The sequence below is a fragment of the Sphaeramia orbicularis genome, chromosome 17 (genome assembly GCF_902148855.1).
Source record: "Sphaeramia orbicularis chromosome 17, fSphaOr1.1, whole genome shotgun sequence".
NCBI lineage: Eukaryota > Metazoa > Chordata > Actinopteri > Kurtiformes > Apogonidae > Sphaeramia > Sphaeramia orbicularis.
In genome coordinates this window covers 24,147,269-24,266,514 of record NC_043973.1, presented here as the reverse complement: position 1 = coordinate 24,266,514, position 119,246 = coordinate 24,147,269, and the positions used below count along the sequence as shown (strand labels likewise).

Here is a 119,246-nt window from a genome sequence, read left to right as displayed (position 1 = left end):
CTTTCTGAGAGTCTGTGAGATCTCAATTTTCTTCCCTCCAAGTGTCAAACTGGCCTGTGACTTAAAACACAACAGATAAGAAAGGTCAGAAAAGGTTAAGAATTTACAGGTGCCATAAACTACAAACAAAGTCCTCCAATTTTATGTGATCTGTGCAAAGACACAGGGAACAGATGGAAAAGCCTATGTGACAAATAGAATGCATGCAAAGATATATAGAATACATGTAACTTTCCTCTACAGTGGATGAGTTTTTTTCAGGTTTTAGATACCAATAATAGCCCATGAAGTCAGCAGTGGGATACTTCTTTATTTATCCTCTAAATTGTAAAGAGTTCTGTATGACATAAGCAATACATTTATGCCCAGCTCAAGCCTCACCCATGCGAATTAGTCATCACGCTTCATCGGTCCAGAGATGACTCAAATCGGGTGCAAAAGGGCAGCAGAAACACCGCAGCAGAGCAGAACACACGCACATCATGATTGAACTTGGTGTAGAAGTCACACCTGCACACATCAGCTCACGACGGCGCACAAATACTCAACATCAGTCCGATCAAGTCCGGGGAGAGACAGTAGCTCGGTGAAAGTGGAGGAGGGAGGCGGTGTTTTGCAGTCAGACCGCACCGGCGCTGTGCAAGCGACAGCCAGCTGCTCTCATCTGGTGCACACACACACATACACACACATACACACACACACATAAATACACACAGACGGGCGCGCGCAAACACGCACATACACACACGCGGCGGCGGCGGCAGGCTTTGCATCATGCATCGGTACTTATGATAAGAAACCTGTTACACACACATACACACACATACACACACATACACACACATACACGATGACAGACGCAGAATAACCGGCGGGTTGCTCGCACTCCTGTAAGTCTCCGATTGGGCATCTTTTTGAGGATATTGCGGCAATGGTGAAGGACAAGGCCGAAAACCGGACGCTTCAGTATCAGCAAACTTTGGTGAGTTTTGGATGAGAGCTTGGATGATGCTGAGGGTCGGACACGTAGAGTCTGTGTGGCTTCATGTTTGATCACAGGATGGAGCAGGCTGCTATAGGCGAAGTGTCCAGCAGGAGGATAGGAGGAGATTCTGTGCAGCTTTTTTTTTTTTTTTTTTTTTATTAAAGGTGCATTTAATAGCCCAATTCTCCATAAAAAAAAAAACACATCTATTTCTCTGTGGTAGTCTCCAGTCTGGTACCTTGCAGCACTCACTATCCTCTCTGCTCCTTTCAATCACCTTGATCCACAGGTGTTGCATCACTTTCAGCTTCCCCATCTTTGTAATGAATTCTTATCAATCCAAATTTCACCCTCTATGTCAGATTAATTTGTTCATCTTGAAGACATGCATACATGGCTATCACTATGTATGGCCTAATGAGCCATTATTAAGATGTTAATACCCCTGAAATAAGATTACAGCCCTATGCTCTGCTTATATTTCACTCACGTCCTGTGTCTGCCTTATCTCCTCCATTTCTCCTGCAGATCTTGTCCCCCACCTCATGCCCCCCCCCACACCATCTACTGCTCTGTCATGCTCCCCTCTGTCTCTCCTGATTGCCGGCATGGCCCCTAATACTTAAGGACTAAAAGTAGAGTGTTTTATGAATATTAATTGCCTCATGCACCAGTTTTAGCCACTCGTGTCATAGCTGGGCTGACAGTGATATCCTGGAGCACTTCACACTGGTATGTTGAGAAAGAAAGATAGCAGGCAGTCAGACAAAACCAGTGGATTAAAGTGTCCTTCCCCCCTGATTTCTGTGTCTCTATCTTGATGCACTGTGGGTGAATGTGTCAAGACCGCAGTTGCCTCTCATCCTCTATTCCTTTTCCCCTTTTTTTCAGTGTGTGTGTGTGAGCACGTGTTTCTGTGCAGCACATGCAATCTCTTGGTCAGTCTGTCTTTGTGCAGATGTGTCTGGCCCAAGAGGCACAGAGGTGTTTTTCTGCTCTCGTTGGTGTGACGATCGATGCCACGCTGCTCATCTCAGTGTAAAGATCAATAGTAATGTAAAATGGCAGTCTGTGTCTCTTTGGATTGGAACGTGCTGTTACCCCCAACCACACACACATACACACACACACAGACAGACACACACACACCTCCTCCTCCTCCGTCTACTCTGACCATTGAGCTAAGATCAATGACTTTATCATTCACTCCCTGCACCACACTCCATTATCCAAAAATAGATGCACGTATGTGTGTTTCTGCACATGCAAGCAATACTGGACAGCTTGTCTCCTGATACTTTCGAAGTATATAGTGGCAGCATATTCATCATATACCGTCCCCTCGTCTGAAACAACACATCTACGTTCCCCGTCTTCTAGGAAAAGTCAGTGACATGCATGACAATTACAGCTTTTAACCAGGGGGGAGACAGAGTTTATTGCAGTTGTAGCTACAATCTAAAATTAGATTTTAATGTTGACAAAAGGCCCTCAGTGTTTTATTGTTTGCCATCAGGAAGATTCAGAGGTTTTGGCAGCACGGAGACACTGGTGCTGTAGCAGGACTGAGCAGATGACATGGATCAGAGAAAAAAACATAGATTTGTCTGATAACTTCTCCAGGAGGAAGCGGCACAGAAATCTCGTCATTCACAGCTATTGTACCAAAATGCCATGCCATTTCTCTCCAGCATTTATGCGTTTCCTGCAGTAACATTTTATATAATCAGATGTTTGACTAAAGTATTTACCAAGACAATAAAACGAGAATAAAGTGCCATCATCGTGACTCTTGTTGGTGTTAAAGATATACTATCAGTGAGGATTACTGCATTATTCTGGTTAAATAAAATGTTATTGGTGTAATAAATGAGCTAGGAGTTGAATAATTCATATAATTATATTTTAAGTAGGGATGTAACAGTATGGGTTATCCACGGTTTGGAAGGTATTGTGGTTCTTGTGTCATGGTTCATGGTACAGTTTGGACGCAAAGGTCGGCTGGAGCCCGGCTGTGCACCAAAATGTAACTGGGAGCTGATGGAAGGCCTTAAGGGTCATTTATGCTCGCTTTACCTACGTAAATAGGTATGTCCATTTTTAACATTGTCATGCATCCCTACATTCATACTATCATGTGTCCAGTATATTGGAATGAGCATTTCTCAATCAATCCACCAGAGGGCGCCACTCTTAATTACCATACTTTCCAAGTACTACGAAGAAGAGTACATTTTTTTGAGAAGAAGAAGAAAGTCAATTATAACAAACATGGCGACGACAGGAGGATTTACTAATGTTGATACTAATGTTCATATTGAGAAGGGTAGCTGTCATAAATATGTAGGTAGTTTTTCACCAACGCACACAGCCGCTCTTTGAAAAGTTCTGCTATTCTCCGTCTCGGTGTGGATCCGCAAGCTGCCGGAAAACAGACAGAATTACGTACGTAATGTATGCAGAAGACGGACAGAACACTCCGTCCGTATCCATCTGTGTCTTTAACGTAGAATACAGGTGTCAAACATGTGGCCCAGGGGCCAAAACCGACCCGCCAAAGGGTCCAATCCGGCCCGCGAGATGAATTTGCAAAGTGCAAGTTAGGGCATCAAACTCAAAAATAATATTATAATAACTTATAAATAATGACAACACCAATTTTTTCTCTTTGATTTAATACAAAAAACATTAAATTATGAAAATGTTTACATGAACAAACTATCCTTTAAAATGTGAATAACTTGAACAAATATGAACAACCTGAAATGTCTGAAGAAAATTAAATGCAATTTTAACAATATTCTGCCTGTTACTGAATGTTTTGTGCCTTTGTAGATCTGACCTATAATGCATATGTATAAATAGTAAGTCGAGGCATAATATTGATAAAATTGTACTTATATTTCATCACAAATTAAATTTTTTTCAGGTTATTCACATCCTTTTTGTTTGGATCGTTTTTAAATGTAAATATTGGTATAATTTAATGTTATTTTTTGCAGTAAAACAATTTGGACTTGTCATTATTTATTGGCTATCATGCTACTATTTTACTGGTCCGGCCCACTTCAGATTAAATTGAGCTGAATGTGGCCCCCGGAAGAAAATGAGTTTGACACCCCTGACGTAGAGCATAAATGAGCCCTTACTCGGAACTGGATCTGAGTTCCCTTTAAGTCTAATGAGCAGGGTGCAGTGCACAGCTAGGGCTCTGGCTGGCTGTGTGGTGCACCCAGCTGGCTCCAGTGGGGCTCCATGTCAAGCTCCAACCAATGACAGTAGAATTCCGTAAGTAAGTAGTCTTGCTAAGCTCTAATATAAACACGAGTTGTCTGGAAATGTCATTTGAAAATGACCTGTACCATGTTACATGCTTGTATTGAACCGCTAGGGGCGTACCGAATGGTATGATGGTACGATGTGTACTGTTGCACCCCTAATTTTAAGTGATGTAATTTCAAGCAAAGAAAAAAAACCAATCACTTGACATTTATTTGATATGGTCAAATTGCATGTTGCATTAAAATTCTTTAAGATCTCTGAATTTATTATCTGGTGAAATACTAAACAATCTATTGGCTAAAGAGATAAATGAACAAAGCCCTGTTTCACCTCACCTTCTTCAGCTCATGCCTTGTATCGTAGGAATTGTCCTTTTTTTCTGTTGTACGCGGGATCTTGGGAGCAGTGATTGACAGTTTGAAAACACTTAGGTTTTGGTGCACGGGTCACTGCCTTCTGCAACTGCTGCCAATTGCACTGCATGCTGGGACAGCAGGCTGTGGCCGTCCGCCCCCTTTGGCAGTTTGTGGGATGGAGGGATGGGGCAGGAAAAATGAAAAAGAGGCAGCTCCAAGAAAAGAAAAGAAAAGGGAGACAGACGGTGTTAAGGGGGCTTGGTGTCAGTGTGGTTTTTTTAGAGGTGTGGGAGGTCTGGATGTGTCATAGGGTTGACATGTGCATCTATGCTTCTGTATTTACCCTTTTCGGAGGTGTGGGCAAGTTTGCTCCATAGGTCGTTCACATATTTGTAGGTGTATATGTCGAATACCTGCATGTATGTATATACCTACACATGCCTAAATGAGTGTGTTAAGTCTCTGTCAGAGCAGATGTTACAAGCAGCGTGTTCATGTCCTTCCAACAGCAGGAGGTGCAGGATTCGGCTGCTGCAGAGATCAAAATCATGATCAACCTGGAGTAGAGAGCTGACACCCCCACCCCCACTCCGACATACACCTACACTAACACCCCCACCACAGGGTACTGCAGCACCGGCGATATGATACATAATACACACTGTGAGTGATACTGGATGCATGTGTATTCGTTTCAGAGCTGCATCAATTATGACCACACATTTATTTCTTTCTCTTTTCTATATGTCTAGGGTTGGTTAATATTTAAAGCCACACTATGGCAACAATTTTATGTAAAAATATGCACACAGCGGTGCAGGATAACAGAAGACAGTGTCAGTTCTCCCACTGGGACACTATTGGCAGTCGGATTGCCCAATTAAAATTCAGGTATCGGTCATTGACATTTTCCACAAGTCCTGGAAAACTTAATGGAAAAATACAAAATATCTGACATTAGTGATCTGATATGCTAAATGTTAGTGCAAACATGTAATATTTATATGCATCCATGCTAATGTTTGCATATTCTTTAGCATGTATTGTGCATTGGGACACAGATTGAGACAAAGTACCGAACTTGCCAATGTGTGATCTGCTGCCTCTCTCTTTTCTTTTGTTTGGTGTAAAGAGTCACAGACCAGTTGGGTTGGTAAATATGAACATGCTGTTTGCAGTTTACTTCTATCACTTTAAAGGATTTGGGGTTTTGAAATTAAAGTGTTAACGATTCTGTCATTTGGAGCTGCTATTGTGTGCTATTCATTGTGGTTAAAGACGATAACAGATATTTTTGATATAAGTTAAATGCCATATGTCTCTATCCTCTTGTTCTCCATCTGTCTCTTTTCAACACACACACACACACACACACACACACACACACATACAGACATAAAAGCGCTGTTTATCAGGGGGGTCCTGTTCCTCAACGTCAGCATTCTGTCCCTTCTCCCACACAGAGGCTGGCTTGAATCCATTTCAGGTCCTGTCACATCCCAATTGTGCTGTTACCTGTATACCACTGAATGGACCACTGCAGAGCCTGCAGACACAGAAAAAACCTTCTCAACTCTTTCTTAAAATAGACTATGCACCTTATATTATATAATGTATATTATGAAACTATCAATACATCAAAATAAATGGTGCATAAATGACAAATTAATACATCAAAATAAATGGTGCATAAATGACAAACTGATAAGCTGTACTGTACTTGTGAGCTCGAGGTCTATTAATAGTGCGCATCCAAGAATGAGCAGTGCTATGAAAAACATATATATATTTAGTCCGAGTCAGCAACATGCATAATCAAGAGTAGTAGTTTGCAGAATTTTTCATTTCAAAGTTATGTAATCATGTAGTTAATATTACTGTTCTATTAATAATAAATGAGCTATTCTTAAGTTGGGTTGAGAAAGTGTTTATATCATGTACAATATAGTGTGTGATGTTGAAGAGTAGTGTGAAGTCACACAAACTGGGAAAATAAATATCTTGAATTTGTATCAAAGTGTTTTTTGTGAAAAGTTTATCTTCCTCTAGCGCTGTCTGATTGTTTTTGACATCATCAAAAAACGAACATGAACGTGTACGATAAACAATAAACAAGACTATCTGACATACTGTAAATAAGAAAAATCACTTTATTTACTCCTGCTATGTTTTCACACCATTTGGCCAATCAGATTGTAAACACGCAGCAAGCGGTAAATCTCAAAAACCACAATTTATTTCGGTTAATGAACTACTGCCCCAGTTTTGTTAAATTTAAACCACGTCGGTACCAAAAAATCTCCGGTTATCTTGGACAGAAAGCTGCGTGTTCTAGAGATTTTTGGACCAACGGTGGCTCTGGACTACTCCATTTAGGCTGCTTACCAGAGGGGGGTCACGTAATTTAAATTAACTCACCAGTTACATTTTGGATGGAAGGACCAAACCAGGAGAAATGAAGAATTCACCAAAAAAGAAGGTTTGAGGTTTTAAAAAGTTAAAACAATAGCTTGATTTATTGCTTCAGGCAAAAATAGAAAAAGTTCCAAAAATAGTCTAGCATCAAACACACATTTCATCACAGAGAGAAAAAGAAAAAGCCCACCCAAAAGAGTTTCCTTTATTACCTTTTTATAGTCTTTAGTGACTCAGGAGACTCCCATTATTCAATGACATCATTCGTCATACACTTATTATTGGTTAATGATAGTTACTGGCAGAACATGTCAGTCACTCCATAAGCTAATTCTAAAAAAAGCACATGCTGAAAGTTCATTTGAGTTTAACAAGTGCTCTGGACACCTGTCAATCCAACCAACTGCATAGCTGAACCACAAAAGAGTTTCAGAAAGTACGCTCTTGCTTAACACCTGCAAAATTAGGCTAGCATTTCTTGACCACAAAAAATCCCTAAGTTTGTATTCTGGTTTTTCTGCTCTATGCTCTTTACCACGACTACTTTCTAAAGATGTAATTAGATCTTTTAGGTAGAATCTGACCTTTCCTCCAAGTTCAACACAGACAGGTGTGAGTTCATCAAAACCACACACACGAACCAAACCTGACTGTTCAGTAGCTCTTAAAATAAAAATACAAGATACAGTTGGAAAATATAACTCAGAATATAACTTAAGACTTACAAAATAAAAAGATTCTTCAAGCAAAAGAACATGTAATGCAAAGATTAAGCAAACAACTTATAACATTACATTTCCTCTTGTTCTTTTCCATTTTGGTTCATGATGTATGATTTATGATATTCCTCCAACATTTTAGAGCTAGTTAAAGTCACACATTCATCTTCCATTTAATACGATCCATACCACAAGATGAAGCCCCAGTTACCCGTTAACTACCCTGACAAAAAGAGAGGTCAAGTTCCGCCCCTTTCAAATGTGCCTCATGGGACATAGCTTCCACGAAAATGTTTTTCCACTCAAAGGCAACAGTTAGATAGTATTTCTGTCCCATTTGAATTATACCATTATTTATACATATAATGTTTGTCAATTTAAAGGATAATCTTACAAGTTAGGAAAGTTGTTGTTTGTGCTAAAAGGTGATGTCATTGTAACTACACTACCAGTCAAAAGTTTGGACTCACCTTCTCATTTAAATGACATGAGACGGACCACAGTTGGCCAACAAGTGCTCAGAATCACTAGAAACTCCTTCAAGACTGTTGGAAACCATTTCAGGTGACTATCACATGAAGCTCATCGAGAGAATGCCAAGAATGTGCAAAGCAGTAATCAAAGCAAAACGTGGCTTTTTTGAAGAATCTAAAATATAAAACATGCTTTGAGTTATGTCACACTTTTTTTTAGCTGCACAATTCCTTATGTGTTCATTTACAGTTCTGATGCCTTCAGTGAGAATCTACAATGGAAATAGTCATAAAAATAAAGAAAAATAGGACTAATGGCCCTGTAGCTTACCGGCCAAATGAAAAGCTTTGGGAAATGTATCCAAATGCCGTTTATTATCACCCAGTTCTGTGTATTTATTATATTACAGAAATAGCCCATGTTTTGGTCATATTCCGTTCAGATCTGTAAAAAATTCAAATTCCAACTTGATATCATTGATACTGATTTATTGTATCAATCCACTTCCTATCTCTTATAATGGGAACATTTTTCAAAGTCTCACCAAATCCAGAATCAGATCCGGATCAAAATAATTTCAATACTTTGTGTTGACATGATCATAAAGAAGCTGTATACCAAGTTTGAAGTCAATCAGAACTGTAGTTTTGGAGAAGACGATTTAAATTTTTTCCCCATAAGAGCCCATGTTAAACTTTCCGTAAGTTCCCGGATCCAGAAGAAGATCCTGATCAGCATGTGGACATTATGTTTTGGTCATCTCCCCATCAGGGCAGGACTGTAGAAATTTACAGTGGATATCATTTATATTTACTGAGTTATTGCATCGATCCACTTCCTATCTCTTATAATGGGGAAATTTTTCAAAGTCACACCAAATCCAGAATCAGATCCAGATTCAAATAATTTCACTAACTTTTGTTGACATGATCATAAAGAAGCTGTATACCAAGTTTGAAGTCAATCGTAATTGTAGTTTTGGAGAAGAAGACGATTGAATTTTTTGTAACGGACGACAGACGACGACAATAGACGCCGCATGACGACAATAGCTTACGTCCCATTGGCCGGTAAGCTTAAAACCAGGTGAGTCCAAACTTTTGACTGGTAGTGTACCTCCCTCCACAATCTGTTCATAGTCACTGAGGATGTTAACATGAACAGATTGTAGTGACGTTTTCATCTTATAATACTTTTTTAGCTCGATTTTGATGATTGAGCTAAAATGTGCCAGTGCGGCAACTATTTTGGTGCTGGTGACGTGTATTGTGTGCAATGAGGAATGCAATCCATTGACCTGTTTAACCCTAAACCTAAAGTTTCTTTGTCATATGCCTTTTGTTGTGTAGTTATTTTTTAAAATGTCAGACTTCATATGTGTAAACGGTGGCACAATTCAAACAGAATCAAAAAATGATTTGTGTCTCTCCATTAGCCTCTATTAGTGATGGGAATCTCAGATAATTTTAAGGATCCAGATCATTCTGAATCACTAACTTATAAGATCCAGGTTGTACGAGTCACTTGAGTCATTTGAGTCAGAATTGGCCAAAGGACTCACAGCATCACAGATTGTCTACATAACAGAATCTGAATCAGATGAATCGCATCTTCCTGTAGGTAACTGAATCTCTGTGTGCACGTGGGTCGTCTGTCTGCGAGTGAATTTCCGGTAAGAGATCCGAGTAGGGATTCACTCTGCTGTGTCTCTGTAGCTCAGACTGTTGGGCTCACAGATAGATTTGGCTCAGTCAGTCCCTTTTATCCCTACAAATCAACTCCTTCTGTACTTTATGGAACTTTTGGTGGCCTCTATAGGAGTATGTGTTGTTATTAGGTTGTAAAAGTTGCAAGAAGTTTGTGCGTGATGCTGGACTTTAAATGTGGTGGGACTCAGCTGATCCAAGTACATGGACACACAGATCTGTGAATTGTGAGACATTTTAGGGATTTGAGTAGGGATTCACTTGACTGTCTCCAACCGGCATTCATATTTTTTCTGAAGTTAGGGCCAATTTCAATCCCATGCTAATTATTAGGGATGCACTGATACCACTTTTTTCCAGACCGAGTACGAATACTTACATTTGAGTACTTGCCGATACCAAGTACCAATATAAGTACTTAATAATCCCATTCCAGTTGTTAGTTCCTTTTGTAAATGTGCTTTATTGTCGTTGTCATTAGTCTGACTGGAAAAAAGTGCTGCTACTGACATTTAATGTGTTGGAATGAGCGTTTTTCAATTAATCCACCAGGGGGCACTGCTCTTAATTAACCATACTGGACAAATACCACAAAGAAGAGTAAAGTTTTTTGAGAAGAAGAAGAAGAAAGTCAGTAATAACAAACATGGAGATGACAGAGGCTACACTAATGTGATACTAATATTGCAGCGTTTTCGCTGGTAAGGTTTAACAGCTTAGCTTCAGCAGGTAGAGAAAAGAGAAATGAGAGATAAGTTTCGTTTTCACTTCTGCTGGCAGGGGTCCACACCGCTCTGTATTCCCACTGGTATTCTCATTCTGGGTACACATCCACCAGCACCTGGAAAACGGATGGAATATGCGCAGAGGACGGACAGAACGCTGCGTCTGTATCTGTCTGTGTCTTTAACGTTACTTGCAGTCAGCGTTACTTTTGTCACCGTCATTTATTTTGAAAAATCTCCACACTCTTCACACCCCCCCACACATTATTCCTCCTCCTCGTACCTGCTGCACTGAACCAAGGTTATTATCGTTAACGAAAACGAACGAAAAGACGAAAACTAAAATTGAAATAACATTTTCGTTAACTGAAATAAATAAAAACTCTAATTAAAAGAAAAAAACGATAACTAACTGAAACTGTATTGTGAGCTTACAAAACTAACTAAAACGTATAAAAATTATGGATACAATTCCCTTCGTTTTCGTCTCTGTCAATGTCGGATTGATATCAAATTAATTTATTTCGCTCCAGCAGTTTGAGCTGGTGACACCATACGACACTTCACAGTCTGTCATGTCTGGTCACTGGTGGTTTCCAGTCGTCTTCTGGTCCCCACTCTACCTGGAACATACAGACTAAAGCTGGGACAAAGCAGCACAGTCCTGTCTGGGGTTTACTGTAGTGATACATGGGTCGTTTTTTTTTTTTTTTTTTTTTTTTTTTTTTTTGGCGTACCGTGTGTGTGCGCGTGAGTGACAGAGACAGAGCAGAGCTAAAGGACAGAGTCAGACAGGACTAGCATCCAGGTTAAAACTGGAGAGTTTATCACCATGAAAAGGCCTTCCAAGCCCTGAACTGCACAGTTTAGAAGAGGAGAAAAGAGGAGGATGAAAACTAATCCAATTACAGAGGTATGGAACCTGTTCTAATGTTAAAAAACGTGTGATGTTACTAGCTACAGCTAGCTGAACTGAACTGAAGCAAAGTTGGCTAATAATGGAACTGGAGATGATTAAGATATGAGAAATCTGCTAAGGTGTGGTTTACTGCTGATGAACTGGGTTATATATGTTTATAAGTGGTTTATATATGTTTCTGTCTGCTTTAACTGCTGGTTAGCTGGTTTATAATAGGTTCCTACCTGGTTTAACTGCTGGTTAGCTGGTTTATATATGTTTCTGTCTGCTTTAACTACTGGTTAGCTGGTTTATATATGTTTCTGTCTGCTTTAACTGCTGGTTAGCTGGTTTATAATAGGTTCCTATCTGGTTTAACTGCTGGTTAACTGGTTAATATATGTTTCTGTCTGCTTTAACTGCTGGTTAGCTGGTTTATAATAGGTTCCTATCTGGTTTAACTGCTGGTTAGCTGGTTTATATATGTTTCTGTCTGCTTTAACTACTGGTTAGCTGGTTTATATATGTTTCTGTCTGCTTTAACTACTGGTTAGCTGGTTTATATATGTTTCTATCTGCTTTAACTGCTGGTTAGCTGGTTTATATATGTTTCTATCTGCTTTAACTGCTGGTTAGCTGGTTTATATATGTTTCTATCTGCTTTAACTGCTGGCTGCTTTGTGCATCTCCTCTCAAGCTTTGCACATCTTCGCATTGTTTCATGTAAGTGACATTGTGTATGGATTGCACCCCACCTCAACCTGCTATAGGGAATTTATACATTGTACGGTACATTGTGTCTCTGCTCAGTCCATGAGCCGCCCTAACCCGACCCCCAAATAAAGTGTCCAGGGTAACCCATATCCGCGCCTCACTAATTTCTTTGAATAGGATGATGAGGAAGATAAAATATATGAAATAACTAAAACTAATACTAAAACTAAACTAAACTAAAACTAAGCATTCAGAAAAAAAACGATAACTAATAAAAACTAACAAACCTGCTCTAAAAACTAATTAAAACTAACTGAATAAGAGAAAAAAAAGTCAAAACTAATTAAAACTAAACTATAATTAAAAATCCAAGACTATTATAACCTTGCACTGAACTGTGAATGTCAAATGGCCATAAGTAGTATCGGTGCAGTTGTATCGGATATCTTTTACGAGTATGAGTACGAGTACACACACTGAGTATCGTCATACTCAATGCCGATACCCGTATCGGTATCGGTGCATCCCTACTAATTATGCTATCATTGACATGTATGATTTATCAGTGGCCAAAAAACATAACCTTCTATCTGAAAAAAGCACTTTTTTATGAACACAAAAAACTTGCTGTTGTCTTGCAGAATCGTATTAATTAATAAACCCTAATAAATAACAGACTGTTTTTGGACTATATTACTGTTTAAAAACAGCTTTCTGCAAGTGAACAACAAGATATTTAAAAATTTCTCAAAAAGTACATTTTTCATGTAGGATGTTTTGTCATTATGAGATAGTTTTACAAGTCAAAAAAGTCACACTTTGGTGTGAAACTGTCAAGTCAGACTGTGACTACATGTAAATGGAAAGACTATACACCTGAAACTCACTTAAGTGGTGTCATCATAGCTTTCTTCACAGTCTGTTCAGAGTAAGTGAAGATGTCTCTGTAGCTTCAACATGACCGGACTTGTAGTGATTTTCACTTCTTTCAATACAAAATATGTTGAAGCAACGATCAGTGATGTCTAGTACAGGAGACCAGAGATGCAGTCCACTCAGCCGTTTGACATAAAACTAGGTGTTACTTTACTATCTTTGCCTTGAACATACACTTTCTTAACTTGCAAAATTACATTTTAAAAAGACAGACACAACTGTGTGATGGCACAATTACAAGAACACTTAATAGTAGGGGTGTAACGGTGCACTCATTTGTACCGAACTGTTTCGGTTTGGGGCCTTCGATACAATATGGAGGTGTACCGAACAAATACATGTAGCCTATATGAAGAACACAAACACTTGCCTTAAGTTTCCACACAAACCTTGAAGTGGAACGCACACAGTATGAGCAGGATGGTTGCAAGCAGAACCCATGTGCAGGGTTTCCCCTATATACATTCTGCAGCAGCTCTGTGCTGCTGCAGAATTATCTGCACCGTTGCAACCCCCCACTTTATTCTGAGGCTGGGGTGCCAGTAAGGGGGGGTAAACATGACAATAGAGAGTATAACAGAGGCACAGAGCTTGGATCAGATGTCTGAAGCATGTTAAGTTTTACATTTGGTTTTCAGTAGTTACAGAGCCCCCCCACCCACCCCCACCCCACACACACACACACACACACACACACACACACACACTGGTCTCCTTCACTGAACTGAAAACGTATCAAAAATGTATTGAACTGAAGGCCCCTGTACCAAAATGTACCGAGCCAAAATTTTTCTGTACCATTACAACCTTACTTAATACGTCATTCATCATGTCAGAACATGTGAATGAAAGGTTTCAAGTTGAGTAATGTAAAGTATAATATAAATCAAAGACATCAAAGACAACTATTAAGACCTGAGAATAGATTAAAAATACTTTAACAACTGTGTTAGATTAATGGATGATTAAAATCAATAAATGGACAATATCACAAATACTCAATGACAGCAGCATTTGAAGCGGCTGCAGGATTTTTGTCTCTCACCACTGACCACCGGTCATTCTTTCTAAAAATAATGTCCCATGGGGTACAGTGCAAGGGCTTGGACTTGACCTCTGTATAGGAGTGAGATTGGTGGGGAATTCAAGGTTACTTTGTTTTTTTCAAGTCATAAATGCATTATTGAACAATGTTATCACATATTTAGTTCTGAATGAGAAGGTTAAAGATTAACTCACTTTATTTTTACTGCAGGTAAAACCCAGTGTCTGTATTTTCCTAATATGTACACAGAACCTAGCACTAGCATTAGCAAATAGCACATGAGGCAGTGAGCTGCCATTAAAGGTGCATATGGACCAACTACAGATCTGCGTCAGCGCTGTGGTCAGGTCAGGGGCACCAACAGATGACAGACTTGTTTTTAATTGGAGGGAGGGTGGGGGCAAGTAGACTCTGCACAGAAAGGCTTTAGCCCGACTGAAAATTGAACTCAGAAGCTTCTTGCTGTGAGGCTGAAGTGCTAACCATTATGCCCAGTAAATTATCAGTAGTAATCATAACATTAATAATCATAATAATTACAATAACAACATATCATATAGAATAGAATAGAATAGAATAGAATAGAATAGAATAGAATAGAATAGAATAGAATAGAATAGAATAGAATAGAATAGCCTTCTTTGTCATTGTACAAGGATGTACAATGAAACTGGGAGTGCAACTCTGCATACTAAAAGAAGGGAACAAACAATAAGCAGATGACATGAATAAATCATTGTGTTAAAAGACACTGTGGCAATAAATAGTAATAATAAAAGCAGCTAAAAATCTTATTACATTTGAAGATGAAGTTGTGGCTAAAGTGTGATTAGGTTACAACATATGGTTTATCAATCTGATGACCCTGGGGTAGAAGCTGTTTTTAAGTTTGTTTAATATCAGTATCATCACTATCAAAAACAATTTATCACAATATAATTTTACATTGGGGCGTTTTGTCATTGGGGTATATTTTGTTTACATTTTCAGCTAAAACCATTTTCAGTGTGTTGTTGTTTTACTTAACCCCTGCATTTTCATTATTTTGACATTGAGAAATGATTTATGGTCGTCATTGTGTTGAATGTTTCTGAAGTATTCTGTTGGAAGAGAAGTTTAAAACTACAAACAGACATTTGGTTTCTTTAATGTTTACTCAGGATAAAAAAAATAAAAAAAAATCTGCCTTTATACATGCCCTCTAGAAAATACATGTGTATTTGCGTGTCTGTTTTGTCTGTTTATATTAATTACATTTCTTGGTTGTGTATATCTGTGATAACAGCCACAATACAATACATTTCTATGCAGTGGGTTTGGGTTGCATCCTATATTCTAAAAGGGAAGTGGACAATGTCTGTGTGTCTGAGGCATCACACAAATTCCAGAAAGACCTGACTGTTGCAGTTTGGCATACTTATGTACTTCTGGTCAAGGAAGAGACAAGCAAAAACGGCAAGTTGATAGGACCAATATTTTGGGAGATATAGGTAATTTTGAAATATAATGGCATCCCAATCACATTACTATGCCCAGAATCATAGAATCATCACTGAAGTGGGTTACTTAACAACAGATAAACAATAGGGCCACATTGCCATGGTGTCAAATTTAATGTGCAGAAGCAGGCATGCCAGCTGAGAGGTTATTCAACTGAAAATGCCAGTGGAATTTACCAAGAAAGTAAAGTAAAGGAATGAACTGTATCAGAGGATCTAGAACCCGTCAATGCACTAGTGTTCTTTAAAAACCCTAATATTTGCTCTGCAGTTCTTCGGTGCCAACATAAGCGACTGTTAGCTTACACCCAGTTACTGTCAAGAAAAAACACAAACTTAATGCAAACACAGGAATGTGCAGATCCTGCATAGGAAACTTTTAAATGCAAAAGAAATGAGTCGCCATGCATTGTAATGGCTTTGGAATTGACTGATGGCGTTGTGGGATTTTCCTCACTATCATATTTGGATATGTTACAAAACCTTATGGACATTGCAGATTCTCATCATGAAGAATGAAGAATCGTGCTGTTTGACGGTTTAATGTTTTGGTGTTGTGGTTCCTCTTGACTTCCATCAAGAATGGAACATTTCTAATAACATTAATGTGATGAAAATAAGCTGATACTACACATACCCCAGAGAATCACCAAGAGACACTCTTACAAGGTCATAATATACATCGCTATGTATTTACATCAGAGGAAGTTGGATCAGTGAATGACTTCAATTCAAGAGGTTCTATTTTATGTTAAAAAAAAGTAGTTTCTTATCTCCTTGTTTAAGGCTCTGACTCCATGTGATGTTCTTTTTAAACCTGTTGCATGTTTAATCCATCGACATGAATATTCTTTGCAAAACTACCAGTTCCACCTCAGGTCTTGATCCTTTAGACAACCTGACATCTCCACCCACAGTCCCTCCCCCATCTTTTCGACTAATATGATAGGCCTGTGTTATAATGTGTTTTCACACACAGGTCTGCTCGACAGCATCAAGGTTGTCCATGTTTATTGGGGTGCTTATGTGTGTGTGCATGCTGTGACTCATAGGTAACTCTTGTAAAAGCAGCCTTGCCACCTATATTAATGCAAATGTAGACAGCAGGATGAGTCAAATTTGTCACTTCCTCCTCTAATTCAATTTTCAATCTCATCCCAGGAGGCAACAGGACTCAGATTAGCACAAGTGCTTTAGTCCTCCTGTTATTCCCCTGGTTTCATCAATACACACTCAGCAGATGCTTAAGCAATCAAAGCACCACAACAGCACTGTTTGCACGAGTTTAAGGGTCTAAAACATCCATCTTCCCCTCTGCAGCGACAGCTCCATCCATTCTTATATAAAACAAAAAAAGTGATTAGTCTCATGAATATGTATTAATTGAAAAGGGGCATAAAGTAGCAGAGTTTTAGATCTTCAAGCTTTTGCCAATAGAGTGTCAAATATTTGTCCTTGCTATGTCTTCAGTGAATAAATTATCCTGCAGGGCTTTGGGGAATTGCTGAATAATAAAGAAGTTTTATCTCATCTGTTGTGCGAGGCCTGCACATGGTCTGTGGTGGCAAAACGAGTGATGGACCAGCTAGTAAAGTGGGGATCTTATGCAGCAGAAAAGTTGAAAGACATGCGCAATTCTTTTCATGTTGAAATCATCTCCTTTGGGAGTTATAGGTTCAACTAAGTAGTGCAGAGAAGTTGTTAATGGAAGTATGAATGGGAAGGAAGATGATGTGCATGAACTCGACAAATGCAATAAAATGAAAAGCTGAGCTAGAAGTAAAAGTAGTTTGTCAACTCAGTGACCTTGTTTTCTTTGCTCTGTAAAGGTATTTTTGTGCCTCTTCTAAAGGCCAAGACACACCAACTCGACTGCCGATCGTTGCCAGAAAAGGTAGTCTGACTGATCAGTCGGCTCCCGTCTCCCCGACACAGTCAAAAAAGTGTGAAGAACACACCAAAATCTACCAACTTCAGCATACGTTCTACGCTTGTGCAAGACGTAAAACCGGAAAATGACGGAACATCTCTCTAAACCAAAACACAGAGCTTGCTGTCGTCAGTCATTGTTTTCAGCAGAGAGTGTTGAGTAGTCAAGAAGGGTTGTTATTGTTGTACTTGTTGAGCGGATGGCTGGTAATAAAAACATATTGGCGTTGTCAGCTCTCGGGCTTCTTCTTGTGGAAGAAGAAAGATGTCACAGGTGAAAAGTAAGGAGAAATCACATTATGCTAACAACGCTAACAGTGTTCACTTCATGGAATGAATGAAGTCCATAGGCAACACTGACTGGCACTCATTCAGATACGATATGAGCAGTGAATGCCCTATTATAGAAGACAATGATAGTGTGAAGTACCTTGGCCCAGCTGTATTCATGTAAACTTCTCCTTCACTGATTCACTAGTCAAGGGCTATCCCTCCACCAATCAGATTGGCCCGACTGAACGACAGGTAGTGGCCGATTACACATGTTGAATTGGCTGAAAAGACTGGCGACAGCATTAATGACGGCCAAACACACAGAACACACCAACCAAACTCATGTCACCGATCTCGCCAGATTGCCTGACGATGTTCAACTGACAAAAGTCAGATTGGTGTGTCTTTGCCTTCAGATTTGGAAAAATCAAACCTGAATATTTGAGAAGCTGAGGCAGCTCTTTTGTCTGAATCCCTTTAGATTTTAAATGTAAAATCAAATACCAACTTCTGTCTAGAACTATCAAGTCGAGTATTCAGAAAACCAGAGCTGTGTTCATCTGTCTCCCCGTCGCCTTCCCTACTCTCAAAGTTTCTTTCAGCCCCAAGACAGTTTCTTCACACTGAAGATGTATATTTGTTAAAAAGTCATAAATATAAGGTTTTATAAGATACAACAGCTGTCTTTGGAGACTCTCTCCTTGTTGTTTTTTTCCATATTTAGTCAAGTAGCGGGGATGTTCAATTCAACTAGTACTAGTAGTATCATTTATATTGGTGCATGTCATAAATTAATCAGTCAGACACTCTTACTAGTTTATTTGAAAGTAGTAGTATTTGATAGTATGTGGATTTCATTTTACGTAATATGTGTTGATTCTATTTTTAGTCTGTGAATTTACATTTAAATATTCATCATTACAAGCTTCAGTCAAGCAAAATAATCACATTGTTAATCACATGTTCACACAATGATTTACCCAAGTGTGAAATTAAATATTGTTTTGCCCTCAAATAAATCAATAAATATTTATTGAAATAATAAAATAATAAAAGTATTTACAACAGTTCATACCCAGTTTGTAACAGACTGTGTCATCTTGTGGTACTTTGGGGCTGAAAAGATCAAGTATTTTTTTGTGTCAATTAATCAATCAGATATTCTCTTGCAAAAAATAAAAAATAAACAAAAAGATGATAAATGTGACAAGGCCATAAATGATTTCAAATACCTTGTTTGGTCCATAAACGTAAGATATTATTAATTCATTGTCATAACTGTTAAAGAAACCAGAAAAAAGGCAAATTTAAGATGCTGCAATTTTGAAAAATAATTAAATACATAAAAAAATATTAATATTTGTTGATTAACTTAATAGTTGATATGTACGTAGCTCTAGTGTGTCTTAAAAGTTGAAGCTTGAGCTCTTTTGTTACTCAGGAAATATTGATTCACAGGATCACGTTTATGTTGCTGTAGGAAAATATAGGATATCAGTATTGTCTTTAAAGTAGATGAGTTGTCTTCTTGTTGGTGATTGATTGACAGGTGTCTCAGCCTATCACAATCACAATCCAGCACTGATGCAGAGATGGGCTCATTCTACTTCCTCATGCCCATATTTGGGTGTTTTGTCTATATTTAATCCATTGGCCCTAAAGGGATCGATAAATTAGATCAACAGGAGCTAGATGCATCAGTTATGACACTAATTTATTTGCGATAAACACATCGTTTTCCCGTGTGAAATCCACACCAAACTGGTATTATGATCAAAGTCAATAGCAAACAGTGGGAGGCAGGAGTTAAACTGGTGTGGAGGGCTCGGGCTGTGGGAGGTAAGCTGACTAATGTAGGTGCAGAAGTTGGTCATGTGGGTGGTAAACTGGTTACAGATAACAGCTCATTTAACCCACAGGGTCCCACCTGCTGCTGTCCCAGGGGGCCATGCTCCAGATGGCCAATGAGTGCTTTCTCGTAGGCCCAAGAAAAAAAAAAAAAAAAAAAAAAACACCAACAGGCTACGTTTAAACTCCCCATGGGTGTTTGTCTGGTGCTGATGGTGGGCTGGTGTCTAGTACTGTATATGTGGGTGCGATCTAACTATAACCACGAAAATCAACAGTGCCTGCCACTTTCCTCTAGTGTTTCACCGGTCCAGCTGACAGATATGGGTCATTTAATTTAGGAAACACCAACACAGCCATGATGCTGCTTCTTTAATGAAGATGAAGTGAAACTGACCTCTTAACAGTCGTCATTTCCAGATTTTGTCTGTTTGCTTTCTTTCCAGCTATGTGTTAAATTGACTGTGAATAATTGGCTAAGATTTGTTGCATCACTTGTTGTGTTTTTGTCATTGAGAATATTCGCTTCATGTAACATTTTGGCACCTTTGAGCGTCCTGCTGTATTTTGGGAATTACGCAGGTCACTGGGGCATGAAGGTGGTTTTCTTTGCTCCAAAACACCACAGTATGAATACAAAATTATCTTTTTTGCAGATAAGGGTCCATGTAAATTCCTGCTATAATTAAAAGCAGCAAATATTAGATGAACAGAAGCCAGAGGAAAAAAATGTTCTTCCATTTAATTGAGCATTTGGTCAAGAATATTTATTGAAACTTATTGAGGGCTGACTTATTTGCAGTTATATAGAGTATATATATCATAAGTGATGTAATTGGCTTTTCTGTGACTCACTTTTTTTTTTTTTATCTATCCAGCATTTACCAAACATATGCATAGTGTCCACATTACAGCTACCCATTCACAGCTTTTCCGACCGGTGATACAACCTATTTGCATTTTCACTCCACTATACGAGGGAAGTGATGCTCCATTAATACATATCGTACGTCCTGCTTTAAATGCTTCGCAGCACGTTGGAGGTAAAGTGGAGGGAGACGAGCATCCCTGACAGCATGGCCTTGTCTCTGCTCGTCAGTCAGAACGAACCTTTACGGCTGCTCTGCTTTCCCTCTGCACCTCCTGTTCATGTGAGCAGAAAGAGCGAGTCTGGAGGCGTCGTGATGCCCATCTCAATGAGAAGAGGGGGGTGGAGTTGGAGTAGGACAAAAAAGGGAGGTGGTGCACAGAGCAGTGGGGGAAAGAGATGTTGCGGGTTGTAGCACACATACAAGAAAACCTAGAGGGACTGTTATCAAAAAATAAAGAGTATGAAGGAGGAAGTCAAGCAGTGAGTCTGGAGGAGGCGTGATGCTCATCTTAATGTGCTATGGAAGGCAGGAGATGGATCGGTGTCTGAGAAAGGAGGTGTAAATAATGTTTGTCTAATGTAATGCATAAGAAGTACTCAAAACTATTGTGGTTACTGTTTAATCAGCATCTCAGTATGACGTCCCCCTCATTTCCATTTATAGTTCATTATATGCAGCCTTATTAAAGCTTTACCTTAATTACCAGGGCTCCACATTTGTAGACTCACCACAAACACAGAGCTGTTATTCAACCTTGTGATTTCTCAGCACTAAGCAAGAGGAGTTACATTACTGGCAAAACTTGCTGCCTAAGCATGAAATGTACCTCCTAAAGAGGGGAGTAGTTTGACCTTCAGATTAGAAATTCAGACAACTTCTGTAAGCCAGGCTTATAACAAGCTTTATTAAAAGTCATGACCAGACATTGATGCCAGTGGATGGTCATCGCTTCAATTCAGAGACTGGAGCATCGTTTTTCTTGTCATGAAGTCAGGATCACTTTTCCACTCGATACCAGCGTCCCCTGGTTTGAAACTTTCCTCTCTGCAGCTATGCCTCTCCCTGCAAGAGAACATTAAACTCTTTCCAGGGATGATGCAATGAATAGTCATAGAGACCCAGAATTGATATACATTGCATTAAATGAAAGTCTGGTTTGGAATAACTTAGCATGAAATCTGTTTCCTTTAATGGAATCAAATGAAGACAGCAATTAAGTGACATGTCAAATCTTGTCAGTTTTAAGAGTGAACTGAGGTTTTATATAGTATTGCTGGACAAGCATTATACAAATAATTTCAGTGTTGAGGCATAACCAGACAGAGCGTGTGCTTTGAGTGGACCATTTTAAAAGCAGAAAAATAAGGATGCAGATCATCTTCGAGTTTGTATCTGATCAGATAGTCAGTCCATCTCCAGTTCCTACAGATAAGCTACTACTTACGTTGCCGGTGGCAGGACTGTTGACAGGAGTTGGTGCTGCTTGGAGAGCACACTGCTGCAGTACAGTGGATGTACACCTGGGGGGGGGGGGTTAAGGGGTGGACATTTAGTTACAGACATGTTCTTTGTGTAGAGGAAAAAAAGATAAAAATTAACCAGATACTTTACCGAATCAGTCTGAGGACTAAAGATCTTTGGCTCCACAAATGCAAACATCTTCATGATAAAACGTTTATGGTGCATTGGAAAACGGAGCCCAGAGGACTCATCCACAGGTACCACTATGGTCTGGTAGTGGTCATCAGGATAAGGACACCTGTAGCCAAGAAGCGCTCATACTTAGCGAATAAACCAGCTTCCTCTATTTAAGAGGATTCATTCACATCTCATCATACCCATTAGTTAGGAGGTCCCACTGAGGCAGGCTGTGAGGACTGGAGCTGCTTGTGGCCCAACAGTGCTCCAGAGTCAGGATGATGTTTGGATCCTCCTTCCCCAGAATGAGAACTTCCACATAAATGGGCTCCCTCATCACTTTAGTGATTGGGTAATCTTCTGGAGCGTAGAAGGAGCTATATGCTGCAGTCTCTGAAAATTAAACATAACTGGTATCAGTATTTACAAAAGGATGAACATCTGTAATGTTGTCGTTTAGTATCGCCATGACATTTGTAGGGTGGTAACTAGGGATGTAACGATATGAAAATTTCATATCATGGTTATTGTGACCAAAATTATCAGTTATTATCGCAGTTTTGTTGAAATTGTGCTCAAAATGTTCAAAAAGTACTTATACACACTGAAATAATTTTACCAATTTATAGTTTGAAAAAAAAAAAAAAACAACAACAAAAAAAACAAATAATATAATTGACACAATGTACCTTCTGTTGGCAGAAACAGTCAAATATTAACCCTTAGTGGTCTGAGCCTATTTTTGGTTTTTCACTCCTTTTGATATACTATTTAAAGAAATGTTTATTATACCCATGTTTGGTATCTTTTTTTTCCAGCACAACTTCATTTATATCAACTGCCTATTAATTTTTTTCCACTTTAACCTACTATATCAACATAAAAGGCTAGAAAACACAAAAAAAAAAATATATAAAATCCGATTTGAAAAATGCATATTATTTATTGCATAAATAACACACAGACGCTTAACAAACCTTTTCAAAGACTTTAAAAGTGAATATTGGTTCCAAATTTTAGTTATATAAAATCAAATTTGTAATAAATTAAAACTATAATCAAATATTTGACATAAAAGCATATCTTTACGTCGGTGTTTTCTCCAGAAAAGTGTGGTAATCATAAGAATTTAAATACTAACAGTCTGCAATTTTACCGCGGGTTATCATTTTACCGGTAATCGTTACATCCCTAGTGGTAACTAATGATTATTTTCATTGTCGATTCATATTTGAGCCTGAAACTCACCCTCCACACATCCCTTAGTGTGACACTGTCCATTTCCCAGTCTGAGCTCCACCCTGAGGGGCCCTGTACCAGCAACAGACAGAGGTGCAGGAAGGTCCTTCACCTCTAGGACGAGCGCCTCCACAGCAGTGGCAGAATATTTGCACTGGAACAACAGCCTGTTAAAAAAAAAAAAAATATGACTTAATCTCTCAAAATTCCAGTTGAAACAAAAACCACAGAAGCTGAATGACTTTGTGTACTCACTCAAAATGGCTGTCTCTGGTGATTGATCCTCTGGGCCCAACACCCACCTCATATGAGGAAGCCATGTGGTTTTCATACACAACAAAATCAGCTTCATCCTGCATAGGGTAGATGGCACAAATGAGTGTTTGACAGTTATGGTTAAAAAGAACCAAGACAAGTAGTTGTGAGATTCTCCCCTTTTTTTTTTAAAAAAAAATGACAGAAAAAAAGTCTGATTAATGTACAAACAAACTGAAACAACATGGCCTGTAAAACCACCCTTTAACTCTTTCATGCATAGTGGTCACTACAGTGGACAGCTAGTCTTCAGCTGTTCTCTTGTATATTCATGGGTTTTGTTGTTTTAGTTCTTATCAGCCAACACAGTGGACACTTATACATCATCCCATACACTGCAATTCATCCCATTACTGTAACTTTGCTGTTCTTGATAAACCTGATCTGCAGTAACATGTTTTAGTGTAAATCAATTGTTATTTGTTAGACAAAAAGTTTTTTGGTTTTTTTTGCATATTACCTCCATGAAGTGAGTAATGACTAGCAGTAGAATATGTTAAAATGTGAGAAAACATCAGATTAGTAGGATTAAAATCTTTTCTTTTGTTTTTATCTCACTTTCTGATATTGGGTTTTAAACACGTTTCTTTACTTCAAAAATTAAACGCATGGACATTTTTGTAACTTCATTAAAAAAACTCAATTGCTTTATTTTCATGCCTAAGGGGGGGATAAAAACAAGAAAGAAAAAAATCTTGACTATGGTTGTCATAATTCGTGCATGAAAGGGTTAAATAAATAACGCACATTATTGTACTTTAACAGTGTTTAAACCTCTAAAAGGTGGTGTATTTTACTAACAAGTGTTCATCTTGAGTTCACAGGTTCTATAAAGTAAAGGCTTTCCCAACAACACCTGGAAACCAGTCAGTTTCTTATGCACTGGTACCGACCCAAAACAACATGAAAATACTTTAGCATTTAAATGATTAGATATCAAAATGTTCCAAGTTTTTCCAAAAGTTCAGACAAAGTTTGTTTTTCTTACCCATTTTCCATCTACTAAATGATAAGATTTTAATTGCAACCCCCCGCCCCCCCAAACATTTTCATATTAGATCAAAAACCAAAACTACACCCACACTGACTGTCGTGCCACATGCAGTTACAGGGAACTGAAAGATAGCAAAAGCAGACGTGACTCCTGCAGGGCTACATGAAGGATCATTGGATTCCAGCAGAACGATCGTTTCCACATCTATAGGGGGCTGAATGGTGTCTCGAGACACAACCACCACAAACTGCCCGTCTTTGGTACACTGCACAGTCACTAAGTGAGAAGAACGAGGGAATTCCTCTGTCAGAACCGTTTAGAGATATTTTACACTCTTCATGTAGAATTTGACACTCCCAAAAAAAAAAAAAAAAAAAAACAATACCTGCTTTGCCGTAGTAGCACTGTCGGCCATCAAAGCAGCAGTTTACGCTCTCACACTGTTCAGGGGTGATATCTGAAGTCCCACAACGTATCTTCTCATGCTCCTCCACTTGACACTTGTCAAAGGGAGGTGTAGGTGAAGGGACCTTAGACTGTTGTTGAGGAACAATGGGAGGGGGAGACCAGTGCTTTGGCACCAATGGCACATACTGACCAGCAGTGACATCACAAGCCAAAAGTACTATCAGAACACCAAACAGATCCTTGAAGAGCTCCATTATGGTGTTGGAATCTATGTAGTGGCCAAACCCGCAACAACAGGATTCAGTGCATGAGAGGCTGTCTTTATACATGATTGATTATCAACAACTCCACCTCTTGTCATTAGAAGTCAATTGCGTGCCAGCTCTGCAGAGTTAATCAGCTCTGGTGAACAGGTGGAGTTATTGTGTGCTCATCCATCTGCAGAGAAGCCATTACACCAGTCAAAGTTGAGTGTATGTTTTCTGGAAGGAGACTTGAGAGGCGTTGTTATGGAGCAGTAAGCTGCAGGCTGTGAATTTTGTAACACCTGGTTGTGTTTACTTCAAATTTGAACCCGAGTGTGTTCAGTGAATCCGTCCACCTTTATTATGACCCCGTTCCTGTAGATAGAGGAAAAATCTGCTGTATTACATTTTTGTTTTTCTTCCACCTTCCTCCCACTTGCACTACCTGAATAAAAGCTTTGTTTCTTATACAGATGTATGGGCGGTACACACAGGAGCTGGGTGTGTATGCCAAGGAGGAAGCGGCCCGCCTACGGGATGGAGGAGTGCGGGACGGCGGTGGACTGCGGAGGAACACCAGCGTCCGCAGTCGCGCTGCAGACCTGCTGGAGTACGAGAAAGACCCCTGTGCAAAGTGCCAGTGTAAGTGACCACAAAGCCTGAATGTAGTCCCAATGTCCCTGTGCACTTAAGTGTCATCTTGCACCTTCATCATATTGAACATCACAGGTTATTTCACACTTTACAATTTAGTTTCGCACCAGACACTTTTATTATCCAGATTTTTTTTTTATCCATGTCTGTTTTTGTTCTTCTAATTTATTATGTACATTTTTTTCAGTTTTTCCCTAAATGTGTCCTAATTTGGGTGTCTGTCTCTGTCTCTCTGCAGTAAAAAATAAATTGTCAAAAATTTAGAATTTCTCAGCACAAAAATTAAAGATTCATTGTGCAAACTTTTGGGGAATTTAAGACATCTAATTGTAGAAAAAATATCCAGTTTTATGTTTAAATCATTTACATCAACAGAGGGATTGACAGTAGCTCAGAGCTGACTTGATAGATTTTTTTTTTTTTTTTTTTTCATTTCATTGTAAGTAAAAACAAAAATCCCAAATGGGAAAATTAACTGTGGGGAGGAAATTCAGGAAAGAAAAAAAGTTCATATCTTACATCTTTCCATCCATTACTATTGTCTGAAAACTCAGTTGGTTCATCATAATTGTGGTTTAAACGTTTGCCAGTTGAATTTATTTCTTTCAATATGTCGTGGGGTTCTTTCCCACACTGCTCAAAAAATAACACCACAGGCGTAGTTGAAGGTGCAAAAAGATGGTGGTGATTTATTTGCTGTCGGCCTCCCAAAGTGCAGTGCAATATATGTACAAAGTGACGTCAAAAATTAAAAAAAAAAAAAAAACTATTTACAAATTTACAAAACACAAGAAAAACACATCCGAGTAGAGTTCTCCAATAACTCACAAAAATCACAGAGGTTAAACGATCCACAGTACAATTGTCAGCTCTTTCCATCCACTACTGTTGTCTGAAAACTCAGTTGGTTCATCATAATTGTGGTTTAAAAGTTTTCCAGTTGAATTTATTTCTTTCAATAAGATACGACTCGAACTAGTGACTGGGGACTTAATATACAGTGGGTATTCAGTATTCAATAAGTATTCAGACCCCTTAAATTTTGCTTTTTAAAATCATTTAAGTTCATTTTGTCCTAATTACTGTACGCACAGCACCCCATTTTGACAGAAAAAACAGAATTGTAGATATTTTTGCAGATTTATTAAAAAAGAAAAACTGAAATATTACATGGTCACAAGTTTTGAGACCCTTTACTGAGTATTGAGTAGAAGAACCCTTTTCAGCTAATACAGCCATGAGTCTTCTTGGGAATGATGCAACAAGTTTTTCACAGAGAATGAAAAATTTAAGGGGGTTTAAATACTTTCCGTACCCACTGTATGTAAGAGGTTTTGTCATTTGTTGTTGACGTCTTATGCTTCCACATTAAACTGCTGGGTTGGATCCTGTACTGTTGTTTCACTGTCTTCTAGAGTTTGTCTCAGTGTTTCTAACATTTGTTACTACAGCTTTTCATCCATGCATGCATTCTAATATGACGTTTATTTCTTGTACTGCATCAGTGAACATTAGCCCATATACAGTTACTGCTGCTGCCATCTTTTCCACTTCTCCAAAATGTAAAATCTAAATTGGATTTGATTTTTGCTTTTCAACTACAACAGGATGGAAATGCATGAACTGGTTCTATAGTTGTACTTTCACGTTTTTAAAGGCCACTGTAGTGGAGGGTGAGGTGGGCTGCAATCTGCAGCTTCTCCACTAGATGCCACTGTATATCACACTCTGAAGCTTTAATTGAAATACCTTTTAATTAACCCTATGAGAACATTTCTTAACAGAATGGCATCTTAAAACAAAAAAAACTTCAAATAGCAAACTGAAATCTAAAGTCTAAATCCAGGAAATGTAAGTCTGTAAATCTATTATAACTTTATTCTTTTCATTAAAAATTTGTCCTGAGTCAAAGTAATGTATTTTTAAGGCAAGGCAGGTTTATTTCTACAAGACAATTCAAAGTGCTTTACATAAAACATTAAAAGCATTACAGCAGAAGGCATGAGAAAAACAAACAAACAAACAAAAATCAGATATAAACAGATAAAACAGACAAGCAGATAAAACAGATAAAAACTTTTAGCTTAAAAGGAATAGTGCAGATCTGAACTGATGAATAAAAACTCTACTCAAATGCAGCTGAGAACAGGTGAGTCTTTAACCTGGATTCAAATAAACTCAGTGTTTCAGCTGATCTGAGGTTTTCTAGGAGTTTGTTCCAGACATGTGGAGCACAGAAGCTGAACGCAGCTTCTCCGTGTCTGGTTCTGACTCTGGGAACTGACAACAGACCGGATCCAGATGACCTTAGGGGTCTGGTGGGTTCATAAATTAAATTTTTAAATGAACCTATTTCATAAGATAAAAAGACACATACTGTACATAATCATACAAACGCTGATACTCATCCAGACTACTTCTCGTAGTGTACTTCAAAGGTGCAGTATGTAGGAATGATGTTCTAAATGGCCCTGACTGTCACCAGACATTAAAGAGTCATGTTCATTTCAAATACTGATATCACTGACAGTAGTAGTCCAGCCAGAATATTTGCATTTGAAAAGCTCAGTGTCAGCCCCGAAATGATGTTTATGTTGACATTGTGTGTTTTGGTGTGATGCTCCACCCATCACCTATCTCCCAGTCACAGAGTCGGTAGCCTTTCAGCATCCAGGTTGCCAGTTCCCACTGAGCTGCAGCTGGCACATTTCTGATCATAAATGTCTGACGTTAATAAACTTAAAAGGCCTCTTATTATTCCCAAATACGTCGTGACAAAGTGAGAAACAAAACAAGGATATGTATAGGAGATGCTTTTGAAACGTGGAGACGGCTGAAAGCAGAGAAGAATTTTAAGACTGAAGCCGGCTCTGCTTTAGTCCGACCACCGTAAGAATCACTGAGAGCCGGGGCCGCGGTCTCTTCACCTGGCCCTGGTGAAGAGACTGCCGGTCCGGGACTGGTGAAGAGACCGGGTACTGGTGTAGGACTTGTCTCTTGCCATGGTAGCTCCTTGTAGTTCAGTGTTTTCTGTGAGAGTGACCTCTTCATGTAGCGGTGTGTAATCCAAAAGGGGAGGGGGGTCGGTAGTCCAGCCTGTGTGGTTTGGCCAGGGGGTGGTGGTGGGGAAGGGCATAGGTAGCGATCTGTTCCGCTTGTACTTTGCGGAAGTAAAAGTGAAACTTAAGGCTTATTTACCTTTTCTCTATCTCCTGAATCTTCGCAAACTTTCATTTGAGTGGGTAGGATGTTTGTCCTGTTCTGTGATATTATACTAGGGATGCACCGATACTGATACGGGTATCGGCATCGGCTCCGATACTCAGTGTGTGTACTCGTACTCATAAAAGACATCCGATACAAATGCACCGATACCACTTACGGCCATGTGACATTCACAGTTCAGTGCAGCAGGTACGAGGAGGAGGAATAATGTGTGGGGAGTGTGAAGAGTGTGGAGATTTTTCAAAATAAATGACGGTGATAAAAGTAACGCTGACTGTAAGTAACGTTAAAGACACAGACAGATACGGACGCAGCATTCTGTCCGTCCTCTGCGTACATTCCATCCGTTTTCCAGGTGCTGGCGGATGCGTAAACAGAATGAGAATACCAGCGGGTGTACAGAGCGGTGTGGACCGCCACCAACAGAAGTGAAAACGAAATTTATCGCTCATTTCTCTTTTCTCTACCTGCTGAAGCTAAGCTGTTAAACCTTACCAGTGAAAACGCTGCAGTATCACATTAGTGTTACCTCTGTCGTCTCCATGTTTGTTATTACTGACTTTCTTCTTCTTCTTTTCAAAAAACTTTACTCTTCTTCGTGGTATTTGTCCAGTATGGTTAATTCAGAGTGGCGCCCCCTGGTGGATTAAATGAGAAACGCTCATTCCAACACATTAAATGTCAGTAGCAGCACTTTTTTCCAGTCAGACTAATGACAACGACAATAAAGCACATTTACAAAAGGAACTAAGAACTGGAATGGGATTATTAAGTACTCGAATCGGTACTCGGTATCGGCAAGTACTCAAATGTAAGTACTCGTACTCGGTCTGGAAAAAAGTGGTATCGGTGCATCCCTATATTATACTTATGTATAATAAGTCTGGTGATGATTTTTTTGCATGAAATTTATGATGTGGTGGCAAGGATTAGTGGAAATGCTGGTAGTAGATGCTCATGCTGGATCTGGCAACCCCTAGCCTGGGGGAAGGTGGAGGGGATATCACACTACAGTATTTTGAATGTGATTGCAGTACCAGTTTTGGCCACAATCCTACATGCAGCACCTTAAGTGGTCACACTAACACCTCATGACCAAAGGCTGTGGTGGGGGTAGTCAGCCTTAACGCGGCGCTCCAGTAAGCATGAAAGTAGTGTGAAAACACCATTTTTTTTCTTTTAAGCTACATTAGAGTTCACTGTTATCCTGATCAGATACAAGAGGGGATTAAAGGTGACTGATCTGTGCAGTGACCTCCAGCCAACAGAACCGTCTCAATGTCAGACAAAGAGAGCCCCCTCTGCTGGCTGTGTGCTCGTCTGTGTGTGAAGACTTTTATAGGTTTTAAGTGCGTGTGTGTGTGTGTGTGTGTGTGTGTGAGTGTAGTTTGGTTTGTTTGAGCAGGAGTCAGATCTGAACCGTCAGATTATTTTACGTCTAGTCTTCCCAGATGACTGCAGATAAGGAGTGGCACCGAAGAGCGCTGCACTTCAAACTGATGTACTGACACTCACACTGTGTTTATGTCTTCCATTTGCCTGTTTGTTCTTTTTTTTTTTTTTTTTTTTTTTTTTTGATTACAGCGTCATTTGCCTTTTAGTTAGACTATTTCAACAAGCCAACAGAATTACAATGTGCTTCATAGTCCCGGTTGAGTTGAAGCAATTGAAGAAGTGATCTGTAAACACCATCATAGAAAAACATGTTGCTATTACAGCGTTTATTTTAAGCACTACCTATCACCTGTAGTGAAAATGAAAAAAAAAAAAAATGGATTTACTGCAATTTTATAATGAATGTGCAGTGTTTTGTATGGCCCAACTGAGCTGCAGCATCCTCCAAGGAAAACAAAAAAATAGCCAAAATGATTAAAAAGGCAGTTGTACATGAATAAATCTGAAGCTTGATGACCACAATGATTATGTACAGCTATTTATCTTGAAAAATGCTCTGAAAGACGAATTTTTAACCAGGACTGGACACTTTAAATAATAAATGGTCTGTCACAAGTGTGTTTGCATGTTCAAGGAATACAACAATAAGATGCATTTTGAGGCAATGTGCTACATATACAACAAATTTGTCATTGTGAAAAAGCTGTCAAGCTGTCTGAATTTAATTTGCAGACAATATTTTTACTAATTAGATAAGATTTATCCCACCATGGGGAAATTTCACAGTTAATAGCAGCAACATATAACAAGCAAATGCAGAAAAAAGACAGGTAGAAAACCACAAATGAGTGAAAAATGAAAATATTTTTGATTTTATTTTAAATAACATTTAAAACCAATATAACAAGAAAAATCAATATAAAAAAGGAAACAAATTTGAAAAGGAGTGGAATGAAGTTCAACTTATATACTCCTGCCCCCTTTATTACTGACCATAAATTCCCATGTCAGCTCCCTTAACTAAGATTAACAAATTTTATTAGATGGATGGATGGATGGATAGTGTACTTTATTTATCCCGAATTGGGAAATTAGTATAGCAGCTGCATGACACATATTCAATAACAACATAATACAACAGCAAACATGAGTAAAGAGAATATAACACAAGAGTAAACACTATACTGTGTACACTATTAATTAGAAGTATAAAAAGATCTGGGTAGAATCTGGATAATAACTATAATGTGCTGAAATAGAGCTGTAAGGTGCAAAACAAGTTGAAATATTCCAACCGCGAATGTGCAAAATGATATTTAAGTGCAAATACATATCAAAATAAATTCTGACAAAGCCTGTCCAAAACCTAAAAATGCTATACATATCAAAAATGAACTCTGTCCATTTGATAACAGTGTTACACATCAAAATAAACTATCCATTTCATAGAAATAAGACACATATCAAAAGTAAACTGTCCATGTCATGACAGTCATACACATCAAAAAAATAAAAAAATAAATAAAAAAATAATAAAATAAATAATAAATGAAATAAAATCTAAAGATACAAATAAGAAATTCTGTATTTATATAGATAAATAAACTAAAAAATAATCTTTTAAGTTGATCTTAGTTTAATATGTTTCATCAGTGACCTGTACAGTGGTGCATGGGAAACACTGGGCACTAGAGCCTCAGAGTGAAGCAGGCGGACACATACAGCTGTAAAAATGTGCAGTCTTTCATTTACTCTTTCTATGTCAGTATGGCCTACTGGAATGAAAAATATTGCCCAGCCCTGTGTTGGATGATCTCAGGGAAAGTGAGAGAAATTATGTTTCACACGTGCTCGCACAACTGAGCCAGCATGGCCGTTTTCCAAATACTTCGTCTCTTTGCCCTTGTGACTACTGATCTGATTAAAGCGGGATAGATTGTACCGTAGGTGAAAGCTACACTACATCAGCCAGCCTCGCTCACTTGCCATAATGGAAGCCATTTAAAACAATCACTTTCAGATCAGGGGCCAGAGTGATTTGTGTGCTCGCTGTCTGTGTTCTGTGTGAGCTTAAAGATCAAGAGGTGTTTGTATTTTTAGACCGGTCCTTGGATAGATGCTCAGGCTGGACGCTTTCTGCTCTTGTCTTTTTAGGTTGTCTTTTTTTTTATGCTTAAGGAGATAGTCCTCAGATTTAGTGGGAGTGGGAGGTTCAGTGTTTGCCTCTTCATGTATTGTGTGGGAACATCTCTGTGGGTACAGGACTACAAGCATGTTCCTCGGTTCAGATCAGTAATCGGAGCTGGAGCTTTTGAGCATGGCAGCCTACACAAGCAGCCAAAAGGCTGTGTTACTGGTTGTGATGGAGAGCAAAAAAAAAAAACCATGCTGCTCTATAGTTCTGTTTATTTTGACTCATGGGCTGAATCATCATAGAACTTAGAGCTGACGTTACTTAGATGTCTGTCTACCATCAGTCTGTTGTCTTGAGTTTGCATTAGTTTTTTATAGTGTATTTATGTAAAAATGTCCCGTGTTCTAGCATTATTCCTAATTATAGCTCGTTGGCATAATGTGGTGTAATGTAGAACTAGCAGAGGTGAAAAAATGTCTGGCGTTGGGTGGGATTTTTTTTACAGGATCAGGAGAAGACATCTGTGAGCGCCGCTGAGCATGCGGATGTGAGCGCTAGCCAAGATGCACACGGAAGTATGTGGCTTTGCAGGTGCCAGACAAGATGTGTGTGTATGTGAGAGAGAAATAAAAAGAGAAGCTGGTGGAGTGGGATTTGGGGAATTTCCACAGCCCCTCTCATTGGAATGTCCACTGAACTGTGAAATAAAAATTATAGATCCAAGAAAACATGCCTTCAGACTCTAGTTAAATCTGCAGATAGATTTCTCCACGACCTTTGAATTTCTTTCCACTTAGAGGCAACTTGCCACTAAGCAGGTGGCCTAGCTGTCGGGCAGCTTGCACCGACATGCACACATTTGTCCCCAGGGAGACTCAGCATCCCCCTGTGACCTGAATCATGCACCAGGGAGTCTGCCACACTGCTCCTTTTGTTCTTCTTCTTTATTAATTACGTGAATAGCAAACAGAAAGATACATGTGACCGACGTCATCATGAGGGAGCGTGACTTTTAAAAGAGTGATATTTTGCTTTTTTAAATGGAATTATGCATTTTAAAACATTTCTCTGTGGTCTACATGAACTGTAAATGCTATGCTTGGGTCTGAATTCTTCATTAAACTCCACAGGTCCATCTTCAACCCTATTTCTGAGTAATGACACCAGAAAGGTGGTTTTGAGCGCTGGCCCTTTAAATGCACGAGTCACTTCAGGCCCCACCCCTTCCAGGTTGTTGACTGTGCTTTCTGTCCCATTCAACCACTTGTGTTCGTTAATACAACCAACAACTAAACATTTTAGATAATTGGCTCCAAGTTTGGACATATTTTCAGTTTTTAGCTTACCGGCCCGTAAGCTATTGTCATGATGCGGCGTCTGGCATCCGTTACAAAAATTTCAATCGTCGTCTTCTCCGAAACTACAGTTCCGATTGACTTCAAACTCTGTATACAGCTTCTTTATGATGATGTCAACAAAAGTTAGTGAAATTATTTCGATCCGGATCTGATTCTAGATTTGGTGCGACTTTGAAAAATTTCCCCATTATAAGAGATAGGAAGTGGATCGATGCAATAACTCAGTAAATATAAATGATATCAAGTGTAAATTTCTACAGTCCAGCCCTGATGGGGAGATAACCAAAACATAATGACCACATGCTGATCAGGATCTTCTTCTGGATCCGGGAACTTACGGAAAATTTAACATGGGCTCTTAAGGGGAAAAAATTTCAATCGTCTTCTTCTCCGAAACTACAGTTCTGATTGACTTCAAACTTGGTATACAGCTTCTTTACGATGGTGTCAACACAAGATATTGAAATTATTTGGATTCGGATCCTGATTCTGGATTTGGTACCACATTGAAAAATGTTCCCATTATAACAGATAGGAAGTGGATTGATTCAATAAATCAGTATCAATGATATCAAGTTGGAATTTGAATTTTTTTACACATCTGATTGGAATTTGACCAAAACATGGGCTATTTCTGTAATATAGTAAATACACAGAACTGGGTGATAATAAATGGCATCTGGATACATTTCCCAAAGCTTTTAATTTGACCGGTAAGCTACAGGGCCATTGGTCCTATTTTTACTACAACCGCTGCTGCTAACAAACAATTATGTCGTACTCAGAGAAATGTTTGTCGAAGTCTTGACCTTATATGTGCAAATGTTGTGACGTAACTAGTTACAGATGTAACAAATTAAGCAGGAATTAAAACCGGTTAAAGAAATCCACTCGATTTTTGTCGAAATGAATATAAAGATAGCTTTGCAGCACCTGGAGGGTTCAAATTCAAACTTTATGAACTGTTAGGGTCCAAATACACAAATAAATGAACCAAAGACTAACAAAAGTGAGTTTAGCAAAATATGACCCCTTTAAGTGTGATTGTAAACATTTTACACAAGCAGCAGAGTGGAGCAAAGCCAATGCGTTTCTACTGACGACAAATTTATATACTATATATTAGATGTAGATTGATTAGTCGGTGCCAATAGGATGTTTTGCTAAGTATCGATAGGGACAGAACTGAGTACTGACAGTGGTCAGGATCTGAAGCCCTTTGTCCAACTTTGGAAGATTCAGTCTGTCCCACTTTTAGAATTTGTAGACTTTTTCCTTTCATAGCCTTCACCCCACTCATTAACCTATACATCTGTGGAAAATATGTACTCTAATAATAATAATAATAATAATAATAATAATAATAATAATAATAATAATAATAATAATTAAGTGTATTTATATAGCACTTTTTGCAGTAAGGTTTCACACAATGGTTTACAGTAAAGTCAGAAGTAAAATACATAGTAAAATAGGCAACAACACACACAGATAAATACACAGGTATAAAAACATACAGCTACATACAACAGAGACAAGCATAAAAATATAAAAGAAAATGGTGATAACTCCCCCCACCCCCAAACTAAAAGCTTGTCTATACAAGAAGGTTTTCAGTTGTTTTTTAAAAGCCAATTGACTTTAAAGTGCGAGGTGCCAGTGGCAGGGCATTCCAAAGTCTGGAGGCCACAGCTTGGAATGCTCTGTTTTGGAAGTGAGTGCAGGGGATAACCAACTGGCACTGACCCAAGGATCTAAGAGCCCGTGGAGGGTTGTGCCATTCTAGCAACTCTAAAATGTAGACAAGGGGCTTGGGCGTTTAAAGCTTTAAAAGTAAGAACTAAAATTTTCAAATGTATCCTAAAAATAACTGGGAGCCGGTGTAGTTCTGCTAAATTGGTGTGATTTGTGCTCTATTACTGGTGTGAGTTAAAAGCCTTGCAGCAGAGTTCTGAACAGCCTGAGGACGATGAAGAACCTTCTGTTTTAGACAAATAAAAAGGCTGTTACAGTAGTCTAGGTGGGAAGAAATAAAAGCTTGAATGGTCATCTCCAGTTCGGCTTTTTTTACTCTTACTGAACTAAGAAAAAATTATTGTGTATTTGTTCATATATTTTAAAGGGGTCATATTTTGCTAAACCCATTTTTATTAGTCTTTGGTACATTTGTTTATGTATTTGAACCCTAATAGTTCAAAACGTTTGAATTTGGAAGCTCCAGGTGCTGCAAAGAAATCTTTATATTCATTTTGGCCAAAATCGAGTGGATTTCTACAACCTGTTTTAATTCCTGCTTAATTTGTTATGTCACGACATTTACACATACACTATATTGCCAAAAATATTTGGTCACCTGCCTTGACTCACATATGAATTTAAGTGACATCCCATTCCTAGTCTTTGGGGTTCAATATGACGTGGGTCCACCCTTTGCAGCTATAACAGCTTCAACTCTTCTGGGAAGGCTGTCCACAAGGTTTAGGAGTGTGTTCATGGGAATTTTTGACCATTCTTCCAGAAGCGCATTTGTGAGGTCACACACTGATGTTGGACAGAAGGCCTGGCTCTCAGTCTCCGCTCTAATTCATCCCAAAGGTGTTCTATGGGGTTGAGGTCAGGACTGTGTGCAGGCCAGTCCAGTTCATCCACACCAGACTCTGTCATCCATGTCTTTATGGACCTTGCTTTGTGCACTGGTGCACAGTCATGTTGGAAGAGGAAGGGGCCAGCTCCAAACTGTTCCCACAAAGTTGGGAGCATGGAATTGTCCAAAATGTCTTGGTGTGCTGAAGCATTCCCAGTTCCTTTCACTGGAACTAAGGGGCCAAGCCCAGCTCCTGAAAAACAACCCCACACCATAACCCCCCTCCTCCAAACTTTACACTTGACACAATGCGGTCCCACAAGTATCATTCTCCTGGCGACCGCCAAACCCAGACCCGTCCATCAGATTGCCAGATGGAGATGCGCAATTCGTCACTCCAGAGAACGCGCCTCCATTGCTCTAGAGTCCAGTGGCGGCGTGCTTTACACCACTGCATCCAGCGCTTTGCATTGCACTTGGTGATGTATGGCTTGGATGCAGCTGCTCGGCCATGGAAACCCATTCCATGAGGCTCTCTGCGCACTGTTCTGGAGCTAATCTGAAGGCCACATGAAGTTTGGAGGTCTGTAGTGATTGACTCTACAGAAAGTTGGCAACCTCTTCGCACTATGCGTCTAAGCATCCACTGACCCTGCTCCGTCAGTTTACGTGGTCTACCAGTTCAAGGCTGAGTTGCTGTCGTTTCCAAACACTTCCACTTTCTTATAATACAGCTGACAGTTGACTGTGGAATATTTAGGAGTGAGGAAATTTCACCACTCGATTTGTTGCACAGGTGGCATCCTATCACAGTTCCATGCTGGAATTCACTGAGCTCCTGAGAGCGACCCATTCTTTCACAAATGTTTGTAAAAGCAGTCTGCATGCCTAGGTGCTTGATTTTATACACCTGTGGTCATGGAAGTGATTGGAACACCTGATTCTGATTATTTGGATGGGTGAGCCAATACTTTTGGCAATATAGTGTATAAGGTCAAGACTTCCGATGAACATTTCTCTGAGTACGCCATAACTGTTTATCAGCAGCGGCGGTTGTAGTGAAAACTGAAAATATGTCCAAACTTCAAGCCGACTACCTAAAATGTTCAGTTGTTGGTTGAATGGGACAGAGCAGCACAGCCAACAATCTGGAGGGGGCGGGGCTCAAAACAACCTTTCTGGTGTCATTAATGGGGTTGAAGATGGACCTGTGGAGTTGAATTCATGAAGAATTCAGACCCAAGCATAGCATTTACAGTTTATGTAGACCGCAGGAAAATGCTTTAAAATGCATAATTGCATTTTTTTTAAAAAAAGAAAAATATCACTCCTTTAATATAAAAGTACATGAATGTCGGGCTCTGGAAGGGGGCTGTGAGCTCAGGTACATGTGGACAGGCGTTGCAGAACGTCACTTAGGAAAATGGTTGAATCTGATGTGAGTGTCTGAACTAATATTAGCATTCTGTATTGGAATTACTGACTTTGAAGTAAAAAACAAAAACCTAGATTTTTTCACAGTTGGTTTAGTGAGAATCAAAGTTAACTAGAAAAGCACTTGTAGAGCACCGATCTCTGCCAAGGCACATCACCAAGGATGGTGTCTGTCTATTTCTTTTTTATTTAATGAATGTGTGAGGCAGGATGGTGTCAGGCAATTATTGACTATTGGCTTTTTCTTCCTCCAAACTTTTATTAATGCAATATATCAGCCTTCAAAAATACACTGCTAAAGTCTATATATACTTTTTATTTTATTTATTTATTTTAATTTTTTTAAATATTATTTTAAAGGTGAAATCCATTCTTAAAACAGCTGATGTTTTTATGTTCCCTAGGGGGGAGTAAGAATAATAAATACCTATAAGTAATCCTGCCACAATTATTATATAATCACCTCATTTCATTTGATTTAACTACAGTTCATTTGCATAATCATGATCATAATCATCTCCATTCACCTGTATAAAAACAGCTGGAAGAAATGTCATATTTCATCATTATTTCCCTGTCATTTAAGCCACTTTTCTCGTGACGTCATCTTATTATGCATGCTTTATCATTAATTTATTTGTGTATTGTAGTAATTTGTGTTAACTTGTTTAAGTTGAAATTAAATGTTTTCCAGTGGCCAGTGCTGATAAATCACAGGTGTCAAACATGCGGTCCGGGGGCCAAATGCAGCCCGCCAAAGGGTTCAGTCCTTGGGATGAATTTGTGAAATGCAAAAATTACATTGAAGATATTAACAATCCTTTTAGTTCAGGTTCCACATTCAGACCAATTCCATCTCAAGTGGGCAGGACCAGTCAAGTACTATCATAATAACATATAAATAATGACAACTCCAAATTTTTCTCTTTGTAAATATTAGTATTTTCATGTATTTACACTAAAACAAAGTATAATTTCACAAAAAACGTGAATAACCTGAACAAATATGAACAACCTGAAATGTTTTAAGAAAAGTAAATACAATTTTAACAGTCTTCTGCCTGATATTAAATGTTTTGTGTATTTGTAGTGATCTGTAAGTTATAATGAACATGTGGAAATGATAAACTGAGGCAGAATATTTTAAAAATTACACGTATTTTTTTCAGTTTGTTTATGTTATTCACATTGTTTGAAAGGATAGTTTGTAGATGTAAACATTTTCATTGTTTAATTTGACTTTTTTCATTCTAAAACATAGAGAAAATTTTGGAGTTGACATTATTTATAGGTTATTTTGTTATTATTTTACTGGTTCGGCCCACTGCAGATCAAATTTAGCTGAATGTGGTCCCTGAACTAAAATGAGTTTGACACCCCTGTGATGAATGGTTCTTTTTTTCATTAGGCCAACTGTATGTATACAAATAATCTGTTGTTAGAGTCACTATTACTAAAATAAAAAAGAGAAGAACAATCAAATCAGTTTTTTGTATGGCAGGTAGTCGTCAACTGAATTTCCACAGTCCTGCTGGCTCACGGGCCAACCACATCCTGATATAATGTTTTAATCGTCAGCATCTGCCTCTGTTTCGTACCTCTCACCCTATTTTGTCACCTTCCACACATCTGTTGCTATGCATGCTGTATCTTGACTGTGTCGCTTTTGAAATATGTATGAAATATGGATCGGGCAAATGTGTTAGTAGCACATTTTCGACCTCTCTAGGGAGTGGCACATCCATGAATGCTCTGGATATTGAAGTGAATTCCAGGCTTTGGCAGTATCTGCAGACAAGAGAGAAGAAATGAGTCCAGTGATGCTTCTTTTAGCTGACCTAGCTCAGAATTATAGATTATAATGTAATGGTAGAATTTATAACTGTGACCCAGCTTTGCTTTGTCTCTGTATTTGAGGTGGTTGAAGATAAACATTTATCACTTTCACTATTTAATAACCTCCTTTACAGTGGCGGCTGCTCGTCTTTCAGAGAGGGGAAGCTCATTGTCGGCTTACATAAAAAGAAAAAAAAAAAGTCAAATTATTTAAACATAAATTCGGCCCTCCGTTCCTTTTTAAGAAAATGGTCAGTGACCTTATCGTACCAAGTAAACAAGAAAATGTTGAAATTATGTTAAATTGAAACAAGGAAGTACAATGAGTGTGTTTTATTTACAGCTCAAGAAATGAACAAGTAATTTCGTAGTGGTTTCTCTCTTGGTTTCACAGCAGAATGCGCGATGGTATTAAACTGAACTCTGTCAAATGAAGGAGCAGATCTCAAAATAGCTGTCAATCAAACGGGATTCAGCCTTTCGAATGATCCTCCAATCAGCACGTGGAAGCCCGGCGTCCAGCCCAGCCAAGCTCCGCCCACAGCTCCATTCACCCCCAGAGATGCCAAGTGTCCGGGGGCGGGACAACATCGTGGCATTTATCCAATTACCATCCAGTTTTGAGGCAATGAAAAAACTGTTCCACTCAGTCCCATTGAAGTGCATGGACGCTGAGTGTCCACGGGCAAATTCACTGAGCAGAGATCGTATTAGAAAACAGCGCAATGGGAATGTATGAAAAGTTAACAACATCAAGTCCATTGATTTGTGATAAAGCTGATTCTGAACGAACTCGTCTGTGAGATGAACGTGTTCTACCACATTTGTAGTCAATGAAATGTCAACACAACCGTACATATTTAACCATTTAATTTTTGTAATTTTAGGGGTAGCCGAGCTTCTCCTGCAGTCTATGAGAAATCGCCACTGCTCCTTTAGCTTTTTATTGTGTGTCACAGCTCACCCTCTAATAGAACATGGACGTCCTCTTTACTCACTCGGTTTTGGATTCTCTATTCTCCTTTTGTTTTGTTTTTTTGCTAAACCCAGCCATGTGTGTAATTATTTCCCACCTTCCTTCAATATTTTCCTCATAAATAAAAGGCATGTGCTCTAATTTTCAACAGATTCAGTGACATTATTGTCTTTCCTCAGTCTTAAAAGCAAAAATACAGAAAGGTGAACACATCATGTGAGTGGTTTATACACCGATCAATCAAAACATTATGACCGCTGACAGATGAAACAGTCATAATGTTGATTACACTATTACAATGGCACCTGTCAGTGGCTGGGATTTATCAAGCAGCAAGTGAACATTTAGTGCTCACAGTTGATGTGTTGGAAGCAGTAAAATGGGCCAATGTAAGGCTCTTATTAACTTTGACTAGGGACATTAGCAGCAGATCTTTTAGTTGTAACGTGGATGGATCATATTGATTTTATCCAGAACTAATGGTGTGCGATATGAGAAAATATTGACACTTCTATGTACAGTACTGTGCAAAAGTCTTAGGCCAACATTAGGTTTGTTGTTGTTTATTGATCATTCATTCTTGATCTAAAAAAAAAACCCAAAAAACAGCTTCTATAACCCATCGATCGTATTTAGTGTGACATCCCTTTGCACTATTTATTACATGAATTTTCTGATGTTTTATACCAGGTTTCTACCAGGTTTTTTTATACCAGGTGTCTAATTGTTTGTGCTGCTTCTTGTCATAAGGTCAGAGGTCAAACTAAATACTGACTTTAACCTTTAGAACCTTTATTTGAGTTGTTTGTGTGTCTTTTACGGCTATGCGCCTATTTCCTTCATTTTTGTTATATCTGAAGAAAAGTGAATGAGAAATAAATATGTATACTCATTTCAACCCAGCAAAAGCAACAGAGCTAAAGGTGGAATAAGGCTTTTGGACAGTACTGTATAAATCTTCATTTTAATCACAGTGTGCTTTTCAATCCCATAGTCTGAGTTAAACTTTTTACGTTAATAGCAGTATTTAATTACAGTTCACCACAGAGCGGGAAAAATATCCATAAAATATAATCTTTCCTCTCACTTTAAGTTTAATAAGTTGGCAGTTTGGAAAAGGTACATTTGATATCCTTTATTTGCCTCTGCCAGGAGGTATTGTGGTCACTTTGCTTTGTGTTTGTTTGTTTGTTTGTTTGTTAGCAACTTTATGGGAAAAGTATTACAACCATCTTTACCAAATTTTACCCACAGATAGGCCTAGGCCCTGGGACGAACCCATTAAATTTTGGGCCAAGTAGGCCAAAGTTCAAGGTCACAGCAAGGTCACAAAATCTCAACTTTTCCTATCTCTCATCATTGAGCAATTTTTGAAAATTCGTAAAAAATTCAAAATGACTCCAATTAGCCTCCAATTTGATCCACCCGTAGCTTATAACAATATCTTGTATCTGGCACAAAATTGTCCACATCCACTGTGGAATGTGGACTCTGTGGACATTTCAATTTAACACTGAAAATCACATTTACGACACATTTTTCATTATAATTCAACAAATATTGTTTGGAATTTAATATAATTTGACATACACGACTGGTACCAATCTTCAACTTTTTCTGCTGTATGGAACAACCTTGAAACTGCTTAATTTTTTAAATTCAGGAGTCTGGGTCTGCTCCAGGTTTCTACCTGTTAAAGGGAAGTTTTTCCTCACCACTGTCACCAGTCACAAATGTTTGCTCCTGGAGGATTCTGTTGGGTTTCTGTAAATTTGATTTGATAAAGCACTTTGTGACTCTGTCTGTGAAAAATGCTCTATAAATAAAATATACTTACTAATTTAAAAAGAAATAGTCGGTCCACACATGCACACCGTTCGGGGTGCTTGGCGGAGGTTTGCGTTCTCTGAACACTTGTTTTGTTTTTTTTTAAAATTAATTTAACATTTACATTTTCATGTTTTACCAGTTTGTTTCTAGCATTTTTAAATATTTTTGCTTTTTATGTCTTTTTTCCACTGCAGCGTTTTCAAGTATATTCTTCTCACTTCCTAAAGACTGATTTCACAGGTTAGTTTTTGTTATGATCCACTCCTTAAGTCTCCTGTTTTTGTCTTTGCTCTCAGCGTGTGCATCTCGCTGCCAAAAGTTCCTGATTTCTCGTGTTGGAGAAGACTGGATCTTCCTCATTCTGCTGGGGCTGCTCATGGCTCTGGTCAGCTGGGTCATGGACTATGCCATCGCCTTCTGCCAAGAAGGTAGGAAAGAGACACAGAGTCCAAACAAGGACTTACAAACACAACTGAGCGATTTACTCAGAACTGTTGTCACGGGGATGTGTTAAAGATTAAACACTGATTCACCAGAAGCTGTGTTTTGTAATTTATAGCTAAGAGCATGGTGCAATGCACAATAATGGATAAATATTAGCACAAATTGAATGTTGTTATGCCACAAAGGAAGCAGTATTGATTTGTGAACAATAGCTAAACAAAGTGGCTTCCATTAATTTCTCTGGGGTCAATAAAAATGATTTTTACTGGCTCATTACATCAAATGCATCTACTGTATCATGAGACAATGAAACCTACAGCTTCAAAAAAAAAAAAAAAAGTAAGTGGGGAGGAAACGGGGGGGGAAAAAAAAGTATACATAAACAGTATCAAAACTAAGAAAGCGCAAATCTGTAAATGTAAATTACACAGCATTTGATTTAAGACTAACCCTGTTTTCACAATTTGTGTTTTTGTTTTACGTTTTTATGCCTTTATTTGACAGTTGAAAGAGACAGTGAAGTGTTGTCTGAGTTGTTTTCCACATGTACCAGTGTGGGGGATAGTGATAGATTAAAAGGCTTGAAATGGCAGAGACAAAGATACACTACATCGACAAAAGTATTGGGACACGTTGAATTTAGGTGTTTGATCACTAGTAGAGCAACAATAATTTCATATTGTTATTAATGTATCATGTCAAGTGTGGACTTTCTTTTTTTCTGTTATCAGTTGCATCCAGTCTTATGCTGCCTTGTTGTCATGTTTAAATGTTGACCAGAATAATCATCAATTTAACCCATAAAGACACAAATGTATTTCATTGACCTAAACCATCCACTGATCTAAATTGTTTAATACCTGTTGATCCACTAAACCTGTCAATACATGTAAATAATTGGTGTAAAATGCAGTTTATCATCTTTTCATGATCATCAGATATGACCCATTCGGACGTTCAGAGGCTCCATAGCGAACGCAGAAACACTGTCATCTTCTACAACATTGATTCACCAGTAAAACCCAGGGAGTTGGATTAATGACAGTGGATGGGCTCACTTGGTTTATGTTCAGATAATGATAGATTTGAATGAAAAAGTCACTTTTTCTTCATTACCTTCATTACCTGTTTGTTTGTTAGCAAGATAACTCAAAAAGTTATGGATGGATTTTCATGGCATTTTCAGGAAATGTTGATACTTGCACAAGGAAGAAATGATTAAATTTTGGTGGTGATTGGGGGTCCACTGATCTGCCCTGGTGCTCTCCGAGTGCTTTTCTTGTTTTTTTTCAGTTTTTGATATAATAACCCTCAAATGTAATCTCAGCACGATGATTAAAGTACATGATCAGCAAATTTAAATATAGGAAAACACCAGATTTTCACTGAAAAAAAAGCAAAATACAAACAATAATATTATGATAAATGGAGATAAATCACTAAAGAAAGGTTATATAGAGAGAAAAATTAATTTGGGAACTGCCACAAAAGTAGCACTGGGTCTTTCTGGGTTACTTAAAAAAAAAAAAAAAAGGCTCATATTACCGGGGCAACATCTTAGAAAGGGTAAAGAAGGGGGGCTGGTGGACAGTATGTGTTTGGGTTTATGTGCATGCTGTGTGTGTATGCAGGGGCCCCACCACCAATTATGGGCTCCATGAAAGCATAACACTGGGTTACAAAAAAATGTTTTTTGCAAGTTGTCTAGGTTTTTTCAACTGAATTAGGACCATTTTGCACCTCTAAATCCAAAAATGACATCTTTTTTTCTCAATCAGGTCAGGTTTTTTTGCTAATTTGATTTTGAAAAATTTGGTCTTCTCACAAAATATAATAATTAATACCAAAATAAGATTGGTAAGCACACTTTATGAAACTTGTGACTTGATTCCTGTTAGGTTACAATGGTGTATTCACTGCAGATGTAGCAGAATACGTCAGGCTTATTTTTGCAAGATCTTCTAGTCGAAGCCATTTCATTCACCTGTAATATTAAAAAAAACAATCATAGATTGGCAAAAATAAAATCTTCAGAACTTATTTATTGCAAGAAATATGAAAGAATTTTGTATCATATGATGTGAAAATGCCCATAAATGTAAGCAAAAATGTTAAAAAGCCAATATGTAGCATAGTTCAGAAAGTTGACCTGATTGAGCGAAATGAATGTGATTTTTGGATTCAGCACACCAAAATTATCCTAAATCAGCTCAAAAAACTTAAACAATGAATTTGTTGTTGACCAGTATAATCGTTGTGGAGCCTACATAAATTGACTATCTTCTCAATGTGTCGGGGGGGCACTTAACATGCTTTCAACGTTCGCCTCCTGACTTCTACACCTCTCTTATGCAGTGGATCTTACATGAAATTTTCACAAGTTCTATATCCACTTGGCCCCCTATACTGCTCAATGGGCCCCCCACAAATGCTTGGCCCTGTGAATTTGTCATGTTTACCCCCCCTTATCAGCGCCCCAGTGTGTATGTATACGTGTATAAGAATTGTATGGGTGCTTGGGGGGGGGGGGGGGGGGGGGGGGTCTTTGCAGCTACCTTTTTAAGTTGTTGGTTTGTTTTCTGTATTTGTTTTTTTTTTCCTTCCTTTTTTGTTTGTTCATTTTGTCTTTTCCTTTTTGTAAGTGACTGAAAATACATTAAAAACCAAAAAAAAAAAAAAAAAAAAAAGAAAATTGCTTTACGACTGCTACCTTAACTATGAGTAGTCTTTGTTAACTGAGGTCTTTTCTTATGTATGCATATGTGTGCAGCACAGAAGTGGATGTATGGTGGACTGGACAGTAACATGCTCCTACAGTACATCGCTTGGGTCACCTACCCTGTAGTGCTCATCACGTTCTCAGCGGGTTTCACACAGATACTGTCTCCGCAGGCTGTGGGTAAGACACACACACACACACTTATGTAAACACCTTACTGTATGGATTCATCTAATTCACGGGCTGTGTTTGAATAATGTAATAGGATCTCTAACACAGCATAAGGGCTTCAAGGACAAGTGCTGTGTGCCTTTTTACTGGTCCTGTCTACAGAAAATCCATAAAGTAAAGCTCTGATGAGACGTGCATACAGGAAACTATATGCATATCAATCAGCCTCTTACACCCGCCCCTCCCTCCTACTCTTCATTTATTTTTCTCATCTCCGTCTCTGTATAATTGCTTCCTTTCAACTCACCTTTCTGTTTCACTCCATCATCCCACTTGGCATCTCTTTGTTTTATTCTCCAGGCTCCGGCATCCCTGAGATGAAGACGATCTTGAGAGGGGTGGTCCTAAAGGAGTACCTGACGTTTAAGACGTTTGTGGCGAAGGTTATTGGTCTAACCTGTGCTTTGGGTAGTGGGATGCCTCTGGGAAAAGAGGTAGGGCTTTTTTTCCCCCCTTTTTTTTAATCTTTGCCTCATCTCTTGCCATCAGTACCATCTTGGCGGCACAAATTACTCTTGATAGATTGCTTGACAGTTTTGAAGTTTCCTACCGGGAGGATGTAAAAATCGCTCCTCTCAGAGTCCCATTAAATTCGTGGCTGTGAAAATAAAAAATGTGATTTACTGCTAATAACACTTGCATTCCCCACTCAGGGAGTAATAAAGCTGTTTAAATCTGAATCTAAGCAGGATTTAATCATGCTAGGCTTGTGAATAATGTCCCTAAATTTGAGTGCAGCATGCTTTACTCGCTGCCAAAAAAAAAAAAAGTGCTTTCATCGATATCCTGTGTACTAACATCCTTATCTCTCTGCTCTCCTCCTTCTCAGGGACCTTTTGTTCACGTTGCCAGCCTGTGTGCAGCTCTCCTCAGCAAATTCATGGCTGCTGTTTTTGGTGGGATTTACATGGTGAGCATGGTGGATGAGGGTGACTGCATAACAAATACTCACTAACTTTAGGAAAAAAATACAATTAGTTAAAGAAAAGTTTCAAAGACATGTCTAAACCCAGCCTTTTTTCTCTTAAAATCAGTGCTCAACAAATTTATTCGATCAGTATCATGAAATATGACACTCTGCTTTCCTCCATCCCAGAGCATGACTGCCCCATGCTAGTCCTCGGTGACATGAACATCCACTTAGACAATCCCAGCTTCTCAGATTTCATGTCACTAATACTCTCTTTTGAGCTACAGCGGGTTTGCAGTCCTCCAACCCACAAAGCTGGTAAAGAGCTCGATCTCATTTTCACCCGAAACTGCATCACAGATGCCCTCACAGTCACACCTTTACACCTGTCTGACCACTATTTCATTCAGTTCAGTGTGTCTCTCCCTGAAAAACACTCTGCTCCCTCCCCCATGGTCTCTTTCCGCCGCAACCTCCGCAATTTGTCCCCCACCCACTTCTCCACTGTCGTAGCCTCCGCTCTCCCTCCCCCCAGCACTTTTTCCTCCTTAGAGGTTAACGATGCCACTGAGTCTCTGTGCTCTACACTTAGCTCCTGTCTGGATAATCTGTGCCCTCTATCTACTAGACCCGCTCGATCCTCCCAGTCCCACCCATGGCTCAATGATAACCTCCGGTCGCTGCGTACCAACCTCAGAGCCGCAGAGAGAAAATGGCACAAAACAAAAAGCTCTTCTGACCTGATCACATTCCAGTCACTATTGGTATCCTTCTCATCCAGTGTCACTGCTGTGAAGAAGGCTTACTATAATAACAAAATTCATTCTGCCACCGACACCAAGAAACTATTCTCAACCTTTAAAACACTACTCAACCCTCCACCTCCACCGCCCACTACTAATCTGACAGCAGACAATTTTGCTTCATTTTTCACAAATAAAGTGTCTACTATCAGCAGTCAGTTCACTGATCCACCCATAGACTGCACGCCTCCTTCTTCAACATCATCATCATCACACACTGCTTCCTCTCCCCTGACTATGGCTACTACTAACTCAACTGATAAAAGCCCAACTGCGTCATTCCCCTCATTTACTCCCCTCACAGAGAACGAGGTGTCTAAACTCCTTTCCTCTAGCCGTCCTACAACATGCCTGTTGGACCCTATTCCATCCAACCTCTTACAGTCTGTTGCCCCTACTATCACAGCACCAATCACACATGTGATTAATGCTTCACTGACTTCAGGAACATTTCCTACAGTATTTAAACAAGCGCAGGTAACACCACTACTCAAAAAACCTTCCCTCACCCCCACTCAAGTGGAGAATTATCGACCAGTCTCACTCCTCCCATACCTTTCTAAGATCATCGAAAGGGCGGTCTTCAAACAGGTCACAGAATTCCTCTCCCAAAATAACCTCCTGGACATCAACCAATCTGGCTTCAAAATCGGCCACTCCACTGAAACGGCTCTGTTGTCTGTGACAGAAGCCTTGAAAGAGGCTAGAGCAGCAGCCAAGTCTTCAGTACTCATTCTACTGGACTTATCAGCAGCATTTGACACTGTCAATCATGATATCCTGTTATCCATACTCTGGAACATGGGCATCACAGGCCACGCACACTCCTGGTTTCAATCTTACCTTACTGGTCGGTCCTTCAGTGTGTCCTGGCTAGGGCACACATCAGCAGTTCACCGCCTCACCACGGGGGTCCCCCAAGGCTCTGTGTTGGGCCCCCTCCTTTTTGCCATATACACCACCTCACTCGGTCAGATCATCCACTCACACGGCTTCTCATATCGTTGCTATGCTGATGATACCCAGCTCTATCTGTCATTCCCACCTGATGACTCCACAGTCTCAGTGCGGATCTCAGATTGTCTCTCTGACATATCTGCATGGATGAAAGCCCATCACCTTCAGCTGAACCTGTCCAAAACTGAACTGCTGGTCTTCCCAGCTAAGCCAACCATACAGCTGGACATCTCCATCACTATTGACTCCATACCTCTGGCTCCTACCAGTGTAGTACGTAACTTGGGAGTCATGATTGATAATCAGTTGACCTTCACGGATCACGTTGCCTCTGTCACCCGATCATGCCGTTTCACTCTGTTCAACCTAAGAAAGATCAGGCCATACCTAACCGAACAGGCCACCCAGCTCCTGGTGCAGACTATGGTTATCTCCCGTCTTGACTACTGCAATGCTCTTCTAACGGGCCTCCCAGCTTGTGTTGTCAAACCACTACAGATGGTCCAGAATGCAGCAGCGCGTCTGGTCTTCAATCAGCCTAAAAGGGCACATGTCACCCCCTTACTCATTGAGTTACACTGGCTACCCATAGCTGCCCGCATCAAATTCAAATCTTTAATCCTAGCCTACAAAATTCTCCGTGGGTCTGCTCCTGTCTACTTAGGTGCACTAATAAAAGCTTATGTCGCCCCACGACCACTCCGCTCGTCTGGGGAACGTAGTGTGGTGGTCCCCAGACCTTGTACAAGACAATCCAGGCTCTTTTCATGGGTCGTTCCACGTTGGTGGAACGCTCTACCAAGTGCTACAAGAACAGAGTCATCCCTGCCTATCTTCAAGAAGCTCCTGAAGACCCAGCTCTTCCGAGAGCACCTCCTGTCCTAGCACTTTCAAACATTCCATTTTAAATATTCTAATAAGGTTTTTCCCAGGACAACCACAGATTCTTTCACGATTATCTCTGGACCTGCTGCGGTGGTCCGGCCTCTTCCCTGCCCTCATCATCACCACTCACTTATCCTCAACCGCCTCCATGTGTCTCCCCCTACTCCCCCCTTCTCCCCCTCTCCCCCAGTCCCTATCTCTATCGCTCTCTCTTTTTCCCCTTCTCTACTCTCTCTCTTTAACCCCAACTGGTCAAGGCAGACGGCCATCCTCCAGGAGTCTGGGTCTGCTTGAGGTTTCTGCCTGTTAAAGGGAAGTTTTTCCTCGCCACTGTCACCAGTCACAAGTGTTTGCTCCTGGAGGATTCTGTTGGGTTTCTGTAGAATTGACTTAGAGTCTGGTTTTGACCAACTCTATATATAAAATGTCAAGAGATAACTTTCTTGTGATCTGGCGCTATATAAATAAAATTTGATTGATTGAGTGATTTAATTGGTTTTCCCCTGTAAGTCGCTTTGGAAAAAAGCGTCTGCCAAATGCGTAAACATAAACATATGTAGACTCCTTCATTTTCAGTGAACAATCAACCACTAAAAGTACATTCTCTGTTCAGGAATTACAGTAAATCACTATAATTTGACATATTAATCAAGAAAAAATAATGTGCTTTTTTAAATAAACTGTAAATTTGAAAATTCATGGCTAGCAATAGGGCAAAGTCAAGGGAAGGTTAACATCTGGTCAAAAAAATTTAATTAAAATAATCTACACCAAACTTATATTTTTTGGGTAGGTAATTATTTATATTTTCAGGAAAATGTAGTTTGAAATGAAAAAAATTTTGAGGAGTTTTATGAGTGTGAATGTTTGGAAAGTGACAAAGTTTTCTGCCCTCATTCTAGGTTCATTTTATTTACTCTCATAAATAAACTAAATTTATTCCAAATACATTGATATTTGACTATTATATTATTTATGTCATATTCTAAAGACACAATGTTTAAAATTAATAAATGCATTTAGCTGCGCAAAATACATTTGAATCTAATGTTAATAGTATTTGCATGCTGTAAATCTTGTAAAAAAAACAAAAACAAAACTGTATATGATATTTATAATATAAATAAAAAAATATTTAATTTGATATTTACTTTTGTTGTCCATTTGTGACGCTGCCATTTGTCAAAACTCGTGCTATTCAGGTATGATAAAATATTTTTTTCCTCTAACAAATTATTAGGTTGTCGAACAGAGGGTTTAAGGTATACACTGAGTAAATTTTAGGATGAAAATGTCATAGGAACTTCACTTTTGAGAACTTTGTAATTCTTGCAAAAAATAGACGTTAATTTTTTGTCCATCTGCGATGCAGTAGTTTTTAATATTTTTAATTAAAAATATTTGAAATTAAATTTTGCCCTCTGAGTATGTTTAAGATGGCATTTAGACCTTTCCAATTATATGTAATATTTGTCTTAAACTTGTCTGATTCAAAAGTTATGAATCAAAAAGTAGTGGGCTGTCCATCTATGACACCCTTGACCTCACAGAATAACAATTACAGGGTGGGGAAGCAAAATTTACAATATTTTGAGGCAGGGATTGAAAGACAGTGTATGACCAGTTAGTTTATTGAAAGTCATGAGAACTTATTTGCCACAAGAAAATGTACAGAATAGAAAATGTTTTTATTCTATGTGTCCTCCTTTCTCAATAACTGCCTTCACACGCTTCCTGAAACTTGCGCAAGTGTTCCTCAAATATTCGGGTGACAACTTCTCCCATTCTTCTTTAATAGTATCTTCCAGACTTTCTCGTAATAGTTTTGCTCATAGTCATTCTCTTCTTTACATTATAAACAGTCTTTATGGACACTCCAACTATTTTTGAAATCTCCTTTGGTTTGACGAGTGCATTCAGCAAATCACACACTCTTTGACGTTTGCTTTCCTGATTACTCATATGGGCAAAAGTTTCTGAAAAGGCACAGATAATAGTGTTAGGTATGATTATGACATCAATATATGTTTGGTTTCAAAACAATTGACGTAGTGCCTGCTGAGAAAAAAACAACTAAATGTTCATTGTAAATTTTGTTTCCCCACCCTGTATATTTTAGCATTAAAAACATAATTTCAGTTAAAGAGCTACTACATACTGGAGTGTTAACCATAAAACCATAACCGAAACATAAAACATGATTTTAGTCATTTTCAGAGCTGTTTAGGGCAGTTGTGTGGTGGTCTAATAAATTTGTTAAGCACTGTATATGTAGACATTACAGTTGTAATTCAATCACATATAAACACAACAGCTGTATTGGTTAAGACTAGCCATTAAATAAAGGATACTAAAATCTAAATCATATTATAGAGCTCTAAACAGAATCATATGACTCATTTGTGTTGAAACACATCAATGCTGCTGATAGTGAACACAAAAAGTGATAAATATGTAAAAATGAAAATAGCTCAATTTGCCGCTTCCTGTTTGAAAATCTTCTTGAGCCTTTCCCACTGTGATGATGACTGGAGCATTAGTATGATTTCATCAGGTCTTCAGTGTTTTTGTCTTTCAGATTCTGCCAAACCTCATTCATTTTCCAGTGGGTCATCCTAAGCCATTTTTATCACTCTATTTTTTCCTGAATGACCAGATCAGACCCACACAGGGGCAGCGTTTATCCTCTTAAAAGCCGCTGCCTCGATCAGTTAATTTGTTTTTGTATCCGAAATAATGTATTCAAACACCACAGTGACGTTACAGAAAAGGCTGCAGAATTACTCTTTTTGTTGTAGTTTTAGTAGACTGTATGATAGTAAGAAAAAGAGGTAAAAATAACCTAGTACACTTTATAGATGTGGCTTTTTGATGTGATAAAAATCAGTACTACTAACCCTATAAGAGCCTTATATGGTTCTTTTGTGATTGTCTGTTACAGATGTCCGTGAACATCCACACATGTACATTTAGACACCGACCACCTCTGCCGCTGCCTCATTCTGACTTTGCAGTAATTTTTCAGAGTCATTGATTAGTGGAGTTAGAACGAGAACAGGAGTAAAATTACACTTTAAATGCATACAAGGAAAACAGAGCTGCAGTTTAGATGGATAAAGACCCCATTAAAGTTTATGTTTCTCAACTGATTTATAACTGATGTTGTGCAAAAAGTTTATGAGACAAAACTTTTTTACTCCACATGGATCATAAACCCTTAATTATGAAAAGATTCATTCAAATCTCTGGAGAAATGTGAGTGTTGTAGTGGTTTTTTTTAACCCGGACAAGAACCATAATTGCTTCCCTATCGTTGCATCATAAGCAGTTTGTGCAATTATCTAAATTACTTGAAGTTACAGCCATGTGTCTACAGAAATCAAAGCCACCTTGTAGGGCCCAGGTGTCAAAAATGCAGCCCGGGGGCCAAAACCGGCCCGCTAAAGGGTCCAATCTGGCCAGTGGGATGAATTTGTGAAATGCAAAAATTACACTGAAGATATGAACAATCAAGGATGTTCAAATCATTTTAGGTCAGTTCAATCTAAAGTGGGTCAGACCAGTAAAATTACACAAAAATGTTGACATTTACAGACTAGCCTTTTACAAAAAATGTGAAAAACCTGAACAAATACGAACAATCTGAAATGTCTAAATAGAAGTATGTGGAATTTTAACAATATTCTGCCTGTTACTAAATGTTTTGTGTATTTGTAGAACCACTGTGATCTGTAAGTTGTGACGCACATGTGTAAATGATAAACTAAGGCGTAATATTATTAAAATTGCACTTATTTTTCTTCAGAATTTTCAGGTTGCTCATATTTGTTCATGTTATGTTCAAGTACAGTTCATGGCAGAATTTGACTTTTTTCACTCAAAAACCTAGAAAAAACTTTGGAGATGACATTATTTATCAGTTCTTATGTTATATTATTTTACTGGTCCGACCCACTTCAGATCATATTAAGCTGCATGTGGCCCCTGAACTAAAATGAGTTTGACACCCCAGTTGTAGGGTGTCAGAAGGTGTTTCTGTAACTATTAAGGCAGTTCTTTTGAATCCTAAACTATGCCTTTTCAATGGCAGGCAGGGATCTGTTCAGGAACTCTATTGTTACAGGCTTATTTCTGTAGCTTTCAGGTCTTTTGTGCCTGTTTGTGCTCCATAAGTGGTTGTTTCTATAGAGAATATGTCCTTTGAGGGATTTATACCAGCCTATTCTGTTTACTACTGGTGCTGAGGATCCCCAGTTTTTACAGCCTCGTACTTCTACACCACTGCATGTCAGAGGCAAATATTTTACATTTACTACACAGCATTTGTCTGCTGGTTTTAGTTCCTATTCAGATCGCAATTGGGATGAATTTAAAGATAAAATGTCCCTGTTCGTCCCGAGGTTATTATCGTTAACAAAAACTAATGAAATGATGAAAACTAGAATTGTAAAAACATTTTCATTAACTGAAATAAATAAAAACTATTATTAAAAAAAAAAAAACGATAACTAACAAACTGTATTGTGTGCTTACAAAACTAACTAAAACAAATAAAAATTCTGTACAAAATCCCATTCATTTTCATCTTTGTCAGTGTCTGATTGATATGAAATCGATTTATTTCCCTCAAGCAGTTTTAGCTAGCGGTATCATATGATATTTAACGGTCCATTACTTCTCGTCACTTGTCATTTAGAGTCAGCTTTTCATCCTCACTCTACCTGGAAACATAGAGACTAAAGTTGGGAGAAAGCAGCAGAGTCCTGTCTGGGATTTATTTGAATACGACAAAGAAGAAGAGAAAAGATATACAGAAAATAAAACTAAGCATTTAGAAAAAAATGAAAACTAATAAAAATTAGCAAACCCTCCCGAAAAACTAATTAAAACTAACTGAATTAGAGAAAAAAAAAAAGTCAAAACTAAATAAAACTAAACTATAATGAAAAATCCATAACTATTAGAACCTTGGTTCGTCCTTAAAGGCAAAGTATATACCATTTCTGGCTTGTGTTTGTAATTAGAACTGCTCATACTTGACTCTTCCTTTACCCTCAACAAATTGAAAAGAGATGGTAGTGGTTGAGGGGAACATGAGACTCCATTAAGAAAGTGTGATAGAAACAGTATCTCCTGATTCTGTCACACTAATTATGTTGTTATGTTGCCAGTACAAACGTAAACTCACCCATACCTTCTAATAACTCTACAGGGATGCTCTAGAGGTAAAATGCATCATGCTGTAATTGGCTCGAGACATAAACACACTGGCCAAGGTCCACATCTGTGTATGTCTGAACACAGCAAAAGAAAATAAAAATAGGAAACAGGCAGAGGGAGTAGTCTCTGTAGGTATATACACTACAACACAAGCATAGGGGGTCAGCAGTAATAAGTGAGAGGATTATTATTGTATTAGTTTGTACCAGTTTAAGGAAAATGTTGAATACATTGGCTTTAAAGGGGTCATATTTTGCTAAACCTACTTTTATTAGTCTTTGGTACATTTATTTGTGTATTTGGCGACCCCTAAAAGTTCAAAAAGTTTGAATTTGAACCCTCCAGGTGCTGCAAAACTATCTTAATATTCATTTTTGGCAAAAGTCAAGTGGATTTCTGCGACCCGTTTTAACCCTCCGGTATCCAGGTGCGCCTTTTAGACACACTTTGCACTTTGTATTAAAAAACTTCATTTTATTTTTCACAATTTAAATAAGGTTAGAATTCAAAAATTGTTCATTTTTGCTTGATCTTTAAAATTCTGGCCACCAACTAAAATTTGCACATTGTAGAAAAAAGAAAATTACAAGACTAGCATCTGTCTCCCAAGTGTGCCTAAAACGCACTATTTCTTCCATTTGATATGTATGATTAGGGCTGACCTTGATTTACAAAAATAAAATCAAATTAAAGCAGAAAAATAAATCAATATATAATATTTAATAGTTTGATTTATAGGTGTGCATTTTTGGCACACTTGGTGACAGATGCTAGTATTTTTGAACATTTGACCTAGCGCCAAAAATAATAATGCAAATTAACCATTGTTGGAATTAATTACTGACATATGCTAGGCTGCAAAAATCAAATAATACGTGATCCACTTTTTATGTAGTATATTGAAAAAAATAAATTTTTTGTGCTTTTTGCATCTAAAAAAATGGTTTGTTTACATTACAAACATGGCATTTAAAGGGTTAAAAAATGTGACAATTATTGAGTATTTGGTATTTTTATTTACGGCTCAAGTTGATGAAATAGAAAAAAGTGTAAAAGAATTAAAAACAAACTGTATGAAATTTTTTTTGACATTATTCCACAAGTGTGCCAAAAAGGCACATTTGGTGCTTAGTAAGGGCCTCGCTGGACGGGATACCGGAGGGTTAATAGTGGTGGTAGTGGATTTTTATTTTGAGCACATAGAATCATCAGATAACACAGAACCATACAACATGGTCAAACAAAATTTTCCTGCGCTTGAAAAGGAGTGTGAAGAAGTATAATTTATAGACTCCCACCCATTTTTACAAACTAATAATTAAATTGAATCTGCTTCCTTTGCTTTAACACATCTTTTCTTCTGTATATTTTTACAATAACACTAAACATCCATACAAACCATTCAGATACTCTTTTTTTAGGCACCTCACACACAGTCAGATTTACATAATCAACAGTTTTTAAAATCCTACTATATAATGCACGTTCTGTGTCCGTCCGATCGATGTTGCAGCACAGGAGGGCGTTTGTACGGATTTTCCTCAGCCTTCACAGGCCCGATCGTTGCCAAACTCGCCAAATGAATAGAAACATTACCTGACTATCTACTAGGCACAGTTTTATGTCCGTATTCAAATGTTGTGAGGAATGTTGGGCGATTTTAGCCTCTCATGCTATCGTACAATGGCACCACGGGTACAATGCCGCTAGTAAACTATAATATTTATATGCACTTTAAATTTTACTCCAAATACAATGATCAATAAATGTCATAATATCTTCTTATCGTGGTAAATAATTAATTACAATAATATTTGATGCGCACTTCCATGTTATAACTAGATATATGCTTATTCAGGTAATTTTGTTATTGTAGTGGATTTATACATCCTTTTAAATGCACAAACTGAAGAATACATTTTTAAATTTTGTTTTAAATTTTGCTGCTTAATTTGTTGCATCTATAACTAGTTAACATTTGCACATATAAGGTCAAGCCTTCTGATGAACATTTCTCAGAGTACGCCATAATTGTTTGTCAGCAGCAGCGGTTGTAGTCCATATTGAAAATATGTCCAAACTTCAAGCCAGTAACCTAAAATATTCAGTTGTTGGATGTTTTGATGAACACAAGAGGCTGAACGGGACAGAGCAGCAAAGTCAACAACCTGGAAGGGGTGGGGTGTGAAGTAGTGCATTTGCATTTAAAGGGCCAGTGCTCAAAACAACCTTTCTGGTGTCATTACTCAGAAATAGGGTTGAAGATGGACCTGTGGAGTTGAATTAATGAAGAATTCAGACCCAAGCATAGCATTTACAGTTTATGTAGACCACAGGGAAATGTTTTAAAGCGCATAATTCCATTTAAAATAAGCAAAGTATCACTCCTTTAACCCTTTCATGCATGAATTATGAGAACCTTCGTCAGTATTTTTTTTCTTGAGTGTTTTTGTTCCTCTTTAGGCATGAAAAAAACAATGAAATTGATTTTTTTTTTTTGTTTTTTTTTTTTTTTTTGTTTTATGAACCTATTTTTCGTGGAGTCACAAAAATGTCCACTCAGCTGGACACCATGCATTTAAGTTTTGAAACAAAGAAACATGTATTTAAAACTCATCATCAGAAAGTGATATACTGTGTGAAAACTATGAAATAAAAACATTTTCAATGCCGCTAATTGCTAAATTGCTAATGTTTTCTCACATTGTATCATACTCTAAAATTAGTTATTACTCATTTCGTGGAGATAATATCCTCCTGAGACCCAGGAATTTGACAGTTTTAGGCTTTTTTACATAAAAAAATGTCTTGATTTGAAATTGCATAATGCAACAGTTTTTTCAGATACATGTTTAAAATCATTTTTTTTTTATTGATTGATTTTTTTTTTTAATGGAATGTCCTTTGCGATGGACAGCATTTAAGTTAAACCGTCAAACTTTTGTCCCCTAAAGAGGACAAAATGCATTGCTGGGTCTCAGGAGGATATGCAAAAAAAATTTTTTTTTTTTGTTAATTGCTAATTGTTATTAGACTGTAATTGATTTGCACTAAAACATGTTAGTGCAGATCAGGTTTATCAAGAACACCAAAGTTACAGTAATGGTCTGAATGTCAGTGTTTCGGATGATGCATAAGTGTCCACTGTGTTGGCTGATGTGGAACTAAAACAACCAAACCCATGAATATACAGAGAATAGCTGGAGAATAAGTGTCCACTGGAGTGACCACTATACATGAAAGGGTTAAACTCTAAAACTGTCTTGGTTTAGTTGGGAATATATTGTCACAAAGTAAAAAACAAGTCAAGAAAAGTCACAGAAAAGCAATGCTAAACACAGGATTCTAATACACACATCTCTATAGATTAAGCTAAATAAAGTAATTAAATGAGCTTAAGCATTATCTTTTACAGCAGTGAAATGAAACATACACATGAATGCAGCTGTAATGTGAGTCCATTTGATCCATTGAATCCTTTTTGACTTTTCTTACTGCAAGTACATTTAGCTGATAATACATTTAGTTTAATGAGGTTTTCAATGCACAGCTTTGTTCCATTCTAATCCTCAACTGAATTTTAATCCTGCAAACTATTCTTAAACCTGACAAATGACACTTTATTAGCACCTACTTGCAGTCTCAAGTATTTAACACTGTAAACATTTACCCACTCTGTAGGCTATTTTTTGATCATATTTTATTTTTGTATTTATTTGCTGTGTAGCTACAAGAAAACAGCCACAAAGACACACATGAATTTGACATTTCTTTGATTTTCTGCCACTCCCCAGGACACACACTTACCTTCACTCATGTGAGACCAAACCGTGGGATTCTGTCTAAATCTGGACTAATCTGTGCTTCTTTCACTGGGAGAGTTCTCCTCCATGCACCCTATGCACCAGCAGGACCCAGTATGGAGGAAGATAGACAACAGTGATGTGGAGGAAGAAAGGAAAACACATGTCTGCACATTTAGAAAAGACTTAAACAGTCCAACGGTCCAACATCATTAAACCTAATCACTCTGGGAAAATGTTAATTCAGTAAACTGTGGAATCAAGACTGTGTTTGCTGAAGCTCATTCGCTGCTTGTTTGATTTTTGTGCGGTTTGGATAATAAGTTGGCTGTCTTCCAAGAGGATGAAAAAAAAAGAAGGTAAAAATCTACACTTGCACAGATAGCGCTCACATATATATCTTGTCTTTTTTTCCCCCTCCACTTTTTCTGCTAAAAGGAAGAGCCCTTTGAGGGAAGCAAGGTATGAATGCAGAAGTCAGATAGTGTCTTTGCTGCCAATACCATCAGCATTAATAATCCATGCTGTCCATTACTCATACTGATACAGATTGATGCTGATCCATTTGTCTGCGCTGGATTTGATTTTGTTCAGTGAACTGTCGCAGTGAGGCATCGATCTGTGTCGCCTTCGGTTTTATACAAACATCTCATTCCATAATTTCAACACTCAATCCTAGTTTTTCAATTACAGTCTCCCATATCCCTGTGCTTGTATAGATTATATTGCCTCATGCGATGTAAGAACATACATCAGTAATACGGTGACGTTTTGTAATTCACTGCTTTTTTTTTTTTTTTTTTTTTTTTTTTTAAGCAAACAAAATGCATGCGAAGTATTTGTGCGTTGCGTCTTTGCATGGACGGGCACACTGGTTGAGATTTTGAATGTTTGTGTTTTATTTGCTTGAATGCACTGCTCTGTGTGTGGCGTTCTGTATCTGCCTCCGATTGGACAGAATGAGCTGAGGAACACAGAGATGCTGTCGGCTGCCTGTGCAGTGGGTGTGGGCTGCTGCTTCGCTGCCCCTATTGGAGGTAAGACAACATGGCTGCAGCCCCTGATTGAACGGTATCTAATTACAGCAGATAGTTACAGGAGTTAATTGCATGATGGGAACACTTACCCGGCTCGAGGCCTGAAGATGCCACTGTTCATCAGTCTGTCCATTTAACTGTTTTAGAGTAGAAATAATCACAGGACCAAGAGATTAGTATTGATTTTAGTGAACTTTGACCTCTCCTGTTGCTCCATTGTCAGGTCATATAATATCAACGCTTTGGTCACCGTTAAGGATTGAACTGTGATGAAATCTATTGCAGATATTTATGGTTTTTATTCAGTGCTGCCTCTAGAATAAATGCTCCTTTTGTGTTCACCTTCTTCACTGCCTGAATGAGTATTTTCCTCCATCTCATCATTTTGTAATCTTACTTCTGTGTGAGAGCAGAAGTATAGTTACTTTCACTGTTTACTGTTGTTAGCTTTATCACCTTCTACTTTGCAAAACATTTACCGTGGGCAGATCGGCTCACATGTGAAAGGAAGCATTAACAACCACAAGAGGAGCAAATGTTGTTTACATCCAAAAAGTTTGAATCTCATGTATTTGACCTTTAATATTATTGCAGAATGAGAAGAAGAGTGAACACTGGTCAGCAATGATTTTGCTACTTGGAGAAAAATAACTGATTTGACTTAAATCAGGAGCGCTGATTCCAAATCTGAAATGAGATCGAGCATGTCAGGATGTTGAGTTATGCAAAAGTCAATATATAGCCATTAGCAGCACATGACTTCAGTGTTTTATTTAAATAGATTCTTGGAGATCAAAATACCATGAAAGAGGATTATGGCCACTAGGGGAAAAAAAAAAGGTCCAATATAAATTTTTTATTATTATTCTGAGAAAAAATTCTGAGATTGGTCCGAATTCTGACTTTTTTTCTCAGAATGATAATTAAAAAAATAGATTGGACCTTATTTAAAAAAAATTTTTTTCCCAGTGTCCCAAATGCTCCTCCATGAAATACAGATGAATTTCAAAAGCTGAAAGAAAACCTGGTGCAGTCCAAAGTAATTAAAAGCTGAAATTGTAATTGGACCCCAGATTGGAGAAGTCATTGGTGATCCTGGATCCTTCAAAACTCAGGTCTCTAAAACTAACAGCTTTGGATTTATTTGTACAAGTTGTGCAAAATGAATGAATGAATGAATGAATGATTTATTTATTTTTAAAATGGGACAGTTCATATTTCTGAACATTTACACGTAAATACGAGACATTAATTTCTATCTCGAGTCCCATTGGTAGGTTAAAAAAAAAAAAAAAAAAAAACAGCTTTCAAATAACATGATACCATAACTGAGGTAAGGCAGACAAAAAGAAAAACAGGCACCAACACATAGTGCACACAAATAGACAAAAACGGGGACCAAGCCACCAAGCAGAAATTAAGATTTGCACATAAATTATGGTATAAATATCCCATTGTTGCTATTACACATGATTATATTACAAATATCCCGTTGTTGCTGTTACACATGATTATATTACAAATATCCCGTTGTTGCTATTACACATGATTATATTACAAATATCCCGTTGTTGCTGTTACACATGATTATATTACAAATATCCCGTTGTTGCTGTTACACATGATTATATTACAAATATCCCATTGTTGCTATTACACATGATTATATTACAAATATCCCGTTGTTGCTATTACACATGATTATATTACAAATATCCCATTGTTGCTATTACACATGATTATATTACAAATATCCCGTTGTTGCTGTTACACATGATTATATTACAAGTATCCCATTGTTGCTATTACACATGATTATATTACAAGTATCCCATTGTTGTCAATACACATGATTATATTACAAAAAATTCCATTGTTGTCAATACACATGATTGTATTACAAATATCCCATTGTTGCTATTACACATGATTATATTACAAATATCCCAGTCTTGCTATTACACATGATTATATTGCAAATGTTCCTGGCAACAACAGAACTTAAAATTACGATCAGCTAGTTGAAAACATCTTAAATGCGTGTGACTGGATGGGTTTAGTCATTGTCCCTCTGACTTAATTTCTTCCACTCACACCTTGATTTTTTATTTTATTTTTTTTAACCCCCCAGTTTGGATGATGGAAGAGGTTTCAGTGAAGTTATTTCTGAAATGTAAACCAGGTACCATGGGGCTTCTACTGAAACGTGATTATTAATGATGATTAACCCACAAGAGCAAGTGTCTAACATTTTGGAACAGTTCTGAGCCAAACTGATGTGTTACTTAGGTTTATTGGGCTTGAAGTTCATATATGGAAGTGAATATGGTCAATTTAACATATAATATCTTTAAATGACCAATACATAACAGAAGTGTTTTTTTTTTTTTTTTTTTCAGCTTTGGAATCAACATGCCTGATTTAGCCAACATCACATGTTGTTCCTCTGATAGCCCACCAAACACTGTCTTTGCTGTCCAGTGTTAGGCAACACAATGCAAACATACAAACGCTAACTGAGCAATGATTTGTGATCTTAACAGTCGTCTGTGATTTTTCTCATTTCATTGTTGACCAAAGTGATACTATTGCAGATGTGCCATATGCCTGGTAGAAATTTGGAAGTACAAAGTGTTTTGCTACGGAGTAACATCATAGGTCTGGTATTACTGTATGTTGTCTTACTTGTGAGTGAAATATGACCAGTTGTTGTGTTTGTGTTTTTTCGTTGCAGGGGTGTTGTTCAGTATCGAGGTCACATCAACATTTTTTGCTGTGAGAAACTACTGGAGGGGCTTCTTCGCTGCCACCTTCAGTGCCTTCATATTCAGAGTGTTGGCAGTGTGGAACCAGGAGGAAGGTAAAAACAACACAATAACACGTGTGATAATGTTTTTGTGCACAACATAACTATCTGCAATGCCCAGTGACATTGTTACCCCGCCCTCTGAAAGGGAGGCAGGGGATATTGTTATTGGTTTGGTTTGTATGTTTGTTTGTTAACACTTTAGCAGCAAAACTGTTGGTTGAATTTATACCAAATTGGGTTTATAGATCGCTAGTGACTGAGAATAGATCTGATTGCATTTTCGGAAAGGTAGAGCAAAGTTAAATTTTTTTATGAATTTTTAAACATATATATATATATTTTTTTTTTTTTCCCATTTACTTATAATGGGCGAAATTTCAAATGTCTGTAGCAGCAAAACTATTGCCTGAATTCATACCAAATTGGGTTTATAGATTGCCAGTGACCCGGAATAGATGTCATATTTTGGGAAAAATAGGTCAAATTTTTTATGAATTTTTTAAATCTACCTAAATTTACTTATAAAGGGCGGGGTTTGCTGTGCCTGGCACCACTTATTTAATATTATGATGACTGTATGAATTACAGTAAATAGCTGTGGCTCCATCTGATTGGAAACATTTTGAGTGTGAATGCACATAAAATGTAAATAATGTTTGTTGCTACTTCTTGTAGTTCAGGTGGTGTTCTGCAAAGTTTATCCAGTTTAGACTTAGACTTTATTTTTCATTCCTGATTTTACATCAAAAATAAAATTTTGATGCATTTGACTCAGCAGATGGTAGCAATAAATACAAACAGGCACTATATGTACAGGATAATATATACAAGATAGAATAAATATGCATATAAATAAAACTACGTGTGAGTATAAAAATAACTATGATCCTCTGATAAAAAAAAATATTACTATACTTTACTATTTACTATTAATATGTTTATTATTCCTTTTCCCACATGTTTTTTGCTTCTCTGTTTTTGGTCTTTGATAATAATTTAGATCTGTCAGAGAAGCAGATCAGATCTCCACTTCAACACTTTTAATTTGATCATAACTCAAAACATTTTTCTTCTTTCTGTAAATTTTCAGGTTTTCATTTATAGTATATCAATACTACACTGTGCCTGGTGTTCTGTTTTTTTTGTTTTTCAATAAAGTTCAGTTAAGATTTACTTCAGGTAATATTTAAATCAAGAAAACTACATAAAAATATGTACAATATTAATAAAGAAGTATAATTTAAAATATTCTAACCCTTTTTCACCAAATATACACCTTTGTTTCTCTTATAGTTGCATTATTAATGCTGATACAAGAATGCAAAACTAGAAATTACATGTAATTGACTGAACTCATGTGTATAATGTTTCTGGAGGTGACATATTTCTGTGTCTTACACCCAGAGTGAAAACCGTCTTCTTTTCCTCAGAGACCATCACCGCTTTGTTTAAGACCCGTTTCCGTCTTGACTTCCCGTTCGACCTTCAGGAACTACCAGCGTTCGCCATCCTCGGGTTAGTGTGTACCTCTGGGCCGACGCCACGCCGACACACACTTCGGACTGAGACAGTTCGGTGCCTGTCTTATACCGAGGACATCTAAGACTTAATTTACTCCCAGACTAGACGGAGGGTTGATTTGATTTTAAAGAATGGGCCATGAAATTAACTTTTTAGTCCATTGATTACACTTGGAAGCTGTGTCCAAATCAGTGCTTCCAGAATGTATTTAACGCCAAAATATTTTATTAGACAAAAACAAACAAAAAAAAAGACCAGCTTCCTGTCAGATTCATTTAAGCAGGAACAGACTGACTGCAGCTGGAAGTCAGTGTTGTTATGATGAGGTGACATTTTCCCAGGATGCTCTTGTGAACAGGTGATGTTTGTTTCTGCCTGTAGCATCGCCTGTGGGTTCGGTGGCGCTCTGTTTGTCTACCTGAACCGGCTGATTGTCGAGTGCATGAGGAAGCAAAAGACAATTAACAAGTTCCTGCTGAGAAAGTAAGTGTCACTTACTGCAGCGTCAAGACTTTACAAAAGATAAAAATGCAGAAAATAGTCCAACATCACAACCATGTCATGCATTATGATAAAAATGATCCAGATTGTTTTTTATTTTTCACTATTATGCAAAAATGACTGATTTTATTTTATCACAAAACTATATATCATTATGTCTACCATGCAACAATACGAAAAAAAGAATCTATAAGGGCTGACAATAAGGACTCATCGTATCTTAAGTTTTGTAGTTTAACATGTCATTATTATCAAACTACAAACCACAGAAATAAAAAAAAGGAACAATTTCACAGTTAACTGGGGTTAAACGTATGTACAAACTTCACAACAATGTATTAAATATGCAAATAATTCCATTATTTTTTATTGTCTCTAACCTACATATAAATATAAATAAGACAGACACAGTCCAGCGTGTCTCTGTGTGCATGTATAATGTTTAATTTTAAAATATACAACAATCTTATAATGTATGATTCAGTATTATAAGTGCTGTTAATGCTGAAGTCCACTGCTATGTGGATATTGTGGACAGTTCTTGAGCTACAAAGACAACAGACATGTTCATCAGTTTTCTGTACCTTTTAATATAGATGAATCTGCTAACACCTGCAGTATTTTTTTATTGACTAATAACATCAGCTGTCATGGACTGAAAGTGTCAATAGTAACGTTATTATCGTTAATGAAAACTAACGAAATGACGGAAACAGGAATTGTAGAAACATTTTCGTTAAGTGAAATAAATAAAAACTATAATTAAAAGGAAAAAAATGATAACTAACTGAAACTGTATTGTGTGTTTATAAAACTAACTAAAACATATAAAAATTATGGATAAAATTCCCTTAGTTTTCGTCTTTGTCAATGTCAGATTGATATGAAATCGATTTATTTTCCACAAGCAATTTTAGCTGCTGGCACCATATGATATTTAATGGTCCGTCACTTCTTGTCACTTGTCGTTTAGAGTCGTCTTCTGGTCCCCACTCTACCTGGAAACATACTGACTAAAGTTGGGAGAAATCAGCAGAGTCCTGTATGGGATTTATTTGAATTTGACGGAGAAGAAGTTAAAAGATATGAAAAAACTAAACTAAAACTAAGCATTTAGAAAATTACAAAAACTAATAAAAACTTGCAAACCTGCTCTAAAAACGAATTAAAACTAACTAAATTAGAGAAAAAAAGTCAAAACCTGAATAAAACTAAACTAAAATGAAAAATCCAAAACTATTATAACCTTGGTCAGAATTCAGCTACTTTTACAATATTGTTTTGGATCTAACAATACAACAACTATTTACCAAGTAATTTTCATAACTCTATGAACAAAACCACAATAGTGTTGATTGACTATCCACAAAGGTGGTCATCGTACGTGAAAGAGTTAATGTTTTGTCGCCTAACTGAAATGGGTTAGTTTCACATGTCATTGAGGTATTTGCTTCACCATCCATACGTTGTGACAAACACACCCATTAATGACCCTGCAGTCCGTCTCTTCCTGTCAGGCGTCTGGTGTATCCTGCTCTGGTCACGCTGCTGGTCTCCACACTGACGTTTCCTCCAGGCTTTGGACAGTTCATGGCTGGACAGGTGAGAAAATACTCCACTGGACAGGATAAATAAACCCAATATGCAAATGTAACATCTGGACATTGAATCACTATATGTACTGAACAAGAATATGAATAAAACAATAAAGTTTTACACCCTTGATTTCACGCCATAAAAAATAAGAGCAAAAACAAGTTCAGTGTAACATACATATGAACTCCAAGCACATATGTACAACTATAAATGAAACTATACATCAGGGGTGTCCAACTCATTTGAGTTCAGGGGCCACATTTAGTCCAATTTGATCTCCAGTGGGCTGGACCAGTAAAATAATAACAGTGAAAAAAGTAAAATTCTATTATGATCAGGTTTACATCTCCAAAGTTTCCTTAAAAATTTTGAATAACATGAACAACTTGAATTGTCTTAAGAAAAACAAGTGCAATTTTAACAATATTATGCCTCGGTTTATCAGTTTATCATTTACACATGTGCATTACAATTTGCTTTACAATCGCACAAAACATTTAGTAACAGGCAGAATATTGATAAAATTGCATTTACTTTTCTTAAGACATTTCCGTTTGTTCATATTTGTTCAGGTTATTCACATGTTTTTGTAAAAGTATAGTTTGGTAATGTAAACATTTTCATGTAATTTTACTTTTTTACACCAAAAACACATAGAGAACATGTGGGGTTGTTGTTATTTATAGGTTATTATGATAATATTTTACTGGTCTGACCCACTTGAAATCTAATTGGACTGTATGTGTTTGTATGTGGAACCTGAATTAAAATGATTTTGACATCATTGATTGTTAATATCTTAAGTATAATTTTTGCATTGGACCCTTTGGAGGGCCGGATTTGGCCCACGGGCTGCATGTTTGACACCTGTGCTATACATGCATCAGTATGGACCATCTGGACTTTGTTAATGGCAAATCAGACATTCACTGATGGTAGAGGCCAATGTTTTCTGTTGTATTATCTAAAGCGGGGTACACACATAAGGATTTTCTAAATATGAAGAAATTTTTTATCTGTTGCAGACCCCACACATGAAGTTAAAGAAAATCGGGCATTGAACAGTTTTGATCGTACGGTGCGGTGTGCTCTGATAATTTCAAAACGGCACACCACACACATAACAATTCTTTCCCACCACCGATCTAGAATCTAGTCCTCAATCAAACGTGATCTAACAAAAACGAAGAAGAAACAGCAGCAACCGGAAAACACCACAGCTCCATGAACTGGTCCTCCATTTCTGAGGTCCACTGAACTGTATGTTTCAGGTCGGCCATGTTTGTTTTTATGTACACCTACTTCCTTGTTCCTCAGGCAGCTCACTCCTTGATTGGCTACATTCCATTCCATGTCACAATTCACTGAGTTATGACTCGGGAATTGTCGGCTTTCCCCACATACGAAGAGTTTTGGTTGTAAAAATTGAACTAGTTTAATATTTAGGAATTGTCGGGCCAGACCAGTTTCGGAGCAGATAATTGGGACAAATTCACTGTTAACACAGCTAAGAAAACAGGTTAATCTTATAGGACATAAAATAATCTGGCGTTTGCTGTCATTGGTTGGGAAGGGGGAAAAGCAGGACAAAAACAGCCCGATTATCTTTATGTGTGTACCCTGCTTAAAGCAAGAGTGTCAAACTCATTTTAGTTCAGGGGCCACATACAGTTAAATATGATCTTAACTGGGCCAGACCAGTAAAAGAATAACAATGAAAAAAGTAAAATGACATTATGAAAATGTTTAAATTTTTAAAAATTCCTTAAAAATGTGAATAATATGAACAACCTGCCATTTATTAAGAAAAATAAGTGCAATTTTAACAATATTATGCCTCATGTTATCATTTACACATGTTGCATTATAACATATATAACATATTTAAAGTACAAATACACCAAACATAGTAACAGGCAGTAAAATTGCACTAACGTCTCTTAAGTCATTTATTGTTCATATTTGTTCAGGTTATTCACATTTTTTTGAGAAAGGATAGTTTGTAAATGTATTTTACTGGTCTGACCCACTTTAGATCATAATGGTCTGTATGTGGAACCTGAACTAAAATGACTTTAACATCCTTGATTGTTGATATCTTCAGTGTAATTTTTGCATTTCACACATTCATCCCACAGAACCCTTTGGTGGGCTGGTTTTGACCCTCGGGCCGTATGTTTGACACCTGTGATCTAAAGGGTGGTTCAGAATGTATATGCTTTGGATTTACGCTCATTTGCAAACACTAAGGTGGAATATATAATGAAGAATCATTTTCCTTACACAAAGGGGGTAAAAAGTTTTTATTGTAAACTGCATTGCCCCTGAATTTCACTTTTTCACAATTTCTAAGTTAAATTTACTATAAACTGGAGGAGTTTCATATACTCATAGTATATTTGTAACCCATTCATAATGTTTTTGCAACTCTAGTGTCATTATTTGATATATTATAACCAAATCTTCATTTATCAAGACTATGTATGTATATTATTATAACATCAGTCTTGATACCTCTGTCATACATGTATTACATGTTTTTGCAGTTTTGCTCATAAAGTGTCCTCTTCTTATCCACTAATATAATGGCTACTGCAGCTTTAATGTTCATTGATGAACATATTTCTGGCCTTTGTGGTTCATGAACCTGAACTAAATGCAGCCTGGTAACAGTAAAAAGGTAAGAATAGAAAATTAAATAAATATAATTTGAGATTTTATAGACGTGCGGAACACACATTTTTGGGTGTCAGTGCTGCTTTTACACCTGCTACGCTGCAAAATCCTCATGAATAACAATGAGGCACAGTGAGATCATTCTTACTTTCATGGTTTCCTCATTTTGAATAAAGTGATGGTGATTTATGGAAAATTCCGGACACGAATAAAATGCAGACTGCTGCAGTGGGCATCCAGTGGCCTAGGGAATTCAACTCATACTAATATATGATACAAACATCCCTGGTTTCCCTGCACTGTGGACTTTTTCTCGCTTAAATTTACTGTCTAGATGAAATAAAGGCAAATATTTGACCCATATATGATAACTGTCAAGAGTTGACAGTCGGAAAGAAATAATGTGCTCTTAGGAAAAGATAAAAAGACAACCTAAAGTATTTAATGTTTTCCTTCTACTTATGGGGAATACAGGGAGTCTACTCTGAGCATCCTTAAAGTCTTAAATGTGAGTGTCCTAAATTAAAGCTGCAATTATCTGTAAAAAAAAAAAAAAAAAAAAAGTATAGTATATCCTTAAATTTAGCACTCAACAGTCTTTGACTGTGTAACTGCTTTTTAGAGTTCAAACAGGTGCCAAAAAGTAGCTGGACTGATTTTAGAAAAAAAGAGCCCCAAAACTACTGGGACAAAATTCAAATACTTGTTGTTCAGTGTGTTCCAGTTCACAGTTCATGTTCCACATCCTAAATCTCTTATTAACGTACATTCTGAGTGCCTTATTTAGTAAAAACCTGTTAAACTTCAATTCCTCTCTTTGTCTTTTGTCTGGTATTCCACCCTGTTTTGACCCTAAAACACAGTAAAACAAAACCACTAAAGAAAAGGAACACAAACACATACTCACAGCAGCTTTTACAACACTGAAACAGACGCAAATTCACAGTAGCACCTTTACCTGAAATAACGTCTCAGCACAAGTGTCAAACATGCATCCTGAGGGCCAAATTCGGTCCGCCGAAGGGTTCAATCTGGCCCCTGGGATGAATTTGTAAAATGCAAAAATTACACTGAAGATATTAACAATCAAGCATGTTAAAATCATTTTAGGTCATTGCAGTCTGAAGTGGATCAGAACCAGTAAAATACTATCATAATAACCTATAAATAATGAAAACTGTAAATTTGTCTCTTTGTTTTAGTGTAAAAAAAAAAAAAAGTAAAATTACACAAAAATGTTTACATTTACAGTCTAGCCTTTAACAAAAAATGTGAATATCTGAAATGTCTTAAGAGAAGTATGTGGAATTTTAATAATATTTGTCCTGTTATTTAATGTTTTGTGTGTTTGTAGATCCACTGGGATCTCTAAGTTGTGATTTACATGTATAAATGATAAACTAAGGCGTAACATTGTTAACATAGCACTTATTTTACTAAAGAATTTCTAGGTTGTTCATATTTGTTCATGTTACATTCAAGTACAATTCATATATGTAAACTTTTCCATTATGGAATTTACTTTTTTCACTCAAAAGTTCTTATCCTATTATTTACATTATTTTACTGGTCCGGCCCACTTTATATCATATTAAGCTGAATGTGGCCCCTGAACTAAAATGAGTTTGACACCCCTGGGTTAAAGTGTTATTCACCTACATCATGCTCTGTCCCTGTGTCCACCTGTCAGCTGACCCAGCACGAGTCTCTGGTCGCACTGTTTGACAACCGTACGTGGTGTCGTCAGGGTGTAGCCGAGGAGTTCGACTACATCGGCCACCACCACGGCTGGAAACACCCTCAAGTCAACGTCTTCATCACACTCATCCTCTTTGTCATCATGAAGGTGGGTTTCAGATCTACGTACATACAATATGTCTGAAAATGAGCAGGATTTTGACATCTTTTCTCTCTCTTAGTTTTGGATGTCTGCTGTGGCCACCACCATGCCGGTTCCTTGCGGTGCCTTCATGCCAGTTTTCCTCATCGGTAAATGAAATCTGCTGCATGTCCTTTTTTTCTTTACATTGCAGCAGTAAAAAATGGCCAAGAATAAGTGTGTGCTCTCTGTGTGTGATGGACAGGTGCAGCCTTTGGCAGACTTGTTGGGGAGATCATGGCTGTTATGTTTCCAGATGGCATTCATGCAGATGGCAGCGTGTATCCCATAGTACCTGGCGGTTACGCAGTAGTAGGTGTGTTTTTATTTATTGATTTATTTTTTTATTTTAATTTAACCTTTATTTAACCAGGAAAAAAATCCCATTTAGATTAAGAACCTCTTTTCCAAGGGAGTCCTGGCCAAGAGACAGCATGAAACACAACACATACCTGTAGTTACAACATACCGTTACAACAAACAATTTACAGGACAAGTCAACCTATGAAAAACACGTGCAAGTCATTGAGTTATTCTCCAGCATTCAGGGAGATCAACTGAGACAGTTTCCAGTCTTTTAGCAACATATTCCATGTGGACGGAGCAGAGTACACAAATGCCCTTTTACCCAGCTCTGTACAGATGAATGGCACATAGAGGAACAAACGCTCATTCGATCGCAGCCAATAAAAATCAACACTTCTTCTTGTTATTAACCCTTTCATGCATAGTGGTCACTACAGTGGACAGTTACTCTACAGCTTTACTCTCATATATTCATGGGTTTTGTTGTTTTAGTTCCATATCAACCAACACAGTGGACACTTATGCATCATCTCATAAGCTGCAATTCATACCATTATTGTAACTTTGATTGGTTCTTGAGTGGAAATCAATTGTTAATATTTATTTTTTGCATATTATCTCCATGAAATGAGTAATAACCAGTATTAGAATATGTTAAAATGTGACAAAACATCAGATTTGCTGCATTAAACATGGTTTCATTTCACTGTTTTCATATCACTTTATGATATTGGGTTTTAAATACTTGTTTCTTTGCTTCAAAAATAAAATTCATGGCGTAGCTGAGTGGAAATTTTTGTAACTCCATGAAAAACAGGTTGATTAAAAAAAAAAAAAAAAATCAGTTGCATTGTTTTGTTTTTTTTTTTTTTTTCATGCCTAAAGAGGAATAAAAACACTCAGGAAAAAAAAAAAATATTGAATAAGGTTCTCATAATTCATGCATGAAAGGGTTAAACTACAGATATAGGAAGGTAGAAGCCCAAGTATGGCCTTGTAAATAAAGGTGTACCAGTGTCCCAGCCTCCTAGTGGATAGGAAAGGCCAGCCAACTCTGGAACACAACTCACAATGATGTGTCATGGTTTTAGAATTAGTAATAAACCTCAGAGAAGCATGATAGACTGTGTCAATCATTTGAAGATACTTGGACAATGCGTTCATATAAAGTACATCTCCATAATCTAACACTGATAAAAAAAAAAAGTGGCAGTGACAAGAAAAAAGAAAACAGAAAAACACAACTTATTTCAAAAGTAAAAGCCCAGTTAAGCGCGGCTGGCAAAAATATATGGTACAGTGTCTCTTTTATGTGATAGATGTCAACAGGCTACAGCAGATTATACTCATATGTTTTGGGGTTGCCCATCTTTAAATAAATTCTGGTCGGAAATCTTTGATGTTTTATCAACAGTAACGGGAAAGAAAATTGTTCCTAACACTGGGTTACAAAAAAAATGTTTTTTGCAAGTTGTCTAGGTTTTTTCAACTGAATTAGGACCATTTTGCACCGCTAAATCCAAAAATGACATCTGTTTTTTTCAATCAGGTCAGGTTTTTTTTGCTAATTTGATTTTGAAAAATTTGATCTTCTCACAAAATTGATTACATTTTTGTGACTTTATCAGTTGATTTTTTATATAGTTCTCACCCAAAATAGGTTTTAAGAGAAATAAAATCATTTCCTAACAGGATTCCTGTTAGGTACAATAGTGTATTCACCGCAATTGTTGCAGAATACGTCAGGCTTATTTTTGCAAGATCTTCTTGTCGAAGCCATTTCATTCACCTGTAATATTAAAAAAAAAACATTAATCATAAATTGGCAAAAGTAAAATCTTCAGAACTTGTTTATTGCAAGAAATATGAAAGAATTTTGTATCATATGATGTGAAAATGCCCATAAATGTAAGTAAAAATGTTAAAAAGCCAATATGTAGCATAGTTCAGAAAGTTAACCTGAGCAAAATGAATGTGATTTTTGGATTCAGCACACCAAAATTATCCTAAATCAGCTCAAAAAACTTAAACAATAAATTTGTTGTTGACCAGTGTAATGTTTTTACTGTTTTGTTTGGTGTTGTACCTGCTCCATTTAAATTTCCCTCCGCTAACAAAGACATGATTGCCTTTACATCTTTATTTGCCAGGAGGTTTATATTGTTAAAGTGGAAATCCTCATCTCCACCAACCTTCTCAAAATGGATCAAGGAAGTACTTTATTTTCTCCAACTGGAAAAAATTCGTTTGACGTTAGCTGGAGCCTTGAAGACTTTTGAAAAGTCATGGACTCCTTTTCTGATCTATGTTAATCATGCAATCTGTCATGTTTCTCTTGACTGAGTATTTTGATATACAGTTTTTTATTTATTTACTTTTTTGTCGTAACATTGAAAATAGAAATTTTGTACTTCTATTTTGTATTTTATTTATTTGTTTATTTTCATCTTTCCTGTGATTTGGAGGGGATGTGTGCCAGGGGAGGGGGGATTTGTTCCGCTTGCTGTCTGTCTGTGTGATGGACTTTTGTATCATACGTCGGAACTATGTTCTTTTTTTTTTATATGTTAAAAAAATAACAAAAACCAATAAACAGAAGGTTAAAAAAAAAGCCCAGTTTAAGCTGTACTTTAACCCTTTGAAGAGCCACTTTACATACATTCTGAGTCTTTTTTTGCCCACTGCCTGACTTTGAAAAGTGCTATAACGGTGGCAGAAGGTGCACAGGAGGCAGGGGATGGCTGAAGGTCCAGGTGTGGATGTGTGTGAGGAGTTCAGGGACATCTGGAGGACATACATTTACACAAGCATATGAGGATCTGAAAGGTGGAGATTGGATTGTGTTCTGACTGACCAGTAAAAAAAGGTGCACCAAGAAAAATCAATACCATCTTAAGTGTACGATATATTTAGACTATTTTTATTGCTTCACCCGCCATCCCTGAAGTGCTCTTAAAACCAACCCTGATGATAACGCCGATGCTGTGTCCGCCTTGATCGATGCTGGGGTTATTGTGTTTTGGCACATTAGTTCAGATATAAACTCATAAAGTAACAAGCCCAGCAGTAAAATACGTACACTTGTGGGTTGTTATAGATTTTTTTTTTTTTTTTAGCAAATTACATAAAGTAGAAAGAGGTGGACAGACCGGTGTGTTAAGCCATTGTTACGTATGAAAGGCTGACTTTTATGAAATTGTCTTTTTGTCTGTTATTACCAGCATCGAGGTTTCATCATAATTTAACAGTTTTACTTTTTTTTTTTTTAAGTATCACTTTAATGCTCACTGTAAATAAAGGTAACGGTAGTGAAGATGAAGCAAAGTTTAATTTTTATATATATTTATTGTGATTCTAATATATATTTGAAGAAGCAAGTTTTCACCATGTGTAAGATGTTCGCCACGTTCTGTAAGTATGGTAATAATACTTATATTGGTAATTTTACTAATTTCACTGCAACTAATATGACATGAGTGCTAAACCGAGATCAGATACACAGATTTACACGTATTTTTTTTTGCTAAAATTAATTTGTTTTTGATCATGTGATAGTTTTCTGTACTATGTTGCAAATAAACATTCATTTTAGACGACATTTAGTCTATATAATGTATATAATTATGGACGGAGGCAGAAAAGCCAGGTGTAGATTACTGCACAAAGTGAGAGTTTTATTTTCCTTGGTCAGGATATGTACAGTCAGTCCTGCTGTGATTTACAAGGCTGACAATTAATACTGAACAAACAATAACTCAAACTATGAATTACGAAAGAGCTGCAGCATCATTGGCTGACATTCTGTGACGCTGCGCTCTCATTGGCTGGCGTTCTGTGACGCTCTGCTCTGATTGGCTGACATTCTGTGACGCTGCACTCTGACTGGTTGATGTTCTGTGACGCTGCGCTCTCATTGGCTGATGTTCTGTGACGCTGCGCTCTGATTGGCTGGCGTTCTGTGACGCTGTGCTCTCATTGGCTGACGTTCTGTGACGCTGGGCTCTCATTGGTTGACGTTCTGTGACGCTGGGCTCTCATTGGCTGACGTCCTGTGATGCTGCACTCTCACTGGCTCACGTTCTGTGACGCTCCGCTCTGATTGGCTGACATTCTGTGACGCTCCGCTCTGATTGGGTGACGTTCTGTGACGCAAAACTCTTATTGGCTGGTGTTCTGTGATGCTCTGCTCTCATTGGCTGCTCAAAACAAATAAATGAATGAATGAAAAAAAGCTTGTTTTGTTTAAAATCATTGCTTCCTGGTGCTTTGTAAGGCTAAAAACTCAAAAAAGATTGTTCTAGGTAGTTTGCAAATGCCCATGTTCCTGTAACTTTAATAAAAGAAGCCTCAAATCATCACAACTTTCACCTCAATTTTTTGGAAAAGCTGCCACAAAATCAGGCATTTTAGGCCGCAATAATAAAAAAAAATTAAATGTTTAAATGTTAAATGTTAAATTAAATTAATGTTTCTTTGAAACTGTGGATCTGCCACAAACATTCTTCAGAATTCCTCCAGAAGACTGGGCTGATGATGCAGACTTTCAGAAGGCTGCTAAAATTGTGCATTCCAGAAAAGTTGTCAATGATGTTGCTGAAAGAGGGGTGAAGCTTATTCAAGACTTCAACTGTAGCCGAACAAAAAATGAAGATCAGAAACAGTACTTGCTCCAAGTTGTCAAAGAACACAGGAACATTTTTTGTAATTTCAATAAAGCACCAGTGGTTGCTGGACTTTCTAAGTAACATTTTTATGTGAGTTGTAGTTTGATTTTGAGAATAAAATTACAAATTATTCTAATATGCCTTATTCATTTGGCTAGTTATGTTATAGTATATAGAGCAATCTTCACGTGTCTTGTGCAACCTCTAAATATTAATTAATTTGCATACATTTTGGACCGAAGTAATTTGGCCAGATATGGAACTAAATGCAGGGTTCTAATCCAGAGAATCTTAAAAAAAACAATTTTTGGACCACCCTACACCAACGGGTTAAACTTCCGCAGTAAAATGTGAACAGGTGTATTTTTACCTGCCTGTTAAATCTACAGCTGTGTATTCAAACTCAAAATTAGAACTTATTTCAACAGGAATGTTCATGTAAAATGTGCATAACATGGGTTAAATCAGTCTTTTGCTGCATGTCATCCCTTCTCTCTCCCCATATTTCCCATCTCTGACCACTGTTCTCAGTCCACCATCTCTAATAAAGTGAAAATGTAGATGGTGTTGAGTCTTCATAAACAGTAGATGAGTTTGACTGCTGCAGTACAGTAAATTAACTCGTGCTACACGGTATATGCACTGTAACAGTACAGTTATTTTTTTTCTTTTACAAATAATGTGACAGTAAAACAAGACAGTACTCTTACCATGAACTACCATCATACCCTTATGGTAAAGAAAGGTCATTTTTCTGTTTCTCAACCAAGAGACATACAAAAAAATCTGAGAAGAAAGTGTTGAGGACTTTGGAGTGTTATTTAATTTGCCTCAATACACATTTTCCTGCGCGCTTTATGACGTAAATCTAGTGCAAGCCTGAAATCATTTTTATCACTTGACACCAGCTTATAGAAAGTGACTGATGCAAATCGATTTCACTTAAGTTGAGAATTACAGTTTGGACCAAAGTAAATTAGAAAACTGCTCAGTACAAAATTGCCATGGTTGTGACTCATCGGTTAGTGTGACAGGATGATGTTTCGATGTTATGAATTAGAAAGGACATCCTGCAGAAAATTGTGTTTTGATTTGCTGTCTTGCAGTAATCATGTCTGTGAATCACAGCACGCACTTACAGTTCACATTTCAACGCCGTATTGAACTGTATGTGAATGGACGAGACACAGAAGTCATTGAGCGCTTTTCTTTAATTCACATCCCTCCCACACAGGAGCGGCAGCGCTGTCTGGAGCAGTCACCCACACCGTGTCCACAGCCGTCATCGTGTTTGAGCTGACCGGTCAGATCTCCCACATCCTCCCTGTGATGATCGCCGTGATCCTGGCCAACGCCGTGGCCCAGTCTCTACAACCGTCACTGTATGACTCCATCATCCGCATCAAGAAACTCCCTTATCTGCCCGAGCTGGGGATGGGACATCACGAGTGAGTCTGTGCCAACCTGTTTGTTTCATTCTCTTTTCCACTTTGAGTTAATTCTGTCTGCTTGGTTTATTGTGATTTGGAATTAACCCATAAAGACCCAGTGCTACTTTTGTGGCAGTTCCCAAATGAAGTTTAGCCTTTCTTAAGTGATTCAGAAGTTTATACCTCTTCCTACTAAGTTTATACTTCTTCCTTCTCCTTTTCAACCATACAAAATTCAGACTTGCACATACTTGAAGATAGATTCTGTTCATTTAACTGTTATTTTGTTTTTGTCTAATTTTGCTTTGTTTTGTTTTATTTTATTTCTTTGCATGTTCTAAATAAGTAAATATCACCATTGACTTTAATATTATCCTCCTTATTTTGCAGTCTTTCAGAGTAAATAGTGAGGCTTTGCCACATGTGTGCTGATAATATCTAGTTTAAATATGGATATATGAATATATTATTACTATATTACTATATAGGACAATTTAGAATATTATATGTATTTGTTATATATGTATGTGTGTTTTTGTTTGTTTGTTTTTTATTAATATCTGGTAAGATAAGTTGTTTAGTAAGCTTCGTGTATATAGGAAAAAGGATGTGTGATATTGTTATACTATTATTGTTATTACTGTTGTTGTTGTTGTTATTAGTATTATTATTATTATTATTATTATTATTAGTAGTAGTAGTAGTAGTAGTAGTAATAGTAGTAGTATTATATTGATATTCATACAAAATAATAATTACTATATAGTGATCATAAGGAATAGAAATTGGGGGTAGGAATACATAAGTTTTTACTTCTTCCTACTCCTTTTCAAGCATGTATAATTTAATTTCATTTGTTTTATTTATTTATTTACTTATTCATTTGTTTATTTGTTTGTTTGTTTGCTGTAACTATTATTATTTATTTATTTATTCATTTTGTTGTTTGTTTGCTTATCAATCATTTTTTGTACCAGTACTTATATTTTGTTGGTTGATTTTTGTTTTGATTTCACTGTTGACATGTTCGAACTAAAGATTTCATTCATTCATTCATTCATTCATATATTTTCATATATTTAATTTACAGATCATGTAGATGTTCATAAAAGCTCAGATTAAAGTTGAGGGTTGTTATGTCAGAAACAGAGAAAACTGAAGAAAAAGTCACTTTTTCAGCAAAGATATCAGTAACTGAACACAAACCCAGTGTTTCTGTCCACTGTCATCGATCCAACTCCATGGGTTTTACTTGTGAATCAATGTTTTAGAAGATGACTGTGTTTCCACGGTAACCACGGAGCCTCTGAACATCCAAATGGGTCATATCTGATGATCATGAAAAGATGACAAACTGTATTTTACACCAATTATTTACATATATTAATAGGATTATTGGATCAACACTTATTTAACTTTTTATATTAGTAAATGATTTTGGTTACCAGTGGATGTTTGGGTCTTTATGGGTTAAGTTTAGAAAGATATGTGCTAATTTTATAAAATATATAGTATGAAAATATTAACCATGATAATAAATGCATGACAAATCCACCCACTGTCTTGAGTTGTCTAGTGTAGTTATACGGTACTACACCACGTTAAAGACAGATTGTAGTTATAATTAAGTCATGCATGAGACTTGGTGAAATCTGGATTTATAAAAAATTTATCAGTTCAGTTTGAGCTGATGGGGTTTGTGTGTAGGACGTTCCATTGTTATTCAGCACTACATCCAAAATTAAAAGTATAAATAAATACATGCGCAACTATGTTACATAATAGGAGAAATCTGTCTAGCAACTGTAAAGATTATTGTGGTCAAAGGTCCTTGCTCTCTCTATTCATGTCTGTTCTTATGAAGGTGATGTTTCATGATCACAAGAATGTCCTGATAAGAGTTTGGAGACAAGGCTGATTTTACAAACTACTAGTAAATGACCTTAACTGCCAGTAATTCTGCCTGAAATGATTACACTGATCAACAATGATTTTAAGACAAAAGTACCTGATTTCACTTAAATCAAGTGCACTGATTTCAAACCGGAAATCAAAATTTCTTGGGCATTCTAGAATTTTAAGTCATGATTAAAGGTGGGGTGCGATATGTTTTCCTGGAGCATTTTTTACTTTATTGCTTAAAATCCCCTTCACACCCCAATTACAACCAATTAATTAAATGCTCTAACACAAAAATAAAAAAAATGTAGTCACCTGTAGAACAGACAGGACTGAAAAAACACCATCCAAATCATTTTAAGCACCCAATCGAAGTGATTGAACGGTGATATGTCTGTCAAACTCAACTGCCATTAGTCCCTCCCCCCTCTGCGCGTACCCCTCTTCGTACATTAATCGTGTGTTCTCAGAGGCTTGGAGCACTTGTTCAGGAAATGAAGCCAGAGCCAGAGCTTGGCTATATTAGCTATATTAGCATGGAAAGTTCACCAGCAAACTGTTTTGTCATCAACATATATCACAAGGAAATGTAACGTTAGCCAAATAGGTATGAACTGGGGCTGTTCTGTAAGAGCGGGGGTGTGGGAGGAGACTGAATGAGGTATGCATGGATCAGGGCCGGAGCTGGGGGCCGCCGCAGCTGGGGGAATTGTTGCTGTGCAGCGCTCGTGAACCCTCGAGAACAAGCATTGCGCGTGCCAGTACTCTGGAGGCGTGGCTTCGGGGGGATGTGTGAAGAAAGGGGTTTGGACTTTTGAACTGAGTATTTTCAAAATGTAGCTTGCTCGAACCGTTTTTCTAAGATCTCATACCCCACCTTTAAGTCAATATATAGCCATTAGCAGCGTATCATGCCAGTATTTTAGTTCCATGAATCCTAAGTGACCTAAATTCAGATGACATTCAATACCTGGGTAGTAACGCAAAGATGAAAAATAGATCTTTCATCGGAGCTCAGATTGGACAAGTCATTGATGATTCCAATCATAGGTGTGTAAGTGGTGCAACATATTCCAGACAACAATAGAACCCAAAGTTATGATCAGCTAGTTGAGGACATGATGAAAGTGTATAAATGAATGGGCTGCAGAGTGTGTCCAAATTAATTTCCTCCATTCACACCTTGATTTTTTTTCACACTCAGTCTGGATGAAGTCAGAGATGAGCACAGTGAAAAAGTTTATCACGATATTTAGTGAAATATTAAAGGTGCAGGAGACTTTCGTGACCAATTTTTCTTCAAATCTGTAAAACCTCAGTCATAGCCTAAGTATCATGAATCTGTAAGTCTTTCTGTGATTACTCACCTGAATCTCTTGCATTGCTGTGAACAATTTCGAAGTACCATCCACCATAAACAAACCATGTGTTTACAAACAGAGCTGGGAGGTCACTCGGGCATCTTCAGAATTTTGTCGCTATGTGCACTGTGGGAAAGGGAGGTTCGCACAGTTGCCTGCAGCGGTGGCAGCAGCACAACCATATGATATTATATGAATGAAACAAACACGACGCAGAAACGTCTGAAACACGGAAACGGCTGGAGGAATACGCATAGAGGGAAGGGAGCTCCTGCCGTTTCCGTGTCGTGTCTGTAACAGCTGCCGCTGTCAGGTGGCTGCGCGAGCCTTCATTTCCCACAATGCACATCATGACAAAATTCTGAAGATGCCTGAGTTATATCCCGGGTCAGAATGTAAACACATGGTTGTTTATAGTGGATGGCACTTTAAAATTGTTCACCGTAATGCAAGAGATTCAAGTGAGTAATCACAGAAAGACTTACAGATTCGTGAAACTTAGGCTATGACTGAGGTTTTAGAGATTTGATGAAAAATTGGTCACGAAAGTCTCCCGCACCTTTAAACTAAAACCAGCGACTAAGGGCACTTCAGCTCAAACATGGGTGTCACTGTTGGTTCATACATCAGGAAACAAGTACAAGAGCAAGTGTCTGAGGCATTTTTAACCATTTAGAGCCAAACTGATGGGCTGTGCTACTTCATTGGGCTTGATTTTTATATCTGTATTTATATTTATGTGATCAGTTTTGCATATTATCTTCAGATTTTTTTATTTGATTTTTAGTCAGTTTATTGTCATCCATTGTTATAATGGTGGATGCATTTGAGTTTTTCCAAGTGCTTCTCCCTGAGGATTTATGGGGTTTTTCTCTTTATAATAGTCTAAGGTTTTGACCTATCTTTGTTCAATGACTTGAGATGATTTTGTAACGTGATTGGAACTGTATAATTAGATTACATTAGATTAGATTAGATTTGACAGAACTTTATTGATCCTTAAGGCAAAACCTTCAGGACATTGAGGTTCCAATAGCAGCACAAACACCGAATATACACACAAGAAATACCACAACAAGATGGCAAAAAAGAAAGGAGTATTTAAAAACAGGCAATTGCACATTGTAAAGTACTAGTAGAAACAAGTAGCAAGGTGTTAATAATAATAATAATAATAATAATAATAATAATAATAATAATAATAACAACACTACTGAATGAATCAAAAAGTGTATATTTCCAGGTGAAGGTAGGACAGTGTCTAAAAGTGCAGACAGGGCAGCATCTTTTCATTTGAGCCTGTCTGGAGTGAAGTGATGGCGTCCATGTGGTGTTCAAGAGCTGTCAGATGAGGACCATCTCCATCAGTAAAGTCAAGAGGGTCTGGATCTAGATACCCCCTTTAACGTGATAGAGGATTTGAGTGTGTGAGACAGCCTGCACGTGTGGCCCTGTATTTGCAGTATCATAAATATGGATGGTATCAGGGTATAAGCTGGAAAATGTAACCCTAGACATCTATGCGCTCATTTGTTTTTAATTCAGCCTTTTGTTCCATCTCCAGTTTCCCTCCCTTGCCCTTTTTCTCCCCCTCCTCCTCTGTCATTTTCTCATCTGCGGCTCCCTTTTCTCATCACTTAACCTTTATCCTCACCCCTCCTCTCTAATCCCTCTTTCTGATGCTTCCCTCCTCCCCATTTCAGGAAGTATAATATCCGTGTGGAGGACATCATGGTCAGAGATGTGCGTTTCATTACGCTCACCTCCTGCTATCGGGACCTGCAGGAGATGCTGCTGACTGGTCAGCTTAAAACACTGGCCCTGGTTGAATCTAGGGGTAAGTACATGCAAAAAAAAAATCACCATCTTGTCTTAATTTCAGTTTGTACCCTGTGACATTGTTTTGGTTGTCACCCATATGTCATTAACTATGACATTTCAGTCATACATTCTCAACAGCAGACATTTTGGCTTGTAAAAGCAGACAAACGCACAGGTGTTATTATTATTTGCTATGGCTCTGTTCCATTTAGTTGCTCCAGGAGGTGATTTCAATGAAGTGAATTTAAGGCCTGACAGTGATAAATCCAAATGGGCTCCAGCCATTTATAATGATGCCAGAACCACCTGTGTGCTTGCTTTAATAAAATGTCTTTTTACAGCACAGAGTTTTGAGTTTCTGTAGAGTTTCAACAATTCACTTTCAAGACAGAATTAAAATGAGGATTTGTTTTTTTAATTACATTAAATTTGGACAATTTGAGAACTATTTACACTGGGTTACAAAAAAATGTTTTTTGCAAGTTGTCTAGGTTTTTTCAACTGAATTAGGACCATTTTGCACCGCTAAATCCAAAAATGACATCTGTTTTTCTCAATCAGGTCAGGCTTTTTTTTTGCTAATTTGATTTTGAAAAATTTGATCTTCTCACAAAATTGATTACATTTTTGTGAATTTATCAGTTGATTTTTATTACCTCCGCCAAGGAGGTTATGTTTTTGCCAGGGTTTGTTTGTTTGTGTGTCTGTTTGTCTGTCCGTTAGTGTGCAACATAACTCAAAAAGTTATGGACAGATTTGGATGAAATTTTCAGGGTTTGTTGGAAATGGGATAAGGAAGAAATGATTAAATTTTGGTGGTGATCGGGGGTGGGGGGGCCCACGGGGGGGGCCACTGATCATTAGTGTGCAACATAACTCAAAAAGTTATGGACAGATTTGGATGAAATTTTCAGGGTTTGTTGGAAATGGGATAAGGAAGAAATGATTAAATTTTGGTGGTGATCGGGGGTGGGGGGGCCCACGGGGGGGGCCACTGATCATTAGTGTGCAACATAACTCAAAAAGTTATGGACAGATTTGGATGAAATTTTCAGGGTTTGTTGGAAATGGGATAAGGAAGAAATGATTAAATTTTGGTGGTGATCGGGGGTGGGGGGGCCCACGGGGGGGGGCACTGATCAGCCTTGGCGGAGGTCTGCGCTCTCCGAGTGCTTCTAGTTTTTATATAGTTCTCACCCAAAATAGGTTTTAAGAGAAAAAAATCATTTTCTAACAGGATTCCTGTTAGGTACAATGGTGTATTCACCGCAGATGTAGCAGAATACGTCAAGCTTATTTTTGCAAGATCTTCTAGTCGAAGCCATTTCATTCACCTGTAATATTAAAAAAAAAACATTAATCATAAATTGGCAAAAGTAAAATCTTCAGAACTCGTTTATTGCAAGAAATATGAAAGAATTTTGTATCATATGATGTGAAAATGCCCATAAATGTAAGCAAAAATGTTAAAAAGCCAATATGTAGGATAGTTCAGAAAGTTGACCTGATTGAGCAAAATGAATGTGATTTTTGGATTCAGCACACCAAAATTATCCTAAATCAGCTCAAAAAACTTAAACAATAAATTTGTTGTTGACCAGTGTTATCAATTTCAGCATAACACCTAAAAGTGGTGCTTCTGGTACCTGGTTAGAATATATTTTTATTAGTTAAATTTAGTATGTGATATATGTATAGTACACAATATGTATTTATATCCATATAAATAGGTGCATAAAATGTAAATGATCATATAAGTCTTAATCCTCACAGTGGTATACTATGTTTACATAGTAGACTGTACAGCCTGACATTGTTGGTAAAAGCTGTAAACAAACTTCTCTGATTCCAGCTTCTTCCTTTTTTGACACATTTTACTGGCTAAAATGAGGATATTTTACGGTTCAGATACATAATCAGTAAATCTAGACAATAATAGTAAGATTAATGTCTTATAATTCATGCATGAAAGGGTGAAGAAGTGTTACAGATGCTTAAATTGTAAACCAGGGGTGGCAAACTCATTTTACTTCAGGGGCCACATACAACCTAATAGGATCTCAAGTGAGACCAGCAAGATAATTACAGTGAAAAAAATACCATTATGAATATTATGAACATGTTTACAAACTGTCCTTTAAAAAGTATGAATAACATGAAAAATCACACACAAGCTGAAATTTCTTCAGAAAAATAACTGCAATTTTAACAATATTATGCTTCAGTCGATATCATTTACACACAACTTATAGATCACAGTGAATCTACAAAGACACAAAACACTCAGTAACAGGAATAATATTGTTAAAATTGCACTTACTTCTGTTAGGATATTTCAGGTTCATATTTGTTCAGGTTAGGATAGTTTGTAAATATAAACATTGTGTAATTTTACTTTTATAAACTACAACAAAGACAATATCTTGGAGTTGTCATTATTTAAAGGTTATTATGCTACTATTACTGGTGTGATCAAATTGCGATCAAATTGGTCTGTATGTGTCCCCTGAACTACAATGATTTTGACACCCATTGATAGTTAATGTCTTCAGTGTAATTTTTGCACTTCTCAAATTTGTCCCATGGGCCGGATTGAACCCGTCAGACCTGTATATTTGACACCCAGGGCCAGATTAACACTTCATTGTACCCTGGGCAACAATATTCAAGGGCCCCATCATCACAACCCCAGGATCCCTATAATCTGGCAAAATACAGAATAAGTTCCAGGACTATATGTAAATATACCCCATACTTCAATATCTAACGATCATCAAATGCATTTTGATGTACAAATGTGTAAATGCTCGTAGAACTACAAGTGCACCACTATAGCGTCTTGTCAAGGCCACTCACTTGCATATGATGATATGAAAACAAAACACATTAGCATCAGTATAATCTAAAATTGATCCACTACACTACGTTCTTTAAATTTTCAGCTTTTTTAATGTCCCTCTCCTTTTTTAATTTTCGTTTGGCGCTCCCACTTAGCTGCCTCTCCATGTTTGCAATGTTTTGATTCACGTACGTCGCGTATGTCGCGTAGTTCTTGACGTCTCACATCCCGCTCAGTGCACGTACGTTGATTTGCGTCACCACTGATTCGCTTTTTGGACTGACCAATGAGGAGAGGGTCTCAGCTCACAGTCACAGACAGCAGGAGCAGGGTTTCTGTGCAGTGCAATGGCTCCGGGCAGCGGACAGTTTCATTTATAAGCAAAAGATAACCAGATATTTTCGTTATGCCCGAGCTACCCAGGGCCCTTCAGAGGTCGCGGGCCCCTGGGCAATTGCCCAGTTGCCCATATGGTTAATCCAGGCTTGTTGACACCCCTTTAATAACCTGTAGATGGACAACTGAAATGAAGTACAGAAGTGAAGTAGATTTATGTAGCATCTTTCAAAACCTGTAAAAGAAAACAAAAAGAACAAAGAAGTTGTATTTGTGTTCTAAACCACTCAAGAGACTCAGGACAGGAAATCCCCTCATGTTCTCAGTCTGGTGGGAGGTACCATGAGCAGACCTTGGTCAGGACCGGGGGGTGTTCTAGCAGGGGTTTACGGTGTGAACAGCTCTCTAATATACCCCAGAGCTGGGCTGTTGAAGACCTTAGATCAGGGGTCTCAAACATGTGGCCCACCAAAGGTTCCAGTGCATCCCGTGGGATGAATTTGCAAAGGGCAAAAATTCCACAGTCAAGGCTGTCGAACTCCTTTTAGTTCAGGTTCCACATACAGACCAATATGATCTACAGTAAAGTAATAGCATGATAACCTACAGAATATAATGGCTCCGTATTTTCTTCTTAGATTATACCTATAAATGACGACAACTTCAAATTTTTGTCTTTGTTTTAGTGCAAAAAATAACATTAAATTATGAAAATATTTACATTTACAAATTATCCTGAAACAATAAAATGTGAATAACTTCAACAAATATGAACAACCTGAAATGTCTAACGAAAACTAAGCACAATTTTTAAAATTTTCTGCCTGTTACTAAGTGTTTAGTGTCTTTGTAGATCCGATCCATAATGCACATGTAGAAATGAGGCATAATTGAGGCATAATTTTGATAAAATTGTACTTATTTTTCTTAAGAAATTTCAGTTTTTTTCAGGTTATTCACGTCTTTTTTCTTTGGATAATTTATAAAAGTATTTTCATAATTTAATGTTTGGGTTTTTTTGCACTAAAACAAAGACAAAAATTTGGAGTTGTCATTATTTAGAGGTTATTATGCTATTATTTTACTGGTCCGGCCCATTGGAGATCAAATCAGGCTGAATGTGTCCCCTGAAAGAAAATAAGTTTGAGACCCCTGCCTTAGATGAAGATAAAGTGATGGTAATATTTTAATTCTGTTTTCCTCCTCCTCTTTTCTCCTTCAGATTCCATGATCCTGCTCGGTTCCATAGAGCGATCCCAGCTCCAGTCTCTGCTCTCGCTTCAGCTGGGTCGTCAGCGGAGACTGGAGTACCTCCGTCAGCTGGCCCAGGATAATGGCACCCACGATCACCTGCCCAGTCTGACCTCCGACAGCACCCCCAGCTCCCCCTGCGCCCACACCCACATCAACGCTACCACCAACACCAACGCTCGCCAAGGGGTCCGCTTCTTGGTGAGCACCCAACAGGTGTGAGGCGTCCGGGGGCGCCAGGGTGGGGCTCGGGTGGGCTAGTAGTGATAGACTAAGTACCCAGCATGTGTGAAGCATGTAGCAGTAGGTAAAGGCACAGATTGAGCTTTTGGAGCTGTCAGGGTAAGTGGTTATTCAAAATGAAAAAAAAAAGGAACTGCATAAACTGTCTAAATGTCCTTAATTTGTACATTTCCATTAACACGTGTCTTCTGTTTCTCTGTCGTCTGTGCCATTACCTGTGCTGTCTTGTTTGTATATGCATGTGCCTGTATTTGTCTCGTCCATGGGCATGTGTGTGTCTGTTTTGTGTGTACGCTTGTGTCTGGCTTCCTTTTTTTAATACATTTTCCATATAGATCTCCACAGAGGAGTCTTCGTCCTTCAGCCCAGTGGTGTCCAACGTTCAGCTTCCTCTGAAATCTGCCTTGAAAACTGTGTCCGCCGTCAGTGACACAGAAACGCCAAATAGTATGTATTTCCTGCAAGAACACAAATGCACGCACGGGTCTATTTCAGAAAGCAGATTTAAGAAACGGTGAAATTAACACTCAACGCTGATAAGAAACCCCTTGGTTACAGAAGAAAATGCTTAATCAGTGGAGCTATGAGATGGTTTTCTGGGGCAAAGGGTAACAACAGGCAGAGCATCCATTCTGATTTAGTCAAGAGGGTAAAACAGGCTAAGCAACAACATAGGCCAGGGGTGTCAAACTCATTTTAGTTCAGGGGCCACATACAGCCTAATGTGATATAATGTGGGTCGGACCAGTAAAATAACATAAATAATAGAGTAAGAACTTATAAATAACGTCAACTCCAAAGTTTTCTCTATGTTTTTAAGTGAAAAAAAATCAAATCACATAATAAAAATGTTTACATCTACGAACTGTACTTGAACATATTATGAACAAATATGAACAACCTGAAAATTTGTTAGAAAAATAAGTGAAATTTTTAAATTTTACGCTTTAGTTTATTTATTTACACATGTGCATCACAACGTACACATCACAGTGGATTTACAAATACACAAAAGTTTTAATAATAGGCAGAATATTGGTACAATTACACTGACTTCTCTTTAGACATTTCAGGTTATTCACATTTTTTGTAAAAGGCTAGTTTGTAAATGTAAACATTTGTGTAATTTTACTTTTCTTATACTTAAAGACAAAAATTTGTGGTTTTCATTATTTAGAGGTTACTGGTCTGACCCACTTCAGATTGAATTGACCTAAAATGATTCTAACATCCTTGACTGTTAATACTTCAGTGTAATTTTTACATTTCACGAACCAGATTGGACCCTTTGGCGGGCTGGTTTTGGCCCCTGGGCCACATGTTTGACACCTGTGATATAGGCTATATGCATGTGTGTGAGTGGTGACTATGAATATGTGCTTTTCTCTTAAAATACAAATGCACGGATGCTATCCTTCACCTATTGTCTTAAATGCATGAGCCAAAATGTTTTGACTGAAGTTGCAAAACCACGCTGTGATGTCGTATCTAATTAAAGTATCAAAGACTGTCTGGTGAAAGAGAAAAATTAACATTAACTAGTAGAAAATCTGCAAATCTGCCATTGCCACCGCAGCAGTGGGCTTATGAAGGAGAGCCCAGTGTGGAAAATGTTGATTTTTCCGGAAAAATCGCCAGTGTTTATATAACACTTAAAGAGTTAATTGTAACACTACCTCAGTGAACATATGGTCCCTATCTACAAAGTGTAAAATTTACACTGAACATAATTACATTTCCACAGTCAACTTTACTCTATTAAGAGTTAATATTTTACACTACACTACACTAATTAGTGTCAACCAAGTTTTACACTATGTGAGAGTAACACCTATAGTGTTATTCACATTCAACACTGAAGAGTTAAGTGTTAAGAAATAACTTTTCCAGTGTTAAACCTACTTAACACTACATGTTGATAAATAAATTACTCCAAAGAGCGTTGATTTTTAACTGCCTCCTACCAGTGTTACATATGATGTACTATAGTCCCAGTGTCTGCAGGGGCGAAAAAAGATACAATTATTTCTGTACCCAATTTATTCCAAGTAAAAATGAAATATTGCAATTAAAAGTAAACATAAAATGACATGTAAAATGAAAGCCGCTGACCCGATATCACATTATCCATTTGAAATTCGGTATTTGAAAACACGTACGCAACATTGACAACAATGATGTAACTTTATTCTTGCACACAGATTCTGCTTGGATGAAATAACAAAAACAATAGTTTATTTACACAAACTTACAAACGCATTTTTTCCATGCGAGGAAGATGGCAAAGCCAGAGTCCAACTTCTCATTCAGTTTGAGCACGGAGGTTGGTGGGCGGGGCTTTTCAGAGTCATTATTTTTTAACACTGAAAGATATCTTGCTCTTATTGGTGTTGAATTAACTTTGAGAGAGTCAATTTACTTTAATGCTGAATATATGACACTGACAGTGTAAAACCTCTGTTAACTCCAATTATTTTCACCGACACTGGAAGTTATCTTGTTAAATTTTACTCTGTCCATTGTTGGAATAACTCTGAAAGAATTAAAATACTTTGACACTGCATTTTTTACACTGGCAGATTTACTGTGTATCAGTATTAATATGGACAAGGTCTGGACAGAATGAAAATGCACAGATTGGATCCTTAGCTGTAAGTGAATCTATGGTGTGTATGTAAATGTGAGGGCAGGGGTCGACGCTCACATTAATCCCTGAACACATTATATTATCAAAACTGTAAAGTTGGCGGCAAGTTTGACAGAAACTAATATAAAACTTAAAAAAAAAAAAGTGGATCTGATCTCCTTTTCTATACTGTTTGATTACACTGTGACACCATGAATGAGGAAATGAAAGGGTGTATGTATCAGAGCTCCTTCAGACAGCAGGGGGAGGAGAAACAAAGCCTGCCAGCAGATGATGGGAGATCTTAACCTTCAGGGCTTTATGGGAGAGAGATTCTTCTGCAGAAAAGCTTGAGGAAGCCAGATGAGGCAGTATAATGAGTGAAAAAGTCCACAGGTGGAGCAGTGTGTTGTGGATGAATGGGTTTTAATCAGGATCTGTCATATAGACTGGGGTTTGTGTTCCCCAGAGAATTGATTTTTAGACTTGGTGTATCCAGGTTTTTAGGATTATCTTCAATTTTCATTTGCAGTTTTGGAAGTTTTAGGTACTAAAACACTTGTTTAGGTTTAGGAAAAGGTCATGGTTTGGATTAAAATAGACTATTTTATAACAGCACAATAAAAGCTTTTCTGTCAGAAAGACCTGAAGGTAAACTATGCCCATGTTTCCAGGCAGTGAGTGTATTAGGTTTATGAAGTAACTGCTGTATCTGAGTCAGAGTTAAAAGCCCTTTTCTCACAGGACTAGTATGACATGGCTAGTATGACCAAATCACCAAAATTAACTCCGTGTGTCTGTGTTTGATGCAGCACATCCACGCAAAGTACGTTTTTAGTTTAATTAGCTATTTCCTGTTTCTGATGTCAACGCTCCTCACTTACAGGTAGGGATGTAATGATTACCGGTATAATGATAAACCGTGGTAAAATTGCAGACGGTTAGTATTACCGTTTAAATTCTAATTATCATGATAACCGTGTTTGATTACCGCACTTTTCCGGAGAAAACACATATGTAAAGATCTGCTTTTATGTTAAATATTTGAGTATAGTTTTAATTTATTACAATTTTAATTTTATATACCTAATATTTGGAACCAATATTCACTTTTAAAGTCTTTGAAAAGGTTCGTTAAGCATCTGCGCGTTATTTATGTAATAAATTATATACATTTTTAAAATTGGATTTAATATTTTTTGTGTGTTTTTTGTCCTTTTTTGTTTTTATAGTAGGTTAAAGTGAAAAAAATAATAGGCAGATGATAAAAAAAAAAGATGCCAAACATGGGTATAGTAAACATTTGTTTATATAGTATATAAAGGCAAAACCAAAAGTACTGAAAAATGGACAAAATAGGCTCAGACCTCTAAGGGTTAATATTTGAATGTTTCTGCCACAAAAGGTACATTTAAAGGTACAATTATTTATTTGTTTTTTGTTTTTTAAAATACAACTTGGTTAAATCATTTCAGTGTGTGTCAGTACTTTTTGAACATTTTTGAGCACAATTTCAATAATACCGGGATAATAATGATAACCGTGATAATTTTGGTCACAATAACCGTGATATGAAATTTTCATATTGTTACATCCCTACTTACAGGTAACTATTGAAAGATAAAAAATGTTCCTTACTGGTGATGACATGCATATCATCCAAATTTAACTTTGTTTTTTCAGTGAATATCCATACTACATTGTGACATGAGTTTCCAGAACTTCAACATTTTTTTACATAGTTTTTATTAGATTTTCTTTTTTATCAGTACAATCTAATGTACACACTTAGATACAGTTCGACAAGTTTCCCTTTCTCCCCCCGAGCTGCATGTGCATCTCCTACAAACCTCCACAGGCAATACAGGATGGAAAACAGAAAACAACAACAGTCACAGCAAATAAATAATGTCCACTTCAGAATACAAGGCCACAGGTACGAATGAATGAATGAATGCTTTGTACAGCAATTACTGCACACAGTACAACAACCACAATAAACACAAAAAACAAAAAAAAAAAGGAATACGCCAGAAGCAGAGGCTTATATTTTGCCTATCCTTCTCCCCTGACACACTGCTTACATTAAATTAAATGTGTACATCATCGAGCATTGTCATAACAAAAGAATCGATAACAACAAAAACACATCTACAGTCTTCATTTAATATTCCTGAATGATCTTATACTTAAGGCAATTTTTGAACTTGGACTTAAACGTTATCAGAGTAGAGGCCTGTCTCACATCATCAGGGTTTGGTCTAAACCTGCTTTCTGGAATAAACCCAGGCTCCCCAAATGACACTGATATCAGAATGACTCTCTTAATGTGCATCATCTAGCCTTTTTTCTGTGTTTCATCTCCGAGGCTCTCAGACGCTTTCCTGCACCGACCAAGACAAGGATCTGCTGGAGGTGAGCACAACAGACCGAAAGAGAGGAGGATATAGTGTACGTGTGGGTGGAAGTGTACTTACTGTAGTCAGCGAGTGTGAAACGCACCACATGCGAGGGTGTGTGTGTGTGTGTGTGCTCTCTCAGAGTCCACGTAGACGCCGTCCACCTCGTCGTCCTCCTGCTGCTTATGGGCAGCGTCCACCCACAGGCAGCAGGGGTTTCCTGTGTGATCTCATGCTGTAGTCGTCCCTTTTTTTTTTTTTTCTTTTTTCTTTCTTTTTTTTTTTTTTTTTTTTTTTTGTTTCTAACGTCTGAGCCATTGCCCCTTCACCACCCAGCACACTCACTGCCAGTCAACAGTTTTTGAACATCCTACATTTTAGCATTTTTGGTTAAACCTCAAGCAATATAGTGGATACAGAATATATAATAGTTCCATGCAGTTTAACAGTTTAACACCACTGACTCACTGATCGGTCAAACACTGTTCAAACCTACAAATATCATTTTAAATGTATTTATAATTAAATCCAAAGATTCTAAAGATAGAAATAAATTTATTGACACCTAAAAAATGAGAAATAACTATGAATATACAGTAAATTCACGTGACATCTTAAATATCTGTGCCATAAATATCTGTGTCTTGGGTCTGAATCTCCAGGTGCTTACTATTTATATCAAGTGTAAACAAATCTGCTTATGAAAATATGGAGAACATGAACTGTTGACACATTCTCTGTTGTGCAAATGAGAAATAAAATATAACGTTGAGGGCTCTCGTGCCTGCACAGGTGTTATGAATGTCATTAACTTTGGTTCTGTCCTTCTTAATTGCAGAGGAAGCCGTAGTCGTAGGCAGCATGTGTCACACTGTAGCGTTCAATAAGATTCAGCCATTAATGTTATTATTTACATGTGTGCTTTTCCTACTTTGTCATGTGAAAATGTCTCTTGTGCCATTTTGGCTTCATTAGCATAGTCTCTTCCTATTAATTTGGTCTTTTGTGTTTGTTTTTCCGTATGAATAAATCTCTCTAACCTCAATTTGAACCCACACCTTTGACAGCGTCACCAACATCTACTCCTGTTTTCTTGCTGTTTATTAAATGAATCAGATTCATAGACTCTTCCACAAATATTTTGACTGGTCACAGCAGGAAAAGCACAGGTGAAACTAACAATATTAATGATGGCTCAGTTGCAGCAATTATTGCATTGAGATGCAGCGATTAATGATGCTGTTAACATCTGTGCTTGTCTTGGGAAAAGGCCTTAACAGGTCTGTTCAGATTCACTTAAGCCTGTAGTGTGCACCCCTGAAATGGCTTTTTCTGGTGTGAGGGGGTGAAGAGCAAGACAAAAATGGTGTGTGAAACTCTTTGATTTATTATCAAGCAAAATCAGTGTAATTAAGGCTCTGGTGTGTAACTGAAATGCTAAAATGTGCAGTGTGGTGTTCAAAATCCTCGTTTTCCTGGCAGTTTTTCAACCATCCAATGTTGCGGTAACATTGGGTTTCTGGTGCAGCTTTTCGTGCCTTCACCTTCATCTGTGATGTAGTAATTATACCCTTTCAGCAACATTGTGCTCACATCGTGGGTACTTCTCCCAGTAGAAGTCAGACTGGGACCCAATGTTGCAGTGACACCGTGTTATGGGTAAAATGTCCAGTTTCACTGATGCTGTGTTAATGTTGTGCTGTGTTGATGCCTTCTCTCCTCGGCCGGAAGAGCCCGGCTGGGCCGGCTCCTCCTGAAAAAAAGCCCAAGCCCAAACGAGTGAGGATCTCCATGGCGGTAAGATTGTCTGCCGCCTAGAGACTGTTGCTTAGTAACCGTTGCCTTGCGACAAGCACATAGTGAGTGCTGAACCTAAATATTTGTGGTGCACCAACCAAAGCAATAGAGTGGCTTTGCAGAGAGAGCGAGAGGAAAGAGTGAGAGAGGTGGGGCAGTTATTGTTTGTGGTTTAAAGGTTTGATTGTTCTTTTTCATCTTGAGTGTGAAACAAAATGTTTCATCAGCTGTTAATGCTCAAACTGTGTGTCGCTGTCATTCCGTGATTTATATTTTGGTGGTCAGTTACTACAAAAAGTGGCATCCGAGTCTGTGTAATGTAATTTTTTGGAATCTGTGTGCACTGTTGGACTAATAAATCAAGCTTTTTCACACCCGTACCTTGGAAACTCTAGGCATGAAATAAAAGTTGTCCACTGGCATAGCGTTCTGTATTTTCACACCACACTGACAGACATACCTCACTGTCCCGTGCACAATGTTTTATACAGACTTTCTAATAAAAGTAATGTCTCTAATTAAACTGTTTTTCTGGTTTTCAGGACCATACTGAAGTGGAAGATTGCATGAGTCCAGCAGAGGTCAGATGCTAATACAAGAATAAACATATACAGATTATTGTGGATTTTCATTGTTTATTATCCTACTTTGCTTAGTGTTTTCCACTTGTTTTGTCTCAGATAGCAGAATGGGAGGAGCAGCAGCTCGATGAGGCAGTAGATTTCAAGAACTGCAAGATTGACCCTGCCCCCTTCCAGCTGGTGGAGCAAACATCTCTGCATAAGGTGTGGTATAAATAAAAATACAGTTTATAAATTCACTTAGAACACAGAGATTATAAGTAACAAATGGCGAGAAATGAAATATAGAATTGTTTTTATTCTGCTGGCTTCATGTCACCACTTTAAATATTCAACAGCAGTCAGATAAATTGTCAAGAGATACGTAAACACTGTTGATCCCTTTGCATGTTGTAGATGGAACCATTGGATTTTGGTGAAGCTGTAATGTAATTTTATTGTAAAAAGTTGTAAAATAACAGTAATTAGTTCTAGGTTAATTTCCATACAAGGCATAGACATAGACACAGAGAGAGGCTTTGTCATTCAGATTTACAGTGTACATTTAAAAAAGATTTGGATCCAATGACTCAGAGGGCAGCAGGAATAAATAGAATGAGTATATACAAAAATAAAATGAATATGCATATTAAGGCTATGTATCAAGTAATAAAAGCCATGTTTCAAGTAATAGGATGTGTGTCACAGTTTTATTGCAGAGCAATAGAGCTTGAACTCCTTGTGTATTGACACTGTCAGGTGTCTAACCGATGACCAATGCACAACACAAAAACTGTGAGAAGCCACATGTTCTGACTGGCCGCTGACATGCATTGTAATGAATTAATCTACAGTTTATTTGCATATTTAAATATATACCACCTCAGTTGTCAGTCCATTGCAAGCCATGTAGTGACAGAGTTTCAGGGTTATTGCAGAAAAAATAAAACCAAAACTAGTAGTAAAAAAACTTTAACTGAAGCAAAAATAAAAACAAAAAAAAAAAAAACTAAATGAAAACTACAATGGACAACACAAATTAAAATGAATTCAATTAGACCATTTAAGTTTTACTTTTGATTTAGCCTGAGGTGTGAATCACTGAGCAATGTTTAGTCATAAACTGGCTTTGAAAGTTATATTTATCATAATTTAGAATCAAACGTCAGCATTTTTCAAGTAAAAAAAAACACTACTTGTGCTCTGACTAAAACTAACGTGAGATAAAAACTTGCATTCAATGACTAAATACAATCTAATAAATAAATATATTTCAAAATTCTAATAACTGTTGAGTGCAGCTTGACAAGACTACAAAAATCTACTGAAACTGTACAGGACGATGCTCATGATAACAGTGGAACCAAGTAGCTTTCCATCTGGTCCCCTTATATTCACGTTCAAGTTAATTTTGAGGGGGGGGGGGTCAAGGATTGTCTCAGAGCATATTAGTAATTTTTCCATATCGGTTTGAAATGTCGTCTGAGTACACTTTCCATAATCCTGATTCAAAGTGTAAGTTCATCCACTGGTTCTGTCTTTGACTCCAGGCCGTAATGTGTTTCATTTTCCACAGACTCACACCATCTTCTCTCTGCTGGGTCTGGATCACGCCTATGTGACCAGTATGGGCCGCCTGGTGGGGGTAGTTTCTCTCAAAGAGGTGGGTGGGGTGGATTACTAGTGATAGTCCTGCTTCTGTTTATGGTCCTTGAAACTCATCTCCTCCTTTCCTTTCCTTCATTTCCTGTTTCTTTTTCATGTTTCTTGCTTGCTTGTGCTGTTTCCAGTTGCGTAAGGCCATCGAGGGCTCAGTGACAGTGACCGGAGTGAAGGTGCGCCCCCCTCTGGCGAGTTTCCGTGACAGTGGGAACAGCACAAACGTATCCGAGGTAACAGAACTCCACAAACTGTGCATCCGCCACAGGGGACTCTCGTTGCCACGGGAACCCAATCGTCCTCACACAGAGGACCAACCTGATCTCCCGTACAAAGAGATCCCCGTCGACTTCTCGGACCAATCAAATTTGCAGTTTGCCACCAGCCCTGTTGACATCACAAATGAGTCGTCGGAATTGGTTCTCCAGGAAAGCCCCTCGTTCGGTGAGGACCAATCAGAATTCACTTTTGACTGCAGCCCCTCCCACACTGAGGAGTCAGAACTGGCCTGTGATTATGACCCCCCCAGCCAAACCCCTGAGCCAGACGAGATGGAACAAGAACAGGGGTGTCTGAACAAGGACCAATCAGAACCTGAGGGAGAGGGTACTAGCCCCGCCCACCCTGAAGATCAGTCCGAATGATGAAAGGGGATCCATATGTTGCCTCATGAATGTTGACGTTTCTTACGTTTGTCGAGGTCACTCTCACCTCCAAGTCCAGCCTAGATACAGTGTTTATAACATTATGGTGTGAGTGAGAGTGAGCGTGAGTAGATGTGACAAGTATCATATTTAAACTGTTCAAATGTTGTTTAATAAGGTGGGTGTTTTTCCTATTTATTATTGTCAACAAATCCAAAATCTGATGATGTGTAAAGATTTCTTCGAGGTTCAAACTAGTGGTTTGTACAGTTCAGATTCAGACAATTTAGTTCATTTGGTGCTTATCCAGTTCACACACATACACAACTCCAAAAACTCACTGGCAATGTTGTGACATGTCCAAGGCCATAGATGAATTTATATGGATCAATATGAGGAACAACAATCAGCAATAAAATAAAACAAATTAGATGGGTATAAGTGATCTAAATTAGTAGTATAAATGAGAAAGAAGCCAAGTCTAAAATAGAGAATAAAGGGAACGCTACAGTCATTCAAAACAACTACTGTTCATATATACATAATTATTACATAGGTTTTGGGTCAGGGTTTGTCCTGCTTAGAGGTGGTTTAAAGTGGTATCATGAAATCAGTGAATGGAGTATGATTAAAGTGTTCTGTTTAGAAGGAATAAGTGTTTCAGAAGATAAAGGAACCATCAGTAAAACTCTGTTGGATTTCATTATTCCAGTACATAAACTGATTTGCTGTAAATTACCAATAGTTTGTCTAAAATAGTACCACAAAATGAAAATATTAGTGCTGTCAAATGCTAAAAATTCCAATTAGATTAATCACAGGGTTGCTGTGGATTAATTCAGATGAATCACAATTAAATATTCATTTTTAATCTATATTAATCGCGTTTCATTTTGCATGAGCAAACACACTCAAGAAAGAAGGGTGTATATATGCACTTAAAGTGTTTATTAAACACCCTCAACAGTTTCAACAAAACAACTTGAAACAACTGTTCCATCTTGTTTTTTTGTCCTCATATTTCCATCCAGAGGGCCAACGTGCTGTTTAGTGTCTTCCATCTTCATGGGTTGGTTCTGCTGCCTGTCACTACCGGATCAGCTGCCCATTTGTTCATGCAAGACTGTAACTCTACTAGGACAAACTGCCCGAGATGGCAGAGACGTTCAGAGTCATTCTGCGCTGCAGATGGGTTAATTGTGTTAAAGTTTTTAATCAGATTAATCATGATGATGGATTAATCTGCATTAATGCATTAATTTTGACAGCCCTAGTAAATATGAAAATAACTCTGTACAACCCACTATGTGTTCAACATAAGATGAAGAGTTAAAAACTTTCTTACTTTTTTCTGTCATGCATCAGCAGGATAATCATTCTCCTTGACTTCCATTTGTGCAACGTCTCTTTGAAAGGATGTTCCAACCTGCAACTGACGATGGTTTTGACAAAGACACACATCATTTTAACAGAACACACTTCCTCATGTGAACGTTCCACAAACAGTGTTTTGCAAATTAACTGTTGCAGCAAAACAACCGAAGTAACTTTTACTCCTATTCCAGAATGATAGAGGGGGGTGCCAGACCTATCTACAGCACTGGCACAGTGATAATAAAATGTAGAGATAGGTCTGGATATGCAAGACTAAGTTCAGTTGGCACATCTTTTGGTGGAAGGCTCCTTGATATCCTGAACAGGTGTCCTGGATTTAACAGCACACGCTGAGTCAAATCTAAATATGCAAAATGTGAGAGAAGTTCAAGTCCTACTTATTTTTTCCTCTGCACATCTAGCTAATCCCTGCATGACAATAATAATGTCATTTTATTTTTCAAATCTGTTTAGGATAGAAACATATGTTTAAAAAAACAAAAGGAACAACACATTTGTGGCAACATAAACTGGTTTCTCATAAATGAACCTGTTTAACACACATGGCACTCTGGTACTGGACTAACCACAGGCTCTCCTAAGTCCTCCTCCTTGTTTGGCACTTTATTTAATTTTCTGTAGGTGTAAAATATTAAATTCATTCAGCCACGTATCAAATGTTGGGAGCTTGTCAGATTTGCAGAAATGTCAGATCTGTTTTCTGTGTAACTGTGGAAAGTGAGATGGCCCGGGCTTCATCCTTCACTCTACATGATTTGACGACAACAAATGGCACAGTTAGAGGGTCAAGGGGGAAGTCTCTCTCAAAGGCCATAGAAAAAAATACAACCCCAGAAAGTTTGTAGTGTGACATTGTAAAAATTACTGAAATTGGCTGCCTTAAGCCTCTGAATGTTTTACACAAAGAGGTGAAAATCTGAATATTTCTGTACAACTTTGAACTGTAACCTTAGCATTTATTGAACCACTGTGAAGCTTTTCAATACAGATTTTCCCCATTTTCTGAAATAATAGTATCCAGTAATATTAATTTCAATTTTTGCCAGTCTTTGATACTATTTCCACTTAATATCAACCATCTTTCTGAGGATCTGTCACAATTTAACTGTGCATTTGGACAGTTCTGTGGTTAAGGCCAACAAATATTCACCAATACAACCAATTAGAAATATTACATGTAAATGTCATGCATCAAAATTCTCATTTAAAGTGCAAAAGCATTAGCAGAAAAAAAAAAATGTATCAACATAAGTATTGGTAATGGTAACAGTAAGGATACTGATGCTGTTATAATCAGATTTTTAGTAATGAAACACCAGTGTCACATGATGTTATTGCTGGAGGTGTAGCTAAACAAAAAAAAAAAAATTCTAATGAGCAAATCTGTGGGCAGTTTTTGAAATTTATATATAATCTTTGATTTTTTGACATGTATGAATGTAAAAAAAAATCAACATGGATGTGTTTGATGGACTAATGATGCATTAAAATGAATCCATATGAGAAATTTAGAGGGAAAAAACACTATATAATAGCACTTTCAGCAAATGTGAGCCAACTAAACACTACCTTTTGCAAGATGCCAGAAGCCACGGAAGTTAAATATCACTGATTTGATCTTTAACAACGTGTCGTATTTTATTATTCACGGTGCAAAATCTTCATCTTGAAAATAACTAAGCCTTGTGAATAGATTTTGTAGAGTTGAGGTCCAATTTGTACTGTTTTTTTTTTTTTTTTTGGCTTTTTTTGTTTGTTCGTTTGTTTTACTAGATTTGTTGACAATAAGTAAAACAGAATCTCACTTGACTTATTAGTTGTTTATGTAAATGTGGATGTTTGTGAGAGATTTCTTGACACTTCATGCTCAAATTGGGTTCAGACTTGAAAATATCATTTGAGCGTTCATGCCAAATCAACATCCTGTAAAAATGACTGAAGACATCACAGGGAGAGAAATAAGTCACATGTAATGATACCGACGGAAGGGTCAAACATCACACAATAAAGACGAAAGCACAGTAATGGAGGGTTCTAATAACGAGCACATGAAGGTTTGATTTCAACTGACTACCTAATACCCACTGGACTGGTGCGGTGACAGAGATCCAGTATCATTACAATATATAGTGGCGTGGGTTTATATTTTGGCTGATATGCAATATATTTACAGTAATAATGCAGTAAAGGTGATTTAAGCAACATCATGAGCTTATCCAGACTCCATTGTTTACAAAACTCTGCAGTCTTAGCAGAGCTACATCGCAGCATATCATTATTATCTTATATCATGTACGCATCAACCCCCAAAATCCAAAAACCCACTATCAGTTGGGATCTATTGTTCACACTGATGACAAGGCAGCTTCCAAAGGTCCACCAAGCTTAGTACAGGGCTCTGAATAATAGTAAAGCACACTGTAATTACCATCAATATGATTTACTTCCTGCACATGTAGCCTTGTTTTGGCTTTATAGGGACTGGTTTAATAAGACGGTCACCATGTATGAAAACTCACACCAGAGTGTATTTAAAATGTATGAACTGCCTCTATATCTTCAGATATGTGATTTTACTGTGTTTCTAGCATGATAAAGGAACAGCACTCGGGTGGAAGGGGGAAGATACCGGCCTATTGTACAGAGCACACATGCACGGTTGCGCCACATGTATGCGGCCTGTAGATATTTCCACCGTGATATGTATCTTTATGACTGAGTACATTTAATCCAGCCTGGCCTCTAATGTCCTTTTGAGAAATGTAACTACTGTATGAAGCACAGTGATAACCCAACAAGTCCAAAAAAAACTGTTGTAGAGCAAAGTGTGTGTGTGTGAGTCCTTGTTACGACCTGAGTCAAATTACAAATGGATGTAAGTATTTTAGCTTCATGCAAAGATTTTTTTTTTTTTTTTTTTTTTTTGAGCCATATTTCGATCTTATGTGATACCACACCAACTCGGGCTTGTTTTATGTCTGTGTAAACATTTGTGCAATAATTTATTAACGTCTTAACTTTTGTTTGCATTTAGAATGTGAAGTAGTGCTCGCCATATAAGATAATGTATAAGGAGTTAAATGTAGAGAGTGTATAAGCTACTTTGCAGCGTATCTAGTTAAGCAATAAGTCTCTAGTATCTCCCTTTATATGGCACTGACCTGTATATGCTTTGTACATATGAAAATAAACGGATGAAATCTACGTACATGCTGTGTACATAGGAGAATTATGCATTTGAAATTCAACAGCCATTGTTATTTTTCAGAGAACATGGAATTGTTTTTGTACATGGGTGAATGATTAAATTTAAACAAAAAAAAAAAAAAAACCCTGAAATGTTCGCTGAAATGTGTGTTTCTTCCTGGTGTGTTGGTGAAGGGTTGATGTAGTGGTTCGATGCCAAAATTAGGAAAATGGTATCGTTTGATTCTTGTATCACGTTAGTGATAAAGGTATAAAAGCACTGAGGGGTAAGATTAAATAAGTTTATACTTCTTCCTACTCCTTTTTGACCATGCAAAATTCAGACTTGTATGTGCTTGAAGACAGATTCTGTCCATTTACATGTTTTATTTTGTTTTATTTTGTTTCTTTGCGTGTTTGAAATAAATAAATAAATCAAATCAAATCAAGGAAAAACAAAGACAAAAGAACTTAATCCAAAAAGTTTATATATATTTACGCAGGACATTCAGACATTCAGTATCAAACATAGCCCAACCGACATGACGGAATGACCCAGGAAAACAACACTACAAAATATCCATAGAAAACCAATGCAATGCAATAGCAACACGTGACTTGATCACAAAACTGTACAAAACTCAGTTTGAACAACAGCTTTACATTCTGGTTGAACTCTCCAACATGGTATACTGTTTACGGCAGCAATAAACGTGGAGCGAGATCAGTACGTGAAAGGCTCGGAGGATGAGAGACAGAAGGCAGCGAGTGGAGGACACACGGTTAAAGAAGGAAAGGAGATAAGGAGGTGGAGGGAGGTTTACAGTAAAAGGGGAAACAGATTATGTCAAATCCAGAACCAACACAATCTCCAAGGTTACGTTGACACTGCAGGCATTCAGATTAATCACTCATCCTTTTAATTATTTTAGCTTGGTCAGAATCAGATATTACACAAAAGAACAATAGTGAATCAATAATCATCTGTACTGAAATAAACCTTGAGGCCATGGAAGTCTGTGTTTCTGGTTTTATTTATAAACTGATGTGGAGTGGAAGCCAGTAAATTTAAGATCTGATGAGAATTAAGAGAAATAGAACTGTACTTTTTCATTAACTCAATCCAATCGGTGCTAAATTATGATAAATGTCAATCTAGAGTGACATAGAAGTATCTGTATCTGCTTTGTGACCACATCTGGAGGTGGTCTAGATCTGAATGGAATGGTTTCAGATTTTATGTGATTGGTGCAGTTCACCTGTAAATTTGAGTGTATATGAATGAATAAATCTGATTATTGCCTGCAGTGTAAGCGTGACCCAAGAGACACAAAGATGGACATTAAATCACATTAAATACTCTTTCTCCTCCTTCTTCTCGTCTTCTTCTTCATCCCTCTCCTCTTCTTCGTCAAATGAAGCCACTCCAGAGGATGCACGGTCAGAGAAGAAGCTCCTCGGGCTGCAATGCCACACCCGAACCTCATGGAATACACTGCCTTCCTCCTCCTCATCCTCTTCATCCTCCTCTCCAGGAGACTCAGAGTGGGAGGTGGAGTAGCAGGAGTCGAACCTGCTGCTCCTGGCCCGAGGCCTCCACTCAGGTTTGTGGTGGACGCAAACCTCACCATGGTGCTCCTGCAATGGTGCGGGCTGTTCCTCATCCAGCCTCTCTTCCTCCTCCTCTTCCTCCTCCTCCAAGAATGGACTCAGGCAGTCGCTGGGTAAAGTAGGTGAATTGGTCTGGGACAAATGTGGGTCATTGTGAGAGGGAGGCCGATTGTAAAGTAGACCGCCGCTGTTGCCGCTGGAGCCAAGAGGAGTCCCGGAGGGCGGGGCCACGCTGTTGACCTCAGGCTGGTGTGGCGTTCCGGATGAAGGATTGCACGTGGCGGCGTCTGAGGGAGGAGCAAAGAGTCAGAACACCTGGAGGCGGATAGATTATCAGGGGATGGATGGGAAGATGAGGAATGTTTGGTCAGTGATGGTACAGAAATGATAAAGGTGAAGTGAAATGAGATGAAATGAATGAATGTGCAGTGACCATGAGTACCTGAGCTCTGCCTGGTAAAGGTATGATTCTGTCCGTTGGTGTTGGAGTCTTCATCATTGGAATCTTCCTCATCATCATCATCTATAGATGCCCAGGCACGGAGCTTGGCCTCAGCAATGGCAAACTGCTCAGCCACCCCTTGAAAGACAATAAAAGAATAGATAATCAGCAGACGAAGCGATGTTTGAAGTAGTTTTTAGTTGCAGTCTGAACTCAGTGAGATTTACTTTATCTACAGCTTCAGGGAGATACTGTTAGAGATTCCAAATATCCAGATCTGAACCCCTTTAAAAAGCACTCAGATGTGAACATGGATGACCATGAAAACAAAAACGACCTGTTTGCATTTTTGCTCCAGGAGTGGCTTAATGGAATTTCCCCTTGTGGGTTTAATAAAGGCATATCTTATCTTATCTTAAAACACCAACAGCAATGTGAAAAACTGCATGAAAACACTGAAATATAAAGGATGTTCCACCAAATACTGAACTAGTATTTTTGAAAAATGAATATGATGGTGTTTCTGTATATAATTTGCAACACTGTATTTTGTGTTATTTTGACCAGATAACATTTTTTTTAAAGTAATGAATGAGTAATAATAGTTGGAATTTCAGTGAAATGTCAGCATTTTCTAGAATAAACAAAAAGCATTAATTCCTATAGATACTAAAAACAGTGGTCTTTACATTTTTTTCTGAGGTGTATATATGGTAGCAGGATTTTCAAGTCTTATAATTTGAATTTTTTTTTTACTAAACTTCTGTCCATCCAGTTTGTTCATCTTTGTAATCACCTGTTCAAGTCTAAATGCAAAGGCCAACATATAAATATAAACTGCTTGGAATAATAATAATAATAATAATAATAATAATAATAATAATAATAATAATAATAATAATAATAATAATAATAAAGCAAAAATGACATCCCTCAAAAAATCCAGAATTTCTGAACATGTAAACACTGTTGATTTTTTTTTCCATTTTATGCAAATTTGTGATGCATTCAAATTTCCACATCATGTAAAAGTTGCATATTAGACCCTACCTGGTTGCAAAATAACTGTCTCAACCAAGCTCTGCTCCTAAATCTGTCTTCCAAACCCTGGTTTCTGATGGATTCAGAGAAACCTTCCCTCTTTAAGAAGAATAATGTGAAAACATCCTGACACTGCACTGTGAAAAAAGCATGAAAACACTTATTTTGAGCCCGGGAGTGTTGGTGGACATGCCCGTCGATCAGAATGTGAGGACTTTATATTGTGTTAACGTACACAGGCTGCATCGGCTTCTACAGGCTCCCCCTCCCCTCTCCTGATCAAACCATGCCGATGTCACCGGCGCCAGAAAGGATGAGTCACAGCTAAACAACAGGAGCTGTTGTACCATTGGTGGGCAGTGAAGTGTTTTGGGAGAGTGTCTAATAGGCCACCATCTGCTGCCAAGACAAGCCGTCACCCATGAGACGGCGCAGTGGGCGGGGCGAACCACTGACATTCAGAAGTTTTAGGGATTAGGTGCATGAAAGAAGATGGGAGTCAGCCAGAAGATGAAGCTGGAACTAAACCAAGCTAAGTAAGAGGATACACATGCCCACACAAACAAACAAATGACATACACCAGACACCAGATAGTCTCACTGCACGTGTACTTTTAACAAACCAGGTCTGGGAATGAATACCTGCAGCAAAGCGCGCCTCCTTCTCTCCCTCAGTCAGATGGCAGTAGGAGCTGAAGTGGGCAGCTGGCGGCGGGTCAGCCGGTTTGGGCCAGCCTTTCCACTCAATGAGGTGGGCGACCCGGCCCTGAGCCAGGGAGGTGGGCTTGGTCACATGATCTCTCACTGCCTGAGAGATACCTGGACACAGAGAGGGAGAAAAATGAAGTCACAGTGTAAAACATGTAGACAGGATGACTTAAATGTGTTTAGATTTAGAAAAAAAATCATTCAGAGAAGAGGATAGCCATTTAAAATATGAGTGAATTCTTTGTTATATATTTTCTTAAACTTATTTGTTTACTGACCTATTAACTACATATATAAATAAATATATATATAGTTTGTCCTTGTTGGTTCAATGATGCCTTTAACTTTACATTTTGTATTGTAAAAAGTTGTTTCATTGCTTAAAATAAAATAATAAAAACAAATTTTAAATTAAAAGTGTGTATGTAAAAAAAAAAATCATAAAAGATGATTACCATTTAAGGAGGATCTGGCAAGTGCTGCGAACTCATGGATGCTGACACCTTTTCTTGAGTCTGCAGGAGATTTTCCTGACTTTGGAATCATTTCACTCTCCTCAAATTTCACCTGGAAGAAATACATTACATTTTAGTCAAACTCCTCTGTTTGTGCCAGTGCATGAACGCGAAAAATCAACTCTGTTTTGTCTCCATTTGTATTCAACATGCATGATTAGCCATCTATTTCAGCATTCCTAAAACAGGGTTTACTCTACAAATATTTACTGTGTCCAGGTTCTGTATAAAGCATCTAAAAGTGAAGTTCAACTCAAATACAACTCAGCAGACAAACACACTGACAAACAGCAGTGTGTTTGCCCAAACAACATAGTAGAACTGCAGGTCTGTTTAACACAAACTTGATCCTACCTCTTCCTCTCTATGTCTCTCCCTCCTTTCTCTGCTCCTGGATCTCAGCCTCATTGTGGCCATACAGAGATGGTGTCACAGCTCAGCCAACCACCTCAACTAAAAATCACAGCTTGGGTTCACTGGTTTAAAGCAGCAGGCAGACAAGCAAACAGCTATGCCCTAAATTTACTGCACAGATGCTAAAGCCATGGTAAGCCGGTGAAACCGGTTAGAATGGTTGGGGTCGAGGAAGGTTGAGGCAGTGGCGGCATTCTCTATGCAACCAGGCAAACATATGGCGTGTGAACGTCTCTGCTAAGCAGCTCCAGACAGACCTCCTCACCCAAAAGCTGCTAATCCCTATTAAAAGTGATAGCGCCATCTAACTAACTCTGTCCAAAACAAACTCACGTTTCCATACAGCTGGTAGATCTAAATCTGTGCCTGCAGTATAAGACGCAATAGAATGATTTGGTCTGGTTGTTTTAAGAGGGCCTCTGTCTCAACAAGAAAAATTGCCTTTAAACATCTCTGCACGTGCATGACTTGACAGATAATCCTGAACAGATTGGCTCTTAAAGCAGCTAACAAAGAGGAGGCTCCTGGCTGTGGCTGAAGGCTTATGTAAAGTCAAAAATGACAGTAAATGTGTGTCACGAGGAGGAAGGAACCTGGGAGGCAGTGATATGAACATACAAACAGCCTGAATGACGTTGAGCGCTCCTCAGAGAGGAAAGCTTCAGCTACAAAACACACCTGTGAGCGCTGCAGACATCAACCATGCACAGCCCTGATAAACACAACACATCTGCCACGAGGAGGTTCACACAGCTCCTGAATACAGCTCAGACACACAGATTTCAGCACCATGGACAGCTCACATTTCTGACAGTCCTCTATGTCTTCAGGCCACAAAGACAAAAAGCTCTATCATATGTAACACTTTTGAACTGATTATTAATACAATTTTATATTCTGTTCAACATCTCACAGTCCCTCAAAATAATCTTGGAACCCATAGGAAGACTCTCAACTGATACAGATCAAATACATGTCTTCTTTTTTTTCTTTTTTTTTTGGAGATGCAAGATTATTCAATTAATGCTAGATCTATCAGTAATATATCGCTAAGAACAATTTCATTTATTAAGCCTTGGTCTATTTACTGAGGAAATATGTAAAACATTTGATTCCAGTCCTTTAAACATATATATTTGCTATTTTTCTAAGTCTTTATGCCATTGTCAGTGGATAGACTGGAAGCTATTGATACTGCATGTACATGAAAATTATGACTTGTTTTTTTTTTTTTATAGATTTGCTAATTAACCATATATAACTAAATTTCGGTGAACAATTTGAGTTAGTGAATGCTTACTCACAAAGAACTATGAAATATTTCATTGCATGTTTATTTAACACTGCTATTTTCTATTTTGAGTGGAATAAAGCCTATTATTTGATTTCTCATGAATATACATCATCATGCATATACATCACAGATTAAAATGTTTATATATACTGTTTTTCTTTGTGCTGATCCTACTAATGCTTCTGTCATCCAAGTAGAAAAAAAGACAGCCGGTTTGGTTATTATTTTCCATAATTTTGTAATTATTTTGCGTATGCCTACCCCTTGCAGATATATACTGTGTTTGTGCGTCTTTGTCACATTAATAACAGGTCTTAAGTCACCTGTGAAGACACTGTTTGGGGCTGATGGGTCGTTTAACATCCCCAGAGCTGGTGTGATGGGACTCACAGAACCAACAAGTGGGATCGAGTTGTCTGCGGACATGCAGCCAAACACAAGCCTGGATATGGCAGATATGGAGTCTTTTTGGTCTTATTACGGCGCTTTTAAGCAACACAAGCGACACACTTGACGTCTGAATAGCACATCATCCCGCCATTGATGGCTGCAGGCCTGCACAGCCTGCAATTATGGGGGAAAAATAAGGCAATGAGAGGCGTGGGTGCTGCGGGTCTCCTGGCAACCTCTGATCTGCATCTGCATACCAATGGCTCCCATACCTGCATTGGACTAACAGATGCCAAGAGCCGCTGCCCTTTACATGCACTCTGACGGCTCCAACGACGCCTTGTGTGTGCGTGTTTGTGTTTGTGTGTGTGTTTGCGTCATTGAGTCGACACTCGGTGCTTACCTGTAAGTGTGACCGCCGCGGCTCATGATGATAATGCGCGTAATTGTCTCCAATCCGATCAACAGATGACACCGCGCGGCTCGTCCTGCAGCTGCGGGGCTTTGTGATGGACCTTTACTAACACACAGCCGCCGGAAACATCACCCCCACCACCCCCCACCCCCTTAAACTCCAGCAGCAGGTCTACCCGCTGCACAGACGCACCATTTGTTGCTCGGTAGGATATATGGGTTACATAGGCTTGTCCAAATGTCTCCCGATGGCACGCGTCATCAGCGCAAGGCGGTGTCACATTCCGTCTCCCCCTCCCCATGCAGCCCAGATCAAGATACACACACCCGCAGTTGGAGTCCTAGAAAGCACTGCGGCTCCGTTCAACTTCACATCTTTCACATATTGGCTCATGCAGGGCGACCAGACAGACCATGAGGTTTACTTTAAACCAGGGGTGGCAAACTCATTTTAGTTCAGGGGCCATATTTAGCCCAGTTTGATCTCAAGCGGGCCAAACCAGTAAAATAATGACTTAACCCTTTCATGCACAGTGGTCACTCCAGTGGACAGTTCTTCTCCAGCTGTTCTCTTGTATATTCATGGGTTTTGTTGTTTTAGTTCCATATCAGCCATCACAGTGGACACTAATGCATCACCCCATACACTGACATTCATACAATTACTGTAACTTTGCTGTTCTTTTTTTTTTAGACATTTTTTTTTAAATTTATTTTAATTGTGCATCTTCATAAGTACAATACAAAAAAAGAAAGAAATTCACATTTTATGATACAAGATTTTGTGACACACAAAGTACACACACACACACGCACGCACGCACGCACGCACACACACACACACACACGCACACACACACACGCACACACACACACACACACACACGCACACACACACACACACACACACACACACGCACACACACACACACACACACATACACACACACACACACACACACACACACACACACCCCCCAGAACCAATGGTGACCCCTTACCAACCCAAGTAACTTTGCTGTCCTTAATAAGCCTGATCTGCAGTAACATGTTTGAGTGCAGTGGCGGCACCAGGATTTTACAAGTGGGGGGGGCAACTGGAGGGCAAAGAAAATGTTGGGGGGCGGACAAAAAAATGTCGTGCATAACGCGAAAGTAACGCTTTGCGCTTTAGCGGCTTTAGCGGCTGATATATATATAGTTTGATATATATATATATATATATATATATATATATATATATATATATATATATATATATATATATATATAGTTACTATATATATAGTTTACAATATATATATAGTAACTATATATATATATATATATATATATATATATATATATATATATATATATATATGTTTTTTGCCTAAAGTGTAAAAAAAAAAAAAAAACACTCAGGAAAAAAATCTCGTCTAACGTTCTTATAATTCATCCATGAAAGGGTTAATAACTTATAAATAATGACAAATCCAAGTTTTTCTCTTTGTTTTAGTACAAAAAAAACTCCAATTATATTATGAAAATATTAACATTTTACAAAAAAGATGTGAATAACCTAAAAAAACAGAAATTTAATTTCAAAAATTAGTGCAATTTTAATAATATTATGCCTCAACTTATTACACAGGTGTCAAACATGCGGCCCGGGGGCCAAATCCGGCCTGCCAAAGAGTCCAATCTGGCCCTTGGGATGAATTTGTGAAATGCAAAAATTACACTAAAATATTAACAGTACTTTTATTTCAGATTCCACATTCAGACCAATTCAATCTCAAGCGGGCAAGACCAGTAAAATACTATCATAATAACATAGAAATAATGACAACTCCAAATTTTTCTCTTTGTAAATGTAAATATTTTCATGTATTTACACTAAAACAAAGATTAATTTTGCAAAAAATGTGAATAACCTAAAAAAAATATGAACAACCTGAAATGTCTTAACTCTTTCCCCGCCATTGACGAGATATTCCGTCAATTGCTTCCCAACGCTTCCCCGCCAATGACGAGATTTTCCGTCAATCCGTGTTTTCACTGTTATACTGTAGTTGGAGGTGTTGTGGATCATGTGAATTACTTTCCTTAGTCCAAAAACAAACAATTAAGCAGCTTTTTCGGAAAAATGACGGGCCGGGTTTAACGTTTTTGCACTGGAGTCTCCGTATCCCATGGCAACGCATCCAGCGGCAGTCACTGAAGGAGGAAATGAAGACTGCAGGAACCGCGCGCAGTTTCAAAAGCCTTAAAGATGATTATGGAGACAGAGTCTGACAATTCAATATATGATGGAGCTACAGAAGAACCATTTAGAGACAGAAACGGAGAAACAGAAGGTGAGGGAGACGGACACGGAACACGGGAAACACGGAGCGGCTCAGGTCCGACACGGAGGTGCGGGTGGGGGGGGGGCGGGGGCACAGAGCAACACGGAGAAAATGACAGACAGGAGGAAGAGAAAAGAGACATTTCTAGTGGACATTCAAGGAGAAGACAGACATACAGACATGGGACAAGACAAAGGAAAGCTAGTCTGCATCTGTTAGAGTGAGTTCAGATTCAGACTGAGGACACAGAACAGATTCAGCTGTAGAATGTCAGCAGGACACATGGAAGACACTTTTGGATTTGGCTTTTGTATGAAATAAATAAATACATATATTCATACAGAGATAAATAACTAGATGTCCATATAATTATTTACAGATCAAACACAGCAGCTGGTCCAACAGGAGGACCTGGTGCAGCCAAAGGCCAGAAATCTACAGTATTTAGTGCATTTGTTTCTTTTTTTCTTGAAAATGAGGAATATTGAGGTGTTTATATCCAAAAGCTAAACTACTATGTGTTAGACTTATAACTGATGTATGTAAATGTGCAAAGTTTAGAAGGAACCTGGTGCTTTACAAGATGTTTGGTCTAAAGTTTGGTGTGGATTCCCCTAACATTTTGTGGAATGATGGGATATCTTAGAGCTGTTTGTTATTATTATTGCTGTTATTATTATTTTATTTTGTGATTTTGAAGACAGTGTTACTGTTGGTAAATAAGAAAGAGTCAAAAATGTAAATAGGAAATCAGTTTTCTCTTGAAAATCAATATCTTTGAAAAAAATGCAATTTTCTCAGCTTTTTGCTCAAAATTCAGTTTTTTCCTGAAAATGACCAATATTCAAATGTTTATATCTCACGAACGAATAAAGATAGAATAAAAAAGTTTTTTGTGTTTAAAAGTTGAAGTTCTGTTCTTTCTTTTGATGTATTCAGTGTTCACATACTCCTAACACAACATTTTCAGTGAGCCTCCAAAGATTAGTGAAAATGACCAAAACGGCTGGCGCTGGCTACCAACTCACTGGAAAATGCTCTGGCGGGGAAAGAGTTAAGAGAAGGACAATTTCAACAATATTCTGCCTGTTACTAAATGTTTTGTGTGTTTGTAGATCCACTGTGATCTGTAAGTTATAATGTACATGTGGAAATGATAAACTGAGGCTTAATATTGTTAAAATTACGCTTATTTTTTTCAGTTTCTTCATGTTATTCACATCTTTTGAAAGGCTAGTTTGTAGATGTGAACCTTTTCATAATGGAAATTTACTTTTTTCACTCTAAAACATAGAGAAAAGTTTAGAGTTGACATATAATAACATAATAATATATACATTTTACTGGTCTGGCCCACTTCAGATCAAATTTAGTTGAATGTGGCCACTGAACCAAAATGAGTTTGACACCCCTCACTTATTATTTATACATGTACATTACACACAATGTTACATAAACATTTGGTAACAGGCAGAATATTGTTAAAATTTTGGAGTTTGGAACTAAAATTTGAACAATTTCTACAATATTCCATTTCTTATTATTAACACAACTACAGATCACAGTGGATCCATAAATACACAAAACATTTAATAACAGGCAGAATATTGTGAAAATCGCACATTTCGGGTTGTTCATCTTTGTTTTTATTTATGTATTCATTTGCATTTTATTGTGAAAGAATAGTTTTGTTAATGTAAATATTTTCACAGTGTAATCTTGTTTTTTTTACTGAAATTTTTTCCACATAATTTTTCACAAAGAAAATTTGTAGTTGTCATTATTTATGGGTTATTGTGTTGTTATTTTTATTTGAGATCACATTGTTCTGTATGTGGAACCTGAACCAAAATGATTTGGACAACCTGGACTGTTCAGGTTCATTTTTAGACTTTCATCGTACGGGCCAGAATGGACCCTTTGGCGGGTGAGATTTGGCCCCTGGGCCGCATGTTTGACACCTGTGCTTTAAAACATGGATGTCCAACTCATTTTAGTTCAGGGGCCATGCACATACAAGCCAATTTGATATTAATCCTTTCATGCATAGTGTTCACTTCAGTGGACAGTTATTCTACAGCTGCTCTCTGGAATATTCACAGGTTTTGTTGTTTTAGTTGTATAATCAGCCGAAACAGTGGACACTCATGCACCATCCAATACACTGACATTCAAACCATTACTGTAACTTTGCTGTTCTTGATAAACCTGATCTGCAGTAATATGTTTGAGTGTACATCAATTGTTAATTGTTAGACTGTAATTACAGTTTTGTTTTGTTTTGTTTTTTCATATTATCTCCATGAACTAGGAATATTATTACTGATATTAATTATTTAAGGAGAAGGGGTGGGATTTTATAAGTTTTGCTTCTTCTCACTCCTTTTCAAATATGTATTATATGTCTTATGTTTAAGTGTTTCGTTTATTTATTTTCTTCTGTTTTGACATTCATATTCAAAATAAATACATCAGTCAATCAAATCAATCAATCAAGTGAGTCATAACTAGTATTAGAGTATGTTAAAATGTGAGAAAACATCAGATTAGCAGCATTAAAAATGGTTTTATATCATTGTTTTCATATCACTTTCTGATATTGGGTTTTAAATGCATGTTTCTGTGCTTCAAGTATAAAATGCATGGTGTAGCCAAGTGGACATTTTTGTAAATCCATGAAAAAAACCCAAAAAAAACTCAGTTGCATTGTTTTTTCACGCCTAATGAGGAATAAAAACACTCAAGAAAAGATCTTGACAAAGGATCTAACAACTCATGTATGAAAGGGTTAACTGGGCTGGACCAGTAAAATAATACAACAATAACCTGTATATCAGTATTTTTCAACCTTGGGGTATAGGGACCCCACGTGGGGTCGCCTGGAATTCAAATGGGGTCACCTGAAATTTCTAGTAATTGATAAAAAAAAATTAAAAATAAAAAACATACTAATTAAAAATATATGGTGAGTTGAGAGAGACAATCACAATCCATAAAAAACACGACAAACTGTGAAGCTGAAACTGAAGCACTGTGGTACTGTTTATCTTTCAAATGTTCATTGTGGTCAGTTTCAGATGCTGCAGCTCTTTCATAATTCATAGTTTGAGTTCTTGTTTGTTCAGTATTAATTGTCAGCCTTGTAAATCCAAGCTGGACTGACTGTACATATCCTGGCCAAGGAAAATAAAATTCTCACTTTGTGCAGTAATCTACACCTGGCTTTTCTGCCTCCGTCCATAATAATATACATTATATAGACTAAATGTTGTCTAAAATTAATGTTTATTTGCAACATAGTATAGCAAACTATTACATGATCAAAAACAAATTAATTTTAGCAAGAAAAATGTCTCCGTTTTGAATGTCTAGGGCTTGTGATGTTAAAATGGGGTCATGAGCCAAAAACGGTTGAGAACCACTGGTGTATATCCTCCTGAGACCCAGCAAAGTCAAAGTTTTAGCTTTTTACACTAAACAATTGTCTTCATTGGAAACTGCATAATGCAACAGTTTGTTTTTGTTTTTTTCAGATTTATTTTTTAAATAATTTTTTATTTATCTATTTTAATGGAACGTCCTTTGCAATGGACAGTATTTTTGAAGTAAAACTGTGAATTTTTTGTCCCTTACAGAGGACAAAAGTGCATAGCTGGGTCTCAGGAAGATATAATGACGAGTCCAAATTTGTCTCTCTGTTTTAGTGCTAAAAAAAGGAAAAAATACAGTATGAAAATGACCCTACATGTGAATAACCTGAACAACTATGAACAACCTGAAATTTCTGAAGAAAAAAAGTAAAGTCAATATTATGCCTCAGGTTATCATTTCCACATGTGCATTATAACTTACAGATCATAGGAGATCTACAAAGACACAAACTATTTGATAACAGGCAACTGGAACAGAAAAATATATTATTTAACTTTATGATCAAAACTACTTGTCAAGACTCAGTAGCTCCCTCTACTGTTAATCCTTTATCGGGCAAGTGACTATTTTTGGTCATTTCTGCACATATTACAAGACAGAGACAGCAACAGTTACAGTGAGGACAGTGAGTCAACAATCTCAGGTCCAATGTGGTCTAAGGTAAGGAATGATGTTCAAAGGGAGAATGTGGATGTGGACAGGTGTTTGGGTCAGCACTTATGTTGGTCTAATGTTCTAAAATATATGTTCCTTTCATTTTTTTGGACATGTCCAAAATTGTCTTTCTGGGAGAGGCTTTTTGAAATGATTGAGGGCATTATGACTCACAATTCCTAAGGACCCCAAGTTTTTTTTTGTTTTTTTTTTGCTAGAACTGCTACCTGAACATGTATTAGAAAAAGAAGACAAATACCTCTTTAAAATTCTTATAATTGCTTCTAAAAAGGCCATTACAAGGAAGCGGCTCAAAACTGATGCACCCCGTGAGGATCAGTGGCTAACTATAATAGAGGAAATGTACTGTATGGAAAGACTGACTTATTACCTACAGCTCAAGGAACATATCTTCATAAAGTGCTGGAGAAAATGGCTGGACTATAGACAAAACAACGCATAATTACTGCTGTCTGTCATTTAAATTTTTTGTGTTGAACTAGTGACCCCTAATTTCTGTGTTGTATTGTCTGTTGATAAAATAAATACAAATAAAGTATATAAAAAATAATAATACATGTTCCTTTCACCTTACATGTGTTTTTCTAGATTTTGTTGTTTTTTGTTTTTTTGTTTTTTTGCCATTTATGGGTAAGGAACCAAATATAGTAACTTCATTGACCTTGATTTTCTACAAAACAATATATATTTTTTAAATTTCACAAAAATAAAGTCTTGTTAGGTACGCCAATAACACACTAACACACAGAGTATTTCTATGAGTGCCCAATAAAGGGTTAATGATTCCAGTGCAGTTTTTGCACTTTGCAAATTCATCCCATGGGCTGGATTGGATCTTTTGGTGGGCCGGTTTTGGCCCCCGTACTGTATGTTTGACACCCCTGCTTTAAAATATATCTCAGAAATCATGGAAAAAGTCATGTGTGAGGCACTGAGTCACAGAAAATACTATATAAATACTAAATAATAATAACTAAAATGTACTAATAACACATCAGCAAACAAGGGCCCAGGCCCCTAGGGGACTCTAAGTACATTTACTCAAATACTGTACTTACATTTTTGAGGTATTTGGAGTTTCTTTAGTTGAGTATTATCCCTTTAACCTACTTTATACTTACACTATACTACATCTCAGAAGTAATTTTTGTACCTTTTAGTCCACTACATTTGTTTGACATGTAGCAATAATAAATAAAAGAATTAATAAAATTGAAAATGAAATAAAAAGCACAACACACTGATGAGGATTAAACCAGATTTCTATCCTTTCTGCATTCCGTTTTACAAATATAGACTCCTGAGACCCAAGAAAATAAGTTTCTTGAATAAGACAGCACAATGCAACCATTTTTTAAATACAAAATTATTTTGTTTATGAATGTCCTTTGCTGTGGACAGCTTATTATTATTATTATTATTATTATTATTATTATTTTAACAAAGATGTGACACTTTAGCTTCTTTAAGTACGCACAAAAAAAAAAAAAAACAGCTAGGTTTCAGGAGGTTCAAATAATTCTTTTCTTCTAAACATCCACAATCTCATTTCAGCAACAATGAAATCCAAAAACTGAAACCATTTATGTATTAGACCTCATTTTTTCCTCTTTGGATTCCCATTTATCAAGTAATGTGCCTTTAGATTTATGTGTTTTCCAACGTAAAAACAGTTACTGAAGTTAATGATGTGAATACTTTTTACATCACTGCATCTGTCCAAAAAAACTGTGGTAACAGGTACAAAATAACAATATCAAGTGTGAAGTAAATGCCCTGAAACACTACTTAATATCTAAGAAATGCCGTAGTGAACTGGTTCAGTGTCCAACATTCACACATTCTGTTCAAATTCCTCAAAAATGTCTCTGGTGTGTGCTCGCTATTTTTATCAGACACAAAGGTGCATCTTACAACTTTATCAGTAGTGTTGTTGGTGATAACCAGGGAACATGTCAGGATGATTGTACAGTGTTCTCTGTAGCTCAGGAGACTCTTAGACAATAGATAGAATTAAAGTGACAGGATTGACTTAGGATTGACAACAGTCTGCATTACAGACCGATTATGTTCAAGAAAATCTTACAATATAGTGAGAACTTTATGAGGCAGCGTTTTAGGAGATGTACATGTGGATCTCAACCTATAGTAAATATAATCAAAAAGCCCTATAAACCTGATTTTTATTATCATGATATTATTATTAGTTGTAATAGTTGTAGTACTATTTAACTCTTGTGGATCCCTGTTGTTTACTACAAGGGTGGCTCTCAAGCCAAAAATGTACATGCAGAAAAACCTGCTATGAAATAATCATGTATTAATATAACTTGATTTTTTCTTTTTTTTTCCTGCATCAATCTCATAAACCACTTCAGCTCTACACAAAAGTACAAAAAAAGTTAAATTCCACCTGTGATTCCACCTGAAGGAAAAAGGAAACGAAAAAATGAGATATTTTCCATATATTACATGTGAATGGATGTGACATTGTCTTGGAAATATCAAAGATTAAGATCAGGAATAACACTGATTTCATTGCAGTTTTTGTGCAGTGCAGTACCTCATGGCAAAAAATGCCCCATTGAGTTTAACTGAAACTATAAGTTTTAAGCTTAAATAAAAAGTACTAAGCCCTGCGATGAAGTGGCGACTTGTCCAGGGTGTACCCCGCCTTCGCCCCTATGTAGCTGGGATACGCTACAAGCGACCCCTGTGACCCTAGTGAGGATAAAGCAGATTCAGAAAATGAATGAATGAATGAATGAATAAAAAGTACTAATACAATGACATTAATGCTGTTGCTGATGTCTGACATGTCCAAGACATAAAATATATATATAAAACAATGCCACATCCCTGCACCATGTATTATATGGAAAATATTTCATATTTGTGTTGTATTTTAATAATACAATTGGTATCATGTTGTCAAACTGGCATTTAAAGGGTTAAAATCCTGAAACTTATTGAACATTTGGTAGTTCTGAGCAGAGCTGAAGTAGTTTAAGAGATTTATGAAAAAAAGCAGAAATAAATAGATATACGATGATTTTACAGCAGTTTGTTGCATGTACATTTATGGCTTCATGGTCCCCAGATGGTGCAAAAAGTGTCTGTGGTGTAAAACCGACCTGTAAGAGTAAACGACATTGCATTCAATAAATATATCAGCACAAAAACATTCCATAAGCCATAAGGTGTAACAGTCAAAATGATCACCAAAGCAAAAAGGAAAAGTGACAAAACTGTACAAAAATGTCCTGAGGGTCCCTGTGGGTTAAACACCAAACAAATACATCCTGTTTTTGAAACAGGCCAGGTTCATGGAGACTCCTACTGAAATACTGGAGGAGATCTTGAACCATCATCATCTCAAGGTAAAAGTTTGTCTTTTTTCTTTGAGTTAATTGTTTAGTTTCTCCACTGAGAAATGCAAGTTGCCCTCTGGAGGCTTTTGACAAATACAAATGGTTAGCCTCATAGCATATACAGGGTGAGGAAGCAAAATTTACAATGAACATTTAGTTGTTTTTTCTCAGCAGGCACTACGCCAATTGTTTTGAAACCAAACATATATTGATGTCATAATCATACCTAACACTATTATCCATACCTTTTCAGAAACTTTTGCCCATATGAGTAATCAGGAAAGCAAACGTCAAAGAGTGTGTGATTTGCTGAATGCACTCGTCACACCAAAGGAGATTTCAAAAATAGTTGGAGTGTCCATAAAGACTGTTTATAATGGAAAGAAGAGAATGACTATGAGCAAAACTATTCCGAGAAAGTCTGGAAGATACTATTAAAGAAGAATGGGAGAAGTTGTCACCTGAATATTTGAGGAACACTTGCGCAAGTTTCAGGAAGTGTGTGAAGGCAGTTATTGAGAAAGAAGGAGGACACATAGAATAAAAACATTTTCTATTCTGTACATTTTCTTGTGGCAAATAAATTCTCATGACTTTAATTGGTCATACACTGTCTTTCAATCCCTGCCTCAAAATATTGTAAATTTTGCTTCCCCGCCCTGTATATCCTATATTATTAAAGGGAGGTGGATTCTGTTAGTCTCGGGCATTACACAAAACCTGGACAGACCTGACTGCTGCAGTTTGGTATGCTTATGTATTTTTGGTCAAGGAGGAGACTAGCGAAAACAAGCTGATGGGACCAATATTTTGGGAGATATTAGTAATTTTGGAATACAATGACCTCCCAATGGCCAATCACATTGCTATTCCCATATTTTGACATGTGTAAGATTTGTTAAAGTCCTTTGAGGATCTGACATGGGACTTTATGATCAGTAGAAAAAGATGGGGTAAGGGGGCAGGAGTATGTAAGGTGCACTTCATCAAGCTCCGTTTCGAATGTTTTTTTCTTTTTTTAATATTCAAAATAAAAAAAATTAAATACATTTTTTTTGGTCAAATTGTGACTTGTATGTAACTTTACTCTAACACTGGTTCTTCATTTTTCATCATTGGCTATGGTCTGAAAAAAAAAAAAGAAAGACTTAGGTGTTTATGCTATGAGGCTAACGAAATGAGACATTACCAATAGTGTGAATAAATAAGGAGGCCACAAAGTCACCAGTGAGTGTTTATATGCCCACTAATATTTTAC

The 119,246-nt window shown here is 37.5% G+C and overlaps 3 protein-coding genes across 4 annotated transcripts; 1 reads left to right on the top strand and 2 right to left on the bottom strand.

Annotated features, from left to right (window-relative positions):
* The first annotated feature begins 958 nt into the window (after positions 1 to 958).
* On the top strand, positions 959 to 97,545 carry clcn2a (chloride channel, voltage-sensitive 2a). The gene is made up of 24 exons (XM_030161417.1): positions 959 to 985; positions 25,992 to 26,160; positions 43,241 to 43,372; positions 46,159 to 46,287; positions 46,639 to 46,772; positions 47,168 to 47,248; positions 59,355 to 59,378; positions 59,875 to 59,953; positions 62,688 to 62,813; positions 64,193 to 64,277; positions 64,665 to 64,766; positions 66,302 to 66,386; positions 70,747 to 70,902; positions 70,976 to 71,045; positions 71,141 to 71,251; positions 77,140 to 77,353; positions 82,299 to 82,432; positions 86,814 to 87,043; positions 87,421 to 87,532; positions 92,080 to 92,126; positions 94,450 to 94,488; positions 94,588 to 94,692; positions 96,044 to 96,130; positions 96,258 to 97,545. The coding sequence occupies exons 2-24, from the start codon at positions 25,992 to 25,994 to the stop codon at positions 96,768 to 96,770; spliced, it is 2,964 nt and encodes a 987-aa protein (XP_030017277.1). The 5' UTR covers positions 959 to 985; the 3' UTR covers positions 96,771 to 97,545.
* On the bottom strand, positions 21,662 to 25,527 carry LOC115437366 (zona pellucida sperm-binding protein 4-like). The gene is made up of 8 exons (XM_030160594.1): positions 25,251 to 25,527; positions 24,954 to 25,141; positions 23,812 to 23,909; positions 23,566 to 23,723; positions 22,518 to 22,710; positions 22,291 to 22,438; positions 22,124 to 22,199; positions 21,662 to 21,741 (listed from the first exon to the last, which is right to left on the bottom strand). Exons 1-8 carry the CDS (start codon positions 25,525 to 25,527, stop codon positions 21,662 to 21,664), a joined length of 1,218 nt encoding a protein of 405 aa, XP_030016454.1.
* Positions 97,546 to 102,261: 4,716 nt separating the features above from the next.
* On the bottom strand, positions 102,262 to 108,412 carry fam131aa (family with sequence similarity 131 member Aa). 2 transcript variants are annotated; one of them, XM_030161361.1, is made up of 5 exons: positions 108,170 to 108,412; positions 105,609 to 105,720; positions 105,088 to 105,264; positions 103,405 to 103,542; positions 102,262 to 103,249 (listed from the first exon to the last, which is right to left on the bottom strand). In XM_030161361.1, the coding sequence occupies exons 2-5, from the start codon at positions 105,697 to 105,699 to the stop codon at positions 102,699 to 102,701; spliced, it is 957 nt and encodes a 318-aa protein (XP_030017221.1). In that variant the 5' UTR covers positions 105,700 to 105,720; positions 108,170 to 108,412; the 3' UTR covers positions 102,262 to 102,698. The 2 variants fall into 2 exon arrangements, with proteins under 2 accessions (XP_030017221.1, XP_030017220.1); XM_030161360.1 differs by lacking the exon at positions 108,170 to 108,412 and adding an exon at positions 106,023 to 106,298.
* Between the last annotated feature and the right edge of the window lie 10,834 nt (positions 108,413 to 119,246).

Coding starts and splice junctions, on each gene's coding strand:
- clcn2a (XM_030161417.1), top strand. CDS start 25,992: ATGTATGGGCGGTACACACAGGAGCTGGGTGTGTATGCCAAGGAGGAA. Junction 47,249..59,354: donor TTTTTGGTGGGATTTACATG/GTGAGCATGGTG, acceptor TTCTGCTAAAAG/GAAGAGCCCTTTGAGGGAAG. Junction 96,131..96,257: donor GGGTAGTTTCTCTCAAAGAG/GTGGGTGGGGTG, acceptor TGCTGTTTCCAG/TTGCGTAAGGCCATCGAGGG.
- fam131aa (XM_030161360.1), bottom strand. CDS start 106,085: ATGGCCACAATGAGGCTGAGATCCAGGAGCAGAGAAAGGAGGGAGAGA. Junction 105,721..106,022: donor AGAGACATAGAGAGGAAGAG/GTAGGATCAAGT, acceptor TATTTCTTCCAG/GTGAAATTTGAGGAGAGTGA. Junction 103,543..105,087: donor GGAGGCGCGCTTTGCTGCAG/GTATTCATTCCC, acceptor TTGTCTTTCAAG/GGGTGGCTGAGCAGTTTGCC.
- LOC115437366 (XM_030160594.1), bottom strand. CDS start 25,527: ATGGAGCTCTTCAAGGATCTGTTTGGTGTTCTGATAGTACTTTTGGCT. Junction 22,439..22,517: donor TGGGACCTCCTAACTAATGG/GTATGATGAGAT, acceptor TCTTGGCTACAG/GTGTCCTTATCCTGATGACC. Junction 22,200..22,290: donor TTAGTCCTCAGACTGATTCG/GTAAAGTATCTG, acceptor CCCCCCCCCCAG/GTGTACATCCACTGTACTGC.